General features: G+C 46.3%; 4 protein-coding genes and 4 long non-coding RNA genes across 13 annotated transcripts; 4 read left to right on the forward strand and 4 right to left on the reverse strand.

The window, feature by feature from the left end:
• Positions 1-441: 441 nt before the first annotated feature.
• On the reverse strand, positions 442-12,553 carry LOC140420351 (uncharacterized). The gene is made up of 2 exons (XR_011946306.1): positions 12,244-12,553; positions 442-8,274 (listed from the first exon to the last, which is right to left on the reverse strand). It is a non-coding gene; the product is annotated as an uncharacterized lncRNA (long non-coding RNA).
• A 15,666-nt stretch (positions 12,554-28,219) lies between these two features.
• LOC140422720 (uncharacterized) lies at positions 28,220-34,580 on the forward strand. The gene is made up of 2 exons (XR_011947563.1): positions 28,220-28,275; positions 33,907-34,580. It is a non-coding gene; the product is annotated as an uncharacterized lncRNA (long non-coding RNA).
• Positions 34,581-38,669: 4,089 nt separating this feature from the next.
• On the forward strand, positions 38,670-45,793 carry LOC140420352 (uncharacterized). Its single transcript, XR_011946307.1, has 2 exons — positions 38,670-38,981; positions 41,478-45,793. It is a non-coding gene; the product is annotated as an uncharacterized lncRNA (long non-coding RNA).
• A 1,706-nt stretch (positions 45,794-47,499) lies between these two features.
• LOC140420362 (uncharacterized) lies at positions 47,500-105,660 on the reverse strand. The gene is made up of 3 exons (XM_072504375.1): positions 105,356-105,660; positions 103,329-104,665; positions 47,500-50,060 (listed from the first exon to the last, which is right to left on the reverse strand). Exons 2-3 carry the CDS (start codon positions 104,331-104,333, stop codon positions 49,383-49,385), a joined length of 1,683 nt encoding a protein of 560 aa, XP_072360476.1. The 5' UTR covers positions 104,334-104,665; positions 105,356-105,660; the 3' UTR covers positions 47,500-49,382.
• LOC140420354 (uncharacterized) lies at positions 55,504-69,027 on the forward strand. The gene is made up of 2 exons (XM_072504366.1): positions 55,504-55,829; positions 61,946-69,027. Exon 2 carries the CDS (start codon positions 62,302-62,304, stop codon positions 63,811-63,813), a length of 1,512 nt encoding a protein of 503 aa, XP_072360467.1. The 5' UTR covers positions 55,504-55,829; positions 61,946-62,301; the 3' UTR covers positions 63,814-69,027.
• LOC140420365 (uncharacterized) lies at positions 67,954-75,256 on the reverse strand. The gene is made up of 3 exons (XR_011946316.1): positions 75,242-75,256; positions 71,266-71,595; positions 67,954-68,421 (listed from the first exon to the last, which is right to left on the reverse strand). It is a non-coding gene; the product is annotated as an uncharacterized lncRNA (long non-coding RNA).
• LOC140420355 (uncharacterized) lies at positions 75,392-96,134 on the forward strand. Of its 6 annotated transcripts, XR_011946308.1 has the most exons (4): positions 75,712-75,828; positions 76,659-76,745; positions 84,671-84,776; positions 95,520-96,134. XR_011946308.1 is itself a non-coding variant. In XM_072504367.1 (3 exons), the coding sequence occupies exon 3, from the start codon at positions 79,781-79,783 to the stop codon at positions 81,149-81,151; it is 1,371 nt and encodes a 456-aa protein (XP_072360468.1). In that variant the 5' UTR covers positions 75,736-75,828; positions 76,659-76,745; positions 79,441-79,780; the 3' UTR covers positions 81,152-81,399. The 6 variants fall into 6 exon arrangements, 2 of the variants coding, with proteins under 2 accessions (XP_072360469.1, XP_072360468.1); XR_011946309.1 differs by lacking the exons at positions 75,712-75,828; positions 76,659-76,745 and adding an exon at positions 75,392-75,705; XR_011946310.1 differs by lacking the exon at positions 84,671-84,776.
• Positions 105,661-127,383: 21,723 nt separating the features above from the next.
• LOC140420353 (uncharacterized) lies at positions 127,384-135,223 on the reverse strand. The gene is made up of 2 exons (XM_072504365.1): positions 135,090-135,223; positions 127,384-132,711 (listed from the first exon to the last, which is right to left on the reverse strand). Exon 2 carries the CDS (start codon positions 132,344-132,346, stop codon positions 131,339-131,341), a length of 1,008 nt encoding a protein of 335 aa, XP_072360466.1. The 5' UTR covers positions 132,347-132,711; positions 135,090-135,223; the 3' UTR covers positions 127,384-131,338.
• Positions 135,224-144,179: the final 8,956 nt, after the last annotated feature.

Raw genomic sequence — 144,179 nt, forward strand, 5'->3', positions numbered from 1 at the left:
GCTTCACCATGCATTTCCACATCAGCACACCCACACTGGTATCCCAGTATCAGGCTCCATGTGCCATACACGTCACTCTTGGACTTTCAGGTGATCTTACCAAAACATCTGGCGCGTGGGCCGGGGGGAGGTGGGATCTCTGTCGGAGGATCCGTACTTCTCTCTCCCTGCATGGCTCCAATGCCTCAGTCAATGGCCAATCAATTCAGTTTATCTTTTAAAGTTCAGAGGCAGGGACACATTTATCTCCAAGAGAAAGTTATCAATTTATTTGTCTGATCTACACTGATTTTCACGAGAATGTACATCGATATAACATTGATCTATTCTATTGAGCTCTCCCCGGGGTGAGTTATTCCAATTTCCATTGGGTAATGTGAATTTCTCGATCTTATTCTGAGTGGGCCATCCTATTAATTATTATTCAGTTTCATTCAGGAGTCCTGGAGAAACTTTACTGTCCAATAGTATTGCATTCACACAATATTGTCTTTGTATATCAGAGACACAAATATTTGAAATCAGTTTGGAGATAACTCCCATATCTCCCGTTCTCAAACACCCTGTTTTGAAAGATAAGAAATGGGATAAAGCCAAATCTTGAAAAAAGGCAAATTATCACCGTGCTGTCAGTGGAAAGGGTTAACTTCTCTGTTTGTTTGCAAAGGGATTGGAGCAAACATTCCCAACTCTGTCCAATTGTGCTGACTTTAGGTGACTTTCCTTTTCAGATCAAAGATGAACCAAATACCATTTTAAACTTTGTTTTCCAATTCTTTTGGGAAGGGGGTTTCAGCTTTGCCCAATTGTAACTTTTTTCCCCCATTCTCCTTGAGGCACCTTTCCAAATCACAGGAATAAACCTGAAGAAAAATAAAGCAAGAACATTAGCTTTCACAGGTAAGCTTCAACCTTCTTAAAGAGGGTGGAGCCTCCCACAGTTTGTGAGTTCTGAAACATTACTTCAAGATCCAAGGACTAAGCATACAAATTGGCCAGGAGAAACAACAAACCTGAGGATTGGGAGCAGGTTAGAATTCAGCAATGGAGGACCAAGAGATTGATTAAGAAAGGGGAAATAGCGTACGAGGGGAAGCTTGCGTGGAACATAAAAAACTGTCTGCAAAAGTTTCTATCGATACGTGAAGAGAAAGAGATTGGTGAAGACAAATAGCTGAGCAACTCAGTACATACTTTGGTTCTGTTTTCTCAAAGGACGACACAAATAACATACCAGAAATGCAGGGTTCAGAGAGGGGAGGAACTGAAGGAAATCAGAGTAGAGAAATGGTGTTGGGGACATTGATGAGATTGAAGGTCGATAAATCTCCGGGGCCTGATAATCTACATACCAGACGACTTAAGGAAGTGACTCAAGGAATAGTGGATGTATTGGTGGTCATCTTCCAAGATTGTATAGACTCTGGAACAGTTCCTACAGATCAGAGGGAGGCTAATGTAACCTCACTATTTAAAAAGGGAGGTAGAAAGAAAATGCAATTATAGATTAATCGACGTGATTACGGCAGTGGGGAAAATTCTAAAGTCCATAATCAAAGATTTTATAGTGGAGTACTTAGAAAACAGTGGCAGAATTGGTCAGAGTCAACATGGATTTATGAAAGAACAAAGAGAAGGACAGCACAGGAACAGGCCCTTCGGCCCTCCAAGCCTGCGTCGACCATGCTGCTCGACTAAACTAAAATCTTCTACACTTCCAGGGTCCGTATCCCTCTATTCCCATCCTATCCATGTATTTGTCAAGGTGCCCCTTAAACGTCACTATCGTCCCTGCTTCCATCACCTCCTCCGGTAGCGAGTTCCAGGCACCCACTACTCTCTATGTAAAAAGCTTGCCTCGTACATCTCCTCTAAACCTTGCCCCTCGCGCCTTAAACCTATGCCCCCTAGTAATTGACCCCTTCATTCTGACCATCCACTCTCTATGCCCCTCATAATTTTGAAGATCTCTATCAGGTTGCCCCTCAACCTCCGTCGTTCCAATGAGAACAAACCAAGTTTATTCAACCTCTCCTCAAAGCTTATGCCCTCCATACCAGGCAACATCCTGGTAAATCCCATCTGCACCCTCTCTAAAGCCTCCACATCCGTCTGGTAGTGTGGTGACCAGAATTGAACACTATACTCCAAGTATGGCCTAACTAAGGTTCTATACAGCTGCAACATGACTTGCCAATTTTTACACTCAATGCCCCGGCCAATGAAGGCAAGCATGCCATCTGCCTGCTTGACTAGCTTCTCCACCTGTGTTGCCCCTTGCAGTGACCTGTGGACCTGTACACCTAGATCTTGCTGACTGTCAATACTCTTGAAGGTTCTACCATTCACTGTATATTCCCTACCTGTATTAGACCTTCCAAAATGCATTACCTCACATTTGTCCGGATTAAACGCTATCTGCCATCTCTCCGCCCAAGTCTCCAAACGATCTAAATCCTGCTGTATCCTCTGACAGCCCTCATCGCTATCCGCAATTCCACCAACCTTTGTGTCATCCGCAAACTTACTAATCAGACCAGTTACATTTTCCTCCAAATCATTTATACTACATCAGCAAAGGTCCCAGCACTGGTCCCTGCGGAACACCACGAGTCCACAGCCCTCCAATCAGAAAGGTACCCTTCCATTGCTACTCTCTGCCTTCTATGACCTAGCCAGTTCTGTATCCATCTTGCCAGCTCACCCCTGATCCCGTGTGACTTCATCTTTTGTGCCAGTCTACCATGAGGGACCTTGTCAAAGGCCTTACCGAAGTCCATATAGACAACATCCACTGCACTAACTGCATCAACCATCTTTGTGACCTCGAAAAACTCATATCAAGTTAGTGAGACACGACCTCCCCTTCACAAATCCGTGCTGCCTCTTGCTAATATGTCCACTTGCTTCCAAATGGGAGTAGATCCTGCCTCGAAGAATTCTCTCCAGTAATTTCCCTACCACTGACGTAAGGCCCACCGGCCTGTAGTCTCCTGGATTATCCTTGCTACCCTTCTTAAACAAAGGAACAACATTGGCTATTCTCCAGTCCTCCGGGACATCACCTGAAGACAGTGAGGATCCAAAGATTTCTGTTAAGGCCTCAGCAATTTCCTCCCTTGCCTCCTTCAGTATTCTGGGATAGATCCCATCAGGTCCTGGGGACTTATCCAGCTTAATATTTTTCAAGACGCCCAACAACTCGTCTTTTTGGATCTCAATGTGACCCAGGTTATCTATACACCCTTCTTCAGACTCAACATCCACCAATTCCTTCTCTTTGGTGAATACTGATGCAAAGTATTCATTTAGTACCTTGCCCATTTCCTCTGGCTCCACGCATTAGATTCCCTTGCCTGTCTTTCAGTGGGCCAACCCTTTCCCTGGCTACCCTCTTGCTTTTTATGTACGTGTAAAAAGCCTTGGGATTTTCCTTAGCCCTATTTGCCAATGACTTTTCGTGACGCCTTTTAGCCCTTCTGACTCCTTGCTTAAGTACCTTCGTACTTTCCTTGTATTCTACACAGGCTTCATCTGTTCCCAGCCTCCTAGTCCTGACAAATGCCTCCTTTTTCTTTTTGACGAGACCTACGATATCTTTCGTTATCCAAGGTTCCCGAAATTTTCCATATTTATCCTTCTTCCACACAGGATCATGCCGGTCCTGAATTCCTTTCAACTGACATTTGAAAGCCTCCCACATGTCAGATGTTGATTTACCCTCAACATCCGCCCCCAATCTAGGTTCTTCAGTTCCCACCTAATATTGTTAGAATTAGCCGTCCCCCAATTTAGCACATTCAACCGAGGTCCGCTCTTATCCTTGTCCACCAGCACTTTGTATATTTAGATCCCACCCTGATCCCCTTGCAGCCACGTCTCTTGATGCCCACAACATCGTACCGGTCAATTTCAATGTGCGCAACAAGCTCATTGATCTTATTCCGTATCTTGCGATCATCAAGGTACAATACCCTCAGTCCTGCATTGACCACCTCCCTTCTCACACTTGTCACCTTTTTTGTTCTGCCTGAGGGTGATGTTCTATTATTTTTGTTCTCTATTTCCTCTTCAGTTATGACAGCTTCTAAGCTAACGTTCTGGTCCCCACCCCCTGCCATATTAGTTTAAATCCTCCCGAGTGACACAAGCAAACCTCCCAGCAAGGATATTGGTGCCCCTCGAGTTTAGATGCAACCCGTCCTTCTTGTACAGGTCGCACCTGCCTCCGAAGAGATCCCTCTGGCCCAGAAATCTGAAACCCTCCCTCCTACACCACTGGTTTAGCCACGTGTTTAGCTGCACTATCCTCCTATTTCTAGCCTCACTGGCACATGGCACAGGGAGTAATCCCGAGATTACAACCCTAGAGGTCCTGCTTCTTAGCTTACTGCCTAACTCCCTGAACTCCTTCTGAAGGACCTCATCCCTTTTCCTGCCTATGTCATTCGTACCTATGTATACTACGACGTCTGGCTGTTCACCCTCCCCCTTCAGGATGTCCTGTGTTCGTTCAGAGACATCTTTGACCCTGGCACCAGGGAGGCAATACACCATCCTGGGAAAGGGAAATCATGCTTGACAAACCTATTGCAATTCTTCAAAGATGTAACTGATGAGTAGTTGATGCGGGGAAGCCAGTGGATGTGGTTTATTTGGACTTTCAGAAGGCTTTCAACAAAGTTCCACATCAGAAAGTTAAACCGCATGGGTTTAGGGATTGTATATTGAGATGGATAGAAAACTGGTTGGCAGGCAGGAAATAAAGAGTAGGAATAAACAAGTATTTTTCCGAATAGCAGTGACCAGTGGGGTACCGCTAGGATCGGTAACAGCACCTCAGCTATTCACTATATCCATGATTTAGATGAGGGAATAAATGTAATATCCCAAGATTTGCAGATGGCACAAAACTATGTGGTAGGATGAGCTGTGAAGAGGATGCAGGGATGCTTCAGTGCTATTTGGACAAGCTGAGTGGAAAAATGCATGTCAGATGTAGTACAATGTGGATAAATATGAGGTTATCCAGTTTGGTAGCAAAAACAGGACGGCAGATTATTATCTGAATAACTATAAATTAAGAGAGGGGAATGTGCAATGAGACCTGGGTGTCTTCGCACACCAGTCACTGAAGGTAAGCATGCAGGTACAACAGGTGCTGAAGAAGAAATATGGTATGCTGGCCTTATTAACAGGAGGATTTGAGTACAGGAGCAGGGACGTCTTGTTGCAATTATACAGGGCCTTGGTGAGGCCACACCTGGGATATTGTCTGCAGATTTGGTCTCCTTATCTGAGGAAGGGTGTTCTTGCTATAGAGGGAGTGCAGTGAAGGTTTACCAGACTGATTCCTGGGATGGTGGGACTGACGTATGAGGAGAGATTCAGCCAGTTAGGATTATGTTCGCTGGAGTTCAGAAGAATGAGAGGGATCTTATGGAAACCTATAAAATTCTAACAGGACTAGACAGGGTAAATGTGGGAAGGATTCCCGATGGTGAGGGAGTCCAGCACCATGCGTCATAGTCGAAGGATATGGGGTAGACCACTTAGGACAGAAATTAGGAGAAATTTCTTCACCCAGAGAGTGGTCAGCCTGGGGAATTCACTACCACAGAAAGAGTTGAGGACAAAACATTGTCTGCTTTCAAGAAGCAGTTAGATACAGCTCTTCGGGCAAAAGGGATCAAAGGATGTGGAGGGAAAGCGGGGAACAGGTTACTGAGTTGGATGATCAGTCATGATCATAATGAATGATGGAGCAAGCTCGAAGGGCCGAATGGCCTCCTCGTGCTTCTATTTTCTATGTTTCTATGTGAGGCTGAAGTTTGTCTTGAGGGAATCAAACATTTTGGCGCCGTTTCCAATTGTACAATGAAATTGTGATTCACACTGAAAGGTTCACTTTCACTCAGTAATGATAACGTTTCACTTTTCTCAGCATAGACATTTTAGATTAAATACCAATTGTTCACTTCTCTTGTAGCTGGTGTGCAGAGAAGATCATGTTCACTGCAGACCTGTCAGCAGAGAAACCGCACTGTGCTTCTGGATACATTCAATCTGCAAGTAGATGGATCTTTTAGACATGACCCTAGTGAAGGTCCTCCCAGTGATGCTAAGGAGTGAGATGTCCCTGTAGTTGTTGGAATCTCCTCTGTCACTGCTGATTTTATATATTGTGATGATTTTGCATCACACGTATGGAATGGTTCCTGTCACCCATCAGAGACGTCAGAGGTCATGAAGGTGTGACAGCCGAAGGGACTTTCCGTGTGTAAGCAGATCAGCTGGAATCCCATCCTTGCCGGGTGCCTTTCTGCTTGCTCAGCAATCAATGGCATCTTCCAGCTCAACTGGTGAGGGTTCCTTGTCCAACTCAACCATGGAAGCTGCAATAGAGACAATCAGAGTCTGGGAGATGTCCAGTTCACAGTCGTGATCAACCCAGCAGGACATCTGTTTACTTCTGTTGGTAAGAACTTCACCAGCTGCCAATTTCAGTCGCACAACTTTGGTGATCGTCGGACAAAGATCCCCCTTGACCCCATCAGTCGTAGATTTCCATTGTCACAGGCAGCTTGGCATTATTAACAGAGGCTGGTCCAATGTTTATTTGCACAGGATCTCCCTGATATTTACACAACTGTCTTGGCTACGTTCAAGTAATGCAGTGTCCTAGCTGTTGGGTTTATGTTGCACATCAGGTCGACTTTGCTTTTTGCTTCAATGACAGACGTCATCTCGGCTGAGTGAGTCTGAACCAGTCTTTGTTGTGGGTTCCACCTTTACCAAATGTTGCTGCTGCTGTGTCAGAAATGATTCAACTCAGCGACTTCCAAACTTCATCAGTGTCAATGTTGATGTTCAGGTTTTTATGTACGTTTTTACAGTGCCTGTATAATATTTCACTGTTTGTTTCGCTTCCTTCACAATTTTAATATCATAATGGACATAACACTGAAGGAGTCAGTAAGAATTGTCAGCAAGGATTAATCTGCACTTTCTAATTGGAGATGTCAATCAGTGGAACCTTTTAGACACTGATTTGCATCAAAGATCACGTTAGGATTGAAGTACAAGTTCATAATTTTACCCTAAATGTGTTCCTGTTGAGAGTTCTTGAATTGAGGAGAAAGATCACAGGGGGGATTTTAAAAAGGGACATTTCAGCCCCAAAAATCAGTGACATTTTCAGAATATTAAACTGCAGCCAGTTATAGGGATTGTTAACATCAGCAGAATCAAACCAGATATTGTCAGACTATCAATCCTGGATGTGATTAGCAGCAGCAAAACAGCAGATTCCAATCCCTGCAGTCATTTGTGAACTCGCTGGTGTCTCAGCAGGTGTTGTGACTGAGTGAATCCCACTCCACATAAGGAGCAGGAGAACCGTCTCCCCCCGGTGTGATCCCACTGATGTGTCAGCAGTTGGGATGCCCAAGGAAATCCCATCCCACACACGGAGCAGGTGAACGGCTTCTCCCCAGTGTGAGTGCGTTGGTGCTCACTGAGGTCAGTAGACTGATTGAAACTCTCTCCACAGGTGATGCACCTGAATGGTTCCTCGTTTGTGTGCATTTGGTGGTGTGTCTGGAGGGTGAATACCTGAGTGAATCCCTTCCCACATACAAAGCAAATGAATGGTTTCTGACCCGTGTGAATTCGCTGGTGTTCAGTGAGGATGGATAAAGACTTGAATTTCTCTTCACAGGTTGTGCAGCTGAATGGTTTTTTCTCAGCGTGAACTCGCTGGTGTAAGCGAAGGGCAGATGACTGAGTGAATCTCCTCTCACACACAGAACAGCTGAACGGCCTTTCCCCAGTGTGAACGCGTCGATGGATTTCCAGCCGGGGTGAAGAATTGAATCCTTCACCACAGTCCTCACATTTCCATGGTTTCTCCATGGTGCCAGTTTCCTCATATCTCTCCAGTTTGGACAGTCAGTTGAAGCTTTGGCCACACACACAGAACACCTGTATGGTTTCTCCTTGCTGCGAATCGTGTGATTTTTTTACAGGCTGTTTCACTGGTTAAAGCTCTTTGTACAGTCAATGTACTGGAACACTCTCATTCCAGTGTGTGTCCTGATGCTTTTCCAGTCACAATGATGTCTGAAATGGTGTCACACAGGCAGAACACGCAAGCCTTTCTCCTTGCAAATTCAATGACTAATGATATTCTGGCCATGGCGACTCAGTGACGCTGTCAGATCATGCTGTGATGTTCAGTTTGAGCTTCCTGTCTGTAAATCCACCCATTCAGCCCTGGAAAAGAAGTTTACAAAACGTTATATAGAGAGAAATCCTGAAAATACAATTCTATTCTCTATACAACATATTTTCCTCATTTGTACCTGCAAAACAGTAAACCCATACACTCTCTTGCACCCCACGCTGAATGCAAATCCCAGGGTGACTAATAGTCCCATATTTTACAGAAATGTATTTGAGTTCACTGCCCCAGTCTGCATGCTGCCTGGATGCTGGCTGTCCTACAAATTGGATCTTTGTCACTGCACAAAACCATGTTCCTTACCGCTTCTATGTTCCAACAGCTCTGGCAAACACCACCCTTATTTTTTACCATGAGAGTTGGTCAGCCCGTCAAACCCAGCACAGCACCTTCACAATTATTTTCCTTACAGTTTACCTCCACTCTGGCTGTGTTCAATTCTCAAGCCTCTCTTTGCAAAGTGAGAATAAAATCAATTAATCACTCATTTTCTGTCCTGGTCACTGGGACCCTGATGCCCGCTCACTTGGGCAGACAAGAAGTAAACAAGCCCCGGGAACTGCAAACTCGGGACCTGCAGGTTCCTATTGGGGGTTTGGGGCCTCCAGCGGGTGTTTGTGAATCCTCCCCGCCCACCTCCCAGGGTTTCCTTCCTTCCCAGAGATCAGAATCCTCATTGATTTGAGTCCAAAGTGTCAGCTCTTATTCACTGTCCCCCTCCTCTGGTATGAACCATCCTCCAGTCGCTGAAGTAGGAGGGTTAACCTGGGCCTGTTCCCGGCAGCTGCAAACCAGGGAGCTGACAATGATTCTGAAGGGTTTGCGGATCCTCTCCCCCACCGCCTGACGCTGACTCCGCTTCTCCGGTACAAAGGACTCTCATCCGCAAGGCAAATACTGGAATTGCGCATGCTCCAAATTTCGTCCCTGAGCCTGCGCACTGGTGTCCAACTATAGCAGCCGCATTGCGCATGCTCTGCATCACAATGCCAGGTTGATTGACAGCAGATACAGACCAATAGGAAGAGGGGACGGACCTGGATGCCTGAACGGGAGCGGCTGATCCACCAACCAATCAGAGTGAATGAGGGGCGGGCCTGAGCCCGGATCTTCCTCATTGGTTGAAACTCTGCAGCATTTTGAAAGCTAATTTGTCTCAAACTCCAGGAGAAAACTGCACCTTTCTGTTTGTGGCTTTAAACAGATGAGACCCTGTGGGTGTGGAGCAAATATTTCACCGTTTGTTCCTCAAATGTAGAAAGTTGAAACTATGTCCACACAATTCAGGGGCTGACTTCAAAATAGAACTGGGCAGACAGGGAATGTCTACAGTAACAGAATATGCTGGACAATCTCAGCAGGTCCGACAGCATCTGTGGAGAGAAAAGGGAGCAAATGTTTTGTGTCTGGATGACTCTTTGTCAAAGCCATCCATACTCGAAACATTAGCTCCCTTTCTCTCCCCAGATGCTGTCAGACCTGCTGAAATACTTGAGTTTTTACTGCTTTTGTTTCAGATTCCAGCATCTGCAGTAATTTGCTTTTATCTAAAAGTCGACAGTATCTTGTTTTTGGGTCACTGTGCATCATTTTTCCCCCACTTACCATTACCTGTTTAAATGGGAAGAAGGATCTTTTAAAGAATGAGACACAGTAACTTGACACCCTGTTCAAAATGAAACTAAACTCATTGTCTGTCTTTACCAAGGATATAGATGCTACCCAGGCCATGGAGGCAGACTAGGAAACTTTGTCGCTAGAGCGGCACAGTAGCACAGTGATTAGCACTTTTACTCCATAGTGCCACGGTCCCGGGTTCGATTCCCGGCTTGGGTCACTGCCTGTGCAGAGTCTGCATGTTCTCCCTGTGTCTCCGTGGGGTTCCTCCATGTGCTCTGGTTTCCTCCCACAAGTCCCGAAAGATATGCTTGCTAGGTTAATTGGACATTCTGAATTCTCCCTCAGTGTACCTGAACAGGTGAGGAAATGTTAAAGTGAGAATGTAAATTACAAGGGAGCTGGCAATAATTTCCCAGTCTTTGCTGGAGGTGCCAGAGGACTGGAGAATTACAAATCTTATGCATTTGTTCAAAAAGGATAGCAATTACAGATCAGTTAGTTTAACATCATGCTGGGAAAGTTTCCAGAATCAATTATTTCAGATAGAATTAAAAACCATGGAAAATTATGGACTGATTTGCAAAACCAGTGTCAATCCACCTACCCTGCACGTCTTTGGGTTCTGGGGGTGAGACCCACACAGACAAGGGGAGAATGTGCAAACTCCGCACGGACAGTGACCCAGGGCCAGGATCGAACCTGGGTCCTTGGTGCCATCAGGCAACAGTGTTAACCACTGCACCACCGTGCCCCCCAAATGACATATTTCTAAATATCAACAACACAAAGGGATATGGGGATAGTGTGGGGGAAAAGGCATTGAAGTGGATGATCAGCCATGATCGTATTGAATGATGGTGCAGGCTCGATGGGCAGAATGGCCAACTCCTGCCCCTACGTTCCAATGTTACAAAGAGAGGTAGGAAATTAAATTGTGAAGAGGACATAAGGAGGTTACAAAAATATATGTTAGATGAGTGGGATAAAATTTCCCAAATGGAGTACAATGTAGGAAAAGTTGTTATTTTAAGATGACTCCAATTTCTAGATTCTCCCACAAGAGGAAACGTCCTTTCCACATCCACCCTGTCGAGGCTCCTCGGGATCTTATACGGTTCAATCAAGTCACCAAAACTCCATTGGACACAAGCCCAGCCGTCCAATCATTCCTCATAAGACCAGCCTCCAATTCCAGGTATGAGTCCAGTAAACCTTCTCTGAACTGCTTACAACACATTTACATCATTCCTTAAATGAGAGCAATACTTTACACAGTGCTCCAGATGTGGTCTCACCAATGTCCTGTATAACTGAAGCATAATCTCCCTAGATTTATCCAAAACCGAGATAGGCTGATTACAGAATGCATCCCTATGGAATTTTTAACATCTGTACTCTGCTCCAAGTCTGAAATATTGTGTAAAGTAGTATTGTGTAAAGTATGGGAGCCCTATCTTAAATCCATAGGCTCCAATTCAGCTGACTTGCTCCTCCTGGGTTTTCCATGACCGAATTCAATTCACCTTATTCATTTTAAGTCAACTATGTTGTTAGTCTGTTTCACAATATTTTGGGGTGTGCGAACTGCATGGTTATCCTCCTGTTTTTATAGAATCTAATCTTTTTTCCATTCTAACCGTGTTAACATGATTACCGGTTGTTCAATTGATCCGGCATTTCACCTAGAGGCTCTGGTCCGTCAAATATCCTGTTCCGAATGAATTCTGCAATGCGTTGCTTGTATTTATGCGGCAATACCACTTGTTCTGCTCTGTGCCCATTTTCCATCAATTTTTCTGTTACTCTGTTGTGTTTATTGTCATACAACGGTAAAACAAAATGTGAAAAATGAGTTTTTAAAAATCTGTCAAACTCATCTGTGAAAATATTCAATGGCCCCCAGACTCCACTGGTCCCTGTGGAAGAGAAACCCACAGACTAAAAACCCTCTGACGGAAGAGATGACTGGACATATATAACGTAGCTACAGTACAATATTACGCTACTAGAAATAATAATAAATGTACTTTATTACAGAACCATCAATAATATATCTAATCTGCACCATATAACAACACTGGACATTTCTCTGTCTGGTATTAATTTACTGTCCCCTTAAATGTCAGCCATTTCCTGAGGAAACCAGCCTTTAATTGTGAACATTAGGAAAGAGACCATCCTTTTAGCCAAATAAGTGTGTCAAGCTGAGGGAGCAAAGGATGTCAATGTCTTTGAGAGAGAGAGAGACCTGGGCCAACCTTTCCAGAGTCTGCGCCCTTCCTGGATTCACTTCCTTTCCCTTCAGTTGCTGAAAGTCACCAATTGAAGGTGAGAATGAGAAAAGAAATGGAAAGGGGGAGAAAAGAAAGTGTTTTACTCACAGGAGACAGGAGGAGGTTTTACCTCCAATTTTCGCTTTGTGACGTCTAAATGAAGCCCTGAATAAATCAGCCAATAGAAATCATCATCTCCGCCATGACATCTCTGGGTTCCAGTTCGCACGCCCTTCACCTCCTCGAGACAAGGTTTCCAGGCAACTGGCTGACGGCTCCGGCCAGAGCGAGAAGCCGCTCGGTGATCGCCCCCTTCCCCCGGCCCGTGACTGCGCATGTCCGAGAGGGAAAGTTGCGCATGTGCAAAGGAGAGCCCGCCTCCTGACCTTCCTGCTGAGATGTCGACCAATGGGAAGAGTGGGAGGGCCTAGGTTGCAGCATGGTTGGCGGCGGGGGGGTTGATCCTGGTAACCGGGAGCTTATCTACCAGAGGACTTAAGTGGCCGTTGAAGTCACCAACCACAAAAGAATTAGTCGAAGCTAACTCTGCAAAATCCAGAAACACCTTCGTAATGAACTCCAGGGAGTAACTCGGGGATCTATAAACATTCATTCTCGAAACAGCATCTCCATGCACCAAACCTCTAATGATCACATATCTACCTCCTTTGTCCTTGATATACGTTTAAACCTTAAAAGGGATATTTGATCAATAAGGATTGTCACACGCCTGCTACTTGATGAAAAGGAGGAGGAAAAAAATCTTCCCCACCCAATCCCGTCTCAATTTAATGTGTTCCTCATCATCCAGATGAGTTTCCTGGAATAAAGCTCTGTCAATTTTCTCCTGAAGAAAGGAGATGATCTTTTTCCTTCTGATAGGGTGATGGATGCCCCGTACATTCCCTGAGAAAATTTGAAGATTAACTGCCGCCATTAGTTAGGCGACAGAGAGAACAGAAGCAGTCTCCCCAAACTGCTCCTTTCACAGATAAAAGCCCTGTCTGTACCAGAGTAGGATAAAGTCAACAACACATAAACCCTCCCATAATAACAAAAATACAAAAGAATCACCACCACAATAGATCCAAGGGGACATTCCTCAATAAGACTGAGGACCCGGAGGATTAACCCCACTGCCAGACTGTCGTTACCCTCAGGATACCTTCCCCAAAATGAGGAGAAGAAAAGAAGGGCCAACAAGGGAATGGGGATTGAATATCCCTCCCACATTTTAGACCCACCCGTGAAGACCTGCATCCACCACAACGCACCCTTCGGCAATGGCACCACTCAATTCTGCCATGATTAATGCTCGGATAATAGAAGAAAGACGGCAGATAATAAGCATATGGCACATCTACCATAACTGAGATAAGATAACACGAGAACCTGTAACACTCAAGGAGGAGAAGACATTCAATCGGCGCTCACAGAATAACAACTCCCTTCAACAGGATAAAAGATAATAAATTCAGACAACACCATGATAGGGAAAGAGTCCAGATTAGAGCCTGAGTTAGTCTGAGCTGCAAACCATCCCTCCAAATCCTTGACCTTCATGGATTTAACGAAGGCCAAGGCACTAGATGGATTCTCGAAAGACTTGACGGAGTTGTAGATACAATTTTCAGAGTCTCAGGATAAAGCGACATAATTCACTCCCACAGCCTAGAGTTCCCTTCAAACTTCATCGAAGCCTCGATGCTCCGTTTGCGTTGCTGTTGAAAAATCCTCGAATAAGGAAATCCTCACTCCCTCATGGAGCCAAGTCCCATCTCATCTGACCCATCTCCAGGACCTTCTGGTGATCCTCAATAAGACTGAGGATCCGGAGGATTAACCCCACGGCCAGACTGTCATTACCCTCAGGACACCTTCTCCAAAATGAGAAGAAAAGAAGGGCCAACAAGGGAATGGGGGTCGAAAGTCCCTCCCACATGGAAGTGAATGATTACAGGCCTGGGGTGAAAACTATCCTTCGGCCTCAAAGACAGGATCCGATGCCTTTTCTAATTTGAAACACCCAGGCTTCACATCCAGCTTGAGAAAACATGGCAGCCGGTCCTCGAAGAACCTAACCGGAGCCTCACCCTCCACACCTTCTGGCAGGCCGACAATTCGGATGTTCTTTCCCTGACCCTCGGTTCTCCAAGTTCTCCAGGAGTCCACCACATCACTCAGCTGGTTTTCCAAGGATTTAATTCTTGCCTCCCCCGAGGAGGCATCTTGCTCAACATTCAGGATTCTCTCTTCAGGATCGTCGATCCTTTCCTTGGTGTTTTACAGCTCGGCCTCCTGAGCTCACAGATGTTGAGTCAGCACACTCAGCCTCTGGTCAATAACACGGAAAATATCGCTGACATAGATCGCCCAATGATCCCACAGAATAAATGGGCAGGCTTGATGGGCCGAATGGCCGACTGCAGCTCCTATTTGTTATGATCTCTGTGACCAGGACAGGAAGTGGATCTGTCAATCAGCCTGAATCAGCACCTTCAGGAGAATTGGGAGGGTGAATATTAGATACAGCAGAGTGAGAATGGAGGGAGAGTGTGTGGGATGGAGATTTACAGCTTTTGGGGAATAAGAGAGGAAAGAATGTTCTCTAGGAACTAGAATTGTCTGTTCTGAATTCTATCCTGTACTGACAGTGATGAATTTTGTAAACTGTTTTTACAGGATATTAGAAGAGGAGGAATTACAGACAGAAATCTCAAACATCACGTCTCAATCTGGCTGAGTCTCTCAATTCCTTGGAACTGGATATCACCGGACTATGAATCTAGAAGGAGAAATGTTTGTCTGTTCTGTTGGCTTCAAAAGATTTTAAACATCAGTGTGACTGGAAAAGCACCGAGATATACACACCCGAGTGAGAGTGTTCCAGAGCACTGACTGTGGAAAGAGCTTTAACCAATTACACAGCCTGAAAAAATATTACACCATTCACAGCAGGGAGAGGCCGTACACGTGTTCTTTGTGTAGACGAGGCTTCAACTTATTGCCAAACCTGGAGAGACACGAGGAGACCTAAAACATGAATAAACCGTGGGAATGCGGGGATTGTGGGAAGGGATTCAGGGCTCCATCTCAGCTGGAAGCTCATCGATGCATTCACACTGGGGAGAGGCCATTCACTTACTCTGAGTTTGAGAACGGATTCACTACTTTAAAGAGCCTGCAGAAACATCAGCGACTTCACACTGGGGAGAGGCCATTCACCTGCTCTCAGTGTGAGAAGGGATTCACTACTTCATCAAACCTGCAGATACATCAGCGAGTTCACACTGGGGAAAAGCCGTTCACGTGCTCTCCGTGTGAGAAGGGATTCACTACTTCATCGAACCTGTGGAAACATCAGCGGGTTCACACTGGGGAGAGGGCGTTCACCTGCTCTCAGTGTGAGAAAGGATTCACTACTTCATCGAATCTGCAGATACACCAGCGAGTTCACACTGGGGAGAGGCCGTTCACCTGTTCTAAGTGTGGGAAGGGATTCTCTCAGTTATCCAACCTGCAGAGGCACCAGCGAGTTAACAGGGGAGATGGCGTTAACCTGCTCTTAGTGAGAGAAGGGATTCAGATAGCCATACACCCTGCAGGAACACTAGCGAGTTCACACCTGGAAGAAGCCATTCACCTGCTCTGAGCAGGGGATACATTCAATGATCCGTTCCAACTACGGAGACACGAGCGAGTTAATTCTGGGGAGAGACCATTCATCTGCTCTCAATGTGGGGAGGGGGTTTGTGAATCATCACACCCGTTGTGACTCCAACATGTTCACAATAAATTACAGATGTTGGCTCCGTTGTTATTGTTTCTGCTCTCACTTCCATCCAGGACTGCATTTTGTTCATTCTGATATCTGGTGAATGGTGATGATTGGAGGGTTTCTTTCTGCTGGACTGGCCAGTCTAACACCTCTGCCTCCGGTGGGCTGACCATTTTTGAGGCTAGTTGCAATTACCTGGTTCCAAGTTTGACGCGGAGCACAGAACGAAAAGGTGTTTGCACTTTGGAAGATATTTAGTTCCCAAAGCAGCCATGAAGATGGGCTATGGTGGTTACATGGTTCTTTTGCCTAATTTATCTGGATGTTTCTTGCAGAAGGAAACTGTCATGGTATGAGGGGCAAGTTGTCTGTGGTAGATGGGGAAATTACAATAAACATATCACTGAAAGTGGCAACGCAGGTGGATAAGGAGCTAAGAATGCAGACGGCATGCTTGTCTTCCTTGGTCTGGGCATTGAGTATAAAAATTGGCAAGTCATGCTGCAGCTGCACAGAACCTTAGTTAGGCCACACGTAGAATATTGGTTACACTTCTGGTCACCACATTAGCAAAGGATATGTCACCCAAGTCACATCCAAGGCTGGAATCGAACCTGGGTCTCTGGTATTGTGAGCAGCCGTACCACTGTGCTGCCGAACTGTATTGCTTGATTAGAGATGGGTGTATGGGAAAAACTTTATTTAGGAGCGAGTTGTCAGGAATTCTAACTTCCTGCCTATAAGGTTGATGGAAGCTGCAATGATTATTGATTTCAAAATGAAATAGCTTGGGCCCATTTAGGAACTAAACCTGCAGGGGAACATGGATAGAGAGATATAATTGCACTGACTAGTTTGCTCAACAGATTCGGTACGGTTTCAAATTAATGAATGGACTCCTTCTGTGCTATCATCACTCAATGACTGGAAAAATGAAACATAGATACACACCTATATCACAAAACTAGGAATAATAACAAATATATTTTATTACTGAACCATCAATAATATATCTAATCTGTACCATATAACAACAGTAGACATATCTCTTTCTGATAATTTACTGCTCCCTCAATTGTCAGCCATATCCTGGGGAAACCAGCGCTTTAATTGTGAACATTAGGAAAGAGACCATCCTTTCAGTCAGACAAATAAATGTGTCAGGCTGAGGGAGCAAAGGCTGTCAATGTCTTTAAGAGAGAGAGAGAGAGACCTGGGCCAACCTTCCAGTGTCTGCACCCTCCCTGGATTCACTTCCTTTCCCTTCAGTCGCTGCAAGTGACCAATTGAAGGTGAGAATGAGAAAATGGGAAAGGGGCGAAAAGAAAGTGTTTTAGTCACAGGAGGAAGTTTCAGTCTGTGTGGGGCTAAATCAGTCACACAAAGCCCACACTTTGATTCGCTGGAGGAGAAGAGTCTGTCCGGTGTCACCTCTTTCTATTGGTCAAAACCTGAGGGAACGGTCAGGGGGTAGGCACTCCACTGCACATGCGCTGTTTCTCTTCTCCCTTGAACATGCGCAGTCCTGGGCCGCCTGCCGCACGGCAGATGGAGCGATTTCCCCAGAGCGTGGGATTGTGGGAGCGACGGACGCCATTACTCATCCAGGGCCCAGTCTCCAAACACCTGGGACAGTGTTCAAAAGGGGGGCAGGGCGCGGTGACCCCACCCTGATACAAAGTACATCTGAGTGGTCACTGGATTTGATTGTGACACCCCCTTACGGGAGAGGGGGGGGCGGGGGCAACACGGTAGCACAAGTTGATAGCACTGTGGCTTCCCATGTTCGATTCCCCACTGGGTCACTGTCTGTGCGGAGTCTGCACGTTCTCCCCGTGTCTGCGTGGGTTTCCTCCGGGTGCTCCGGCTTCCTCCCATAGTTCAAAGACTTGCAGGTTAGGTGGATTGGCCATGATAAAGCCACCAAAAAGGTTAGGGGGGGTTATTGGGTTACGGGGATAGGGTGGAAGTGAGGGCTTAATTGGGTCAGTGCAGACTCGATGGGCCGAATGGCCTCCTTCAGCACTGTATGTTCTATATTCTATGTTTACAAAATATTTCGTTAACTTCAGGTGTAAAGATTTAGACACCTGGGTGACATATTGGGAGCAAGGTATGTTTGCTGATAGGTGATGTGAAAATAGTCAAACTGTTCATCAATTTGAAAGTTGAAACAAAATATGGGTCTTGGATGGTAACCGGAGGTGTTTGAACCCGGGAAATGCACTGGGGATGATTAATCAGTGTTTTCATCATTGATTCTCAGTATCATTATGTAATGAATTGTCATCAGCGAAAGAATCGTGTTTTTGAATAATAACTAATCAAACAAAAACTTCTGAGGCTGAGAATGCTGATGGCGACCGTTGTGGGACAACCCAGTCCCCACCAGGAGATACTCAGGATCAGCTTTATTCCGATGTATGAAGGAAGAGACCAATTTTATATAATCTAAGACTAACTCACCATTCACATTAAAGTCACCTCTTTTACACAGATAGTCACCTACACATTCTGTGAACCTGTTACTTACAATCATGTGTGAATCATGTCTCAAATTTCATTATTGTTTCTTATAAATAAATGCACCAGACGTTGTTCATGAAATGAAAATCGCTTATTGTCACAAGTAGACTTCAAATGAAGTTTGAGTGCTGAATTTGGTGCATTTGAGTGCTATAGTGAGAGTTTGGTGACAGAGGGAGTATAAGGCTTCATTTTTATCTAAAGTCTAGTCTTTCTTTTATTTAGTTAATTAACTTAAAAGTTGCTGTTTGGTTTAGAAGAAGGTGAATTTTCAATCAGCTTTAAACAAGCTTCTACTTGTAGGCACTTGCAGCTGGAGCTTGTTAATTAGTTAATTGGATTAGGCCAGTTTTCAGAGGCTCGATTCGCAGTATAAAAGTGATCCCCTACAGTGCAGACTTTGTTTGCACTGAGTGCTGAATTTGGTGCATTTGAGCGCTAGAGTGAGAGTTTGGTGACTGAGGGAGTGCTGAATTTGGTGCATTTGAGTGCTATAGTGAGAGTTTGGTGACTGAGGGTGTGCTGAATTTGGTGCATTTGAGTGCTATAGTGAGAGTTTGGTGACTGAGGGAGTGCTGAATTTGGTGCATTTGAGTGCTATAGTGATAGTTTGGTGACTGAGGAAGTGCTGAATTTGGTGCATTTGAGTGCTATAGTGAGAGTTTGGTGACTGAGAGAGTTAGGTGAGGAGGGAGTAAGGTGCTCCTTTCATTTTGTTTCCTACATTTCCGCAAAGAGTGAGAAGAGAGCCAGGAGTTTACAGAGAGTGCAGCTGACTGGGAGCAGAGTCGGAGGGCGGAGGTCCAGTTGGTCCACAGGGCAGCTATATTCTGTAAGGTAAGAGGGGATGGAGGCTAGGCCAGTTGCATGCTCCTCCTGTAGGATGTGGGTGGTGAGGGATACAACTGGTGTCCCCGGTGACTATACCTGCGGGAAGTGCACCCAACTTCAGCTCCTCAAAGACCGTGTTAGGGAACTGGAGCTGAAGCTGGATGAACTTTGGATCATCCGGGAGGCAGAGGGGGTGATTGAGAAGAGTTACAGGGAGGTAACCACACCCAAGGTACAGGACAAGAATAGCTGGGTTACAGTCAGGGGGAAAAAAACAAACAGGCAGACAGTGCAGGGATCCCTCGTGGCCGTTCCCCTTCAAAACAAGTATACCATTTTGGATGCTGTTGGGGGGGATGACCTACCGGGGGAAGGCCCTAGCAGCCAGGTCTCTGGCACTGAGTCTGGCTCTGGGACTCAGAAGGGAAGGGGGGAGAATAGAAAAGCAATAGTTGTAGGAGATTCAATGGTTAGGGGAATAGATAGGAGATTCTGTGGTCGCGAGCGAGACTCCCGGAAGGTATGTTGCCTCCCGGGTGCCAGGGCCAGGGATGTCTCGGATCGTGTCTTCAGGATCCTTAAGGGGGAGGGTGAGCAGCCAGAAGTCGTGGTGCACATTGGTACCAACGACATAGGTAGGAAAAGGGGTGTGGAGGTAATAAACAAGTTCAGGGAGTTAGGCTGGAAGTTAAAAGCCAGGACAGACAGAGTTGTCATCTCTGGTTTGTTGCCGGTGCCACGTGATAGCGAGGCTAGGAATAGGGAGAGAGTGCAGTTGAACACGTGGCTGCAGGAATGGTGTAGGAGGGAGGGCTTCAGGTATTTGGATAATTGGAGCGCATTCTGGAGAAGGTGGGACCTGTACAAGCAGGACGGGTTGCATCTGAACCAGAGGGGCACCAATATCCTGGGAGGGAGGTTTTCTAGTACTCTTCGGGAGGGTTTAAACTAATTTGGCAGGGGAATGGGAACCGGATTTGTAGTCCAGCAACTAAGGTAGCCGATATTCAGGACGCCAAAGCGTGTAATGAGGCAATGGGGAAGGGAACACTGACAAAGGAGAGTACTTGCAGGCACGGAGATGGGTTGAAGTGTGTATACTTCAACACAAGAAGCATCAGGAATAAGGTGGGTGAACTTAAGGCATGGATCGGTACTTGGGACTACGATGTGGTGGCCATCACGGAAACTTGGATAGAAGAGGGGCAGAAATGGTTGTTGGAGGTTCCTGGTTATAGATGTTTCAATAAGATTAGGGAGGGTGGTAAAAGAGGTGGGGGGGGGGGTGGCATTATTAATTAGAGATAGTGTAACAGCTGCAGAAAGGCAGTTCGAGGAGTATCACCCTATTGAGGTAGTATGGGTTGAAGTCAGAAATAGGAAAGGAGCAGTCACCTTGTTAGGAGTTTTCTATAGGCCCCCCAATAGTAGCAGAGATGTGGAGGAACAGATTGGGAAACAGATTTTGGAAAGGTGCAGAAGTCATAGGGTAGTAGTCATGGGCGACTTTAACTTCCCAAATATTGAGTGGAAACTCTTTAGATCAAATAGTTTGGATGGGGTGGTGTTTATGCAGTGTGTCCAGGAAGCTTTTCTAACACAGTATGTAGATTGTCCGACCAGAGGAGGGGCAATATTGGATTTAGTACTGGGTAATGAACCAGGGCAAGTGATAGATTTGTTAATGGGGGAGCATTTTGGAGATAGTGACCACAATTCTGTGACTTTCACTTTAGTAATGGAGAGGGATAGGTACGTGCAACAGGGCAAGGTTTACAATTGGGGGAAGGGTAAATACGATGTTGTCAGACAAGAATTGAAGTGCATAAGTTGGGAACATAGGCTGGCAGGGAAGGACACAAGTGAAATGTGGAACTTGTTCAAGGAACAGGTGCTACGTGTCCTTGATATGTATGTCCCTGTCAGGCAGGGAAGAGATGGTCGAGTGAGGGAACCATGGTTGACAAGAGAGGTTGAATGTCTTGTTAAGAGGAAAAAGGAGACTTATGTAAGGCTGAGGAAACAAGGTTCAGACAGGGCATTGGAGGGATACAAGATAGCCAGGAGGGAACTGAAGAAAGGAATTAGGAGAGCTAAGAGAGGGCATGAACAATCTTTGGCGGGTAGGATCAAGGAAAACCCCAAGGCCTTTTACACATATGTGAGAAATATGAGAATGACTAGAGCGAGGGTAGGTCCGATCAAGGACAGTAGCGGGAGATTATGTATTGAGTCTGAAGAGATAGGAGAGGTCTTAAACGAGTATTTTTCTTCTGTATTTACAAATGAGAGGGGCGATATTGTTGGAGAGGACAGTGTGAAACAGATTGGTAAGCTCGAGGAAATACTTGTTAGGAAGGAAGATGTGTTGGGCATTTTGAAAAACTTGAGGATAGACAAGTCCCCTGGGCCTGACGGGATATATCCAAGGATTCTATGGGAAGCAAGAGATGAAATTGCAGAGCCGTTGGCAATGATCTTTTCGTCCTCACTGTCAACAGGGGTGGTACCAGGGGATTGGAGAGTGGCGAATGTCGTGCCCCTGTTCAAAAAAGGGACTAGGGATAGCCCTGGGAATTACAGGCCAGTTAGTCTTACTTTGGTGGTAGGCAAAGTAATGGAAAGGGTACTGAAGGATAGGATTTCTGAGCATCTGGAAAGACACTGCTTGATTAGGGATAGTCAGCACGGATTTGTGAGGGGTAGGTCTTGCCTTACAAGTCTTATTGAATTCTTTGAGGAGGTGACCAAGCATGTGGATGAAGGTAAAGCAGTGGATGTAGTGTACATGGATTTTAGTAAGGCATTTGATAAGGTTCCCCATGGTAGGCTTATGCAGAAAGTAAGGAGGCATGGGATAGTGGGAAATTTGGCCAGTTGGATAACGAACTGGCTAACCGATAGAAGTCAGAGAGTGGTGGTGGATGGCAAATATTCAGCCTGGATCCCAGTTACCAGTGGCGTACCGCAGGGATCAGTTCTGGGTCCTCTGCTGTTTGTGATTTTCATTAATGACTTGGATGAGGGAGTTGAAGGGTGGGTCAGTAAATTTGCAGACGATACGAAGATTGGTGGAGTTGTGAATAGTGAGGAGGGCTGTTGTCGGCTGCAAAGAGACATAGATAGGATTCAGAGCTGGGCTGAGAAGTGACAGATGGAGTTTAACCATGAAAAGTGTGAGGTTGTCCATTTTGGAATGACAAATATGAATGCGGAATACAGGGTTAACGGTAGAGTTCTTGGCAATGTGGAGGAGCAGAGAGATCTTGGGGTCTATGTTCATACATCTTTGAAAGTTGCCACTCAAGTGGATAGAGCTGTGAAGAAGGCCTATGGTGTGCTCGCGTTCATTAACAGAGGGATTGAATTTAAGAGCCGTGAGGTGATGATGCAGCTGTACAAAACCTTGGTAAGGCCACATTTGGAGTACTGTGTACAGTTCTGGTCGCCTCATTTTAGGAAGGATGTGGAAGCTTTGGAAAAGGTGCAAAGAAGATTTACCAGGATGTTGCCTGGAATGGAGAGTAGGTCTTACGAGGAAAGGTTGAGGGTGCTAGGCCTTTTCTCATTAGAAAGGAGAAGGATGAGGGGCGACTTGATAGAGGTTTATAAGATGATCAGGGGAATAGATAGAGTAGACAGTCAGAGACTTTTTCCCCGGGTGGAACAAACCATTACATGGGGACATAAATTTAAGGTGAAAGGTGGAAGATATAGGAGGGATATCAGAGGTAGGTTCTTTACCCAGAGAGTAGTGGGGGCATGGAATGCACTGCCTGTGGAAGTAGTTGAGTCGGAAACATTAGGGACCTTCAAGCAGCTATTGGATAGGTACATGGATTACGGTAAAATGATATAGTGTAGATTTATTTGTTCTTAAGGGCAGCACGGTAGCATTGTGGATAGCACAATTGCTTCACAGCTCCAGGGTCCCAGGTTCGATTCCGGCTTGGGTCACTGTCTGTGCGGAGTCTGCACATCCTCCCCGTGTCTGCGTGGGTTTCCTCCGGTTGCTCGGGTTTCCTCCCACAGTCCAAAGATGTGCAGGTTAGGTGAATTGGCCAATGATAAATTGCCCTTAATGTCCAAAATTGCCCTTGGTGTTGGGTGGAGGTGTTGAGTTTGGGTAGGGTGCTCTTTCCAGGAGCCGGTGCAGACTCAAAGGGCCGAATGGCCTCCTTCTGCACTGTAAATTCAATGATAATCTATGATTAATCTAGGACAAAGGTTCGGCACAACATCGTGGGCCGAAGGGCCTGTTCTGTGCTGTATTTTCTATGTTCTATGTTACTGTGAAAAGCCCCTAGTCGCCACATTCCGGCGCCTGTTGGGGAGGCTGGTACAGGAATTGAACCGGCTGCTGGCCTGCCTTGGTCTGCTTTAAAAGCCAGCAATTTAGCCCTGTGCTAAACATGCCCCGATATCTCCACCTGTCACTGGCCCTCTATCCAGCCCCACTGCTCCACGCCGCCACCCCTCACAACAGGAGAAATCTCATCTTATTGCCAGTTTCCTCCATCTTTGACAAAGAGACATCCAGAACGGTAGCTCCATTCTCTCTCCACCGATGCTGGCAGACCGGTGAGACTGTCCAGCATTTTCTGTTTTGTTTCTGATTGAGCATCTGCAGTAATTAGCTTTTATCTTAGGTGCATTTAAGTGTTCCCTGTGTGTGAAGAGATACACCCAGTTTTCCAATTTGTTGACGCCACGGTGAGTTCACTCCAGGAAGAGGCTGATTAAATGTTGTAGGTGTGGTGTCATGCGAGTGTCCCTTGAAGAAAGATTATTGTCTTATCACATGGCTTCAGTGATGTCATTTTGTGTATGGAGCTGGGCTGTCGCTGTCAGGTGTTTGGTCTCAGCTTCATTGTGTGCATTGAGTGCAGAGGAGGAAATAAGTGATTTTCCCTATCTCTCTCTATTTTCATTTGAAATATCTGTTCCAATAAAAAAAAACATTGGTTGTGGTTACCTGCTTTGGTATCTTAAAAATATATAGTTTGGTTTCCGGAAGGAGTTTAAATCTGCTGGTTGAGACTGGATCAGAATTTCAGGAAAAAGACCAGTCCCATTCAAGTGAGAATGCAGTGTGTGGTTTGAGTAGGGCTTTTTGGTTTATTGGATTTTGTTATTGAATTGGAACAGTTAAAGAGGGAATTCGTTAAATGTTATACATAGATTACTGTGGCTGTGTGGCGCCTTTATATATGTAATTGATCATTCTTGCTGTGTGTTTATATATATATGTTAACTATATTCTTCGAATAAACCTTGTTTTGATTAAGGTGTCTAGGGAGTCTGTTGAATCACAACTGAGGCGAAGGCTTTTGAAAAATGAAAAATTTTGAAAAATGTTGCGCTCATCCTAGCCAAATTCAACATAAAGGTTGTAAATCAGGTGAACTCCATAATACATTTTGGAGTTGCCTAAGCCCTGGCCCATAACAGTGGGACGGGAGTCACTCACTCCCTGACAATATCCTGACACACCAGTGAGTTTCTGTTTGAATGTAGGGGTTGGATTCTTCTGCTATTGCTGCTGTTAATCATATCCAGGACTGAACCATGTTCACTCTGACAGTTGAGGTATTTTCTGTTGTTGTTAATAATCCCTGTAACTGGGCTGGGAATTTATTATTCTGGATTAATTTCAAATAAATTATCTCCCGTGAGTTTTTCAAGTCCTTGATGTCACCGAAAGGAAAAGGTAGGTTTTAAGCAGAGTGTTGAAGGAGGGGAGAGAAGTGGAGGGGGTCAAGGGAGGGAATTCCAGAGTTTAGGAACCTGGCAGCAGAAGACTGAAAGAGAATCAGCCCTGGATTATGGGGGAGTCGAGTCTCTGGAGGGGGGACTTGAACCCTTCAGCCTCAGAGGCGAGAGTATGAGATTGACTGAGCCACGGTGTTCGGGGAAGTGATATGAAGCCTCAGTCTCATCCTTTCCCTATCCTTTACCCCATTCCAGGAACAGCAAATCGAGCTGAGAAACTGGGCAGTAACTAAAAGGGATAAAGACAAAGGTTACAAAAATAATCCTCTTCCGAAGCGAACAGTTGTAATTGTGGAACTCACTACCACGGGTAGTGGATGAGGTGGATAGTATTGATGTATATCAAGGGTGGCTGGATGAACAGATGAAGGAGAAGAGAAGGATAAGAGTGGTGAGAATGTGGAGCTCGCTGCCACACAGAGTGTTTGAGGTGAACAATACAGGTGTATGTAAGGGGAAGCTGGGTAAACACATGAGGAAGAAAGCTGGAGCTTGATGAAGTAAAGTGGAGGAGTCTCGTGTACAGTATAAATAACAGGGACTGAATGGCCTGGTTCGGGTGCTGTACATTGTGAGCGAAGAACTTGCATCACAGAAGATTCCCACCTCTTCAGCCAATGAAATACTTGTTAAAAAAACGTTTTGGCATTTGATGTGTTAAAAACTTTGTTTGAGATGCGGTGTTTTAACATGGAAAACATGCTCAAGTTTAGGGTGGGGATCTTAATGTTGAAACAGCGCCACGCTTATAAATGTAAAAATAGCGAGGATCAGAGGGTAGGGGCTAAAGATCAGGAAATAGCCAAGTTAAAACCTGCCCAGAATGCAGCAGAATGGGCTGAGCAAGCTGATACTGAGCTGAAAGGGACCAGGGTCTGGACAGACTCTGAACTAAAGAGGTTTGTGTACACACAGATATTGATCTGAAGCACTTTTTGTATTCACAGACCCTGAAGCAGATAATTCCAAGTCGTCCTAAGGGAATTTCAGGTGGTGCTGTTCCCATGTGTTTGCTGCCCTTGTCCTTCATGACAGTCAAGGTTATGGGTTGGGAAGGTGATGTTGAAGGAGGCCTGGTGAGCTCATAGATGATAGAATTTACAGTGCAAAAGGAGGCCATTCAGCCCTTCGAGTCTACACCGGATCTTGGAAAGAACACCCCACTTAAGCCCATGCCCCCCACCCTATCCCCATAACCCAGTAACCCCACCTAACCTTTTTGGACACTAAGGACAATTTACTTTGACCAATCCACCTAACCTGCACATCTTTGGATTGTGGAGGAAACCAGAGCACCCGGAGGAAACCCACGCAGACACGGGGAGAATGTGCCGACTCTGCACAAACAATGACCCAAGCCTGGAATCGAACCTGGGACCCTGGAGCTGTGAAGCAACTGTGCTAACCACTGTGCTACCGTGCTGCCCTTACCACTATGCTGCCCGAACCACTGTGCTACCGTGCTGCCCCTATTACTGTGCTAACATCCTGCCCTATCACTGTGCTACAGTGAAATATCTTGTAGATGGTACACACACTGCCACCATTGTGCTCAGGATGTCAAGAGAGTCACTGTTTCAGATGGTGAATGGGGTACTGAACAAGCAGATGCTTTGTCCTGTATAAAACATGATGTGGAGATGCCAGCGTTGGACAGGGTGGCATAGTGAGAAGTCTCACAACACCAAGATAAAGTCCAACAGCTTTATTTAAAATCACAAGCTTTTGGAGCACTTCACCTGATGAAGGAGCAGTGCTCCGAAAACTTTTGATTTCAAATAAACCTGTTGGACTTTAACCTGGTGTTGTGAGACTTCTTACTGCATAAAACAGACTCCATAATTTGAATAAGACTGGCTGATAATTAATAATTGTTGTCGGAAAGGACTGTGACCGAGAAAACATAACCAATTTAGTCCACTTGAAAAAAGATCTGCTCTTCAAAGATATATTGGAAGAAATCCCATTTGATGTTTGTAGTTGAATTTATTGCCTCAGCAGCTCACTCAGATACCGGATTGGGAAAGGCATTGATTGGGCAATATTGGAAACAATGATCTGAAATGTTCTGTGAGTGAAACATTTTCTCTTGAATCCGGAATGGACAATGTCAGAGTTAAAGGCAATACCAGGCTAATGGGTGGGCTCGGCTGGTCTGTGTGAATTAGATGGTTGATCAGACTGTTCATGAACAGGTACTTGGTATTTGGGAGTAGTCGAGGAGTTCAAGTGGCTGTCATCAATAAAGCATTAATTGCATTTGGACAGCACATTAAAAAAAAAATTAGAGTACCTAATTATTTTTTTCCAATTGAGGGGCAATTTAATGTGGCCAATTCATCTAACCGGCACATCTTTGGATTGCGGGGGTGAACCCACGCAGACACAGGGAGATTATGCAAACTCCACACAGTCAACTTGGGCTGGGATCGAACCAAGCTCCTCAGCGCTGTAGGCAGCAGTGTCAACCACTGTGCCACCGTGCCGCCCTATTGGTCAGCACATTTGACTTAATAAAAAAATGCCAAGGATTTTCCAGGAACATTGTAAAACAAAGTTTCACGAAGGTTGTCGAAGATCGTGATGTGACACAAAATACTGCTCTCAGAAATTCTACATCTCATTCCCCCACATAGTCTCTCCTTCCTATTCATTTCAACGCTAAATCATTCCACTATCCTCCTGCTTTTCCCCAAAATCTCCTCCCCTGAAGGCGCTGACACTCGAGTTCAGTTTCACATTAAACTATTGCCCTCCCCAATATTTCACCCACGTGTCTAACCTTTACATATTAAGTGAACAAACTGTTTTGTTAAGGGGCGCCACAATCAAATCCACTGGCTACCCATATGTACTGTGTGTCAGGGTGGAGTCATCCCCCCCCCCCCGCCCCACCCCCCCCCCCCCCCCCGGCCACACACCACACACACACACACATTTCATCCCATGCCAAGGAGTTTGGAGACAGGAAACAGGATGGGTAATGGCGGTTACAGCTCCCATAACCCACCGCGGGGACGAAACCGCTCTATTCGCCGCGCGGGCGGCCCGGACTGCCCATGTCCATGGGAGCGATGGGGAGCTGCGCATGTGCAGAAAGATCCCACCTCCTGACCTTTCAGCTGAGGTGTTGACCAATTGGAATAGTTGGAGGGCCGGAAGGTCTCTGGTTTTGAAGGAAAAGGAAGTGATTCCAGTGTGCAGATTCTGGAAAGGTTGGGCCAGGTCTCTCAGTAAGTTCACGGATTGTGTGAAAATTGGTGGTGGTAAATAGTGAGTAGGCTAGCCTTTGGTTACAGGAGGATAATAATAATCTATTATTGACAAAAGTAACCCTGCAGCGTCCATCCAATCCAGAAAGTTCCAGATCATGATCAATCACAACCCCGTATATTTTAACCAACTGGAACAATCCGATACATCAAACACAATTTTAGTCCTGTTACATATTTCCGATAGGCTAGCAGCCTGCATGAAGATTTTCATCTCTCTGTGACGAGTGAGCAGTGAGCAGGGATCTGTCAATCAGCCTGAATCAGCACCTTCTGGAGAATTGGGAGGGTGAATATTAGATACAGCAGAGTGAGAGTGGAGGGTGTGTGTGTGGGATGTAGATTTACAGATTTGGGGAAATGAGAGAGGACCATAGAAACCAGAAAAGTTCTGAATTCCGATCCTGTACTGACAGTGATGTCTTTTGTAAACTCCTTTTACAGGATATCAGACGAGGAAGAATTACAGACAGAAATCTCAAACCAAACCTCACGTCTCGATTTGACTGATTCACTCAATTCACCGGGACTTGAATATCTTCGGCCTTTGAATTGAGAAGGAAAAAGATTTGTCTATTCTTTCTGCTTCAGATGGACTTAACCATCAGTGTGATTGGAAAATCATCGAGACACGCATACCTGAGGGAGAGTGTTCCAGAGTACTGACTGAAAAGAGCGTTAACCAGTTACACAGCCTGAAAAAAACAGCGGGGAGTGACCATACCCGAGTTCGGTGGGAGCCTTCAACTGATCGTCCAACCTGGAGAGACACAAGGACACCAGCACCATGGAGAAACCTTGGAAATGTGGGAACTGTGGGAAGGGATTCAGATTCCCATCAGCACTGGAAACTCATCGACGCATTCACACTGGGGAGAGGCCGTTCACCTGCTCTCAGTGTGAGAAGGGATTTGCTAAGTTATCTAACCTGAAGAAGCACCAGCCAGTCCACGTCGGGGAGAGGCCATTCACCTGCTCCACGTGTGGGAAGGGGTTCAGTACTTCTTCCAGACTGCTGACACACCAACTAGTTCACACTAGGGAGAGACCGTTCAGCTGCTCTCACTGCACAAAGATGTTTTGAATCTCATCCCATCTGCTGACACACCAGCTCCTGCACACCGGAGAGAGGCCGTTCACCTGCTCTCAGTGTGGAAAGGGATTCACTCAAATAAGCAACCTACAGGCACACCAGCGAGTTCACACTGGGGAGAGGCCGTTCACCTGCTCTGACTGTGGGAAGGGATTCACTCGGTTATCCCACCTGCAGAGACACCAGCGAGTTCACACTGGGGAGAGGCCATTCACCTGCTCTGACTGTGGGACAGAATTCACTCGGTTATCCCACCTACAGACACACCAGCGAATTCACACTGGGGAGAGGCCGTTCATTTGCTCTGACTGTGGAAAGAGATTCACTCAGCTACCCAATCTGCAGGCACACCAGCGAATTCACACTGGGGAGAGGCCATTCACCTGCTCTGAATGTGGGAAGGGATTCACTCTCTTAGCCACGTTGCAGGCACACCAGCGAGTTCACACAGGGGAGAGGCCATTCACCTGCACCGTGTGTGAGAAGGGATTCACTCGGTCAACACTTCTGCTGAGACACCAGCAAGTTCACGAGTGAAGAGAGGGGTTGGATTATGCTGTTATTACTGCTGTTAATCACATCCAGGACTGAACCATGTTCATTCTGACACTTGGTGAAGTGGGAGGGTCGGAGAGTTTCTTTCTGCTGGATTGGCCGATCTCACAACTTTGCTTCCAGTGGGTTGATGCTCTTTGAGCCTGGGAGAGCGCATTTCCACTGAATTGATCCACAAAAATTGATGAAGGACATTTATTTTATCCTGAATAATAATAGTGTTTTCCCCCCATTACAGGTAGATCTAAAATAAATACAGAAAGAACTGGAAAAACGCAGCAGGTCTGGCAGCATCTGTGAGAGAGAAACAGAGTTAACGTTTCACGTCCAATGTAACTCTACTTCAGAACTAAAGAGAGGGAGAAATGTGATGGGTTTGATGCTGGTGAGAAAGGGGGAGGGTCAGGGAGAACAAAAGGGAAAGTCAGGGATTGGTGAGATTAAATGACAAAAATGTCCTGGAATGACTTCCAGTGGAGGCCATGAATTTATCGGCTGCACACAAGGTGGCTGCATCTTGGAAGCTTGGATTTCTGGCCCTTTCTGCCCAGTTAATGGCGACTTAGTTTGTATAAAGTGCAGAATAAGTGGAGGGAAGTGGTTTCTCCTCCAAAGTGGAATATCAGCAGGTTACAACACCCGGCAAAAGTTGAGTAAAGCCTTGGCTTGAGATGGAGGATCTGTGTGGTGCAGCAACTGAGAGTATGGTGGAGTTGGAGGATGTTTCGGCAGCATCGGAAAGAGATGCAAGAGAACTGGTCCAGGGTGATTGAGGAAGCAGTAGCCCCTCTTCGTGGGACTTTGGAGTGGGTTGTGGAGCGCCTGGAGTCAGAAGGTGCAATGATCCGAGAGGTGGAAAGGATGGTGTTGGATCACAGTGATCAGATTGTGTTGCTGGAGGCAGAGATAGTGATGCTGGGAGAGGCCTGCAAGGTGCTGAGGGCGAAGGTGGACGACCAGGAGAATCAGTCCAGGCGACAGAATCTGTGAATTGTAGGTCTGAGGAAGGGGTGGAGGGAACGAGTGCCACGGGCTATGTATTGAAAATGTTCACGAAGCTGGTTGAGAAGGGGGTCTGCGATAAGGCCCCGGAGGTGGATCGGGCTTCCCAATCATTACAACGGAGGCTGAGAGCTGGTGAGCCACCGTGGGCAGTGATCGGCCGGATGCACAAGTTCCAGGAGAAGGAGAGGATTCTGAGGTTGGTGAAGTCAATGTGAGACTGTAGCTGGGAGGGGAATCTGATCCGGATCTACCAGGACATTGGGGCTGACCTGGCCAAATGGCAGGCGGGTTTTAACAGAGCTCAGGTGGCGCTCTTTTGACCAAGCTCCGGTTTGGGGTGTTGTACCCGGACAAACTCTGGGTGACTTTCGCAAGGGCAAACGGCATTATTTTATGATGCCAGAGGAAGCGGATGACTTTGTCAAGGAGCTTGGGTTGGGGGAGGACTAATGGTGGGATCGTTCTGTCTCGACGTGTATATACAAGTTTTGTAAATGTTATGTTGTTTTTTGCATGTTATGACTCAAGCTCGTATGGGTGGGTTCTTCCCGGAGGTTGAGGACAGATGTGAGAGGTACAGGAGGGGGCCTGTCAATCATGTTCACATGTTTTGGGTGTGCCCGAAGTTGGGGGATTCTGGCCATTGATTTCCGAGACCCTGCCGGAAGTGTGGGGGTGACGATGGAGCCGTGCTCTTTGGTGGGGCTTTCTGGTGTTTCAGATCTGCCAGAGCTGCTGGAGGGGAAGTGGGTCTTCACCACTCTGATTGCCCGGTGGCGAATCTCACTGGGTTGGAGGTCGGCCGCCCCACCGAAGGTATTCGCATGGTTGGGGGATTTGGCGGAATTTCTACAGTTGGAGAAGACTAAGTACGTTCTCCGAGGGTAAAGAGGGTTCGACGTAAGATGGAGGGTCTTTCTGTCTCTATTTGAGGATCTGTTTGTCGCCGGGGTTGGGGGGGGGGGGGGGGGGGCAGCAGTTGGGAAAGGAATGTTGGGGTAGTTTAGGGAAGAAAAGGGGGAAAATGACAAACTGTTTGAAAGCCAATGGTATTCGGTTGTTGTTTGTATAATTGATTGTGTTTGGAATAAAATACATATATTAAAAACGCGAACTAAAAGTCGAATGATCTTGTCCATTGTTGGTAGAAAAAACCCATCTGGTTTACTAATTCCCTTTAGGGAAGGAATCTGCCTCCTTACCTGGTCTAGACTACGTGTGACTCCAGATCCACAGCAATGTGGTTGACTCTGAAATGGCCCAGCACAAAGCTGTAAGAATCCGCAAGGATGTTTATTCCATAGAATGGAATTCTACAGTCCCAGAAGGGGACCATTCGGCCCATCGAGTCTGCACCAACCGTACCCAGAGCAGCTACCTCAGTCTATTCCCCCGCCATATCCCCATAAACCCACTTAACCTGTATATCTTTGAACTGTGAGAGGACTCCAGAGCGATGGAGGAAACCCATGCAAACACGGGGAGAATGTGCAAACTCCACACAGACAGTCACCCAAGGCTGGAATTGAATCCAGGTCCCTGGCACTGCGAGGCAGGAATGGTATTATGAATGAAACCGGACTATTTGCATGCCAGACATCAAAAGCAGCAATCAATAGACAGAGCTAAATGATCCAACAACCAATCGATCAGATTTGAGCTCTGCAGTCCTGCAAGTAACTTTGAGCCATACAAATGCCAGGCAATGACCACCTCCCTCATGAGAGAATCTAACCACCTCCCCATGACATTCAATGGCATTACCATTGCTAAATACCCCACTATCAACATCTTGGGGGTTACCATTGTCCAGAAACTGAACTGGACTAGCCATATAAATACTGTGGCTACAAGAATGGGTCAGAGGATGGGAATCCTGCTGTGAGTCACTCACCTCCTCATTCCTGAAAGCCTGTCCATTATCTCGAGTTCAGGAGTGTGATGGATCACTCTCCAGTTACCTGGCTGAGTGCATCTCCAAAATTAAATAAGGTCGGCACCTTCCAAGACAATGCAGCTTGTTTCACTGGCACCCACCCACAAACATTCACTCCCTCCACCACCCAAGGCACAGGAGCAGAAGTGTGTGTACCATCTAGAAGATGCACAGCAGGAACTCACCAAGGCTCCTCAGGCAGTACCTTCCAAACCCATGGCCACTACCATATAGGACAAGGACAGCAGACACATGGGAACAGCACCATGTGGATGTTCCTCTCCAAGCCACACACCATCCTGATCTGCAAATATATTGCTGTTCCTTCAGTCGCTAATAGCACAGTGGATATACCAACATCACATGGACTGCAGTGGTTCAAGAAGGCAGCTCACCACTACCTTCTCTAAGGAAACTAGGGATGTTCAATAAATGCTGGGTCTAGCCAGCAAGGCCCACATCCTGTAACTATATGTATTTTTTAATTTAAAAATTCAGTTGGGCCAATAATGGACTTGGGAGAAATAATACAAGTAAGAAGTGCTCACAAGTTGAACGGGGGTAAAGAGAGAGTTGGAGAATCTTTTACGTCCATGTTTCATCTACTCCTTGAAACATCTGTCCCACTGTACCAGTAACCAAGAACTCACAGCGCTCCTTCAGGAGACGAAAAGACCGAGTAGATGTTACCCCAGGTGGAGCCAGAACAGTACTGGAAAATAACGGAGTGAAATTGAGTGAGGGGTCAGAGAGAGAGTTCTCCTCTCCCTCAAGGTGTGGAGTGTAAGAATCCTGGGGGACTCCCTGCTTCGGGTTTTCTTGCTAATTAGTGAACATTAAATTAAATTCTATGACTGGCTGTGGATTTATTTTGAATTTGATTGTTCCACTCCTGTTTTTATTCCTGTTGAGATTACGCTCTGGGTAAGGATGGTTGACAGGTGACAGGATGGGAAATTGTGGTTTGGGTCTTCGCTGACCAAATGTTTTATTGATCCGAAAGGTGTAAAAGGGACCAAACTCCAGCAGAAATCGAACAGAGCTGAGAACAGACAACTTGCTGTGTGGGAACAGGGAGATAAACAGATCCCAGAGGACAGAGAAAACAAGAATGCCTGGAATCCTAGACAACACCCTGAGTGTCAAGGCCATCATGTTTTCACTGCTTGACATGGGAATGCTGACTCCCTGTACTGGGGACGGAGCGTGGGGAAGACAATTGTTTGCGAGTTTGATGTGGCTTGAGCGGGTACAGATGGTTCAATGGCAGGTTTTGTAATTGGTCCGTTCAAATGTTAGCTCAGCAATGATTGGGTTAAATCAGTCTCCACAGACTTTGTGATGTAATAAAGTATAAGAAGGGATTCCCCGAGCACAGAGATTTGTTGCGGTTTTACATATTCCACTGACTGGGACCATGGCATCTGGGGCAGAGCAGGGAGCATTTACCTGGAGATGGTGCTTCTACCCAGAGTATAATGGTAATGCTGCTGCACTTTGATACAACTGCTCAGACATTAGCATGTGTCAGCTACTGAATAAAATCTAACCGCTGTCCCCAATAAGGGTTATCACTGTGAATCATTCCCGAATTTGGGAAAGAGGGATAAAGGCTGTATTGACTCCCGGAAGCCCATTGTCTAACATCGCTGTGTCAAAAATAAAATCTCATCTGTCCCTCTGGCTCCTTTGTCAATTACCTTGGAGGGACTCACTTTCTGTTAAAAGAGTCTGTCAGGGACGGCATGGTGATGCAGTGGTTAGCACTGCTGCCTCATGGCGCTGAGGACCCGGATTCGATCTCAGCCCCAGGTCACTGTCTTTGTGGAGTTTGCACATTCTCCCAGTGTCTGCATGGGTCTCACCCCCACAACCCAAAGATGTGCAGGGTAGGTGGATTGGCTCTGCTAAATTGCCCCTTAATTGGATAAAACATAATTCGGTACTCTAAATTTATTTTTAATAAGAGCCTGTCAACCCCTCTCACCCACTTTCCCAAAAGTGCATCAATCTAATCATGAAAAGTCTCAAAAATCAACATTTTTATAACAAATGTTAATTAATGAAACAAACAAGGTGAGAAAGACAAAATGACTTGAGGATCAAAGACAACCAGAGTAAAGAATGTTCACAATGTTCAGGATCCAAATTGTTTCTCTTTGGTTCCTCTGTACCCTGTTCCCGTGACTCCCTGCTTTGGACATGAGAACTGAACCCTGTGGGTCACGATACCAAAGCCCCCCCCCCACATTGTCCCAAACCTTGTGCCCTGATTGGTAGAGCCCCATTTCCAGTCCATCCTCCAGCGCCTTCCTGTCTCTCTGCTGGTGAGGTGCCCATGGTAATGTGATAGGAGGATGTATTCGATCTATAATCAATAGGGAGTGTGTGGGGAACAGTGATTTATAGTTTGAGAGGGAAAAGTATGTTCTCTGATGACTAGAATTGTCAGTTCTGGATTTCTACCCTTTACTTACAGCGATGTCCTTTGTAATCACCTTTCCCAGGCGATGAGCAGAGAGGTTTTGCAGACAGGAAACACAAACCAAACATCCCTATTCTGAGCTGTGTCATAGAGGAATCATGGAATTTACAGTGCAGAAGGAGGCCATTTGGCCCATTGAGTCTGCACCGGCTCTTTGAAAGAGCACGCTACTTAAGCCCATGCCTCTACCCTACCCCTGTTACCCAGTAACCCCAGCTAATCTTTTTTGAACACTAAGAGCAATTTATCATGACCAATCCATCTGACCTGTACATCTTTGGACTGGGAGGAAACCGGAGCACCCGGTGGAAACCCACGCAGACACGGGGAGAAAGTGCAGACTCCTCACAGAGAGTGACTCAAGCCGGGAATTGAACCTGGGACCCTGGAGCTGAGAAGCAACTGTGCTAACCACTGTGCTACCGTCCTTTTAGATTGGACACTATACTAGTCAGTAACAAAAATATGTAATTAAATTGAGTTCAGACAGAGATCTGCATGAACTGACACCACTTTGTTGACAGATTACAGAGTAATCACTATACTTGAATCAATGTTATTCACTTTTGGAATTAAATGAATTAAGGGTCAGATTAACCATATCACCCCCAGTATCAGATAGGTCTGTTTTTTACAGAACAGGGTTAAACCCAGTGTCCAATATTAGAGGTCTCTGTGGCTGTTGGATGCCTGGTTTCACTGTACAGCTGACAAGCCCACAGCTTCAGTGAACTCGTCTACCCAGGGTCTGTTTCTAAACCCTCATCACAGCATATTACCTGCTTAGCTATTTATATATGGTCAGACAGCGAACAAATAGCTCAACCAGAAACTATGGTTCTTCTTTCTACTGATTCCAGCTCCTACAAGGAGTGACAGCATCTCCAGCCCTCAGCTCTGTTGCTGGGCTGTCATTGACATGAGCAATGGAGAGACAGAAGTTGCCTGAGGCTCAATGGGAAGTTGAAACTTGTAGCTCTAAATCAACTGTGTAAGATTTCTGAACAGATCAGTAACTTTAAATGATAAATTCTAAACCCAGTGAACAAATTAAAGAGTCATAAGGCAAAAACTTCAGATTTTATAACTTTTACTGCAAAAAACTAGAAGCAACAGTGCCTAAACACTGTTTTTATTAGGAATGTATCTCTTAAACTATAAATAGACTTTGCCCTTTTACTTTTTTTGAAATTTTAGAGTACCCAATTTATTTTTTCCAATTAAGGGGCAATTTAGCAATACCAGTTTACCTACCCTGCACATCTTTGGGTTGTGGGGGTGAAACCCACGCAAACACGGGGAGAATGTGCAAACTCCATACGGACAGTGACCCAGAGCCGGGATCAAACCTGGGACCTCGGCGCCATCAGGCAGCAGCACTAACCACTGTGCCACCATGCTGCCAATTTGCCCCTTTACTTTAATGGGGTAATGCCCGCATTGGACTGGAGTGAGCACAGTAAGAAGTCTTACAGCACCAGGTTAAAGTCCAACAGGTTTGTTTCGAATCACTAGCTTTCGGACAGCTCCTTCCTCAGGTGAATGAAGAGGTGGGTTCCAGAAACATACATAGACAAAGTCAATGATACAAGACGATACTTTTGAATGCGAGTCTTTGCAGGTAATTAAGTATTTACAGGTCCAGACGGAGTGACTGGAGAGAGGGATAATCACAGGTTAAAGAGGTGCGAATTGTCTCAATCCAGGACAGTTGGTAGAATTTTGCAAGCCCAGGCCAGATGGTGGGGCGGGGGGGGGTGAATGTAATGTGACATGAATCCAAGGTCCCGGTCAAGGCCGTACTCGTGTGTGGAACTTGGCTAAAAGTTCCTGCGTGGCGATTCTGCATATACGCGCGTCCTGAAGGCTGCCTTGGAGAGGCTACTCCCACTTAATAATAATAATAATCTGCATTTTTGTCACAAGTAGGCTTACATTAACACCACAATGAGGCAGCACGGTGGTACAGTGGTTAGCACTGCCGCCTCATGGCGCCGAGGTACCAGGTTCGATCCCGGATCTGGGTCACTGTCCGTGCGGAGTTTGCAGTCTCCCCGGTTTGAGTGGGTTCGCCCCCTCAACCCAAAGATGTGCAGCCTAGGTGGATTGGCCACGCTAAATTGCCCCTGAATTGGAAAAAATGAATTGGGTACTTTAAATTTTAAAAAACCACACAGCAATGAAGTTACTGTGAAACTCCCCATGTCGCCACATTCTGGCGCCTGTTAGGGTACACTGAAGGAGAATTTAGAATGTTCAATTCACCTAACAGCACGTCTTTCAGGCATTTTAGAACGAGAGGTAATAGTCTTAGGATAAGATGGGCAGCATGGTAGCACAGTGGTGATCACAGTTGCTTCACAGCTCCAGGGTCCCAGGTTCGATTCCGGCTTGGGTCACTGGCTGTGTGGAGTCTGTATGTTCTCCCTGTGTCTTCGTAGGCTTTGTACGGGTGGCCTGGTTTCCTCCCACAGTCCAAAGATGTGCAGGTTACGTGGATTGGGCATGTAAAAGGTAGATTGGCCATGATAAATTGCCCTTAGTGTCCAAAAAGGTTAGGTGGGTTTACTGGGTTACAGGGATGGGGTGGAGGCATGGGCTAGGGTGGGGTGCTCTTTCCAGGGGCTGGTGCAGACTCGATGGGCTGAATGCCCTCCTTCTGCACTGTAAATTCTATGATTCCACCGGGTGCTTCAGTTTCCTCCCACAAGCCCCGAAGGACATGCTGTTAGATAATTTGGACTTTCTGAATTCTCCGTGTGCCCAACAGGCGCCAAAATGTGGCGAGTTGGGCTTTTCAGAGTAACTTCATTGCAGTGTTAATGTAAGCCTACTTGTGACAATAAATATTATTTTTAAAAAGTGGTAGCAAATTCCAAAGAGTTGAGGAGAAGCTTCTTCTCCCAAAGGGCTGTGAATCTGTGCAATTCACTACCCCAGAGTGCGGTGGAGCTGGGACAGTAATTTTAGGGAGGAGTTCGACAGATTTTTAATCGGGGTTGAAGGGTTATACTCGATGGGCCAAATGGCCTCATTCTGCTCCTATATCTTATGAATTTATGAAAGGGGGAGACATTGATTTCCTCCCAGATGTTGCCCAGAGGAGAATGTTTTAGTCTGAAACTTATTGTCCAACCTCCACATTGTGACATCGCAAAGGAACTCGGCCTCTAAATCAACCAATAGGAATGAGTCCGCTCTGGGGTGACGTCACTTGCCAGCGCGCAGACGCGGGAGCCCCGCCCCATCCATTGTTCCCCATCCCCCACATATCCTCGAGACAAGGTTCCCAGGCAAACGGCTGACAGTTCCGACCGTCGATGGTTTCCACAGCCCCTCACCCGGGTCTGCGCATTTCTAAGGGAAGGGGAAACTGCGCATGTGTAGGGGAGCTCACTTCTGCTGACCTTCCTGCTGAGGTGTTGACCAATAGGAAGATTGGAGGACCGGAAGGATTCTGCTCCTCCACCAATCACAGCTCCCCCATTGTCTCAATGCGGAAGCTGGACATGGTGTTTTCTGCCGAGCAAAGCTGTTGTTCCCCCAACGCTGAATGAGCTTGAGCTGCACACAGACTCTTGTCTCCAACATCTGTGAAGATAACACTTTCTTTTCTCCCTCTTTCCATTTCTTGTCTCATTCTGACCTTCAACTGGTGACTTGCAGCAACTAACGGGAAAGGAAGTGAATCCAGGGAGGGTGCAGACTCTGCAAAGCTTGGCCCAGGTCTCTCTCTCTCTCTTAAAGACATTGACATCCTTTGCTCCCTCAGCTTGACACATTTATTTGTCTGGCTAAAATGATGATCTCTTTCCTAATGTTCACATTTAAAGGGCTAGTTTCCCCAGGAGATGGCTGACATGAAAGGGAACAGTAAACAGGACAAATCAAACCCAACCAATTACTTCCCTGTCGGAATACACTCCACCATCAGCAAAGTGATGAAAGGAGTCATTAACAGCGCTATCAAGTGGTACTTACTCAGCAAAACCTGCTCACAGACGCTCAGTTTGGGTTCCGCAGGGTCACTCAGCTCCTGACCTCATTACAGCCTTGGTTCAAACATGGTCAAAAGAGGTGAGAGTGACTGCCCTTGGTATCAAGGCAGTATGAAATGAAAATCGCTTGTCACAAGTAGGCTTCAATGAAGTTACTGTGAAAAGCCCCTAGTCGCCACATTCCAGCGCCTGTTCGGGGAGGCTGGTATGGGAATTGAATCGTGCTGCTGGCCTGCTTGGTCTGCTTTAAAAGCCAGCGATTTAGCCCAGTGTGCTGAACCAGCATTTGACCGAGTATGGCATCAAGGAGCCCCAGCTAAACTGGAGTCAATGATAATCGGGGAAAATTCTCCGCTGTTTGGAGTCATACCTGGCACAAGGGAAGATGGTTGTGGTGGTTGGAGGTCAATCATCTCAGCTCCAGGAGTTCCTCAGGGCGCACTCCTTGGCCCAGCCATCTTTCGCTGCTTCATCAATGACCTCCCTTTCATGATAAGGTGAGAAGTGGGGATGTTTGTGGATGACTGCACAATGTTTACCACCATTCGTGACTCCTCAGATAATGAAGCAGTCCATGTCCAAATGCAGCATGACCTGGACAGTATCCTGATGTGGGCTGATAAGTGGAAGTTACATTTATGCTACACGAGTGTCAGGCAATGACCATCTCCTACAAAGGAGGATCTAATCACCGCCCCTTGACATTCAGTGGCATTAGTATCGCTGAATCCTCCACAACCAACATCCTGAGGGTTATCATTGATCAGAAACTGAACTGGACTAGCCATATTAATGTGTTGGCCACCAGGGCAGGCCAAAGACTACAGCGAGTAATGCACCTCCTGACCCCCAAAGCCTGTCCACTATATACAAGGCACAAGTCAGGCGTGTAATAGGATAATCACCACTTGCCTGGTTGAGTGTAACTCCAATAACACTCAAGATGCTGCTCTACACCATCCAGAACAAAGCAGCCTGCTTGACTGCTCCCCATTCCACGAATATTCAAACACGCCACCACCGACGAACAGTGACAGCCGTGTATACCATCTACAATGTGCACTGCAGTAACTCACCAAGGTTCCTCAGACAGCACCTTCCAAACCCACAACCACTACTATCGAGAAGGCCAAGAGCAGCAGATACCTAGGAACCTCAGTACCTACAATTCAAGGACTGCAGCGGTTCAAGAAGGCAACTCATCACCACCTTCTGAAGGGCAACTAGGGATGGGCAATAAATGCTGGCCTCATCATCGATGTCCACACCCCGTAAAATAATTTTTAAAAATGTTATATCGGACAGATATATATCTAGTGTTATATGGAATGTATTAGATATATTATTGATGGTACAGTAATAAAATACATGTATTATTATTTCTAGTTCTGTAATATAGTACTGTAGCTACATTATCTATTTCCAGTCATACAGTTATTGCAGCACTGACAAAATCCTTTTGGAAACTCAAGTCAGTGCTGACTCTCTGCACAGCAATCCAGTCAGTCCCATTCCCCCTCGATATCCCTGTTCATCTGAAAGCTTATTTTCTTCATATTCTATTTTGAACTATTGATCATCTCAACTTCCACAACACTTGTGGGCAGTGATTTTCCGGTCATGACCACTCCATGATTAAATAAAATTCTTCCTCAGAATCTCCCCATCTCTAATCCGTAAATATACTTAGATGGAGAGTCTCTACTCTTGTACAGGTTGTAATGAGTTTAGATTTGTTGATCAGCATCAATCAGCACCTTCATAAGAATTGGGAGGGGAAGGAAGTGAATCCAGTCTGTATATTACACACATTTATCGTCCAGTAACAGAGACATATATCTGTCTGGCAGCCTCGGTGTCCAGGACAGAAAGCTTGGATCTGTCAATCAGCCTGATTCAGTGCCTTCAGGAGAATTGGGAGGGTGAATATTAGATACAGCAGAGTGAGAATGGAGAGAGAGTGTGTGGAATGGAGATTTAGAGCATTTGAGGGAAAGAGAGAAGAAAAAATGTTCGATAGAAACTAGAATTGTCTGTTCTGAGTTTCTGACCTGTACTGACAATGATGATTTTTGTAAAATATTTTTGCAGGAAGTTCGAACGCGAAGAGTTTGAGGCCGATATCTCAAACTAAATATCACGTCAAGAACTGACTGAGTCACTCAATTCTTGGGAACCGAATATCATCGACCTTGGAATCTAGAAGGCAAAACGTTTGTCTATTCTGTCTGATCAAGAGATTTTAAACATCAGTGTGTCTGGAAAAGCACTGAGACACACACACACACACCCGTGTGAGACTGTTACAGAGCACTGACTGTGGAAAGAGCTTCAACCAGTGATACAGCCTGAAAAAATACTACACCATTCACATCAGGAAGAGACTGTATACGTGTTCTGTGCGTGGACGAGGCTTCAACTGATCGTCCAACGTGGTGAGACGCAAGATCACCTGGACCATGGAGAAACCATGGAAATGTGAGGATTATGGGAAGGGATTCACAGCTCCATTCGGGCCGGAAAGGCATCAACACAGTCACACTGGAGAGAAGCCATTCACCTGCTCTGACTGTGGGAAGGAATTCACTCGGTTATCCAACCTGCAGAGACACCAGACAGTCCACACCGGGGAGAGGCCGTTCACCTGCACTGTGTGTGGGAAGGGATTTACTCAGTTATCCACCTTGAAGGTGCACCAGCGAGTTCACACTGGGGAGAGGCCTTTCACCTGCTCTGACTGTGGGAAGGGATTCACTCAGTTACCCAACCTGCAGAGACACCAGACAGTCCACACTGGAGAGAGGCCATTCAACTGCAGTGTGTGTGATGAGGGATTCACTCAGTTATCCACCCTGCAGAGACACCAGAGCGCTCACACCGGGGAGAGGCCGTTCACCTGCTCTGTGTGTGATAAGGGATTTGCTCAGTTATCCAACCTGCAGACACACCGGCGAGTTCACACTGGGGAGAGGCCATTCATCTGCTCGGTGTGTGATAAGGGATTTGCTCAGTTATCCAGCCTGCTGAGCCACAATGTCATTCACACCAATGAGAGACCCTTTAAATGCTCTGACTGTGGGAGTGGGTTTAAAAGCTGTCCGGTACTGATGATCCACCAGCGCCTTCACACTGAGGAGAGACCGTTCAGCTGCTCTCACTGCGCAAAGAGGTTTAGAACGTCATCCAACCTGATGAAACACGTGCGAGGTCACACCTACCAATGAAGCAGAATACCTGGAGGCCTTGTTCATTGTGGCCGGGGACTTTAACCAGGCCAACCTCAAGAGTGTACTGCCAAAATTCCACCAACACATCTCCTGTCCCAACAGGGGCCCCAACATCCTTGACCACTGCTACACAAACATCAAGGGCATCTCTCGATCCATCCCCCAACCGCACTTCGAAAAATCGGACCACAAGACGGTGCTCCTTCTCCCGGCATACAAGCAGAAACTTAAGCAGGAGAATCCGGTTAAGAAAGTCATGCAGTGCTGGTCCGAGGAAATGGAAGAGCTCCTACGTGACTACTTCGAGTCAGTGGACTGGTCCATATTCAAGAACTCAGCAGTCAACCTAAACGGGTATGCCAGCACCATCACAAACTTCATCAGTAAGTGTGTAGAAGATTGTGTGTCAAAGAAGGTAGTACGTATATTGCCCAACCAGAAACCATGGTTTAATCGGGAGATTCACTTCGTACTGAAGGCATTTAAGGCAGGCGACCCTGACCTATACAAGAAATCTAGGTACGACCTCCACAAAGCCAACAGGGCGTCAAGAAACAATACCAGACTAAGCTAGAATCACAGACTAATGACATGGACTCGCGTCGGTTGTGACAAGGCTTAAACAACATAATGAGCTGTAAAGCCAAGTAGAATCTTCGGCAACAGGGCACCCCTCCCCGACAAATTCAATGCATTCTATGTTCACTTCAACAGGAAACCAACAAACCTTTGTCAACTGCTCCAGCAACCTTGGACACACCCACACTCACCATCACAGCCTGCGAAGTCAGATCGGCCTTCTTGAAAGTGAACCCTCGGTAAGCGGTGGGTCCTGACGGGATCCCTGGTCATGAACCCAGATACTGTGCAGACTGGCGGATGTGTTTCCGGACATCCTCAACCTCTCCCTACTCCGTTCCGAGATTCCCACCTGCTTCAAGAAGACCACCATCCATACCGGTGCCAAAGGAGAACCAGGCAACGACTACCATCCGGTGGCCTTGACATCGATCATTATGATGTGCTTCGAGAGGTTGGCCATGAGACACATCAACTCCAGACCCCCAGAGTGCCTTGATCCACTGCAATTCGCATACCACCGCAACCGGTCCACCGCAGACGCCACTGCCATCTCCCTGGCCCTACACTCATTCCTGGAGCATCTCGACAACAAGGACCTCTATGTCAGACTTCTAGTCATTAACTACTGCTCTGCCGTCAACTCCATAATCCCAGCCAAGCTCATATCAAAACTCCAAAACCTAGATCTTGGCTCCTCCCCCTGCAACTGGATCATCAACTTCCTGAAATGAAAGTGAAAATCGCTTATTGTCACAAGTAGGCTTCAAATGAAGTTACTGTGAAAAGCCCCTAGTCGCCACATTCCGGCACCTGTTCGGGGAGGCTGGTACGGGAATTGAACAGTGCTGCTGGCCTGCCTTTGTCTGCTTTAAAAGCCAGCTATTTAGCCCAGTGTGCTAAACCAGCCCCTGACAGGAATCAGTAAGGATAAACAACAATGCCTCCTCCTTTGCGATAGTCGTCAATAGTAGGGCTCCACAAGGCTGCATACTTAGCTCCCTACTATACTCGCTGTACACACACCACTGTGTGGCAAAATTTGACTCCACCTCCATGTTTGTCGATGACACGGCTGCAGTGGGTCGGATCTCAAACAACAATGAGTCAGAGTACGGGAGGGAGATAGAGCATGGTGTAACAACAACAATCTCCCCAGCAATGTCAGCAAAACTAAGGAGCTAGTCATTTCCTTCAGGAAGCAAAATATCGTACACACCCCTGTTTGCCTCAATGGTGCCGAGGGGGAGATGGTTGCCAACTTCAAATTGCTAGGTGTGCAAATCACCAACAATCTGTCCTGGTCCACCAACATCAACACTACGACCAAGAAAGCACAACAGCGCCTATACTTCCTCAGGAAACTCAGGAAATTCAGCATGTCTACATTGACTCTTACCAATTATTACAGGTGCACCATAAAAAGTATCCTATCTGGCTGCAGCACAGCTTGGTATGGCAACTGCTCGGCCCAAGACCGTAAGAAACTACAGAGAGTCGTGAATACAACCCAGTCCATCACACAAACCTGCCTCCCATCCATTGACTCTGTCATGACTGATATGTTCCCAGTGCCCCGTTCTATCCCTGCAGCCCTGCAGTTTAGTTCCCTCAAATGCCGATCCAATTCCCGTTTGAAATCTTCCATTGTCTTCATTTCCACACAACACCTTCCCCTCACAGGCAGTGAGTTCCAGGTCATTACCATTCGCCACATCAAAATATTCCCCGCCCCTCCAACTCGATTTTCAAATTTGCTGATGAGATCGCCACAGTGGGTCGGATCTCAAACAATGACGAGACAGAGTACAGGAATGGTACAGAGAATCTGGTGAACTGGTGCGACGACAATAATCTCTCCCTCAATGTGAACAAAACAAAGGAGATTGTCATTGACTTCAGGAAGCGTAGTGGAGAACATGCCCCTGTCTACATCAATGGGAATGAAGTAGAAAGGGTCGAGAGCTTCAAGTTTTTAGGTGTCCAGAAAACCAACAACCTGTCCTGGTCCCCCCCATGCCGACACGAAGTTAAGAAAGCCCACCAACAACTCTACTTTCTCAGAAGACTAAGGAAATTTGGCATGTCACCAACCTCTCTCACCAACCTCTACAGATGCACCATAGAAAGCATTCTTTCTGGTTGTATCACTGCTTGGTAATGAACCTGCTCTGCCCAAGACCGCAGGAAACTACAAAAGGTCATGAATGCAGCCCAATCCGTCACGCAAACCAGCCTCCCATCCATTGACTCTGTCTACTATTCCCACTGCCTCGGAAAGGCAGCCAGCATAATTAGGAACCCCACTCACTCCAGACATACTCTCTTCCACCTTCTTCCGTTAGGAAAAAGATACAAAAGTTTGAGGTCACGTACCAACCAACTCAGGAACAGCTTTTTGCCGACTGCCATCAGTCTTTTGAATGGACCTTCCTCGTATTAAGTTGATCTTTTCTCTACACCCTAGCTATAGCTGTAACATTATATTCTGCAGTCTCTCCTTCCTTCCCTGTGTACGGTATGGATTGTCTGTAAAGCATGCAAGAAACAATACTTTTTACTGTATACCAATACATGTGACAATAAATCAAATCAAATAAACCTGTCATATTCTTGTCCACCTCTCTCAAATCTCCCCTCAACCTCCTTTGCTCCAAGGTGAACAATCCCAGCCTGACATGAACAAACAAACAGAATAGGTTAATACCTGGGATCAGACGGGAATGTTTAATTTCTGTATGAAAGATACTGGGAATATTGTCCTGGACAATAAATGATTGGAATATTTACCTTGGGTGTGGGTGAATGGAATATATCAATCTGGTATCCTCCTACGTTCTAGTGAAAGTCTGGAATGTGTAGACGGGATGAATAAGTTGATCACTTTCTCTTGGAAATATTGACATGCTTTTTAAAAAAAAATAGAGGACCCAATTATTTTTTCCCAATAAAGGGGTAATTTAGCATGGCCAATCCACCTGCCCAGCACATCCTTTGGGTTGTGGGGGTGAGACCGACGCAGACACGGGGAGATGTGCAAACTCCTCACAGACAGTGACCTGGGGTCGGGATCGAACCCGGGTCCTTGGCGTCTTAAGGTAGCAGTGCTGACCACCGTGCCACCCAGATATATTTACACCCTGGCCCATGAACTTAATTTTAAAGAAATCCACATTTGAAAGCCCAGATACTACAAGAAATATCAGCACCATAACAGGGCAGATAAGAAAGACACACTCTCTTTGATCTTTTCATCAGAGCATCTGAGAGTTAAGAATATGTGACATGATTTTGGGATACCGGTGAGGATAACCCCGTCATTCCAGGAACCGAGGGAGTCAACCTTCTCTGAACTGCTTACAATGCATTAATCTCATTTCTGAAATAAGGAGACCCAAACTGTACACAGTGCTCTAACCAAAGCCCTGTACAACTGTAGCAAATCATAGCTACATTTATATCCCAGTCCCTTTGCAACAAATGACAATATTCCATTTGCCTTCCAAATCCCTTGCTGTACCTGCAAACTAATTTATTGTGGTTCCTGTACCAGGACACCCAGAAATCTCTGTCCCTCATGCTTCAGCAATCTCTCCCTATTTAAATAATGTTCTGTTTTATTTAACCCTTTCTGCCAAAGTGGACACATTCACATTTTCCCACGTTATGCTCCGTCTGTCAATTTGTTCCCACTCACTTAACCTATTTGTGGTCTTTTGCAGACTCCTTAAGTTCACTTCACAAATTACTTTCCAACCAAACTTTGTGCCATCATCAAATTTAGCCCCCATACATTCAATCCCATCATCCAACTCATTCATATAGATTGTAAAATCGTTGAGGGCCCAGCACTGATCCTTGTGACATTCCACTTGTTGCATCTTACCAACCCAAACGTAACCCATTTATACCTACTCTCTGCTTCCTGTTAGCTAACCAACCTTCTAACCATGCTGATATGTTGCCCCCCCCACCCCCCCCATACTTAGCTCTTAATATGTGTAATAACCTTTGATGTGACATCCTGGGGAATATTTTCTGGAAACCTAGATAAACAGGTTCCCCTTTATTGACATCCCTTGTTACTTCCTGAAAAAGACTCTATAAATTAGTCAATCCCGATTGACTCTCTGAACCACATTTTCAAACATTGTGTCAAAAGAAAAATAAAATCTCCTCTCACCCTCTGGCTCCTTTGCAATTAGCTTAAGAGAGACTCACTTTCAGTTAAAGAGCCTGTCAACCTCTTTCACCCACTTTCCCCAAAGTGAATGAAGTTAAGCAGAAAAATACCACCAAAAATCAAATATTTTCAATGAACCAAGTTTATTAATGAAATAGAACATGGTTTTAAATAATATCGGAACATTACTTGTGGATCAAAGACAACCAGAGTAAAGAGTAACCATGAAAGGATGTTTACAATATTCAGGACCCAAATGTTTCTCTTTGGTTCCTCTGTAGCCTGTTCCTGTGACTCCCCACTTTGGACACATGCACTGAACCCTGGGTTCAAGACACCATCAGCCCTGATCATCCCCATCCCTTGATTTCCCAGTCAGTCCTCTATTAGTGTGACACCCATGGCAGATTCCCAACTGGGGCACAGGCCCTGTTCTTCTCAGCTAAATTCAGCCCTCAGCTCAGTTGCCTGGCTGTCATTGACACGATCAATAACGAGACAGAAAGGTGCCCGAGGCTCAAATGGGAGACAAAACTTGTGGATTGGGATCTCTTTAAAGATCAGTAACTTCAAAACAAAAATCAAATCCCCAGTCAACAAATTAAAGGACCACATGACAGGACATAAGGTTTTATAACTTTACTGCAACAAACAAACTAGAAGCAACATTAACTAAATATTATTTTTGTAGGAAACCTACACCTTAAAAGTATCAGTCCAAAGTGATTCCTGAGGGTTCAGTTCTTTTCTTTTCCCAATCTGGCAGCCTTTAACTCCAGAACAGTCTTTCACAGTGAAAGATTGGCGAGCTACCAGAAAACTGAGACTAACCATAAATAGGTCATTATTTGGTTGGCAAGATGTAACGAGTGGTGTGTCACAGGGATCAGTGCTGGGGAGTCAATCTTTTACAATTTATATCAATGACTTGGATGATGGGACTGAAGATATGGTCATTTAAGTTTGCTGATGATGCAGGCAAAAAGGAAAAGGAGGTGGTGTTGCACTGATAAGGGACGGCATCAGTACATTAATAAGGGAGGATCTCAGATCAGGAATACAAAATGTGAAATCTGTTTGGGTGGAGCCAAGGAACAGCATGGGACGGGTTTGGTGCCAGAGGCACAGTGCTGCCACTCACCCCGAGGAGGTTGTACAGTTTTTTACAGCACTGTTGGCCTGTCTGGACGGTGTTGCTCACGGAGGTTACTGCCTTTGCCACCTGCACCCAGGCACGATGAATGGTGGCAGCTGGCAGCCTCCTTCCCGGGCCGCGGTACTGGGTTGCCCGCCTCTCCTCCATGGCGTCCAGCAGGGTCTCAAGCTCGGTGTCGTAAAGCGGAGTGCCACTCTCCTCACTGCCATCTTGTTGGCTGGGATGGTGGTGGGGAGTGAAGTGTGTTTGTGCAGCTGCAGCTTGTCAGCCTCCTGAGTGTCAATCGTGAATCCGGCAAATCTGCCACGTTTCTCATTGGAATGGACTGTGTTCCCTGTGGTGCCAATCTCTTTCAGTTCCTCCTGCACACTAGTCCCTTGTTCTCCAGTGTTTTTAGGACAATTTCCGTATCTTCCTCTGTGAAGACAGGCACACATTGTTTAGTTTCTCTGCCATTTCCTTATTCCCCATTATAAACTCTCCTGTCTGCCTGGAATGGACCCACATTGGTCTTTGCTAATCTTTTCCTTTTCACATTCCTATAGGAGCTTTTCCTGTCGGTTTTTATGTTTCTCGCCAGTTTGCTCTCATTCTATTTTCTCTTCATCAGTTCCTTGGTCCTTCTTTGATGAATTCTAAAACAAGTTCCCAATCCTCAGACTCACTACTATTTTGGCCACTTTATGAGCCTCTTCCTTTGATCTAATGGAATCTTTAACTTTTCTTGTTAGCCACAGGTTGCATCACTTTTCCTGTCTCAGAATCCCTGAGAGAGAGAAAGAGAAGAGAGAACGAAATGCAGTCCTGGATGTAATTGAAGCAGAAACAATAACAGCAGAATCCATCACTAATCAATTGTGAACTTGTTGGTGTCTCAGCAGGGACGAGGAAACATAGAATCCCTTCCCACACTGAGAGCAGGTGAACGGCTTCTCCCCAGTGTGAACTCGCTGATGTTTCTGCAGGCTGCTTGACTGAGTGAATCCGTTCCCACACTGAGAGCAGGTGAATGGTCTCTCCCCAGTGTGAACTCGCTGGTGTCTCTGCAGGCTGCTTGAGTCAGTGAATCCCTTCCCACAATGAGAGCAAGTGAATGGTCTCTCCCCAGTGTGAACTCGCTGGTGTCTCTGCAGGCTGCTTGAGTCAGTAAATCCCTTCCCATAATGAGAGCAAGTGAATGGTCTCTCCCCAGTGTGAATTCGCTGGTGTGACTTCAGGCTGAATAACGTAGTGAATCCCTTCTCACACTGAGAGCAGGTGAACGGCCTCTCCCCAGTGTGAACTCGCTGGTGCGACTTCAGGCTGAATAACGTAGTGAATCCCTTCTCACACTGAGAGCAGGTGAACGGCCTCTCCCCAGTGTGAATTCGCTGGTGCGACTTCAGGCTGAATAACGTAGTGAATCCCTTCCCACACTGAGAGCAGGTGAACGGCCTCTCCCGAGTGTGAATTCGTTGGTGTGACTTCAGGTGGGATAATTGACTAAACCCCTTCCCACACGGAGAGCAGATGAATGGTCTTTCCCCAGTGTGACTGCGTCGGTGAATTTCCAGCACAGATGGGACTCTGTATCCCTTCCCACAGTCCCCACATTTCCACGGTTTCTCCATGTTTTGGGTCTCCTCGTGTCTCTCCAGGTTGGACAATCAGTTGAAGCCTCGTCCACACACAGAACACGTGTACGGTCTCGCCCCGCTGTGAATGGTGCAATGGTTTTTCAGATTATGTAACTGGTTAAAGCTCTTTCCACAGTCAGTGCTCTGGAACACTCTCACTCGGGCGTGTGTGTCTCGGGGCTTTTCCAGTCACACTGATGGTTAAACTTTGTTGAAGTCAACAGGTCTGGCAAACATTTCTCCTAGTTTTAATGATCGATGAACCGAGTGACTCTGTCAGATCCAGACGTGATGTTTGAGATTTCTGTCTGTAAATCCTCTCCTTTTAACATCCTGTAAAAGGAGTTTACAAAAGACATCAGAGTCAGTACAGGACAGAAATTCAGAACAGATTATTTTAATTTCTCTGGAACATTCTTTTCTCTCTCGTTCCCCAAAAGCTGTAAATCTCCATCCCACACACTCTCCCTCCATTCTCACTCTGCTGTCTCTAATATTCACCCTCCCAATTCTCCTGAAGGTGCTGATTCAGGCTGATTGACAGATCCCTGCTCACTGCTTCCTGTCCAGGTCACAGATCATAACAAATAGGAGCTGCAGTCGGCCATTCAGCCCATCAAGCCGACTCGACCATTCAATGGGATCATTGGCCGATTGACCTCAGCACCATTTTTCCACACTATCCCCCATATCCCTCGATATCTTCAATATCGAGACACCTATCACTCTCGGTCTAAAAATACTTGATGCTGAGGCTCCACAGTCCTCTGGGGTAGAGAATCCCAAAGTTTCACCACATTGTCTTTAAATTCATTGCCGGGGCAGCACGGTGGCGCAGTGGTTAGAACTGCTGCCCCTCAGTGCCGAGGACCTGGGTTTGATGCCAGCCCCGGGTCACTGTCCATGTGGAGTCTGCACATTCTCCCTAGGCCAGCGTGGGTCTCACCCCCACAATGTAAAACGATGTGCAGGGTCGGTGAATTGGCCACGCTAAATTGCCCCTTAATTGGAAAAAAAGAATTGGGTACTCTAAATTTATTTATTTTGAAGGACAACTAAGTTTTGCAGCCAGAGGTGTAATTAAAGCATCATAAAAAGTGTGGGCTAATGGAATGTTGTTTGGATGAAGGGGATTCCCTGTGGAGTTAATTAGATTGCAGCTTGGTAAGATGGTATCAGTACTGGGAGGAGCCACGGTTTTAGGCTTTTTGCAGCAAAGCAGTCTTTTAGTTGAGAATTAGTTCAAGATGTGAGCAGAGGTCAAGCATCTCAGTTCAATTGAAAATATATGTCTGTCGCTAGATGAGCAGTTTCTTTCCAAGCAGTTCAGAAGAGTGTCGTTAGAAGGTGAGCTGAAACAAGCTGAAACAGCTTCCCAAGTTTCTTCATGGTTCTGACAGGTTTGAGATCTTGTCTTTAAAGCGGTGACACAAGATCTCTCTTTCTCAAAGAACATCTGTGTAAAGCAGGTATTGCTGAGGGCTAACTGTGTTTAACGGTGGATTGAGAGCTGAGATGTGTTTTTGCTGTTTGAGTGGGAATAAAGGTAGCAGTTAAGGGTTACTGTATTCACTGTATTGATTAGCATTGTTTAAGGGCTAATTGTCAGCTGTTTTCTGGTGTGATGTTATATATTTGAATATTGTGTCAATAATAATGTTTGTTTTCACATAGCATGGCCCCATTTTGTGTGAAATCACTCCTGGAGTGAGGTATCCTTTCCTCACAGTCTGACAAAACACAAATAAAATATTGGGGTTTGTGCCCAGTATCCGAGCCACTGTTGGGGTCTGGTCCGGGATCATAACCATGAGAAGGTGGGCTATGTGGATGGTTAGAGAACTTTGTACCCGAGGAGCAGAGATTTTACCTTCTTTCTAGCCCCCAGCAATGTCAGACTAGAATCGACAACCTTTTTTGTGCCGAGGACGATCCTACACCTGGTGTCCACTTGCACCACAGGGATCATCGTAATCGCAGACCTTCCCCTGGAGTTTTTGCTCGAGGGCTCACCCCCAGGTCGAGAATGTGGAGGTTTGGAGCCTCCCTGAGTTCATTTATTATGCACTTTCGGGAAGAGTTTGAGTTCTTCATTTTGGTTAACTCGACTCCTTGTATTTCCTTCTCCATTTTGTTGGAGACATTTACGGTTTATGCTCGGGGGCTGATCATTTCTTACACTGCTAATAAAAGGTGCAGGATGCTGGAGAACCAGCAGCCTCTGGAGGCTTGTTTGGCGATGGTGGAAGAGAATCATATGGAGGGCCCGAGTAAGCTACTGCTGAAGGAGGTTAACGCAGCAAGAGTGGCTTTGAACTCCCTATTTACTCAGCAAGCCGAGAAAAGTTGAAAGTTAGTGAGATCGAAGTTGTACGAGTTTGGGAATAAGCCGAGCAAATACTTGGCCTGTTTGACAAAGGACCTTCGTTCTGCAGCCTAGGGGCAGCATGGTGGCACAAGTGGATAACACTGTGGCTTCACAGCGCCAGGGTCCCAGGTTCGATTCCCCGCTGGGACATTGTCTGTGCTGAGTCTGCACGTTCTCCCCGTGTCTGCTTGGGTTTCCTCGGGTGCTCCAATTTACTCCCACAGTCCAAAGACGTGCCGGTTAGGTGGATTAGCCATGATACATTGCCCTTCGTGACCAAAAAGGTTAGGAGGGGTTATTGAGTTACGGGGATAGGGTGGAAGTGAGGGCTTAAGTGGGTCGGTGCAGACTCAATGGGCTGAATGGCCTCCTTCTGCACTGTTTGGTCTATGTCTATGTCAAACCAGCTGTCTAGCCCACTGAGCTAAACCAGCCCAAACCGATCAATGACGGCTTTATGGGGCCAACTTTCCACAGCTGATGGTGACTATTAGGTGGGACCTTGCCCGGTGGTCGGCTCTTCCGCTTTCATGGTGAGGGAGGATCCCCTTCATTAAAATGTGTTGCCCAGACTGTTGTACCCTCTGCAGATGCTGCCTATACTACTGTCAACCAGAGTTGTTAGGGAAATTAATCAAATCAGGGCAGGACCTACTCAGTTAATGGTAGGGAGTTGGGGAGAGTTACAGAACAAAGAGATCTAGGAGTACAGGTTCATAGCTCCTTGAAGGTGGAGTCGCAGGTGGACAGGGTGGTGAAGAAGGTATTCAGTATGCTCAGTTTTATTGGTTAGAATATTGAATACCGGAGTCGGGATGTCTTATTGAAATTGGACAAGACATTGGTAAGACCGGACATGGAATACTGTGTTCAGTTCTGGTCACCTTATTATAGAAAGAATAATGTTAAACACGAAAGAGTGCAAAGAAATTTACCAGGATGCTGCGAGGACTTGATGGTCTGAGTTATAAGGAGAGGCTGGGACTTTTTTCCCTGGAGTGTAGGAGGTTTGGTGTGATCTTATAGAGGTCTATAAAATAATGAGGAGCATAGATAAGGAAGATAGCCAACATTTTTTCCCCCGAGGTAGAGGAGTCTAGAACTAGAGGGCATAGGTTTAAGGTGAGAGGAGATACAAAAGAGACCAAAGGGGAAAATTCTTCACACAGAGGGTGGTGAACTTCTGGAATGGGCTGCCAGAGGCAGTGTAGAGGCAGGTACAAATTTGTCCTTTAAAAAGCAGTTAGATAGTTACATGGGCAGGGTGGGTATAGAGGGATATGGGCCAAATGCTGGCAAGTGGGACTAGCTTAGTGATAGAAACTGGGCGGCATGGACAAGCTGGGCCGAAGGGCCTGGTTCCATGCTGTAAACATCTATAACTCTACCTGGAACAAAATGTTTGTTCAGCTCCAATCACCAAGATAAGGGAGGGTATGGTCTTCCGAAAATCAGGCTTCATCAATTGGCCTCTCGTCTTAGGTTCATAAGGGATTGGGTTAGGATGGAGCCAACATTCATCTGGCTCAATACAGAAGCAGACCAGTCAGTTCTCTCTCGATCCAAAACCAGCATAGGCTGATTATGGAATGCATCTCCATGCAATTTTTAATGTCCGTGATTCATTCTGAGTCTTATGCATTGGGTAAAGGATGGGACTCTTACATTTGACTGACTTGCTCCTCCTGGCTTTCCATGAGTGAATTCAATTCAACTTAGGCCGGGAGTAGGGCACAGTGATTAGTGCTGCTACCTCAGCGCCGGGGACCCAGGTTCAATCCCAGCCTTGGGTGGCTGTCTGTGTGGAGTTTGCATATTCTCCTCGTGTCTTCGTGTGTTTCCTCCGGGTGCTCCGGTTTCCTCCCACTGTCCAAAGATGAGCAGTGAAAGTGGATTGGTCACGCTAATTTGCCTCTTAGTATCAAAGATGTGTAGGTTAGGTGGGTTGACCATGATCAATGCAACGGGTTACGAGGATAGGATGGGGAATGGGCCTCAGTGAAATGCTTTTTCTGCGACTCAGTGCAGACTTGAAGGGGCGAATAGCCTTTTGCACTATAGTTCTATGTTATCCGTGTTGTGTTATTCATTTTAATTTGATTATGCTGTTAGTCTGCTTGTAATATTTTGGGGTTTACAAACTGAATTGTTATATAATCTTACCCTCTTTCCCCACTCACGACTTTAACCTGTAAACTGGTTCTTCAATTAATCTGGCATTTCATCTCGAGGCTCTGCTCCCTCAAATATCCTGTTCCAAATTAATTCTGCAATGTGTTGCTTAGATGTATGTTGGCAATATCTCTTGTTCCGCTCTGTACCCATTTGCCACGATTTTTTCTGTTACTCTGTTGCATTCATTGTTTAAAAATGATTTAAAACAAAACAATTTATTAAAAATCTGTCCAACTCATCTGTGAATATATTCAATGACTCCACACCCCACTGGTCCCTGTGGAAGAGAAATCCAGAGACTAATAACCCTCCAAGGGAAGAGATGACTGGATTGCACTTTATCGCAGAACCATAAATAATATATCTGATGTGTACCATATAAGACATGCCTGTCTGCTGACATTTAAGGGGACAGTAAATTAATACCAATCACCTGGAGAAACTAGCCCTTTATTGTGAATATTAGGAAAGAGACCATCCTTTTAGCCAGACAAATAAATGTGTGAAGCTGAGGGAGCAAAGGATGTCAATGTCTTTGAGAGAAAGAAGAGACCTGGGCCAAGCTTTGCAGAGTCTGCGCCCTCCCTGGATTCACTTCCTTTCCCTTCAGTTGCTACAAGTGACCAATTGAAGGTGAGAATGAGAAAAGAAATGGAAAGGGGGGAGAAAAGAAAGTGTTTTACTCACAGATGTTGGCGACAAAAACAAGTTTTCAGTCTGTGTGAGGCCCCAGTTTTGCTCATTGTCCAGCTTCCGCATTCAGAAAACGGGAAACTAATTGGATGGTGGAAGAGTCCTTCCGGTCCACCAACTCTTCCCATTGGTCAACAACTTTCCTCCGCCTCACTCATTGTTCCCCTCCTCGAGACAAGGTTTCCAGGCAACCGGCTGCGGCCAGAACAAGAAGTCTCTCGGTGATTCCCCTCTCCCCACCCCGGGACCGAGCATGTCTGAGGGAGAGCAGAGATTGCGCATGTGCGAGGGAAAGCTCACCCTTGACCTTCCTGCTGAGGCGTTGACCAATGGGAATGGTTGGATGACCGGAAGGACTCTGGTCCTCCAAGGCAATCCGCGCGGGCTTTGTGTGAATGGAGCTTGGACGTCACAGACTGAACCTTCCTCCTGTGTCTCCAACATCTGTGAGTAACTCTTTTATTGTCGTCACAATTATTACAGAAACCAATTTACAAGGCTCCAGGCCTCATTACACTTCAAATTGACGATTAAACACACGTCAAATTGATGATTAAACAGTCACTTAACACAAAACAGCTGCAAGGCACAAGGCCCAATTACATTTCACAATAACGTTGTAACAGTCATTGAACACAAATAGCTGCAAGGCACAGGGCCGAAATACGTTTCCAGATACCAATTAACCAGTCACTTATCACAACCAGCCACAAGGCACAGGCCCTACACATAGTTCAAGTAACAATCGAACAGTCACATCACACGAACAGTCGTGAGGCACAAGGCCTCGAAACCAAACGACCATTCCAAAGAAAAAAGGAACAAAAAAAAAAACACAAGACACGAGTACATTTCGAGGTAACGGCCTCTAAACACATAAGACAAGCAGTTGCGAGGCACAAGGCCCTGATACAATACGGCCGCTTCGGAAACAAATATGACCCACAGGGCCTCGATACATTTTAACAGTGTCATATCAAACCCAATCACCAGGCACCAGGCCTCAATTCACCCCAGAAAAGATTTAACAGGATAGAATCAATCACCGAACACTAATCCCCGCTCACCCACCCCCGTTCACCCCGCCCTGCAGCCGACACCCTGGGGGAAAGGCCCCTCCTCGCTAAGGAGCACAGACCACCGGAGAGCCAGACCCAGGCGTGGCAGAGGAGAGAGGGTTCCCCCCTCCTGGACCCCGCCCAAAGGCTCAGGACCATTCGGAGGGAGAGCAGTTTCGCACCAACTAGCGTTCCACCACAATTACTAATTACCATTTCAGGGAAACCCGAAATGAGTTGAATGTCATAGGCTGCTAAAGAAAAGGAAAGCAAAGAAAACATGAAAACAAAATCCCTTAGTACTCATAGAAAAGTCCATAAAAAAAAAAAAGAGTCCATTAATTTTGCACGTTCCACATCATGACCCCAGCGCTCCAGCCGAAATTTCACAAGGAACAACATGTCCTCAAAGTCCTCCAATGGCAGCAGCCAGAGTCGCTCCAATGTTGGCAACAGTCGGCAACAGGGAAGAAAGTCCCAGAGTCAGTCCCAACCGCCCACAGGGCGTCCAGGGGGGCCGAACCCCCGGAGACCCCAGGAACGGCAGCAACCCACCCCGGGCTGCAGGCCGCGGGCCGCCCATCGGGTATCCACTCCCGGTTCCGACCCGCCGCTTCCAGCAGCCTATCCAGCTGCCATCCTTCCTCCATTCCTTCGTCCTCCATTGGGCGAACTCAAACCCGCCGACAGCAAACCTCGCAGTCCGAAGCAGTGCCTCCGCAGCTCAACCGCTGACTTGAAACACGACTGGTCGCAGTACTCCGAAACCGGTCTTCTCCCCTTCCCTCGGGGACCAGGAGCAATGGGCGCCGAGTTGCTGTTTCACCCCATCCAGGAAGCTCCCAGAGGCGGCCTGCCTTTCGAATCGGCCCGGGGGCGGACACCAAGCTCGCACACAACCGCCCAAGCCTCCTCCACTTTTCACCCCAGGAGTTTGGACAGTGTCGGCCGTAGCTCCCACAATCCCCCGCACGGGCGAGTGATCAGGTACTGCGCATGTCCAAGGGTGAGGGGAAGCTGCGCATGTGTGGAGGAAAGCCCAGCCCCTGACCTTCCTGTGAGGTGTTGGCTAATGGATAGAGTTAGGACCGGAAGGACGCTGGTCCTCCAATCAGCGCGGGCTTTATGTGAAAAGAGATTGGGCTTCACACAGACTGAAACATCCTCCTGTGTCTCCAACATCTGGGAGTACCTCTTTTAATGTCGTCACAATTTTCAACACAGACTCACTTACAGGGCACAAGGCCCAATTACACTTCACATTAACGATTCAACAGTCACTGAACACGAAACAGCTGCAAGGCACAAGGCCCAATTACACTTCACATTAACGATTAAACGATCACTGACCACAAAACAGCTGTGAGGCGCCAGGCCCAATTACATTTCACGACAACGTTGTAACAATCATTGAACACAAACAGCTGCAAAGCGCAGGGCCGAAATACGTTTCCAAATACCTATTAACCAGTCATTTATCGCAACCAGCCGCAAGGCACAGGCCCTACGTGTAGTTCAGGTAACAATCAAACAGGTTCAATCAAACAGGTTCATAACTCGAACAGTCGTAAGGCACAAGGCCATGAAACCAAACGACTGTTCTAAAAGTAAAAAGAAACAAGGAGACACAAAGCACAATTACATCGAGGCATCAACCTCTGAACACATACACAAGCAGTCACGAGGCACAAGGCCCCGAAACCATACGACCGCTCCAAAATAAAGTAAAGAAAAGAGAAACAAAACCCAAAAGTACAACACACGATACAGGCACGTTTCAAGGTAACGACTCTAAACACAAAAGACAAGCAGTCGCGAGGCACAAGGCCCCGATACAATACGGCCGCTCCAGTACAAATATGACCCACAGGGCCTCAATTCTTTTTAACAGTATCATATCAAAACCCAATCACCAGGCACCAGGCCTTAATTTACCCCAGAAAAGGTTTAACAGGGTAGAATCCATCACCGAACACTAATCCCTGCTCACCCACCCCCGTTCGCCCCGCCCTGCCGCCGACACCCCGGGGGAAAGGCCCCCCCTTGGCTGAGAGCACAGACCCCCGGAGAGCCAGACCCGAGCGCGGCGGAGGAGAGAGGGTTTCCCCCCTCCTGGACCCGCCCGAGGGTACAGGACCATTCGGAGGGAGAGCAGTTCCACACTAACCAGCGTTCCACCACAATTACTAAATACCATTCCGGAGGACCGAAATGTGTTAAATGTTATAGGCTACTAAATAAAACAAAAGCAAGGAAATCAAGAAAGCAAATCCCTCATTATACATCGAAAAAGTCTACAGAAAAAGTCCATTAATTTTGCAAGTTCCATAACACAGCACCGACGCTCTTGCCGAAATTTCACGAGGAACAACATGTCCTCAAATTCCTCCAATGGCAGCGGCCAGAGTCACTCCAATGTTGGCAACAGTCGACAACGGGGAAGAAAGTCCCAGAGTCAGTCCCAACCGCCCACAGGGCGTCCAGGGGGGCCGAACCCCCGGAGACCCCAGGAACGGCAGCAACCCACCCCAGGCCGCGGGCCGCCCATCGGGTATCCACTCCCGGTTCCGACCCGCCGCTTCCAGCAGCCTATCCAGCTGCCATCCTTCCTCCATTCCTTCGTCCTCCATTGGGCGAACTCAAACCCGCCGACAGCAAACCTCGCAGTCCGAAGCAGCGTCTCCGCAGCTCAACCACTGACTTGAAACACGACTGGTCGCAGTACTCCGAAACCGGTCTTCTCCCCTTCCCTCGGGGACCAGGAGCAATGGGCGCCGAGTTGCTGTTTCACCCCATCCAGGAAGCTCCCAGAGGCGGCCTGCCTTTCGAATCGGCCCGGGGGCGGACACCAAGCTCGCACACAACCGCCCAAGCCTCCTCCAATTTTCACCCCAGGAGTTTGGACAGTGTCGGCCGTAGCTCCCACAATCCCCCGCTCTATCCGCCGCACGGGCGGGTGATCAGGTACTGCGCATGTCCAAGGGTGAGGGGAAGCTGCGCATGTGTGGAGGAAAGCCCAGCCCCTGACCTTCCTGTGAGGTTGTTGGCTAATGGATAGAGTTAGGACCGGAAGGACGCTGGTCCTCCAATCAGCGCGGGCTTTATGGGAAAGGAGATTGGGCTTCACACAGACTGAAATGTCCTCCTGTCTCCAACATCTGTGAGTAAAACACTTTCTTTTCTCCCCCTTTCCATTTCTTGTCTCATTCTGACCTTCAATTGGTCACTTGCAGCAACTGAAGGGAAAGGAAGTGAATCCAGGGAGGGTGCAGACTCTGAAAAGCTTGGCCCAGGTCTCTCTCTCTGAAAGACATTGACATCCTTTGCTCCCTCAGCTTGACACATTTATTTGTCTGGCTAAAATGATGGTCTCTTTCCTAATGTTCACATTTAAAGGGCTGGTTTCCCCAGGAGATGGCTGACATTAAAGGGAACAGTAAACAGGACAAACCAAACCAATTACTTTCCTGTCGGAATACTCTCCACCATCAGCAAAGTGATGGAAGGGGTCATTAACAGCGCTATCAAGTGGTACTTATTCAGCAAAACCTGCTCACGGACGCTCAGTTTGGGTTCCACCAGGGTCACTCAGCTCCTGACCTCATTCCAGCCTTGGTTCAATCATGGACAAAAGAGGTGAATGCCAGAGGTGAGAGTGACTGCCCTTGGTATCAGGGCAGCATTTGACCGACTATGGCATCAAGGAGCCCCAGCTAAACTGGAGTCAGTGGGAATCGTGGGAAACTCTCCGCTGGTTGGAGTCATACCTGGCACAAAAAAAGATGGTTGTAGTGGTTGGAGGTCAATCATCTCAGCTGCAGGAGTTCCTCAGGGCACACTCCTAGGCCCAACCATCTTTAGCTGCTTCATCAATGACCTACCTTTCATCATAAGGCCAGAAGTGGGGATGTTTGTGGATGACTGCACAATCTTTAGCACCATTTATGACTCCTCAGATAATGAAGCAGTCCATGTCCAAATGCAGCATGTCCTGCACAGTATCCAGATGTTGGCTGATAAGTGGCAAATCACATTTGTGCTACACAAGTGCCAGGCAACGACCATCTCCTACGAAGGAGGATCTAACCACTGCCTCTTGACATTAGCATTGGTGAATCCTCCACAACCAACATCCTGAGGGTTACCATTGATCAGAAACTGAACTGGACGAGCCATATTAATATGGTGGCCACCAGGGCAGGCCAAAGGCTACAGCGAGTAACACACCTCCTGACCCCCAAAGCCTCTCCACCATCTACAAGGCACAAGTCAGGCATGTAACAGAATAATCACTACTTGCCTGGTTGAGTGCAGCTCCAACATGCTGCTCTACACCATCCAGAACAAAGCAGCCCGCTTGACTGCTGACATTCCATGAATATTCAAACACTCCACCACCGACGAACAGTGGTAGCCGTGTATACCATCTACAAGATACACTGCAGTAACTCACCAAGGTTCCTCCGACAGCACCTTCCAAACCCACAACCACTACTATCTAGAAGGCCAAGAGCAGCAGATAGTTGAGAACCCCACTACCTGGAGGTTCACCTCCAAGTCACTCACCAGACAGACTTGGAAATATATCGCCCTTCCTTCATTGTTGCTGGGGCGACATCCTGTAACTCCTTCCCTGACAGCACAGGGTGTGTACCTACGACTCAAGGACTGCAGCGGTTCAAGAAGGCAACTCATCACCACCTTCTGAAGGGCAACTAGGGATGGGCAATAAATGCTGGCTGAACCAGCGACTCTCACATCCCGTAAATGAATTTTTAAAAATGTTATATTGCACAGAGATATATCTAGTGTTATATAGAATGTATTAGATATATTATTGATGGTTCTGTAATGAAATACATGTATTATTAGTTCTACCTACGTTATATATTTCCAGTCATACAGTCATTGCAGCACTTACGGAATCCATTTGGGAACTCAAGTCAATGCTGACTCTCTGTACAGCAATCCAGTCAGTGCCATTCCCCCTCGATATCCCTGTTCCCCTGAAAGCTTATTTTCTTCATATATTATTTTGAATTATTGATCATCTCGACTTCCACAACGCTTGTGGGCAGTGAGTTCCCTGTCATGACCACTCCATGACTAAATAAAGTTCTTCCTCAGAATTTCCCTATCTCTAATCAGTAAATGTATTTATATGGAGATTCTCTACTCTTGTACAGGTTTTAGTGAGTTTAGATTTGTTGATCAGCACCTTCAGGAAAATTGGGAGGGAAAGTAAGTGAATATAGGTCTCTCTGTCCAGGGTAGGAAGCAGTGAGCTTGGATTTGTCAATCAGCCTGAATCAGCACCTTCAGGAGAATTGGAAGGGGGAATATTAGATACAGCAGAGTGAGAATGGAGGGAGAGTGTGTGGGATTGAGATTTAGAGCATTTCAGGGAAAGAGAGAGGAAAGAATGTTCGATAGAAACTAGAATTGTATGTTCTGAGTTTCTATCCTGTACTAACAATGATTACTGTTGTAAAATCTGTTTGCAGGAAGTTCGAACAAGAGGAGTTTGAGGCCGAGATCTCAAACTAAATATCACGCAAGAACTGACTGAGTCACTCAATTCTTGGGATCATTGGCCTTTGAATCTAGAAGGAGAAATGTTTGTCTATTCTGTCTGCTTCAAGAGATTTTAAACATCAGTGTGTCTGGAAAAGCACTGAGACACACACACACCCGTGTGAGACTGTTACAGAGCACTGACTGTGGAAAGAACTTTAACCAGTGACACAGCCTGAACAAATACTACACCATTCACAGAAGGGAGAGACTGTACATGTGTTCTGTGTGTGGCCGAGTCTTCAACTGATCGTCCAACGTGGTGAGACGCAAGATCACCCGGACCATGGAGAAGCCATGGAAATGTGAGGATTGTGGGAAGGGATTCAGAGCCCCACACAAGCTGGAAAGGCATCAAAGCAGTCACACTGGAGAGAGGCCGTTCACCTGCTCTCAGTGTGAAAAGGGATTCACTGACATTAGCAGCCTGCGGAAACACGAACGAGTTCACACTGGGGAGAGGCCTTTCACCTGCTCTCAGTGTGAAAAGGGATTCACTGACATTGGCAACCTGCGGACACACGAACGAGTTCACACTGGAGAGTGGCCTTTCACCTGCTCTCAGTGTGAAAAGGGATTCACTAACATTAGCAGCCTGCGGACACACGAACGAGTTCACACTGGAGAGAGGCCTTTCACCTGCCCTCAGTGTGAAAAGGGATTCACTGAAATGGGCAGCCTGCGGAGACACGAACGAGTTCACACTGGAGAGAGGCCTTTCACCTGCTCTCAGTGTGAAAAGGGATTCACTGAAATGGGCAGCCTGCGGAGACACGAACGAGTTCACACTGGGGAGAGGCCTTTCACCTGCTCTCAGTGTGAAAAGAGATTCAATTTCATTGGCAACCTGCGGAGACACGAACGAGTTCACACTGGGGAGAGGCCTTTCACCTGCTCTCAGTGTGAAAAGAGATTCAATTATATTGGCAACCTGCGGCAACACGAACGAGTTCACACTGGGGAGAGGCCTTTCACCTGCTCTCAGTGTGAAAAGAGATTCAATTTCATTGGCAACCTGCGGAGACACGAACGAGTTCACACTGGGGAGAGGCCTTTCACCTGCTCTCAGTGTGAAAAGAGATTCAATGTCATTGGCAACCTGCGGCAACACGAACGAGCTCACACTGGAGAGAGGCCTTTCACCTGCCCTCAGTGTGAAAAGGGATTCATTGAAATGGGCAGCCTGCGGAGACACGAACGAGTTCACGCTGGAGAGAGGCCTTTCACCTGCTCTCAGTGTGAAAAGAGATTCAATTATATTGGCAACCTGCGGCAACACGAACGAGTTCACACTGGAGAGAGGCCTTTCACCTGCTCTCAGTGTGAAAAGAGATTCACTAACATTGGCCACCTGCGGAGGCACGAACGAGTTCACACCGGGAAGATGCCATTCACCTGCTCTGACTGTGGGAAGGGATTCTTTCAGTTGTCCGACCTGCAGAGTCACCAGAGAGTTCACACCGGGGAGATGCCGTTCATCTGCACTATGTGTGATAAGGGATTTGCTCATTCATCCCACCTGCTGGAACACAATGTCAATCACACCAAGAGCAGGCCCTTTAAATGCTCTGACTGCAAGAGGGGTTTCAAAAGCTCTCAGCTACTGATGTCCCACCAGCGCTTTCACTCTGAGGAGAGACCGTTCAGCTGCTCTCATTGCACAAAGAGCTTTAGTACCTCATCCAACTTGCGGAGACACCAGCGAGGTCACACTGGGGAGAGCCCGTTCACCTCGCCGACTGGGAAAAGATTCACTTGGTCATCACTTGCTGAGCCACAACGTCACTCACACCAATGAGAGACCCTTTTAAATGCTCCGACTGTGGGAGTGGGTTTCAAAGCTCTTGGGTACTGATGGAACACCAGTGCATTCACACTGAGGAGAGACCGCTCAGCTCCTCTCACTGCGACAAAGAGGTTTCAAACATCATCCACATTGCGGAGACATCAGCGAGTTCACACTGGAAAGAAGCCATTCACCTGCTCTCACTGTGGGGAGGGATTCACTCAGTCGTCCAACACGCTGAGACACCAAAGGGTTCACAAGTGATGATGGGTTAGATTCTGCTGTTATTCCTGCTGTTAATCACATCCAGGACTGAACCTGGAGTGGGTGGAGGGATTTGTCTCCTCGTCAACACCTGGTGCTCGGATGTGGCGACCCTGGGGAACTACTGCTCCCTGGACCTGGAATACCTGACTGTGAAGTGCCATTCATACTGCCTTCCATGGAGTTCACTTCTGCCATCATCACGGCGGTCTACATCCCACCCCAGGCGGAAGTGAAGAAGGCGCTTGATGAATTGTAACCGCTATAAATAACAATGAAACAGAATACCTGGCGGCCTTGTTCATCGTGGCCGGGGACTTTAACCAGGCCAACCTCAAGTGTGTACTGCCAAAATTCCACCAACACATCTCCTGTCCCGACAGGGGCCCCAACATCCTTGACCATTGCCACAAAAACATCAAGGGCGCCTGATGATCCATCCCCTGACCGCACTTCGGAAAATCGGACCACAAGATGGCGCTCCTTCTCTCGGCGTACAAGCAGAAACTTGAGCGGGAAAATCCGGTTAAGAAGGTTGTGCAAATGCTGGTTTGAGGCAAAAGAGCTCCTACGTGACTGGTCCATATTCAAGAACTCGGCAGTTAGCCGAAACGAGTATGCCAGCACCATCACAGGCTTCATCAGCAAGTGTGTAGAAGATTGTGTGCCAAAGAAGGTAGTACATACGTTACCCAACCAGAAACCATGGCTTAATCGGGAGATTCACTCCCGACTGGTCTGAGGCGTTCAAGTCAGGCAACCCTGACCTGTACAAAAAAATCTAGGTACAACCTCTGCAAAGCCAACAGGGATACCAAGAGACAACAGAAGAGTTGTCCAGACTAAGCGAGAATCATGGACTCTCATCGATTGTGGCAAGGCGTAAACAACATAATGCGATAAAAAGCAAAGCCGAGTAGAATCTTTAGCAACAGTGCACCCCTTCCCAACAAACGCAATGCATTCTATGCTTATTTCGAGCAGGAAACCAACAAACCTTTGTCATCTGCCCCAGCAGCCTTGGACACGCCCATGCCCACCGTCACAGCCTCCAAAGTCAGATTGGCCTTCTTGAAAGTGAAGCCTCGGAAAGCGACAGGTCCTGACGGGAGTCCCTGCCACACACCCAGATCATGTGCGGACATCCTCAACCTTTCCCTCCTCCGTTCTGAGGTTCCCACCTGCTTCAAGAAGACCACCATCATACCGGTGCCAAAGAAGAACCAGGCAACGTGCCTCAATGACATTGATCATTATGAAATGCTTAGACCACAGCTGGAGTAATGTGTGCAGTTTTACTCCCCATGCCTTAGGAAAGGTATTGCCACAGAGGAACAGCAACAAAGTTTGACCAGACTTGTCCCGGGTATGGCAGGACTGTCCTATGAAAGCAGATTGGGGAAACTAGGCCTCTTTTCTCTAGAGTTCCAAGGAATGAGAGGGGATTTCATTGAAACTTACAAAATCCATAAAGGAATAGACAGGGTGGGTGCAGGTGAGAGGTTTCCCCGAGTTGGAGAGTCTGGAACCAGGGGACACAATTTCAAACTAAGGGAGAAGCCACTTAGGACCGGTCTCGGAGGAGACATTTCTTTACTCCTCGGGTTGTGAATCTTTGGAATTCTCTACCCCAGAGAGCTGTGGAAGCTCAGTCACTGAGTGTGTTTAAAGCAGACACTGACAGATTTCTTTTTTTTTTGTTTAATAAATTATTTTTTTCGAATTAAGGGGCAGTGTAGCGAGGCCAATTCACCAATGCTGCACATCAAATTTGGTTGTGGATCTGAGACCCACAAGGCACTAGGAGAATGTGCAAACTCCACATGGACAGTGACCCAGGGCCAGGATCGAACGCAGGTTCTTGGTGCCGTGAGGCAACAGTGCTAACCAGTGGGCAACCGTGCCACCCAACTGACAGATTTCTAAATATCAATAACCCATATGGATATGGAGATAGTGTGGGGAAAAAGACATTGAATCATAGGATCATAGTATTTACAGGGCAGAAGGAGGCCATTTGGCCCATTGAGTCTGCACCAGCCCTTGGAAAGAGCACCCGATCAAAGTCCACACCCCCACCCTATCGCCGTAACCCAGTAACCCCACCCAACCTTTTTGGACATTAAGGGCATTTTAGCATGGCCAATTCACCTAACCTGCACATCTTTGGACTGTGGGAGGAAACCCACTCAGACACCTGGAGAAAGTGCAAACTCCGCACAGATAGTAACCCAAGCCGGGAATCGGACCTGGGACCCGGGAGCTGTGAAGCAACTGTGCTAACCAGTGTGCTACCATGAAATGGATGATCAGCCATGATCGCATTGAATGGCGGCGCAGGATCGATGGGCTGAATGGCCAACTCCTGCTCTGATGCTCCAATGGTATAAAGATCGGTAGGAAAGTAAACTGTGAAGAGGACATAAGGAGACTACAAAGGATAGAGGTAGGTTATGTGAGTGGGAAAAGATCTGCCAAATGGAGAATAATGTGAGAAAATTAGAAATTGTCCATGTTGCCAGAAGAATAAAACAGTTTCTGATCTGAATAGTGAGAGATTGTAGAGCTCTGAGACTCCGAGGGATCTGGGTGTCCAAGAGCATGAATCACAAAAAGGGAATTGAATACAAAAGTAGGGAGGTTGTGCTTCAGTTATACAGGACATTGATGAGTCCACATCTGGAGCACTGTGTATAGTCTTGCTCTCATTTAAGGAAGGATGTAAATGTGTTGGAAGCAGTTCAGAGAAGGTTTACTGGACTCGTACCTGGAATTGGAGGCTGGTCTTATGAGGAATGATTGGACGGGCTGGGCTTGTGTCCGATGGAGTTTAGGTGACTTGATTGAACCGTATCAGATCCTGAGGGGCCTTGACAGGGTGGATGTGGAAAGGATGTTTCCTCTTGTGGGAGAATCTAGAAATTGGAGTCACTTTAAAAGTAACAACTTGCCTATTTAAGGCAGAGGAGAACTTTTTTCTCTCAGAGTTGGGAGTCTTTGGAACTCTCTTCCTCAAAGGGCAGTGGAAGCAGAGTCTTTGAATATTTTGAAGAATGAGTTGAATAGATTCTTGATAAGCAAGGGGGTGAATGGTTATCGGGGGGAATGTGGAATTGAGGTTACAATCAGATCAACTTATTAAATGGTGGAGCAGGCTCGAGGGGCCGAGTGGCCTACTCCAGCTCCTAATTCGTATGTTATCACATCCTATATAATAGATTGTAGCATTTTACCTCCAACTGATGTCAAGCTAATGGGTCTGTGGTTCCCCGTTTTCTCTCTCACTCCTTAAATAGTGTGGTTACATTTACTACCTTCCAATCTGCAGGAACCATTCCAGAATCTATAGAATTTTGAAAGATGATCACCAATGTATCCACTATCTCTCCAGCCGCCTCTTTCAACACTCTGGGATGGAGAGCATCAGCTTTTGGGGATTTATTAACTTTCAACCACATTAATTTCTCCAGTATTACTTTCTCACTAATACTAATCTCTTTCAGTTCCTCGTGCTCACTGGTCCCTTGGTTCTCTAGTGTTTTAGGACAATTTCTGTATCTTCCTCTGTGAAGACAGACACACATTGTTTAGTTTCGCTGTAATTTCCTTATTCCCCATCATAAACTCTTCTGTCTCTGCCTGGAATGGACCCACATTGGTCTTTGCGAATCTTTTCCTTTTCACATTTTATAGGAACTTTTCCAATCGTTTTTTTATGTTTCTAGCCAGTTTGCTCTCGTCTTCTATTTTCTCTTTATGAGTTTCTTGATCCTCCTTTGTAAATACTAAAACAAGTTTCCAATCCTCAGGGTTACACTTATTTTGGCAACTATATGAGTGATAAGATCTCTTATTTTATCTTCAAAAATGAGCCCAAGATCTGGTTGATTGGAGGTGTCCAAAAATACAACTTTATTGCTAATTATCCACCTCAATTCTCTTACATAAAAATAATTCAAAATTCAGATCAAATAATACGTCAAAACATAACAAAGAGAGTTAAACAAAAACATTGGGGAAACACGGTAGCATTGTGGATAGCACAATTGCTTCGCCGCTCCAGGGTCCCAGGTTCAATTCCGGCTTGGGCCACTGTCTGTGCGGAGTCTGCACATCCTCCCCGTGTCTGCGTGGGTTTCCTTCGGATGCTCCGGTTTCCTCCCACAGTCCAAAGATGTGCAGGTTAGGTGGATTGGCCAGGATAAATTGCCCTTAGTGTCCAAAATTGCCCTTAGTGTTGGGTGGGGTTACTGGATTATGGGGATAGGGTGAAGGTGTTGACCTTGGGTAGGGTGCTCTTTCCAAGAGCCGGTGCAGACTCGATGGGCCGAATGGACTCCTTCTGCACTGTTAATTCTATGAAATAAGAAAATATTAGGAAATCAATAGATGGTTCAGAATTTCTTAAAGCATGAATATAGAACAAACTTTAGTCATGAAACTATTCTTAAAGAAATTCTTATCAATGGTCTAACCCCTTATTGGTTTCAAATTCTCAGCTGAGGCTTCCTGATTTAATCAGAAAACTCTGTCACTTGGAGCATGATTTGTTATCCAGGCATTGGTCTTTACTTAAGATTCATTAATGTCTATCAAGTTAATTAAATGTCTACATGCTCCCGCCACGTGTACCAATCCTCTGAAGATAAGGCGTTCTGCATTAACCTTGCTTGTTGCTAAGGCTTTGCTACATTTTGTAAATGTTTCTGTTGCTGAGGCTGCGATACGTTTTCATTGCTAGATGTATTTGTAGAACAATGTTTTATTCATGACGAGGGCTTTTATGCAACTTTTCTTGAAACTGTGTTAGATTCTGACACATATTAAGTTGCTGTACAGCAATTCTCATATTTTTATCTGAAACAATTTCTGCCTGTATGTATACTGAATTTAAGAATTATACTGCATTGATTCTTCAAGGTACCAATAAATCAGTGAAGCAATAAATCTGTAATCTATCAATGAGCCTCTTCCTTTGACCTAATGGAATCTTTAATGTTTCTTGATAGTCACGGTTGCGTCACTTTTCCTGTTGGATTTTTGTTTCTTAAAGGAATCTATATTTTATGTAAATATGTGATAATTCCTTAAATGCGATTGCCTGTGTTTCATTACACATTTTATTGTATGTTCCCAATCAACTTGCCCCTCATAGCTTGACAGTTTCCTTCTGAGACAGAACCATGTAACCACCATAGCCTATCTTCATCTGAACTGCATGCATTGGGGTTCCAAACAGAAACAGGAACTATCTGTCATCTACCTTCCAAACACCCTTTCACTCTGTGATCCTTATGAAATTTGCCACAAGGCTCAAGAGCATCAGTCATGAGGAGGCCAGTCCAGCAGAAAGAAACCCTCCGACCCTCCCCATTGACCAACTGACAGAATGAACACAATGCAGTCCTGGATGTAATTGAGAGCAGAAACAATAACAACAGAATCCAACCCCTGTAATCAATTGTGACCATGTTGGTGTCTCAGCAAGTTCGAGGAAGCACAGAATCCCTTCTCACACTGAGAGCAGGTGAACGGCTTCTCCCCAGCGTGAACTCGCTGGTGCCTCCGCAGTGTGGATGATTCACAGAATCCCTTCCCACAGTGAGAGCAGATGAATGGCCTCTCCCCAGTGTGAACCCACTGGTGCCTCTGCAGGCTGGATAATTGAGTGAATCCATTCCCACACCGAAAGCAGGTGAACGGTCTCTCCCCAGTGTGAACTCACTGGTGTGTCTGCAGGGTGAATGACTGACTGAATCCTTTCCCACAAAGCGAGCAGCTGAATGGTCTCAGCCAAGTGTGAATGCGCCAATGAGCTTCCAGTACAAATAGGCACTGCAGTTGACCATTTGGCCCATTGAATTTGCTCAACCCTGTAATAAGCTCAATGGCCGATCTAGCTCAGCACCATTTCCCTTAGTGACTTCAACATCTCGAAACCTATCAACTCGATCTGGAAAATACTTGATGACTTGAGGCTCCACAGTCCTCTGGAGCAGAGAATTCCAAAGCTTCACCACATCCTGGAGTGAAGAATTCGCTCCTCATCTTAACTTTCAGTCCATTTTCCTACCTGTTCCCCGTGCCCCTCAACTCCCTCGTCAATCAGAATTCTGTCTAACTTCACGGCGCCAAGGACCCAGGTTCGATCCCGGCCCCAGGACACTGCGTTTGGAGTTTGCACAGTCTCTCTGTGTCTGTGTGGGTCTCATCCCCACAACCCAAAGATGTGCAGGGTTGGTGGATTGGCCATTCTAAATTGGCCCTTAATTGGAAAAAACATGAATTGGGTACCTTAAATGAAAAAATTATGTTTTGGCGAGGGAGGGGGGGTGGGGGGGGGGTCACAATCAAATCCAGTGACTACCCACATATACTTTGTGTCAGGTTGGTGTCAATGTCCACCCCCTCACTTTTCATCCGAGTCTCAGGAGGTTGGAGACTGCTCCGGACAAGTAATGGCGGACGCAGCTCCCACAATCCTCCCATGCTGGAGAAACTGCTTTATCCCAGATGGGTGGGTGGTCTGGAACTGCACATGTCCAAGGGAGAGGGACCCTTAATTGAAAAAAAGACTGGGCACGTATAATAAAACAAATAATTCTGTCTAGCTTATTCTTGAATATATTCAATGACTCCCAGACTCCACTGGACCCTGGGGGAAACAAATTCCAGAGATTAACAACCCTCTGAGATAAGAGATTACTGAAAATATATAACATGGTTGCAGTACAATATTAAAAGACTAGAAATAATAATAAATGTACTTTACAGGTCCAGATGGAGCAGGTTAAAGAGGTGTGAATTGTCTCAAGCCAGGACAGTTGGTAGGATTTCGCAAGCCCAGGCCAGATGGTGGGGGGTGAATGTAATGCGACATGAATCCAAGGTCTTGGTTGAGGCTGTACTCATGTGTGCGGAACCTAGCTATAAGTTTCTGCTTGGCGATTCTGCATTGTTGGGTTGCAAAATCCTATCGACTCTCCTGGCTTGAGACAATTCACATCTCTTTAACCTGTGATTATCCCTCTCTCCAGTTGCTCTGTCTGGACCTGTAAAGACTTAATTACCTGCAAAGACTCTCATTCAACAGTATCGTCTTGCATCATTGACTTTATCTATCTATATGTTTCTGGAACCCACCTCTTCATTCACCTGAGGAAGGAGCTGTGCTCTGAAAGTTAGTGATTCGAAACAAACCTGTTGGACTTTTAACGTGGTGTTGTGAGACTTCTTACTTTTACTTTAACACGATCAATAATCACACTCCATGGTTACGTTGCAGAAACTGTCACTCAATTCTCCTGGAACCAGCCCAATGTGATTCTTCATTCCTGTGTTTACTGCCATTGTGTTCCTTTGCCTGACTGGCAACCCTTAACCCCAGAGGTGTCTTGCTGTGATGGTTCTCCGGATTGGATTGGATTTGTTTATTGTCACGTGTACCGTATTCAGGTCCCGATAAACCAAGTGACTCTTCCAAATCCTGAAGTGATGTTTGTTTTTTTCTGCAAATCTTCATCTAATATCCTGTAAGATGCAAGTTGAGAACAGACAATTCTAGTTTCTATAAAACATTCTTTCCTTTCTCATTCTCCAAAAGCTGTAAATTTCCACCCAACACACTCTCCCTCCATTCTCACTCTATAGTATGTAATATTTATCTTCTCTAATCCTCCCAAATCTCGAAAGGTGCTGCTTCAGGCTGATTCACAGATCCATGCTCACTGCTTCCTGTCCTGGACAGAGGCCTGAAAATCTCCATGCAGGCTGCCAGACAGGAATATGTCTATAATACCAAACTCAAAATGTGTGCAACATACAAACTTCCTTTCGCTTCAGTTGCTGCAAGTCACCAAAGCCCCCTCAGAATGAGAAAAGAAATGGAAAGGTAAAGTAGAGTTGGAGAGGCTACTCCCTCTTAATAATAATCGGGGGCAGCACAGTGGCGCAGTGGGTTAGCACTGCGGCCTCACAGCACCGAGGTCCCAGATTTGATTCCGGCTTTCGGACACTGTGTGGAGTTTGCACATTCTCCCCGTGTTTGTGATGGTTTTGTCCCCACAACCAAAAAGATGTGCAAACTAGGTGGATTGGCCATGCAAAATTGCCCCTTAATTGGGGAAAAAAATGAATTGGGTACCCTAAAATTTTTAAATAATAATCTTTATTATTGTCACAAGTCGGCTTACATTAACACTGCAATGGGGCGGTACGGTGACGCAGTGGTTAGCTCTGCCGCCTCACGGCGCCAAGGTCCCAGGTTAGATTCTGGATCGGGGTCACTGTCCGTGTGGAGTTTGCACATTCTCTCTGTGTTTGCCTGGGTTTTGTCCACACAACCCACAGTTGTGCAGGGTAGGTGGATTGAACACGCTAAATTGCCCCTTAATTTTAAAAGATGAATTGGGTAATCTATATTTAAAAAAAAACACTGCAATGAAGTTACTGTGAAACTCCCCTAGTCACCACATTCGGCGCCCGTTAGGGTACACAGAAGGAGAATTCAGAATGTTCAATTCACCAAACGCACGTCTTTCAGGCATTCTAGATGGGCAGCCTGGTAGCCCAGTGGTTAGCACCGTTGCTTCACATCTCCAGGGTCCCAGGTTCGATTCCGGCTTCGGTCACTGTCTGTGGAAATCTGCATGTTCTCCCCGTGTCAGCGTAGGTTTCGTACGGGTGCTCCAGTTTCCTCCCACAGTGCAAAGATGTGCAGGTTAGGAGGATTGACCATGATAAATTGCCCTTAGTGTCCAAAATGGTTAGGTGGAAGTTCCGGTGGCGGCTAAGGAGGAGTAAGTCGCACACTTGGTGGCTCTCAATCCAGTCGGACTTTTTCCCTGACTTTTTTGTACTTTTGAGTGCTAGTTTGGAAGGCATAGGCACTCAGGCACTGACTCCAGACACAGGTGTATGGAATTAAGAAGCAGAAAGAATCGCAAACAGTTGAAGAAGTGGGCAAACAAGGGCAGTGTACAAGCTGCTGCTGAGGACAATATGGCCGACGGTCCGGACCGCGGTGCAGACAGCCCAGCCAACGACGGAGCATCTGTTGAAGGTCATTCAAGAGTGCTTTACTGTTTTGCAGCGGAACAGTTTAGACCTGATTCAGAAGGACATCGAGGGCTTGAGCATAGGCTGGATGCCCAGGATCGTACGATCCAGAAGTTGGAAAAGGCGCTGGAGGAGCAGGAGGATAACCAAAATGGTGGTGGAAGCGGAGATAGAGAGGCTGAAGGACCAACAAAAAAGGCTTCTGGAGAAGGTAGAGGACCTGGAAAATAGGTCGCATCAGCAGAATTTGAGAATCGTTGGTCTCCCGGAGGGGGCTGAGGGAGACGGTGCCGCGATGTGGCGGGCATGTTCCAGAAGCTGTTGGGAGATGATGACTTCCCGCGCCCGGTGGAAGTGGACAGGGCGCACAGGGCGCTGGTGAGGCAGTCGCGAGAGGGGCCCCCCCTCCCCCGAGCGATGGTGGCCCGGTTTCACAGGTTCCTGGACAAGGAGCGGGTGCGACAGTGGGCTAAGCGTACGCGGAGCTGCCATTGGAATAACAGTGCCATGCGCATCTACCAGGACCTGAGCGTGGAGGTGACCAGAAGAAGGGCAGGCTACAGGCAAGTCAAAGAGATTCTGTTTAAGAAGCAGGTGAAGTTTGGGCTGCTGTATCCGGCTCACCTGTGGATCACACACGAGGGACGGCACCATTACTTTGAGGAGCCCGAGGATGCGATGGACTTCGCCAAGAGAGGAGGGCTGGTGCCGAACTGAGGACTTTGTGGACATGGGTTAATAAGACACTGGGCGATGTTTTCACTCATCGGGGGGGGGGGGGCGGCGGGGGCGGGGCAGGTGGATGAATACTTCTTACACTGCAAATAAGAGGTGCAGGTGTTGGAGAACCAGCGCTGTCTGGAGGTTTGTTTGGCGAAGGCCGAGGAGAATTATAAGGAGGCCCGAGTAAGCTATTGCTGAAGGAGGTTAACGCAGCAAGACTCCCTATTTACTCAGCAGGTTGAGAAAAGTTGAAAGATTGCGAGGCAGAAGTTGTACGAGTTTGGGAGTAACCCGAGCAAATACAAAGGCCGACTTTGGAGCGAATTTCTCTGTGCGGCTTGGCAAAGGGAAAAGGGTCACGAAGACGGAGGAAATAAACAGGAATTTCGGGAATTCTATGCAGGATTATACAAGTCTGAGCAGTCTGGTGATGTATTGGCAGTGTGGAGCATTATTTATTTTCCTTGAATCTCCCGGAAGCCTCAGAAAGCCAGCATGAGCCTCTTAATGCTACTCTTTCTAGGGAAGCGATGTCAAAGACCATGGAGGAGCTTCAGCCAGGTAAAGCGCTGGGACCACATGGCTGTGGGTGTGGGTTTTATAGGGGATTTGAGGTTTACTGTTGGAACTATTTGTGGGTTTGTATTATCACTTTGACTCAAGTATGCTGCCATTGACTCTTTCTGAGGCTTATGTCTGTTTGATTCTGAAGCGGACAAGGATCGAGGGAGCGCATCTCTTATCAGCCAATCTATCTTTTGAATGTTGACTTGAAACTGCTATCTAAAGTTTTGGTGAGAAAGCTGGAGGGCATCCTTCCAACAATCAATTTATTTTTTAAATTTAGAGTACCCAATTCATTTTTTCTAATTTAGGGACAATTTAGCTTGGCCAATCCACCTCCCCTGCATATCTTTGGGTTGTGGGGGTGAAACCCACACAAACACGGGGAGAATGTGCAAACTCCACATGGTCAGTGACCCAGAGCCGCGATGAAACCTGGGACCTCGGTGCCGTGAGGCAGCAGTGCTAACCACTGCACTACCGTGCTGCCCTCCATCTGACAATCATGAGGGAGGACCAGTCTGACCTCGCTCTGCATCACTAACCAGCTGAGCTAAATTGGCTCCTAATTATATTACAAGCTGGGCAGCGGCAGGGTTCATGAATGTCGTATTTGGGCTTCTGAGAAGATCTCGACAAATAAATGTGTCAAGCTGAGGGAGCAAAGGATGTCAATGTCTTTAAGAGAGAGAGAGAGACCTGGGCCAAGGTTTGCAGAGTCTGCACCCTCCCTGGATTCACTTCCTTTCCCTTCAGTTGCTGCAAGTGACCAATTGAAGGTGAGAATGAGAAACGAAATGGAAAGAGGGAGAAAAGAAAATGTTTTACTCACAGTTGTTGGAGACGGGAGGAAGTTTGCGTCCTTGTGAAGTTCAATTGAGCAGTCACACAAAGCCCGAGCTGATTAGCTGGAGGACCATCCTTCTGGTCCTCCAACTCTTGCCATTGGTCAATACCTCAGGTAAAAGGTCAGAAGGCGGGCTCCCCTTTACACATGCGCATCCTCCCCTCTCCCTTGGACATGCGCAGTCGTGGGCAGGGGGAGATCACCGATTGGCTTCTCGCTCTGGCCGTCAGCCGGTTGCCTGGAAACCTTGTCTCGAGGAGGTTCTGTTGTCGGTTAATTTTCCCCCTTGTTCAAGGGGCGGGCGAAACAACGGGTGGGGGCGGGGAGCGCCGGGCCTGCGCACTGGAACCCGGTGACGACAGCGCGGAAGAGTAATTCCTATTGGCTGATTCGGGCAGTGCCCCATTGTGATGTCACAGCGGAAGTGAAGGAAAAAAACTCCAACATCTGTGAGTAAAACACTTTCATTTCTCCCCCTTTCCATTTCTTTTCTCATTCTGACCTTCAATTGGTCACTTGCAGCAACTGAAGGGAAAGGAAGTGAATCCAGGGAGAGTGCAGACTCTGGAAAGGTTGGTTCAGGTCTCTCTCTCTCTCTGAAAGACATTGACATCCTTTGCTCCCTCAGCTTGACACATTTATTTGTCTGGCTAGAAGGATGGTCTCTCGCCACCGGGGTAGCAGCGCGGTTGGGTGACCTGCACGACTTCCTGCGGTTAGAGAAGAGAAAGTCTGAGTTAAGGGTGCAGCAGGGGAGTTTGAGAAAAGGTGGGGGTTGTTTGTGACCATGTTTGAGGAGCTGTTCGTCGTGTGGGGGGTGGTGGGGGGAATGGAAAAGGAGAAAAATCTGTACAAACCATATAGATTGTTGGGAAGAATGTTTCCCGGGGTGTTTATTTGCTGTAACCTACTTTGATACAAGTTTGAATAAAATGCATTGAAAAAATAATTAATAAATAAAAGGATGGTCTCTTTCCTGATGTTCACAATTAAAGGAAGAGAAATTGGTGGCAAATCTCAGCAGGTTTGGCAGCATCTGTAGGGAGAAAAAAGCTGACGTTTCAAATCCGATGACTCTTTGACAAAACTTTGACAAAGAGTCATTGAACTCGAAACGTCAGCTCTTTTCTCTCCCTACAGATGCTGCCAGACCTGCTGAGATTTTCCATCATTTTCTCTTTCGTTTCAGATTCCAGCACCCGCAGTAATTTTCTTTTATCACAATTAAAGGGCTGGTTTCTCCAAGAGATGGCTGACATTTAATGGGACAGTAAATTAATATCGGCTAGAGATATGTCTAGTATTTTTAAATTAGATATATTATTTATAGTCTGTAATAAAGTACATTTACTATTATTTCTGGTTGTGTAATATTGTACTGTCGCTATTTATATATTTCCAGTCATCTCTTCCCTCAAAAGGCTATTAGTCTATGGAATTCTCTTCCACAGGGATCAATGGAGTCTGTGGATCACTGAATATATTCAAGGTTGAGTTGGACAGATTTTTAATATTTCTTTTGTTATGTTTTTTACCATTTTTAAAATAATGAATGCAACAGAATAACAGAAATATTGATGGAAAATTGGTACAGTGTAGAACAACTGATACTGCCAGCATAAATACAAGCAACACATTGCAGAATTAATTCATAGCAGGATATTTGAGTGACCAGAGCCTCTAGATGAAATGCCAGATCAGTTAACAGGTTAACATAGTGAGCGGGGAAAGAGGGTAAGATTATATAAAAACAGAAGAATAACAATGCAGGGCGCATACCCCAAAATATTACAAAACAGACTAACAGCATAGTCGAATTAAAATAACATAGATGCCATAGAATCTCCATAGTGCAGAAGGAGGCCATTCGCTTCTTCAAGTCTGCACTGACCATCAGAAAAAGCACTCACAGCGGCAGACTCCCCATCCTATTCCCATAATCTGGTGCATTGATCATGGTCAACCCACCTAACCTAACATCGTTTGTGCGGAGGGGCAAGAATTCAAAAATCCCTAAAACAGTACTACAATGGAGAAGAAACATGGGAGGCCTGGCCCTCCCGAACTTGCAATACTATCACTGGGCAGCCACGGCCGAAAGAGTGAGGAGATGGGTAAAGGATCCAGACATGGAATGGGTAAGGATGGATGAGTCCTCATGTACAGGAATGATCCTCCGGGCCCTCGCCATGGCAACACTCCCATCCCCGCCAGCACCAGTCCATTGGTGGCAGCTACCCTGAGAACCTGGAACCAGATGTGGTAGCATTTCAGTCTGACCGATGTGTCCTTCATGGCCCCCATCTGCGGCAACCACAGGTTTGCACCAGCCATTCTCAACACCACCTTCAAGAGGTAGAGACAAGAAGGGGGAACACTGATGGTTAGGGACTATGACACAGGAAATAGACTAGCGACCTTAGAGAGACTGGTCCTACCAAACAGGGATGAGCTCCAGATCAAAAACTTTCTCTGCAGGGAGACACCAGCATACCCAGGAACCCTGAGAAGCACAATGCAAGAGGAGTTACTGGACGCAGACAGTCTGGGGAAAGGAAACCCTGAGGACCTGTACCGACAACTCTTAATAAGGATGCGCTCCTTACTTGACGAAACCCAGGAAAAATGGGAGAAAGTGCGAGGGATGGAAATAGGGTGGGGACTCTGGAGCGAAGCACTGAACGGGACCAACTCCACCTTCTCCTACGCAAGGCGATGCTTCATGCAGTTGAATGTTGTGTACAGAACATACCTGACAAGAACCCGAATGAGCAGGTTCTTCTCAGAGATGGAGGACAAATGTGAATGGTGCCAGCAGGGTCCGGCAAACCGTGCCCACATGTTCTGGGTATGCCCCAGACTTGTCGAATTCTGGACAGCCTATTTAGACGCAATGTCCATGGTTATGAGGGTGGAGCCGTGCCCACAAATGGCAGTCTTCGTGGAATCGGACCAGCCAGAACTATTCATGGGGAAGTGGGTGGACGCCCTTGCCTTTGCTTCTCTAATTGGCCGCTGGAGAATCCTGCTCGGCTGGTGATCAGCAGCACCACCCACAACTGCAGACTGGCTGGCAGACCTATCGGAATTTCTCCACCTGGAGAAAATCAAGTTCACCGTCCAAGAGTCAGAGGATGGTTCCCACAAAGTGTGGAGGCCATTCACCAACTTGTTCCAGGACCTGTTTGAAGCCAGCGGCCAATGGAACACTGGGGAGGGAGGTGGACGTACGGGAGCCAACGGGATCACAGGGAGCAGGCAGGAAAAGGGGAGGGGGGGGCTACTGGGACAAGGAGGGAGAACCCAAAACCAACTGACACAGAGACCAAAGAGCCGAGAACAAAAATACAAGAAGAGGAACCCCCAAGGGAAGGTTTAAAACAGGACAGGGAGTGCACGGGGTGGAAGGGGGAGGCCCATCAATGGGGGGGGGAAGGGAGGGCACCGTCCACTTGTAAATAACAGATAACTCCCATTGTACAGTGAAGGGCCCAGGAAAGGACCCAGAAACGACGAGTGAAGGGGGCGGAGGGGAGGGACAGGAGATGGGGGGACCGGCACAAAGGAAATTGACATGCACATTGTAATCGGCAGAGTTACCCTGACTGCTTGGATAGTGTATAATAAGCATTGCCACAAGTCTGCGACTCGATGAAAAAGAGGTGAAAAAATCTGCCCCATCCAATCCCGCCTCAATTTAAAGTGTTCCTCATAATCCAGATGTGTTTCCTGTAATAAAACTATGTTGACTTTCTCCTTAAGAAAGGAGATTATCTTTTTCCTTCTGATAGGGTGATGGATGCCCCGTACATTCCCTGAGAAAATTTGCAGATTAACTGCCGCTATTAGTTAGGCGACAGAGAGACAGGAACAGATTTTCACACCACAATCGGGCATGTGCCATTACCCCCTCCTCCAAGTCACTTTACCAAAGTCTCCTCAAACTGCTCCTTTCACGGATAAAAGCCCCGTCTGTACCAGAGTAGGATAAAGTCAACAACACATAAACCCTCCCATAATAACAAAAGTACAAAAGAATCACCACCACAATAGATCCAAGGGGACATTTCTCAATAAGACTGAGGACCCGGAGGATTAACCCCACGGCCAGACTGTCGTTACCCTCAGGATACCTTCTCCAAAATTAGGAAAAGAAAAGTAACTTCTGTAAATTGTTTTTACAGGATATTAGAAGAGGAGGAATTACAGACAGAAATCTCAAACGTCACATCTCAATCTGACTGAGTCTCTCAATTCCTTGGAACTGAGTATCACTGAATCAAGAAGGAGAAATGTTTGTCTTTTCTGTCGGCTTCAAAACATCAGTGAGACTGGAAAAGCCCCGAGACACACACACCTGAGTGAGAGTGTTCCAGAGCACTGACTGTGGAAAGAGCTTTAACCAGTTACAGAGCCTGAAAAAATATCACACCATTCACAGCGGGAGGGACGTTACACGTGTTCTATGTGTGTACGAGGCTTCAAAGATCGGCAAACCTGGAGAGACACGAGGAGACCCAAAATATGAAGATACCGTGGAAATGTGGGGACTGTGGGAAGGGATTCAGGTTTCCATCTGCGCTGGCCGCTCATCGGCGTATTCACACTGGGGAGAGGCCGTTCACCTGCTCTGTGTGTGAGAAGGGATTCATTCAGTTATCCACCCTGTTGACACACCAGCGAGTTCACACTGGGGAGAGGCCGTTCACTTGCTCTCAGTGTGAAAAGGGATTCACTCAGTTATCCGACCTGCGAATACATCAGCGAGTTCACACTGGGGAGAGGCCGTTCACCTGCTCTCAGTGTGAGAAGGGATTCACTCAGTTATCCCACCTGCGGAGACATCAGCGAGTTCACACTGGGGAGAGGCCGTTCACCTGCTCTCAGTGTGAGAAGGGATTCACTCAATCATCCGACCTGCAGAAACATCAGCGAGTTCACACTGGGGAGAGGCCGTTCACCTGCTCTCAGTGTGAGAAGGGATTCACTACTTCATCGAGACTGCTGGCACACCAGCGAGTTCACACTGGGGAGAGGCCGTTCACCTGCTCTCAGTGTGAGAAGGGATTCACTCAGTCATCCGCCCTGCAGAGACACCAGCGAGTTCACACTGGGGAGAAGGCGTTAACCTGCCCTCAGTGTGAGATGGGATTCACTCAGTTATTCAGCCTGCGGATACATCAGCGGGTTCACACTGGGGAGAGGACATTCACCTGCTGTCAGTGTGAAAAGGGATTCACTCAGTTATCCGACCTGCGGCGACATCAGCGACGTCACACTGGGGAGAGACCGTTCACCTGCTTTCAGTGTGAGATGGGATTCACTACCTCATCGAGCCTGAGGAAACACCAGCAGGTTCACACTGGGGAGAGGCCGTTCACCTGCTCTCAGTGTGAGAAGGGATTCGCTCAGTTATCCAACCTGCGGAGACATCAGCGAGTTCACACTGGGGAGAGGCCATTCACCTGCTTTCAGTGTGAGAAGGGATTCACTCAATCATCCGACCTGCAGATACATCAGCGAGTCCACACTGGGGAGAGGCCGTTCACCTGCTCTCAATGTGAGAAGGGATTCACTACCTCATCGAGCCTGCGGAAACACCAGCAGGTTCACACTGGAGAGAGGCCGTTCACCTGCTCTCAGTGTGAGAAGGGATTTACTCAGTTATCCCACCTGCGGACACACCAGCGAGTTCACACTGGGGAGAAGCCGTTCACTTGCTCTCAGTGTGAGAAGGGATTCATTACTTCATCGAGCCTGCTGGCACACCAGCGGGTTCACACTGGGGAGAGGCCGTTCACCTGCTCTCAGTGTGAGAAGGGATTCACTCAGTTATCCAACCTGCAGAGACACCTGCGAGTTCACACTCGGGAGAAGGCGTTAACCTGCTCTTAGTGAGAGAAGGGATTCAGATATCCATACGCCCTGCAGGAACACTAGCGAGTTCACCCCTGTAAGAGGCCAATCACCTGCTCTGAGCAGGGGAGACATTCAATGATCCGTCCCATCTCCGGAGACACTAGCGAGTTAATTCTGATGAAAGACCATTCATCTGCTCTCAATGTGGGGAGAGGGTTTTGTGATTCATCACACCTGTTGTGACTCCAACAAGTTCACAATAAATTACAGATGTTGGCTCCGTTGTTATTGTTTCTGCTCTCACTGACATCCAGGACTGCATTTTGTTCATTCTGACATCTGGTGAATGGTGATGATTGGAGGGTTTCTTTCTGCTGGACTGGCCGGTCTAACACCTCTGCCTCCGGTGGGCTGACCATTTTTGAGCCTCGTTGCGATTACCTGGTTCCAAGTTTGACGAGGAGCACAGAATGAAAAGGTGTTTGCACGTTGGAAGATATTTAGTTCCCAAAGCAGCCATGTTGCCATGAAGATGGGCTGTGGTGGTTACAGGGTTCTTTTGTCTAATTTATCTGGATGTTTCTCGCAGAAGGAAACTGTCATGGTATGAGGGGCAAGTTGTCTGTGGTAGATTGGGAAATTACAATAAACAGATCACTGAAAGTGGCAACGCAGGTGGATAAGGAGCTAAGAAGGCAGACGGCATGGTTGTCTTCATTGGTCGGGACATTGAGTATAAAAATTGGCAAGTCATGCTGCAGCTGTACAGAACCTTAGTTAGGCCACACGTGGAATATTGCTGACAATTCTGGTCACCACATTACCAAAAGGATGTGGAGGCTTTGGAGAGAGTACAGAGGAGGTTTACCAGGATGTTTCCTGGCCTGGAGGGTATTAGCTATGAGGAGAGGTTGGATAAACTCGGATTGTTTTCACTAGAGCGACAGAGTTGAGCGACGACCCGATAAAAGTTTACAAAATTGACTGGCATGGACAGAGTTGATTGTCAGAAGCTTTTTCCCAGGTTGGAAAAGTCAATTACCAGGTGACATAGGTTTAAGGTCCGAGGGGCAAAGTTTAGAGCAGATGTGTGAGGGAGGTTTTTTTTACACAGAGGGTGGTGAGTGCCTGGAACTCGCTGCCGGAGGAGGTGCTGGAAGCAGGTACGATAGTGACATTTAAGAGGCATCTTGACGAATACATGAATAGGATGGGAATAGACGGATACAGACACTGGAAGCACAGAAGGTTTTAGTTTAGACAGACATCATGATCCGAGCAGGCTTGGTGGCCAAAGGGCCTGCTCCTGTGCTGTACTGTCCTTTGTTCTTTGTTGTTCTTTGTATGACGACAGACAATAGACCGGCAACCACTCGCATTTTATTTACATAAAATATAGATTCCTTTAAGAAGCAAAAATTAAACAGCAAAATGAAGCTATCGTGGCTGACAAGAAAAGTTAAAGATTCTATTAGATCAATGGAGGAGACTCAAAGTGGCTAAAATATTAGTGAGCCTGAGGATTGGGAACTTGTTTTAGAATTCAGCAAAGGACCAAGAAACTCATAAAGAGAAATAGAATATGAGAGCAAACTGGGGAGAAACATAAAAACTGACTGGAAAAGCTCCTATAGGAATGTGAAAAGGAAAAGATTAGCAAAGACCAATGTGGGTCCATTCCAGGCAGAGACAGGAGAGTTTATAATGGGGGATAAGGAAATGGCAGAGAAACTAAACAATGTGTTTGTCTTCACGGAGGAAGATACAGAAATTGTCCTAAAACACACAGAAAACCAAGGGACCAGTGAGCACGAGGGACTGAAAGAGATTAGTATTAGTGAAAAAGTAGCACTGGAGAAATTAATGTGGTTGGAAGTTAATAAATCCCCAAAAGCTGCTGCTCTACATCCCAGAGTGTTGAAAGAGGCGGCTGTCGAGATAGTGGATACATTGGTGATCACCTTTCACTATTATATAGATTCTGGAATGGTTCCTGCAGATTGGAAGGTGGTAAATGTAACCCCACTATTTAAGGAGAGAGAGAAAACGGGGAACCACAGACCCATTAGCCTGACATCAGTAGGAGGGAAAATGCTACAATCTATTATAAAGGAAGTGATAACATACGAATTAGGAGCAGGAGTAGGCCACTCGGCCCCTCGTGCCTGCTCCACCATTCAATAAGTTCACGGCTGATCTGATTGAATCCTCAACTCCACCGAGACCCCTTAGAAAATACATCTGAGGAGATAGTAATAATATTCTTTATTATTATAATCTTTATTATTGTTACAAATAGGCTTACATTAACACTGCAATGAAGTTACTGTGAAAATCCGCCAGTCGCCTCACGCCGCCACCTGTTCAGGTACACAGAGGGAGAATTCAGAATGTCCAATTCACCTAACAAGCACATCTTTTGGGACTTGTGGGAGGAAAGCCACACAGTTTTGGGGAGAACGTGGAGACTCCGCACAGACAGTGACCCAAGCCGGGAATTGAACCCGGGTCCCTGGAGCTGTGAAGCAACAGTGCTAACCACCATGTGCCTCCACACCGCTGTTTCAGTTATGGGGAACAAGGAAATGGCAGAGGAGATTGTTTTTTGTTTAATATTTTTATTCTCCTTTTTCACATTTTCTGCCAAATTTACACCCACCAACAATAAACAATAATCAGCAACAAATATGTTAATCCCCATAACAATAACAACAATCCCATCCCCCCACCAACCCCCAAACATCAGCCCGCATGTTTACATAAACAAATGACAAAAAGGAATCTGGGATTACCCATAGTCACCCTTAATACAAGCAGCCTCCCTCCCCCAACCCTCTCCCCCCCCCATTCCCCCCAACTAATGTTCGATGTTATCCAGTTCTTGAAAGTGCTTAATGAATAATGCCCATGACTTGTAGAACCCCTCCATCCTTCCCCTCAGTTCAAACTTAACCTTCTCACGGGTCAAGTATTCCAACAGGTCCCCCCGCCACGCCAGGGCACAGGGTGGAGAAGCTGCTCCCAGCAGGATCCGCCTTCAGGCGATCAACGAGACGAAGGCTACAATATCTTCTGCCCCCGTTTCCAACCCTGGCTGATTTGACACCCCGAATATGGCCTCCCGGAGATCCGGGTCCAGTTTCACATGCACCACTTTAGAAATTACCCTAAAAACCTCCTTCCAGTACTCCTCTAGCTTTGGACAGGAACAAATCATATGAACGTGATTCGTGCCCCCTCCCCCTCCCCCCCCCCCCACCCCCTCCTGCAACGCTCACACACATCCTCTACTCCTTCAAAAAATCGGCTCACCCTCACCCTCGTGAGGTGTGCTCTGTATACCACCTTCAGCTGTATCAGCCCCAACCTCGCACATGAGGTAGAGGCATTTACTCTCCGGAGCACCTCACACCAGAACCCCTCTATAACCTCTCCCAACTCCAGTTATGACGGGTATTTGAATCTCTTGCCACAGTCCTCACATTTCCATGGTTGCTGCATGCAGTATGTGTCTCTCTCCAGGTCCGATGATCAGTTGAAACCTTGTCTTCACAGCGAACACGTGTATGGATTTTCCCCTCTCTGAATGGAGCGATGTTTCTTTGGGCTGTGGAGCTGGTTAAAGCTCATTCAATATCTGCACTAGGACACTCTCACTCAGGTATGTGTGTCTTGGTACTTTTCAGATTGCAAAGTTGCTGAAAATCCTTTGAAGCCAACAGATGAGACAAACTTTTCTTCTTCTGGATTCAAAGTCTGATAATATTCAGCCCCAAAGAGTCGAGTGACTCTGTCAGATCGTGTTGTGATGTCTGAGATATCTGACTGGAATTCGTCCTCTTCTAATATACTGTAAAAACAATTTACAAAATACATCACTGTCAGTGCAGGATAGAAATTCAGAACAGACAATTCTAGTTGCTATGGAACATTCTTTCCTCTCTTGTTCCCCAAAAGCTGTGAATCTCCATCGCACACATTCTCCCTCCATTCTCGCTCCGCTTTTCCCAGTAAATACTCAATAATACCGCACTAAAAATGTGTGTAATATACAGGACTTGATTACAGGACTGGAGACTGATGGGGCTGTGAGGGAGATAGTTATTTCAACAGTGAGATGTGAGAGATCTGCAACTCGCTGCCTATGAGGGTGGAGGAAGCACAGACGATCATCATTTCAAAATAAAAGTGTGAGGAAATAAACTTGCAGAGTAATGGGGATATCGAGGGGGGAATGTGACTGATTGGATTTCTCTACAAAGTCGGCATGGATTGGGTTACTGAATGGAATCCAAGTGTCGTAATCATCATAGAATTTATATCATAGAATTTACAGTGCAGAAGGAGGCTATTCGGCCCAGCGAGTCTGCACCGGCTCTTGGAAAGAGCACCCTACCCAAGATCAACACCTCCACCCTATCCCCATAACCCAGTAACCCCACCCAACACTAAGGTCAATTTTGGACACTAAGGGCAATTTATCATGCCCAATCCACCTAACCTGCACATCTTTGGACTGTGGGAGGAAACTGGAGCACCCGGAGGAAACCCACGCACACACGGGGAGGATGTGCAGACTCCGCACAGACAGTGACCCAAGCCGGAATCGAACCTGGGACCCTGGAGCTGTGAAGCAATTGTGTTATCCACAATGCTACCGTGCTGCCCTAAATAAATGTGTCAAGCTGAGGGAGCAAATGTCTTTAAGAGAGAGAGAGAGCTGGGTCAACCTTTCCAGAATCTGCACCCTCCCTCGATTCACTTTCTTTCCCTTCAGTTGCTCCGAGTCGCCAATTGAAGGTGAGAATGAGAAAAGAAATGGAAAGGGGGAGAAAATAAAGTGTTTTACTCACAGATGTTGGGGACAGGAGGAGGTTTCAGTCTGTGGGGAGCTCAATCTTCATTCACTCAAAGTCCGCCTTCTGATTAGCTGGAGGATCAGAGTCCTTCCGGTCCACCAACTTTTGCTATTGGTTAATACCGTAACAGGACGTTCAGTGGGGTGGGCTCGACTCTGCACCACATGCGCAGCTTCCCTCTCTTGAACATGCATAGGCCTGGGTCGCGGGCGCGGTGGAAAGAGCGGTTTCACCAACGCTGGGGATTGTGGGAGATGCGGCCGTCATTACTCATCCAAAGCCCAGTCTCCAAACTCCTGGGTGACAAGTAGCGGTGGGAGGGCAGTGACCCCACACTGATACAACGTACACGTGGGTAGTCACTGGATTTGATTGCGAGCTCCCCTTAGCAAAACAGTTTGTTAACTCTAGGTGTAAAGATTTAGATACATGTGTGACATATTGGGGAGGGCAATAAGTGAATGTGAAACTGAACCCGAGAGTCAGCACCTTCAGGGGAGGAGAATTGTGGATAAGCAGCAGGAGTAATTCTGGTGGGAGGATTATTTCTTAATTTCTATCCTGTACTGACAGTGATGACATTTGCAAACTCATTCATCAGATGGGTGGATTTGAAGACAGAAATTGCAAGCCAGGCACCTCGTTGTCATCTGACAGATTCAGTTAATTCATCAGGATCTGAATATCATGAACCATTGAATCTAGAAGGAGAAATTATGATCTGTCAGCTTTCAAATAATTTAAATATTACTTTCACTGGAAAGGCACAAGGACTCATCCAAGTGAGAGTTCCACTGCACTGACTGTGCAAAGCCTGAAATATTATCACAACATTCACATTGAGGAGAAACCTTTCCTGGTGTTCTGTATGTGGATGAAACTTCAACTGAGCATTGAACCTGAAGAGACACAAGGACACACACCAACGGAGGAACAATCATCAAGGTCCCCGATAATTTTAATGTCAATTGGGAGAATCAGATTCGCAAAAATATCCTAAAAAATGGGTTCAGAGTCTTTTTGGAACAATTTCTTGGAGCCATACATTTTAGAGCCAACCAGGGAGCAGACTATTCTCGATCTGGTAATGTGCAACAAGACAGGATTAGTCAATAATCTCATCGTGATGGAGCCTCTAAGTCACATTGATCATAATATAATAAAATTCCACTTTCAGTTTGAAGGTGAGAAGTGCTGGTCTAAGGGCGGCACAGTGGAGCAGTGGTTAGCATAGCTGCCTCATGGCGCTGAGGACCTGAGTTCGATCCCGGCCCCGGATCACTGTCCATGTGGAGTTTACACATTCTCCCCATGTCTGTGTGGGTCTCACCCCCACAACCCAAAGGTGTGCAGTGTAGGTGGATTGGCCACGTTAAATTGCCTTTTAATTGGAAAAAAAAGAATGGGGTACTCTAAATCTTTTTTAAAAGTGCTGGCCTAAGTTAAAAACTAAATAAAGAGAACTCTGAAGGGTATGAAGGGAGAGCTGGCGAAAGCGAACTTGGGAAGCTAGGTTGAAAATTGGGACATCAGTATGGAAGTGGGTGACTTTGAATAACTCTCAGCAAACATTTATGCCAGAGAGAAAGAAAGGCTGTTTGAGAAGAATGCATCATCCATGGTTAAATAAGGAAGTCAAGGAATGTATTAAATTGAAAGAAACACCATCAAAATCTACAAAGGTTAGTGTTCATTCAAAAGTTGGGCAGATTTTAGAATCAGCAAAGAATGAGTAAAAGATAAGAAACAGGCAGAAATTAGAGTATGAGGGTAAACATTCTCGGACTACAAAAGTAGATAGTAAAGGTTTCTGCAAGTATTTGAAGAGGAAAAGAGTGACTAAATCCAGGTTGGTCCTCTGGAGAGTGAGCCTGGGAAATTGATCATGGAAAACAAAGAAATGATGGAGGCTTGAAACAGGTATTTTGTGTCTATCGTCACGGTACCAGACCGAGAACAATTCACAAAGATAATTGAAAATCGAGAGGTAATAGGGAGGGAGGAACACAGAACAATCACCAGAGAAAAGATGCCAGGAAAACTATTGAACCTAAAGGCTGACAAGTCCCCAGGACTGGGTGACCTGCATTCTTGGGCTTTAAAAAAAGTGGTGGCAAAGAGAGTAGATGTATTGGTTATAATCCCACAAAATTCCTTAGATTCTGGAAAGGTCCCAGTGGATTGGAAAATAGAGAATGTAACACCTCTATTCCAGAAAGGAGGGAGGCAGAAAGCAGGAAACTATAGGCCAGTTAGCCTAACATGTGTGACAGGGAAAGTGCGAGAATCCATTATTAAGGAGGTTACAGCAGATTACTTAGAAAATGTAAACATTATTACTTTTTATTTATAACGAGAACTACCATGAAATATGCAGTAAATGCAACTGGTTAACTACAAGTTAATACCTAATACCCACATCAACCTGCCCCACCCTCTCTCTCTCATACACACACACACAAGACAGACAACCGCAAAGGGGTGGAAAGGGGCAAAAAAATTCAAAATTGGAGGAAAGAGTCTTTCTTCACAACAAGCTTGCAGATTAAAGTCTTTGGTTTGCAGTCTGTAAAGATCTTCTTTGGAGATTCATTCATTCAGGTACTCTCTACATTAAAAATGCAGGAGTCAAACCTTTTCTGGAGAGACACCTTAGTTCACGTCAAACTTTGCTTTCAGTTTGTAGTTTGTCTTTCGGTCCCTGTAGTCTCAGAAGTACAGCACCCACCAGGCTCTCTGGAGAGAGAGCCAGCCCTCACAATGGCCTTCTGGGGAGAGTTAGCTGGACCTTTTTGGAGAGATTTAGATGTATCAGCGTGCTGCCAGAGTCAAAACTGATACCAAACTGATATCTTGGGACTCGGAAAAGCGTTCTAGTGGAATAATATCCAATCACCACCTGTTACTGGACAGATCACAGATCTTTGGGCCAATTCATTGGCAACCGGCCAAATCAATCAAATGGACGTTTCATTATGAGATATGCAAGACATAAATCACAGACGTTCAATCCATCCCCATTATACAAGTTACCTACCCAGTCTTTATATTGGTAACTAGTCAGCCCTTAAACCCATGACAAAGCATCTGCAATCACATTATCCTTTCCAGGAATATGTACAATTGTAACATTGAACTGTTGTAATAATAAACTCCAATGGAATAATCTTGCGTTCCAGGTTTTAAACTTCTCTACAAATGCAAATAGATTATGGTCTGTGTAACAATGCTTTGCTGATTGTCATGTTGGACATGTACTACGAAGTGCTAAAGGGCTAGTCGCAAGGCCAAGGCTCAATGATGGAATACTTTCTTTGGCACAGACTGAATTTGTTTCTAAAAATACCTCCCTAGCCTCTTTATTCCTTCATTGTTGTCCTGTAGTAGCACTGCCCCTACTCCCAGGTCACTGGCATTTGTGGCCATTTTAAATGGTCTGGAAATGTCTGGGATGGCCAGCAATGGTTCGCCCACCAACATGGATGTCAATCTGTCAAACTCTACTTGGCGTTCTGTGGATCATTGCATTTTTAATTGTTTCCGCTACATATCGAACGTGCTTTTTATTTCAGTTTCTAACTGAGGAGGATTTTGCTTTATTAGTTCAGAATTTCTGATGTTTACTTCATGATTTGTTAACCGAGTGCCGCTTGGTGCTTCCATTCAATTCTATTCACACCCTTTCAGCATCTTTGTTATATCTGCCCCTTTCTGGGTGTCGTGCAATGTAAAGATGTGGAGATGCCAACATTCGACTGGAGTGGGCTCAGTAAGAAGTCTTACAACACTAGGTTAAACTCAAACAGGTTTGTTTCGAATCATTAGCTTTCGGAGCACAGCTCCTTCATCACCTGATGAAGGAGCTGTGTTCTGAAAGCACATGTAATGTAATCAGTCTTTTCTGATTGTCCAATAAATGTTTATCCATATTTCAAAGATTTGCTACAGTCAAACAAAAAGCACTATTGTCAATGCTGAGGGAAATATTTGGTTCATTTTAAATCCATAAACACTCTCCAACCCCTCCAGCTTTACATGCTCTCTTTTCTTGCACATGGTTACTTTCAGAAATAAGAACCATTCTTTGTTTTACAGCTTCTACCTCCTCTTTGGAGTTTTCGTAATCACAACTCTTATCCCGATTTAGCAATACAGACCTTCAGAATCAGAGGATAACACATTGTTGGACCCATGCATTTTCTGTTTTTTGTTACCAGATGTGGTGACAGAATCACGACATAGGTCTCCATTCACCTTCCTCTTAGTTTTAAAAGATATTGATGACTGATTATTTCATCTCCTTTGCCATTTGCTCCCTTTAAGAAGCACTGTGGATCTTTAAAAGGATGTGGGTGAACCAGCTTAGTGCCACTTCTCAGTCCTCGTCCTGACTAACTGATGCTGTGCTATCAAGTATACGTTGCTTCAAAGGAGGCATGCTGTGGGAAATATTTCCCCTGAAGGGGATAGCAATGGATTTACTACAAGGGACTTTAACAAATCACTTTTAGAAAAGTCCAATTCACTTTCTTCCTCCAATTTTCTGCCTTCTTTCCGAGCTCTGGGAGAATTACTTGTCATTGGCACAAGATCAGTTAGTGACAGGTCTATTTGGTAATAGCTGTTCATCATCACTCCATAATCAGAAGCAAAATTGAATTTGGTACTCTCGTCTGTCTCTTCATCACTGTCACTACTATTAAATTCAAACTCCTCTTTCCTATGGTCACCTTCAGTCTTAGAATTCTGAGAATCTGGTTCACTGTTTGATCTGTGATTAACATCTTTCAACATTTTTCTTTGAGTAATTTAATGCCCAATGAGTTTTCTTAATTCCCACATGCCCTACTGTTGGTATTTCATGTGATAACTGCAGTAATTCTCTCACACCCTCTGTTATCATGGTTGAATCTACAACCGTCACTCCTGCCAAATCATTCCCCAAAAGTAAATCTATTCCGTCCACTGGGAATTTCTCAGCCAGCCCAACAACTACTGGACCTGACACGAGATCACACTCCAATTGTACTTTATACAATGGGACTGGAATACAATCTCCACTTTTCCCATTCACTAATTCCTCAGCTTTCATTGAGTCTCTGAAAGAAGAAACAAATCCTTCTCCAGTAAGAGAGTTTGCGTAGCCCCTGTATCCCTTAAGATTGTTATGGGTTTGGCACATGTTGGACATGTAAAGTCACAGTTTGTGGCTTAAGAAAAGGAGTGGGAAAACAGACTCAATCAAACAGGATAAGCCAGTGGGTTTTATTAAAGTGGGAGGAAAAAACATTGTCCCAGTGGAAAAGTGCAACAGAGTGTAGAGCCTATTGAGAGGTTGGTGGATAAGCAGGTAACATAACTTTTTAAGGATATTTGTGAGGGTGAGGTTTACTCGTGTGTACAAGGTGGAGTAGGTAAGGAGATTCAGATCTTGAGGGATACAGGAGCAAGTCAATCTTTTTTTTAATAAACATTTTATTGAGGCATTTATGGTATTACAACGACAACAAAATAAACAATGTCCATGTAAATATAAACATAGTGCAAAAGCCGTCTTTCACCCTTACAGGGACCACCTTTACTAACCCCCTACTCTAAACTAAGCGAACCCCGAATCCCCCCTCACCGCCCCCCCTGCCCCCCCCCCCCCCCCCGCCTTCTGCTGATGGTTAATTTTCCCCAAAGAAGTCGACGAACGGCTGCCACCTCCGGGCGAACCCTAACACTGACCCTCTCAAGGCGAACTTGATTTTTTCCAAACAGAGAAAGCTAGCCATGTCAGTTAGCCAGGTCTCCGTCTTCGGGGGCTTTGGGTCCCTCCAGGCTAATAGTATCCATCTCTGGGCTACCAGGGAAGCAAAGGCTAGAACGTTTGCCTCTTTCTCCTCCTGGATTCCCGGGTCTTCCGACATTCCAAAAATCGCCACCTCTGGACTCGGTGCCACCCTTGTTTTTAACACCTTGGACATGACATCCGCAAACCCCTGCCAGAATCCCCTAAGCATCGGGCATGCCCAGAACATATGGACATGGTTCTCTGACCCTCCTGCACACCTTGCGCACTTATCTTTTACCCCAAAGAACCTGTTCATACGGGCCACTGTCATGTGGGCCCGGTGAATGACCTTAAATTGTAGCAGGCTGAGCCTGGCACATGTTGTGGACGCGTTGACTCTACTCAACCCGTCCGCCCAGAGACCATCCTCTATCTCTCCTCCTAACTCCTCTTCCCATTTGTGTTTCAGCTCCTCAGTCTGCGTCTCCTCTGACCCCATAAGTTCCCTATTAATGTCCGAAACCCTCCCTTCTCCCATACACATTCTGGAAACTACCCTGTCCTGTATCCCCCTTGGTGGTAGGAACGGGAAGGTTGAGACCTGCCTGCGTACGAAGTCCCGTACCTGGAGGTACCTAAACTCATTTCCCCTAACCCAATCCAAATTTCTCCTCCAGCTTTCTCAGGCTAGAAAAGCTCCCCTCCATAAACATATCTCCCATCCTCTCAATCCCTGCACTCTGCCAACTCCGGAACCCTCCATCTAACCTTCCCGGGGCAAACCGGTGATTATTACAGATTGGAGACCACACCGATGCTCCCTCCACTCCCACATTCCTCCTCAATTGCCCCAGACCATCAGGGCTGCCACCACCACGGGCTAGTGGAGTACTGTGCCGGCGGGAATGGCAGAGGCGCCGTTATCAATGCCCCCAAACTGGTGCCGTTGCATGATGCCGCCTCCACACGCTCCCATATCGACCCTCCCCCCACCACCCACTTCCTGATCATGGCTATATTCACCGCCCAATAATAATTACTAAAGTTCAGCAGCGCCGGCCCGCCCTTCCCCCGGCTCTGCTCAAGCATCCCCTTTTTTACTCGCAGGGTTTTACTCACCCATACAAAGCCAGTGATCACCTTATTGACCCGTTTATAGAAGGACCATGGAATAAAGATGGGGAGACACTGAAACACAAACAGGAATCTCGGGAGGATCGTCATTTTCACTATCTGCACCCTCCCAGCTAGTGACAACGGAAGCGCGTCCCACCTTCGGAAATCGCCCTTCATTTGGTCTACTAATCGGGCCAAATTTAACTTGTGTAGCCGTTCCCATTCCCGCACCACCTGAATGCCTAGGTATCGAAAGCTTCCCCCTACCACCCTAAACAGCAGCTCCCCCAATCACCTCTCCTGACCTTTGCCTGGATCACAAACATCCCACTTTTCCCCATATTCAGTTTATAACCCGAAAACAGGCCAAATTCCCCCAGAATCCTCATAATTTCTTCCATCCCCTCTAGTGGGTCCGAAACATATAGGAGCAGGTCGTCTGCATATAGAGAGACTCTGTGTTCCACTCCCCCCCCGGACCATCCCCTTGAGGCTCTCAGTGCAATTGCCAGCAGCTCTATGGCCAACGTGAACAGGAGTGGGCATCCCTGTCCCGTCCCCGATGCAGCCTGACATAGTCCGATGTTGACCTGTCCGTCCGTAGCTCGCAACCTGATACAACTGCCTGACCCAGTCAATAAAGTCCTGCCCTAATCCAAACCACCCCAGTACCTCCTGCAGATATTCCCATTCCACCCAATCAAATGCCTTCTCTGCATCCATTGCGACCACTACCTTCACGTCCCTACCTTCTGGGGGCATCATAATCACATTTAACAACCTTCTTATATTGGCCGCCAACTGCCTACCCTTAACAAATCCCGTCTGGTCCTCCGCAATCACGGCCGGAACGCAGTCTTCAATCCGAGAGGACAAGATTTTGGCCAGCAGTTTGGCGTCCACATTTAGTAGGGATGACCTATAGGTTCCGCATAGCCCTGAGTCCTTGTCCCGCTTCAGGATCAATGAGATAGTGGCCTGTGACATCATCGGGGGAAGCACCCCAGGTTCCCTTGCCTCATTGTATGTCCCCATCAACAGCCACCCCAATAGCCCAGAGAACCTTTTACAGAACTCCACTGGGTACCCGTCTGGCCCCGGGGCTTTACCCGACTGCATGGCCTTCAGTCCCTCTGCTATTTCGTCCAACCCAATCGAGGTCCTCAGCCCTTCTCCAAACCCCCCGTCCACCTTCGGGAACTTCAGCCCCCCCTAAAAAGTGCCTCATTCCCTCCGGCCCAGCTGGGGGTTCCGACCCATACAACCTGCTGTAAAACTCCTTGAACGCCTTATTCACCCCTGCTGAGTCTCCGACCACGTTTCCGTCCCCATCCTTTACTTTCCCTCTCTTCCTGGCTGCCTCCCTCTTTCTAAGCTGCTGTGCAAGCATTCTGCTGGCCTTCTCACCATGTACATATATCGCCCCCTCACATTCCTCAGCTGCTCCATCACCTTCCCTGTAGTTAACAAGCCGAACTCTGCCTGTAGCCTCTGTTGCTCCCTTAGAAGCCCTGCCTCTGAGTTTTCCACATACCTCCTGTCAACCTGCAGTATCTCCTTTATCAGTCCGTCCGTCTCTTGCTCTGTCGGCTTTCTCTCTGTGGGCCCGTATCGAGATCAGCTCCCCTCTAACCACCGCCGAAACCTCACCTGTGTCATTGGTAGTTCTGAATATATTTGAGCAAGTCAATCTTTAATGGTGAGAAATGGTTTGGGAGGAGTTTTGGCAGAAAATGTGGTCATTTGTGGAATATGGGGTTGGTTTAGCACAGTGGGCTAAATAGCTGACGTGTAATGCAGAACAATGCCAGCTGCACGCGTTGAATTCCTGTACCGGCCTCCCCGAACAGGTGCCGGAATGTGGCAACTAGGGGCTTTTCACAGTAACTTAATTGAAGCCTACTTGTGACAATAAACGATTATTATTATTATTTAGTGGTGAGAGCAGTAGTGTGCCACTATGTAAGGTATGGCGAGAGAGTTCAGTGAAAAGTGGTGAAGTGGTAGTAGGAGTAAAAGAAAAATTACCTTTTTAGGATAAATTTATCCTAGATAATAATATACCTGGATCACAGGTGGGAGTGCAACCTACTATGGTTGAAAAGCCAGTGGAAAGTGGAACTGAGATGTTGCAAGAAATAGATCCAGGAGTGTTTCCTAATTGTGTGGTAATCAGATCACAAAACCACTGGTTAAGACAGGAGGAAGAGAATTTGAGGAGTGCCAATAGGGAGGCTGAGGTTCAGTTGTCAGAAAACATGTTTGATCAGATGGTTGGTAAAAACAAGAGCAGGTGGTGGATGAAGTGGATAATTTTAGTTCAAGCAAGTTGGTTCAATGGGGAGAATGTGCAGTTCCGCAGACAGTGACCCAAGCTGGGAATCAAACCTGGGTCCCTGGTGCTGTGATGCAACAGTGCTAACCACTGTGCTACCATGCCACACCGGTAGTGACACAAGAGGTGATTATACTAGTATCTGGTCAGGACTGGAGCTGTCTCACAGTTTTATAGAGAGCATCGTCTGTGGTGGAGGCTGAAGAGCTTGTACAAATGTAGCCAGAATGTTCAGCAAACGTTTGCATGCACTGACTGTTGTTTTGCACTGTCCAAATGCACCAGCACTTACCCATTATTTTTGGCTATCCTCAACAGACACAGAATACAAAGCAGCTGATAAATGTGAAGAACAGATGATGAATGCTGCAGCATCGATAGCAACCTGTCTGACCATCAAGAGAAGAATTCTGCTGTCAGAGCCAGGCAACTACATATCACTGAATTGTGTGTTTTTTTAAATTTAGAGTATCCAATTATTTTTTCTAATTAAGGGGCAATTTAGCATGGCCAATCCACCTATCTTGCACATCTTTGGGTTGTGGGGGTGAGACCCACGCAGACACGGGGAGAATGTGCAAACTCCACACGGACAGTAACCCAGGGCCAGGATCGAACCTGGGACCTCGGCGCCGTGAGGCAGCAGTGCTGACCACTGTGCCACCATTCTGTGCATTTATCACTGAATTGTTGATGAAGCTTTTCTTGTGTAATCTTGGGAGGCCACCCTGACCGTTGAAATCTCTCTCGCTCGAAGTAGTGGTTAAATTTATGCTAATGACTGTGACATGTGAGAAGACTAAAATGGACTATACTCACGTGTATGTTAGCCTGTTGAAAAATGTAAAATGTTATTATAGATTATAAGTTGCATGTAATCAGAAGAAATGTTTAAAGTTAAAAAGTTTTTAGAAAAATAAAGCCATCTGCGTACATCGCTGGTTCATTTTTTTAAAGGGGAAGCTGTGACGATTGGAAGATTTTAGGAAAATTGGATCATAAATGTATTGGGCAATTTCAGGGTTAAAAGCGTGGGGTTAGAGTGTGATTCACTGCAGAGGTCCTGTTTTTATTTTAACGAAGGATCCTGTTTGGCAGGGCCTGGGTGTTTTTAGTAGCCAGAAGGTGAAATTGACAAAGGAATGTGTTTTTTCAGTCTGGACTAATGGACTGTGGTCTGACTGGGAAAGTATTTGTGGAATGAATGTACTTTGCAGCTGTCAGAGATCATTTGTTTTCCAGCTTAGGGAGACGAGGTCATTGCTGGGTGCAACCAAGGAAGTCAGAAAGACATTTTAAAAATCTTTAAAGATCAGTTTTTGGAGAAAGGTTTGGAGAGAGGAGTTGAATTCTGGGTCCACAATTCTCCCACAGTAAGACAGATTGAGAGCTGTATCTTTCTTTTCCTGTTGTTTAATGGGGGATTGAGTAGTAGTGCTTAAATGGGTAATTGTAAGCTGTTGTTTTTGGGTGTGAAGTTAAAACGTTTAATATTGTAGCCACAATAAAGTTTTCTTTTAAACATAACCAAACCCTATTTCTTCATGCAATCACTCCTGGAACGAATCATTCTTTCCGCAGCCTTACAAATAAACTGAAATATTGGGGTCCTGTATCCCAGCCACTGTTGGGGTCTGGTCTGGGATCGGAACAGTGACCGATGTAACAATTGGTTGGAGGTCCATTTCCCATTCAGTCCTCCAGCACGGTAGCATTGTGGATAGCACAATTGCTTCACAGCTCCAGGGTCCCATGTTCGATTCCCGGCTTGGGTCACTGTCTGTGCGGAGTCTGCCCATCCTCCCTGTGTGTGCGTGGGTTTCCTCCGGGTGCTCCGATTTCCTCCCACAGTCCAAAAATGTGCAGGTTAGGTGGATTGGCCATGATAAATTGCTCTTAGTGTCCAAAATTGCCCTTAGTGTGGACCTTGGGTAGGGTGCTCGTTCCAAGAGCCGGTGCAGACTCGATGGGCCGAATGGCCTCCTTCTACACTGTAAATTCTATGATGTATGCCACTCTATTAGTGCAACACCCATGGAAGTTTACCAACTGGGATGCAGGCCCCATTATTCTCAGCTAATTTCAGCCCTCAGCTCTGTCGCCTGGCTGTCATTGATATGAGCAGTAGAGAGACAGAAAGGTGCAGAGGAGCAAGTGGGAAAAACTTGTGGCTCGAAATCAACACTTCAACATTTGGCAGTTAAATCGATGTTATTTAATTATTAGATTGAGGCAAAGGTTAAAGTATAACTTTTCCTTTCTAACTAGTGTCTGCCTTGGCTCAGTGGGCAACTCTCTCACCTCTGGATCAGAAGGTTAAATCCCAGTTAGGGTCCTGTGGACAAAAGCCAGTTCCAACATTCCTCGTCCCAGCACTGAGGGAGTGCTGCACTGTCAGAACAGCCTTCTTTCAAATAAGATGTTAAACTGAGGCCCTGTCTGCCCCTCTCAGGAGGATGTAAAAGTTCCCACAGCCACTATTTTGAAGAAGAACAGGGGAGTTATCCCCGGTGTCCAGGTCAATATTTATCCCTCAGTCAACATCACTAAAAACAGATCATCTGCTCATTATCACATTGCTGAGTGTGGGATCTTGCTGTGTGTAAATTGGCTGCTGCGTTTCCTCCATTACAACAGTGACTACACTTGAAAAGTACTTCATTGGCTGTAAAGCACTTTGGGACATCCTGTGGCTGTGAAAGGTGCTATAGAAATGCAAGTTTTTAAATTGAAGATTAATGTTATCTGATCTTGTTATCTGGAACTTAATTGATTTCAGCTACCCACAAATTACCACTTAATAAATTCACTTTGGTTCGGATAAGACTTCAACCAATTAAGGCAAATTCAGAATCCTCTGGATAGTAAATTTTAAAAGTTTATTAAATGAAAAAGGTTTACTAAACAACTTTAAGACATTGACTTTTACAACTTTATGCGGGTGATCAGTCTGTAGAAGTGTAACCCTCTCTGGCTCCTTCTGTGACAGTAATTCTTGTGGAATTCCGCCTCGGGAGTCTGGCTCCTTCTTTGACAGTAATTTCCTTGGAACTCGGCCTCGGGAATCTTCAGTACTTGGCCTGCAAGGAAGACCTTCGGAACCTCTACTTTTATCCCCAAAGTGACCATTACCTCACGTCAGAGTTGGGCCTGTTGTAACATGATAATTGCTCAATTTGGTTACTAGATTAATTGAATTGGATCCCCAATTACTTATACTGCCTACTCTCATTATCTTAGACAGGAATACAATCGAACTGTTTCATACTATCCCTTTATCTGATTCTATACAATCCCTTATTCATACAGTTTCAAATGTTGAGGCTAATCTGAGCTTGAAGGTCTCTCTTGCCAGTACATTTATCTTCATTTCGTATTTTTTTAAATACACATCAATTAAGATTGTACATTTTTACAGCAAATGTAAAAAGACTTTTAGTCTTTCACTAGAACTACTGATTCATGATGGATTCCTTAGCTGCAATTTGATTAAGCCTCACTAGGTATTACTGCTACTGCTGGTAGCTCATTAATACAGTAATCTAATTCATACATTTGGTTAATATAAGATACACTGGTTTAAAAAGACAGGTTGTGGAAAGCAATATCTTTCTTTTTTACTAATTTTGATCAGGTGGAATAATACGCTTATTCTTGAGCCAGACTTGGGTATAACATGGTAGCCCGCTGCTTATCAAAATACTTTCTTTGTATAAACAATTTATGCTAGCTCTGCAGTTTAGAAACATTTGGGTTGTACAATCTTAATGTATAAAAGAACAATTCAGCCATTACAATTTTATCGATTACATTGTTTCACGAATTCTAATCAACTGATTTGTGACTGGCTTCCAACATGAAATCCATATGTGATGAACAAAGAAATGTTGCATAATCGGTGCAAGACGCTGGATGTTAGAGTTTAAAATGGCTTCCTTGACCTTGTTACTTAAAGCCATAAATATGGTGGAAAAGTGATGGAATTATAAAATTAAATGGATTTCCCAGTCCTACCTACAGTTTTGTACATTACAACAATGACTACACTTAGCACTACACTCATTAAGCTTCACCCAATGTCTGTGTATTTACATTGTGTATTTATTGTATGTCCTCTGTTTTTCATGTATGCAACAATCTGCCTGGACTGTATGCAGAACAATACTTTTCACTGTACCTCAGTACAAGTAACAATATATCTAAATGTAAAATCTAAATCTTTTGGAGCCGCTGTGATACTATCGAAAATGATCTTTTTCTTTAGATTTTCCACAAACTTGGTCCCCTCATCAAAATGATTGACAAAGATTGAGCTTTAATTTTGAGCAATATTTTGATTCTTTCTGAAATTCTCAATGAAAATCCAAACACACTAGATCCTGAATAATTTGTTTTTAAAACACAGGCAAGTTGTTGTGATCAGGTGTGCGTTACCTGAAAAGGGTGCAAGAAACATATTCAACTCTTTATTTCAAAAGAAAATTGGACTATCTGGCATTAGCACGTTCGGCCAAATGGTCTCCCTCTGCGACCTGAGCCTCTTGTGCAGTTAACGGGAGTGGTTATAGTGGTAAAGGGACCCGAGTATAGATGGACCCAGGCGGCCTGTCAATAAGTCACCGAAGGCGAACATGCAGGTGCAGCAAGTTATTAGGAAGGTTAATGGCATATTGGCCTTTATCACAAGAGGATTTGAGTATAGGAGTAGTGAAGACTTGCTTCAATAGTATAGAACGTTGGTTAGACCACAGCTGGAGTACTGTGTGCAGTTTTACTCCCCCTACCTTAGGGAAGATATTATTGCCATAGAGGGACTGTAACGAAGATTCATTAGACTTGTTCTGAGCAAGATCGGACTGTCCTATGAAGAGAGATTGGGGAACCTGGGCCTCTTTTCTCCAGAATTTTGAAGAATGAGAGAGGATTTCATTGAAACTTACAAAATCCATAAAGGAATAGACAGGGTGGGTGCAGGTCTGATTTTTCCCCTGGTTGGAGAGTCTGGAACCAGGGGACACAATTTCAAAATAGGGGAAAGCCACTTAGGACCAGTCTCGGAGAGAATTTCTTTACTCAGGTGGTTGTGAATCTTTGGAATTCTCTACCCCAGAGGGCTGTGGGAGATCAGTCATTGAGTGTGTTTGAAGCAGAGACTGACAGATTTCTAAATCCCAATAACACAAAGGGATATGGGGATAGTGTGGGGGAAAAGGCATTGAAGTGAATGATCAGCCATGATCATATTGAATGTTGGAGCAGGCTCGATGGGCTGAATGGCTAACTTCTGTTCCTATTTTCCAATGTTCCAAAGGTAGGTAGGAAAGTAAATTGTGAAGAGGACATCAGGAGACTACAAAGGGATATAGATAGGTTAAGTGAGTGGGAAAAGATCTGCCAAATGGAGTATAGTGTGGGAAAATGTGAAATTGTCCATTTTGGCAGGAAGAATAAAAAAGCTTATTATCTAAATGGTGAGAGATTGCAGAGATCTGAGACTCAGAGGGATCTGGGTGTCCAAGAGCATGAATCACAAAAGGCGAGTATACAGGTACAGCAAGTAATTAGGGAAGCTAAAAAGTAGGGAGGTTAACCTTCAGTTATACAGGCCATTGCTGAGACCACATCTGGAGCACTGTGTACAGTATTGCTCTCATTTAAGGAATGATGTCAATGTGTTGGAAGCAGTTCAGAGAAGGTTTACTGGACTCATACCTGGAATTGGAGGCTGGTCTTATGAGGAATGATTGGACAGGCTGGGCTTGTGTCCGATGGAGTTTAGGTGACTTGATTGAACTGTATAAGATCCTGAGGGGCCTTGACAGGGTGGATGTGGAAAGAACCTAGAAACTGGAGTCACTTTAAAAGTAATAACTTGTCCATTTAAGGCAGAGGAGAACTTTTTTCTCTCAGAGGATTGGGAGTCTTTGGAACTCTTTTCCTCAAAGGGCAGTGAAAACAGAGTCATAGAATCACAGAATTTACAGTGCAGAAGGAGGCAATTTGGCCCTTTGAGTTTGCACCGGCCCTTAGGAAAGAGCACCTGACTCCATCCTATCCCTGTAACCCAGCAACCCCACCTAACCTTTTTGGACGCTGAGGGCAATTTATCATGGCCAATCCACCTGACCTGCACATCTTTGGACTGTGGGAGGAAACCGGGGCACCCGGAGGAAACCCACGCAGACGCAGGGAGAACTTGCAGACTCCGCACAGACAGTGACCCAAGCCGGGAATTGAACCTTGGACCCTGGAGCTGTGAAGCAACGGTGCTAACCACTGTGCCATCGTGCTGCCCAATCTTTGAATATTTTGAGAGCAGAGTTGGATAGATGAATAAACAAGGGGTGAAAGGTTATCGGGGGCGGTTCAGTGGGAATGTGGAGTTGAGGTTACAATCAGATCAGCCGGGAACTTATTGAATGGTGGAGCAGGCTCGAGGGGCCGAGTGGCCTATTCCTGCTCCTAATTTGTATGTTATCACATCCTTTATAATAGATTGTAGCATTTTCCCTCCTACTGATGTCAGGCTCATGGGTCTGTGGTTCCCCGTTTTCTCTCTCCCTCCTCAAATAGTGGGGTTACATTTACCTCCTTCCAATCAGCAGGAACCATTCCAGAATCTATAGAATTTTGAAAGATGATCACCAATGTATCCACTATCCCTACAGCCGCCTCTTTCAACACTCTGGGATGTAGAGCAGCAGCTTTTGGGAATTTATTAACTTTCAATCCCATTAATTTCTCCAATACTACTTTCTCACTAATACTAATCTCTTTCAGTTCCTCGTGCTCACTCATCCCTTGGTTCTCCAGTGTTTTGGGGATGATTTCTGTACCTTCTTCTGTGAAGACAGACACACATTGCTTAGTTTCTCTGACATTTCCTTATTCCCCATTATAAACTCTCCTGTCTCTGTCTGGACTGGACCCACATTTGTCTTTGCTAATCTTTTCCTTTTCACATTCCTAGAGGAACTTTTCCAGTCGCTTTTTAGGTTTGCTCTCATACCCTATTTTCTCTCTCTTTAATAATAATATTAATAATCTTTATTGTCACAAGTAGGCTTACACTGAAATGAAGTTACCGTGAAAAGCCCCTCGTTGCCACATTCTAGCGCCTGTTCGGGTACACAGAGGGAGAGTTCAGAATATCCAAATTACCTAACAGCACGTCTTTTGGGACTTTATAAGTTTCTTGGTCCTTTGCTGAATTATAAATCAAGTACCCAATCCTCAGACTTACTACTATTTTGGCCACTTTCCATGGATCTAATGGAATCTTTAACTTTTCTTTGTTAGTCACGGTTGTATCACTTTTCCTGTTGGATTTTTGTTCTCAAAATGAATCTATATGTTACGTATACAGGTGAAATGAAAGTCGCCAAAGTCCCAGCGCTCCATAGTCTGCTCCCCCTTTGACAGAGGAGAGAGCTGACTGGTGGTGATTCAACCTGAGGGTCACCGCACGTCACCTGAGGGGCAATGTTGAGAAGGCTGGGCCTTCATGGATAAGCACAGCTGGTGCGGGAGTTGAAGCGGCACTGTTCATGTTGCTCTGCGTCAGAAGCATGCCACCCATCCAACTGAGCTAACTAATCCCCATGTAAATATGTAATTATTTCTTAAAGATTAGCTATTGCCTGTCTCCCATCAGTTTCCCAATCTATCACAGGTAACTTGCCTCTCATACCTTGACAGTTTCTTTCTGTGAAAGAACACCCACGTAACTTGAACAAAGGAACCATGTAACCATGAGGATCCATCTCCATGGCAACATAGCATGTTTTGGGGGATTGAAAAGAAAATTGACAACTAAATATCATCAAAAATCCAAACACCTTTTCACTCAGTGATCATTGTGCAATTTGAAGCCAGGTATTCGCAACAAGGCTCAATGAGCATCAGCCCTTTGACCACCGACAAGTCCAGCAGAAAGAAACCCTCCACCCATCCTCATTGACCAACAGTCAGAATGAACAAAATGCCATCCGCAATGTAACTAAGAGCAGAAACAATAACATCAAAATAGAACCACTGAAATTAATTATGAACTTGGTGTCTCATCATGTGCGATGAATCATGGAATTCCTTCCCACATTGACAGCATGTGAACGATCTTTACCCAATGTGAACTCGCTGGTGTGTCTGCAGGTTGGAGAATTGAGTAAATCCTTTCCCACACTGAGAGCAGGTGAACGGCCTCTCCCCAGTGTGAATTCGCTCGTGTGTCTGCAGGTTGGATAATTGAGTGAATCCCTTCCCACATTGAGAGCAGTTGAACGGCCTCTCCCCAGTGTGAACCCGCTGGTGTGACTGCAAGGTGGATGAATCACTGAATCCCTTCCCACATTGAGGGCAGGAGAATGGCCACTCCCCGGTGTGAATACGCTGGTGTCTCAATAGATGGGATGAATCAATAAATCCCGTCCCACACTGGGAGCAGGTGAATGGCTTCTCCCCAGTGTGAACTCGCTGGTGTGTTTGCAGGGTGGATATTTGAGTAAATCCTTTCCGACACTGAGAGCAGGTGAATGGCCTCTCGCCAGTGTGAACGCGCCGGTGTGTTTGCAGGTTGGATAATTGAGTAAATCCTTTCCCACACTGAGAGCAGGAGAATGGCCTCTCCCCAGTGTGAATTCGTTGGTGTGTCAATAGGTGGGATGAATCACTGAATCCCTTCCCACATTGAGAGCAGGTGAATGGCCTCTCCCCGGTGTGAATTCGCCCATGTACCTGCAGGTGGGATAACTGAGAGAATCCCTTCCCACACTGAGAGCAGGTAAAAGGCCTCTCCCCAGTGTGAATACGCTGATGTTTCTGCAGAGTGCATGAATGTCTAAATCCCTTTCCACACTCAGGACAGGTGAACGGCTTCTCCCCAGTGTGAACTCGCTGGTGTTTCTGCAGGGTGGATGAAAAACTGAATCCCTTCCCACATTGAGAGCAGGTGAAAGGCTTCTCCCCAGTGTGAACTCGCTGGTGTGTATGCAGACTGGATAGCTCAGTGAATCCCTTCGCACACTGAGAGCAGGTGAATGGCCGCTCCCCAGTGTGACTGCGTCGATGAGTTTCCAGTTCTGATGGAAATCTGTATCCCTTCCCACAGTCACCACATGTCCATGGTTTCTCCATGTTTTGGGTCCCCTTGTTTCTCTCCGTGTCGGATAATCAGTTGAAGCCTCATCCACACACATAAGACGTGTACGGTCTTTTCCGCTGTGAATGGTGCAATGTTTTTTCAGGCTGTCTCACTGGTTCAACCTCTTTCTACAGTCAGTGCTCTGGAACATTCTCACTCACATATGTGTCTCTGCATTTTCAGTGTCTTGATGCAGACAGAACAAACATTTCTCCTTCCAGAGTCAAATGCAGATAATGTTCATCTCCCAAGGAATCGAGTGACTCTGACAGATCTCGACGTGACGTTTGAGATTACTGCCTGTAATTCCTCCTCTTCTAATATCCTGTAAAATGTTTGAAGATGCAATATAACAAATGTAATTTATTACAAAACCAGCAATAATCATAGAATTTACAGTGCAGAAGGAGACCATTTGGCCCATCGACTCTGCACCGCCCTTGGAAAGAGCACCCTACTTAAGCCCACACCTCCACCCTGTGAACCAACCTAACCTTAATGGACATCAAGGGCAATTTAGCATGGCCAATCCACCTAACTTGTGCATCTTTGGACTGTGGGAGGAAACCAGAGCACAAGGAGGAAACCCATGGAGACACGGGGAGAACATGCAGACTCCACACAGTGACCCAAGCCGGTAATCGAAGCTGGGACCTCAGAGCGGTGAAGAAACCGTGCTAACCACTGTACTACCAATGTATCTAATCCGTACCATGTAACAACACCAGACATATCTCAAGACTGATATTAATTTACTGCCCCCTTAAATGTCAGCCATCGCCTGGGAAAAGCAGGTCTTTAATTGTGAACATTAGGAAAGAGACCATCCTTTTAGTCAGACAAATAAATGTGTCAAGCTGAGGGAGCAAAGGATGTCAATGTCTTTGAGAGAGAGAGAGAGACCTAGGCCAAGCTTTGCAGAGTCTGCACCCTCCCTGTAATCAATTCCTTTCCCTTCAGTTGCTGCAAGTGACCAATTGAAGGTGAGAATGAGAAAAGAAAGTGTTTTACTCACAGATGCTGGAGACAGGAGGAAGTTTTACCTCCAACTTCCGCTTTGTATGACGTCAGTGGAAACCTGCTTGAATCAGCCAATAGGAATTACCCTGTTCGGCGGTGACGTCTCCGGGTTCCGGCGCGCGGACACGGGAACGCCGCCCCCTCCCCCACAGCTCCTCGAAACAAGGTTTCCAGGCAACCAGCTGACAGCTCCGGCCAGCGCGAAAAGCCACTCGGCGATCTCTCCCTCCCCTGTGGTCCGGGACTGCGCATGTCCAAGGGAGAGTGGAAGTTGCGTAATTACGGGGGCGAGGCTACCCCTGACTTTCCTTCTGAGCTGTTCACCAATGGGAAGACTTGTACAGCTGAAGGACTCTGGTCCTACAGCCAATCAGAGCGCGGGCTTTGTGAGGACGAACATTGAGCTTCACACAGACTGAAACCTCCTCCTGTCTCCAACATCTGTGAGTAAAACACTTTCTTTTCTCCCCCTTTCAGTTGTTTCAGTCTGGTGTTGTTATCTGATATAGATTAGATATATTATTGATGGTTCAGTAGTAAAGTATATTTATTATTATTTCTGGTTGTGTAATATTGTCCTGCAGCTATGTTATATATTTCCAGTCATCTCTTCCCTCAGAGGGTTGTTAGTCTCTGGATTTCTCTTCCACAGGGACCAGTGGAGGCCGGGAGGGGCATTGAATATTTTCACAGATAAATTGGACAGATTGTTTTAAAACATTTTTTTTAACAATAAACACAACGGAATAACAAAAACTGGTGGAAATTGGGTACAGAGCAGAATAAGAGATATTGCCAACATAAATACAAGGTATTGCAGAATTATTTCAGAACATGATACTTGAGGGGCCTAGGCTCGCCAGATAAAATGCCAGAGCAATTGAACAGTTAACATGTTAACATAGTGGACGCGAATCTACGAAGACGAACAAATTCCCCTAGCCAGCACGTTTAGCTGCGAGTTTCCCGCCACACGCAGTGCAGAGAAACACATGGCTATTCAACACGCCTCACGTTGTATAAGGAACATGAACAAGCAATGCGCGGCCAAGGCTGCACAGTGGGGAGTTCCGCTGGTCAGAACTCCCCGCTGTCATGAGAGATCGGGAGGCCATTTTTAAATGCTGTCTCGATCTCCGAGGCCTCCAGAATGAACCCTGACCTCCCCTCTGCTCTACACCAGCCCGAACAGAGTATGGGAGGACCGCCGGCCCCACCCGCACCATCCTCAAGACTCATTCTGGGCACCACTTGCCCGATCGCACGCATGTAAAAAATGCCAGCCTGGCACCTGAAAGTGCCAACCTGCTGGCAGTGCGACCTGGACACCTTGGTAGTGCCAGGCAGGCACCCAAATGGCACCAGCAAGGTGCCAGGATGGTACTGCCAGGGTGCCTAGATGGCACCAGAAGTGCCAGGGCGCCACCCTGCCCAAAGAGCATGCAGTTTGTGACCTACAATCCCCTGGGAGACCCCTACAAGTGCTGTTCCGTCTGTCTCTTTTTATAGGGTCCAGTGCTGAACGGTGCCCTCTCAAGGTCTCTGAGGCGAAGGGATTGAATCCCAAAGCCTCAGGTACCTCGGGAATCTGCACATTAGGGTGAGACTGATGGCCTCGCCCTAATATGCAGTTTTGCCAAAAAGTGATCCCGCCCATAATGACGGGATTTACATCACAACTTCTCGCGAGATCGCGTTGAATCTTGCAAGGCGTGGCAAGCCGAGTAGATCCCGGGACAAGGTCTCCTGGCTTTCATTAGCCACACAGCACTGCGGTGAGCTGCTTTGCCGGTGCAGGTTGGCCATTGGATCGCACCCAGTGAGTGAGGAAAGAGGGTAAAATCATATACAAACAGGAGGATAACAATACAGGTTACACACCCAGAGTTTTTCAAAACATACTAACAATATGGTCATATTCAAATGAATAAGTTAAATTGAATTCACTCATGGAAATCCCAGTGAGTTCACACTGGGGAGAGGCCGTTCACGTGCTCTCAGTGTTGGAAGGGATTTGGTCATTCATCGCACTTGCTCAGACACAACAAGTTCACAATTGATTACTGGGATTGGATTCTGCGGTTATTGTTTCTGCTCTCAATTACATCCAGGACTGCATTTTATTCAGTTGGTCAATGGGGAGGGTTGGAGGATTTCTTTCTGCTGGACTGACTGGTCTCATGACTTTGTGTCCAGTGGGCTGATACTTGAGCCTTGTTGTGAATACCTGGTTTCAACTTTCACAAGGACTACAGAGTGAAGGGGTGTTTGGAAGTTAGAAGATATTTCATTCCCATTTCTGTTTGGAATCCCCCAAATCATACCACATTGCCATGAAGATGGGATATGGTCATGACTTGGTTTATTTTTTTAATTTATCTGTGTCTTTCTCACAGCAGGGTATGAGGGGCAAGTTGTCTGAGGTAGAATGGGAAATTACCTTAATGGTTTGTTGGCTGACAGGCAATAGCTAATATTTAAGGAATTATTGCATTTTACGAGGGGATTAGTTAGCGCACTTGGCTGCACTGCTGGTTCATGATGCAGAGCGATGCCAACAGCACGGCTTCAACTCCTGTACCGGGTGCGATTATCAATGAAATGGCCTTCTCAACATTGCCCCTCACCTGAGGTGTGGCGACCCTCAGATTCAATCTCACCAATCAGCTCTCTCTCTCCCAAAGGGGAAAGCAGCCTATGGTCCTCTGGGACTTTGGTGACTTTCATTGATACAACAAATATAGATTCCTTTAAGGAACAAAAATCCAACCGGAAAGGTGATGCAACGGTGGCTAATTTCTGGTGTTAATAGTGTGAATCTTTGATGCACATTCTCCAGTGCCACTATTTCCTTTTTCTGAATGGAGATGACAAATGTTGACAGTGCTCCCAGTTAGTCTAACCCTGGTTCTAAACAAGTTGAACATAACCTCCCTGCTTTTCAATTCTATCACTCCATAATGGAATCCTATATATGGGCTCCACACTTTAGGAAAGATGTGACGTTCTCAGATAGGGTGCAGAGGACATTTATGAGAACGGCACCAGGGATGAGGGACTTCAGTGAGGTGGAGAGACTGTAACATTTGAAATTTCTCTCCTTAGATCAGACTGGCATCAGGGTTGAAAATGGGGCCATTCGGCCCATTGGATCCATGCCAGCTCTCTGTGGATCAAACCATTGTCCTATTCTATAGAAAATAGGAGGAAGAGGAGGCTATTAAGTCCTTCGAGCCTACTCCACCATTCATTATGATCATGGCTGATCATCCAGTTTAATAGCATAATCCCACTGTCCCCCTGCCCCGCTTCTTGAAAACATACAATGTTTTGGACTCAACTATTCCAGTGGTAACTAATTCCACAGGCCGACCACTCTCTGGATCAAGAAATGTCTCCTCATCTCTGTTCTCATTGGTCTACCCCGTATCCTCAGACTGTGACCCATATCCCCTTATCCCTGTCGGTTTATTTCCTTCAAGAATCCATCCAATTTCCTTTTGGAAACATTCCATCATCTCTGTTTCTACTCCACTCATAGGAGGTGGGTTCCAGGTATTTCCCACTTTCTTCAAATGCAAACGAGTCTCAGAGAGCACAGAAAGAGGCCATCCCACCCATTGTTCCTATTCTAGCTCTTTGAACGAACTATCTAATTGGTCCCATCGCCCGGCAAGTTTCATTTCCTATCAAATCTGTCCAGTTCCCTTTTGAAAGTTACAGTTGAATTTACTTCCTGCACCTTTGTCAGGCAGAGAATCCCAAATCACAACAACTCATTCTGTTTTAAATCAATAAATTCCACGATATGCTGTATTTGGATTTTCACAGGTGATTTGAAATTGAGTGAAAGACATGGGGCTGGATTCTCTGTTCCTGAGATTAAGTGTTGACGCTGGGGCAGGATTTGTGGACTTTGGCGACAGCAAAACTGGTGCCAAACCTGGACCGATTCAGCGACTGTGGAGGGGCTAGCACCGGCACCACGTGGAACACATTAGATTCCAATGATAAACAATGCGGGATTTGCCGGGTCCATGATTGACACTCTGAGGCTGACAAGCTGTAGTCGCATATACACATTACAATCCTCACAAACACACACTCATTCCAGCCAACAAGATGGCACTGGTTGTGCTAGAGTGCGCCCATACAGCTGATGGGTCGCTGGGGCCAGAGGGCACCTAGGGGGGGTGGCCAGGGGTCGGGCACCTAAAAGACCCATGGCCCTACGACCACAGTGGGCGGTCAGCAGCAGCGCAGCTGCATAGCTGCCTTTCCAGCTGAGATAATGGTGTTCTGTGCCCATCCACCCCGACCCCACAGCCCCACTCCTGGCTACCCCCGCTACTCCCCCCAGCCCTGGCAAAAGCCCCCTGGCCAGCGGGACAACTATCAGCAAACTATAGCGATGTTGGACACTTCTGTACCCAATCTCTGTCCCTCAGAAGCCACAACGCTGGTTTCACGATTTTTAAAAGCTCAAGGGAACTCGGTCCATCGGAGGCGGAGAATCGCGGTGGCACCGGAGAATACTGGGTCAGGGCCGCTACTGATATGCAAGCGGTGTTTACTGTACCTGCATTCTGGACTGCATTGCTGCTGTCGAGGTCATGGAGAATTGCGATTTGGCGTCAAATCAGCACCCGCCGTGATTTTGGCATCAGAACCTATTCTCTGCCCAATTGCGTTTCCCAATTTCGAAGGGAGAATCCTGCCCAAGGTTGTTACACAAAATTAAGACTCAGTTTCTTTGAATGTCTGTGACCCCTGGTTCTGGAAACCCCCACCATCGGAAACATCCTTCTTGCATCAGCGTTGTCGAGTCCTGTTAGAATTCCCTCTCATTCTTCTGAACTCCAGTGAATACAATCCTAACCAATTCAATCTCTCCTCATAAGTCAGTCCCGCAATCCCAGGAATCAGTCTGGTAAACGTTTGCTGCAATCCCTCTGGAACAAGAACATCCTTCCTCAGATAAGGAGGCCAAAACTCCATACAATATTCCAGGTGTGGCCTCACCAAGGCTCTGTATAATTGCAGCAAGGCATCCCTACTCCTGTACTCGAATCCTCTCCCTATAAAGGCCAACATACCATTTGCCTCTGTTACCGCCTGTTGTAACTGGATGCTTACCTTCAGTGAAACCCTAACATGTGACTGGATCTTCATTAAAAAAAATAATGCTGTATAAATCAAAATGTTTCCACAAACTGAACTAGCAAAAATAGTTTAAATTAACAAATTGTTCCAGAATGTTGTAAAGGTACAGGGCATCTTATACTGCCAAAATCTGGCTCAAGTCTGAGACTCCTTGTTCAACCCAATCAAGATGAGTAAGAAAGAAAGTGATTACCTTCCACAAAACTGGCTCTTTGAACCAGTGAATCTTGTATTGTCATGGAAGTGTCCCTTTAAGAAATGTTTTTGTCTTATCACATGGCTTCAGTGATGTCATTGTGTGGGTGGAGCTGGGCGGTGGCTCTGTGAAATTTTACTTTCGCTTTGAGTTTTGGGCTGGTTTGAACTGCACAGGTTGAAAGAAGTGTTTCTCTATCTTCATTTTAAAAGCTGTTTCCAGACTGCTTGATAACTTAAAAGAGATCGTTGCTTTCTGGAAAGAATTGTTTGGAAAGGAAACAAAAGTATCAATACCAAGTCTTCTACCAGTAAGAGTGCTGTGTGCTGGGCCACACCTTTGAAAAGGGGGTTCTGGTTTTTACTTGGATCTTGTTATTAAATTGGAACAGTGAAGGGGGTATTCATTAAGGGTTATACATAGATTACTGTAGCTGCGTGGGCTCTTTATGTTTGTAGTTGATAATAATTCTTACTGTGTGTTTATACAAATGTTTACTAAATTTGTAGAATAAAGTTTGTTTTTTGATTAAAAGTGCCTAAGAATTCTGTTGAATGACACCTGAAAGGCAGACACTTCTGCTCATCATAACCAACATCAATAAACAGTTATAGGCCAGATGAACTCCGTAATACACTTTGGAATTTTCTGAACCCTGTCCCATAACAGTATTAACCAAATGCATTATTGAACGAGTTCTGTGTTAATTAGCTACCAGTCAGTAACACATGATTGAATAAATAATTAAAAAGAAAATATTATTTTTAATTTAGAGTACCAATTATTTTTTCCCAATAAAGGGGCAATTTAGTGTGGCCAATCCACCTAATCTGCACATCTTTTGGTTGTGGGAGTGAAATCCACGCAGACATGGGGAGAATGTACAAACTCCACACGGACAGGTGACCCAGGGCTGGGATTCGAACCCGGGTCCTCAGTGCCGCAGTCCCAGTGCTAACCACTGCGCCACATGCCGCCCTTTGATTGAATAAATAATGAGCCTGAATTGAGTTACAATTCATGAATAAATAATGAATCAGTGGTTATAGTGAAAGACAAAGTTTTTTTTTGTAAAATTGTAAAAACGTAATTGCTGTGTATGTAAAGAATGTGCAATGAGGATAAATGTACTGGCAAGAGAGACCTTCAAGCTCTGATTAGCCTCAACATTTGAAACTGTGTGAATAAGGGATTGTATAGAATCAGATAAAGGGATAGTATGAAACAGTTCTATTGTATTCCTGTCTGAGATAATGAGAGAAGGTGGTGTCAGTAATTGGGGATCCAATTAAATTAACCCAGTGACCAAATTGAGCAATTATCATGTTACAACAGACCCAACTCTGACGTGAGGTAATGGTCATTTTGGGGATAAAAGTAGAGGTTCCGAAGGTCTTCCTTGCTGGCCAAGTACTGAAGACTCCCGAGGCCGAGTTCCAAGGAAATTACTGTCAAAGAAGGAGCCAGACTCCCGAGGCTGAATTCCACAAGAATTACTGTCAAAGAAGGAGCCAGAGAGGGTTACACTTCTACAGACTGATCACCCACATGAAGTTGTAAAAGTCAATGTCTTAAAGTTGTCCAGTAAACATTTTTCATTTAATAAACTTATTTTTAAATTTACTATCCAGAGAATTTTGCCTTTTTCTTAATTGGTTAAAGTCTTGTCTGAACCAAAGTGCATTTATTAAATGGTAAGTTAGGGGAGGCTGAAACAATTAAGTTCCAGATAACAAATGAACAGATAGGTTGACGCATTGGTTCAATCCCGGCCCTGGGTCAATGTCTGTGGAGTTTGCACATTCTCCCCGTGTCTGCTTGGGTCTCACCCCCACATCCCAAAAAGATGGATTGGACATGTCAAACTGCCCTTTAATTGGAATTTATTTTTAAAAAGATAATGAGCAGATGATGTGTTTTTAGTGATGTTGGTTGAGGGATAAATATTGACCAGGACACTGGGGATCAGACACTTTAGGAACTTTCAAGCGGTTATTGGATAGGCACATAGAGCACACCAGAATGACAGGGAGTGGGATAGCTTGATCCTGGTTTCGGACAAAGCTCTGCACAACATCGAAGGCCAAAGGGCCTGTTCTGTGCTGTACTGTTCTATGATCTATAACTCCCCTGCTCTTCTTCAAAATAGTGGCTGTGGGAACTTTTACACCCACCTGAGGGGCAGACAGGGCCTCAGTTTAACATCTTATTTGAAAGACAGTGCAGCACTCCCTCAGTGCCGGGACGAGGAATGTTGGAAGTGATTTAAAAAAATTATTTTTACAGTACCCAATTCATTTTTTCCAATTAAGGGGCAATTTAGCGTGTCCAATCCACCTAACCTGCACATCTATGGGTTGTAGGGGCGAACACGGGGAGAATGTGCAAACTTCAAATGGACAGTGTCCCAGAGCCGGGATCAGACCTGGGACCTCGACGCTATGAGGCAGCAATGCTAACCCACTGCGCCACCGTGCTGCCCTTTGGAAGTGATTTTTGTCTTCCGGTCCTTGGCGTGGGACTTGATCCCAGAACCTTCTGACTCAAAGGTGAGAGAGCTGCCCACTGAGCAACGGCTGACACTATAGACCAGTCATTTTCAAACTCAGGGTCACGATCGGCAGGTGAGTCGAAGGCAAGCATTGGGAGGATCGTGGGGCCATTGGTCATGGCATTCCTGATCACGGGAAGAAGTGCACAATGGCCGTGACCGGCCGCAACCAACTTTAGGAATGCCGACCGCCCCGTGCATGTGTTACCCCTCAGCAGTGCGCAGGCCTGGAGCCCAGCGGGGCAGAACGTTTCCTCCTGACGTCAGCGTGCTGACCAAGGAGTAAATTCTTTTAAAACATCAATGGAGTTTTCTGCCCAGAAGTGGCGGCAGAGAGCAGGTCACCTGCCCAGACCCATGTTCAGGGTGCAAGGGAGATTGCTCCAATTTGTAGCTGCCAGCAGTGCTCATGTGAGCTCCAGGGCCTCTGGTGAACAACACATTAAAAAGAATCCAAAATCAGGAACAGAACAGCATAAAGATGATTTTTTTAACGTATGGCTTTATTAATTGTGCTAATGTGAATCCAGGTGCAAAGCTCACGTGTGTTCTATGCGGGAGGAACTGGCAAATGAAAGTTTAAAACCCTCAAAACTTCAAAGGCATTTAAAGATGAATCATGATGAGTTCAAGGATAAACCTTCTTAATTTCTTTCAACGGATGCAATGAGAACTTAAATCATCAGTTGAAGTCCTTGGCAGAAATGTAACAGTGAATGACAAAGCAAATGAGATCGTGAGAACCAAGCAGTCTCACCTGTCACATTAAAGTTACAGAAAAATTTTCGGTCGTGATAGTCGGCTGCCGTGGGTTGTGATGGTCGGCAGGCGTGGGTCACGATGATCGGCTGGCGTGGCTCGCGATGGTCGGCTGGCGTGGGTCGCGATGGTCTGCTGGCGTGGGTCGTGATGGTCGGCTGCCATGGGTCGCGATGGTCGGCAGGCATGGATCCCGGAGAATGGCCAGTTGGTAAAAATGGGCCCCGGTCAAAATATTTTGAAAAACACAGCTACATACAATACAAAGTTAGAAAGGGAAGGATACCCTTTAAAACTCCCACTCTTTGCCTCCAGAGCCGAAATCAAATAATAAAATCCCCGGTATAAATAACATGGAATTGACTAACAAATGTTGAAGTGTTGGTTTAGGACCACAAGTTTAGATTTTGCATTTGAGCCTCAGGCACCTTTCTGTTTCTCGTGTCATTGACAGGCAGGAGACGGAGCTGAGGGCTGAATTTAGCTGAGAATAACGGGGCCTGCGCACCAGTTGGGAAACTGCCATGGGCATCGCACTAATAGAGAGACAAGAAGGTGCTGGAGAACTGACTGGGAAATGGGCCTCCAACCAATTGTTATATCGGTCACTCAGAACTAAAGAGAAACTTGTCCCTTTAAATACATATACAGGGAAGGGGCTGCAATGAAATCTGTCCCTTTTAACCTGCACAAAAACAGGAGACTCAGATTCACAGGCTGCAGGAGTTCATTCGTCCCATCGTGCGTCTGCTATCTCTTTGAAAGGTCTCTGAGTCATCCAACTGCTCTGCTCTTTCCCCACAGCCCTGCAAATTCTTCTCTTTCAAGTATTTACCCACTGGAAAGATACTCGTGAATCTGCTTTCAGGCAGATCAGAACAACTCGCTGTGTAAACAAATAAAATAAAATCTCATCTCCCCCTCTGGCTTCTTTGCCAATTACCTCAGAGGGACTCACTTTCTGTTAAAGAGTCTGCCAACCCTTCTCTTCCACTTTCCCTATAGTGCATCAATCTAGTAATGAAACGTTGAATAAAATCAAACATTTCTATTGATAAAAGTTCATTAATTAAACAGAACAAGGTTTTAAAAATGTTAATAATCCTGCTTATGTTAAATGTGAGGGTATCCCAAAACCCAGAAGGGTAACGTGGAATTCTTCTTAGTGGTGCATATTTTCAATTTGGTATAATGTGAAAAAAAGATATGCAAACCAGGAAGGAACAGTTCAGTCTTGTTGTGATCAATTAGTAAAGTATTAACTTAAAGGAAAACACACAAGGAAATTATGATGGACAACATCAATACACTTACTTGCTCCTCTTGTCTCATTGTCTGTGCTTGTGATCTCATTACTACACAATCAGGAAACACCCAAGGATTTTCCATTTGCAATTTGTCTGTCGCTTGATTGTCTCCTGGCTGTTCAACCACAGTGGGCATCACTATTATCTGTGACTCACCTGTATCATTCCCTGAAATGAATTGAATCCCTGCAATTAGCAATGTTCCTACCACTCCTACAACCATTCCTCCCATCTTCAAAGCTACTTCTTAAGTTTGCTCTCACAGAGGAATCCTTTAACCTCCCCGTGAACACTGGTAACTAAAATTTCTTCCTTCAACATCACTTCTGAACAGATATATTTATCCCATACCATTAGGGATTGCCTTGCTCCTGTATCTGTTAAAATGTTAATATCTTTTCCCATTCCATCCTGTAAACATGAAAAGACTTTCCCTTCACATACAAAATCGTTAAACACATAACCACCTGCAATTCACTCTGCCCCTTTACAGGTTGTGCACATGGCCGCCAACTGTGTGTACGCCATGTGGGTGAGCCCCTGCTATCCAGGGTTTCCCTTTGTCCAGGGACCCTCCAAAGTGGTTGCTTGCAAAGACATTTTGTTCCAAGTCGCCACATGTGGCCTGTTGCAGCCGGTCTAATGCCTTCCATCTTTCTACACCTATTTCTCCCTTCCGGTGTATTCTTCTCCCCCCCCCCCCCCCCCCCAATCTTCTCATCTTCTCACCCGCACACACCCACCTCCATTCCGTAGCTAAACCTTCCCCCTCCCTGCTGTTTTCTCCCCTGATTATCCCTCCGTGCCCGTTATCTGCCCGACCCCAGGCGCCATCCCCCTTGCGGGAGACGCACCGCAGCCTCTCTCTCCTGCATGAATCCCGGTGCTAGCTACCTCACTAGTGTGGTGCCCCCTCCTGGGAGTTGTTTCACTTCCTCCCATTGCCCGATTTCTGGGCTTCCTGTCCGCCATTTCCCTGTGCTTAGCTATATTTAGATCATCCTTCCCTCTCTTGCTGCTCTCGTCTCCAAAACGGGGCAGTGTTCACTCGTGTGAAGCGGTCTCTGTGGCAATGGTCTCCTGTTGGCTGTGCAGACTGTGAAAGGGAGAGAGCTTTTTTTTGTTAAAACATTGCTTTATCAAAGTCTCATTCTGCGGGCTCTTCATCGCTGCCCGTGCTGCCATTTCTCCAGTCCATTCTCTGCGACGAACATGCGTCTGCAGGGAGCGTGAGAAAGTGTTCCCTGCCTTGATACATGACCCAGAGCTTGGCTGGGTCCAGCATTCCGAATCCTACGCCGTTTCTGTACAGCGTGGCCTTCACTGTGTTAAATTCGGCCCAACGCTTGGCCAGGTCAGCCCCAATGTCCTGGTAGATCCGGATCTTGTGACCTTCCCGGCTGCAGTTTGTGGACTGCCTGGCCCAGCACAGGATTCTTTCCCAGTCCTGGTACCGGTGCATCTTGCCGATTATCGCCCTCGGCTGTTCCCCGGTTTGCACTTTGGTCGGAGCGATCGGTGCGCTCTGTCGATTTCAGGTGGGTTGGGGAAGCTGTCCCTTCCCAGCAGGTTACCCAGCATTTGGGCCACATAATCTGTGGGGTTCTGACCTTCGCTCCTCTCCGGTAGGCTCACGATTCGTAGGTTCTGCCGCCTCGACCGGTTCTCCTGATCCTCAACCTTTCCTCTCAGGTTGCCTTGTGTCGCGACCAGCCTTGCCACCTCCTTTTCCAGGGCGATGATCCGGTCGCTCTGGTCCGCTGCAGCTCTTTCCAGATCTTTAATCGTTGCCTCCTGGGCCTCCAGTTGCTTTTCGGCTTTGTCCAGGGCCACCTGCATGTTCGCCAGATCTTCGGCCACAAGCTTCACCGCAGTTTGTATATCCGATTTCATCTCTTCTTGGTATTCCCTCAACTCACTTGAGAGGAATATCCTCCATCCATCCCCTGGTGAGAGGGGGCTTTTCGTGCGGTGGGTCGGTTCCTCTCACTCTGGCGAGTTCCGGGTTTCACCACCTCGTGCGCTGGTCGGCTCAGCTGATAGTTGTTTGTCCCGGCTTTTCCCACTCCTGGTCTCCACTCAGCCTCTGGACTGGCTGTTGTTCAGCATCTTTCCTTCTTCCTTCATTTTGTAATGGTGTGGGGCTGATTTGTATCGTTTGCAGGCGTTTTTCGAGGAAAAAGAGTCTATTTTTCAGGTTCGTGGGAGGAGAGCCACCTGATGTGTGACTTCTTAGCAAACCCCCGAAACCGGAAGGCCCCTCGCCTTCTCTCTGTTCTCGTACTGGTCCCTACTTGCCCTCCGTAGCTGCCGCACCGCTTTTCTCGTCATCAACCTATCAAAGTGCCCCTGCAGTTTCTTCCTCACCGCCAGCAACTCCTTAGTGGCCCCCCTCCCCGGTATCTCCTGCCCACCAGCACTGAGTGCTGAATTTGGTGCTTTTTGAGTGCGATAGTGAGAGTTTGGTGACCGAGGGAGTATAAGGCTTCATTTTTATCTAAAGTTTTTATCTTTCTTTTATTTAGTTAATTAACTTAAAAGTTGCTGTTTGGTTTAGAAGAAGGTGAATTTTCAATCAGCTTTAAACAGGCTTCTACTTGTAGGCACTTGCAGCTGGAGCTTGTTAATTAGTTAATTGGATTAGGCCAGTTTTTCAGAGGCTAGATTCACAGTATAAAAGTGATCCCCGACAGTGCAGACTTTGTTTGCACTGAGTGCTGAATTTGGTGCATTTTGAGTGCTATAGTAAGAGTTTGGTGACCGAGGGAGTGCTGAATTTGGTGCTTTTTGAGTGCAATAGTGAGAGTTTGGTGACCGAGGGAGTGCTGAATTTGGTGCATTTTGAGTGCTATAGTAAGAGTTTGGTGACCGAGGGAGTGCTGAATTTGGTGCATTTTGAGTGCTATAGTAAGAGTTTGGTGACCGAGGGACTTAGGTGAGGAGGGAGTACGGTGCTCCTTTCATTTTGTTTCCGACATTTCCGCAAAGAGTGCGAAGAGAGCCAGGAGTTTACAGGAAGTGTAGCTGACTGGGAGCAGAGTCGGAGGGCGCAGATCTAGTTAGTCCACACGGCAGCTATATTCTGGCAGGTAAGAGGGGATGGAGGCTAGGCCAGTTACATGCTCCTCCTGGAGGATGTGGGTGGTGAGGGATACCACCGGTGTCCCCACTGACTATACCTGCGGGAAGTGCACCCAACTTCAGCTCCTCAAAGACCGTGTTAGGGAACTGGAGCTGAAGCTGGATGAACTTCGGATCATCCGGGAGGCAGAGGGGGTGATAGAGAAGAGTTACAGGGAGGTAACCACACCCAAGGTACAGGACAAGAATAGCTGGGTTACAGTCAGGGGGAAGTCGTGGTGCACATTGGTACCAACGACATAGGTAGGAAAAGGGGTGTGGAGGTAATAAACAAGTTTAGGGAGTTAGGCTGGAAGTTGAAAGCCAGGACAGACAGAGTTGTCATCTCTGGTTTGGTGCCGGTGCCACGTGATAGCGAGGCTAGGAATAGGGAGAGAGTGCAGTTGAACACGTGGCTGCAGGAATGGTGTAGGAGGGAGGGCTTCAGGTATTTGGATAATTGGAGCGCATTCTGGAGAAGGTGGGACCTGTACAAGCAGGACGGGTTGCATCTGAACCAGAGGGGCACCAATATCCTGGGAGGGAGGTTTTCTAGTTTGATAAAGTTCCCCATGGTAGGCTTATGCAGAAAGTAAGGAGGCATGGGATAGTGGGAAATTTGGCCAGTTGGATAACGAACTGGCTAACCAATAGAAGTCAGAGAGTGGTGGTGGATGGCAAATATTCAGCCTGGATCCCTGTTACCAGTGGCGTACCGCAGGGATCAGTTCTGGGTCCTCTGCTGTTTGTGATTTTCATTAATGACTTGGATGAGGGAGTTGAAGTGTGGGTCAGTAAATTTGCAGACGATACGAAGATTGGTGGAGTTGTGGATAGTGAGGAGGGCTGTTGTCGGCTGCAAAGAGACATAGATAGGATGCAGAGCTGGGCTGAGAAGTGGCAGATGGAGTTTAACCCTGAAAAGTGTGAGGTTGTCCATTTTGGAAGGACAAATATGAATGCGGAATACAGGGTTAACGGTAGAGTTCTTGGCAATGTGGAGGAGCAGAGAGATCTTGGGGTCTATGTTCATACATCTTTGAAAGTTGCCACTCAAGTGGATAGAGCTGTGAAGAAGGCCTATGGTGTGCTCGCGTTCATTAACAGAGGGATTGAATTTAAGAGCCGTGAGGTGATGATGCAGCTGTACAAAACTTTGGTAAGGCCACATTTGGAGTACTGTGCACAGTTCTGGTCGCATCATTTTAGGAAGGACGTGGAAGCTCTGGAAAAGGTGCAAAGAAGATTTACCAGGATGTTGCCTGGAATGGAGAGTAGGTCTTACGAGGAAAGGTTGAGGGTGCTAGGCCTTTTCTCCGCTCCTTAGAGCGGAGAAGGATGAGGGGCGACTTGATGGAGGTTTATAAGATGATCAGGGGAATAGATAGAGTAGACAGTCAGAGACTTTTTCCCCGGGTGGAACAAACCATTACAAGGGGACATAAATTTAAGGTGAAAGGTGGAAGATATGGGAGGGATATCAGAGGTAGGTTCTTTACCCAGAGAGTAGTGGGGGCATGGCATGCACTGCCTGTGGAAGTAGTTGAGTCTGAAACATTAGGGACCTTCAAGCAGCTATTGGATAGGTACATGGATTACGGTAAAATGATATAGTGTAGATTTATTTGTTCTTAAGGGCAGCACGGTAGCATTGTGGATAGCACAATTGCTTCACAGCTCCATGGTCCCAGGTTCGATTCCGGCTTGGGTCATTGTCTGTGCGGAGTCTGCACGTCCTCCCCGTGTCTGCGTGGGTTTCCTCCGGGTGCTCCGGTTTCCTCCCACAGTCCAAAGATGTGCGGGTTAGGTGAATTGGCCAATGATAAATTGCCCTTAATGTCCAAATTGCCCTTGGTGTTGGGTGGAGGTGTTGAGTTTGGGTAGGGTGCTCTTTCCAGGAGCCGGTGCAGACTCAGGGGGCCGAATGGCCTCCTTCTGCACTGTAAATTCAATAATAATCTATGATTAATCTAGGACAAAGGTTCGGCACAACATAGTGGGCCGAAGGGCCTGTTCTGTGCTGTATTTTCTATGTTCTATGTTCTATGTATCTCGTCCAGCAGCCGTCCGTGCTCCTCCCTCCTCCTCCGACCCGTGAGCCTTAAACAAGATAATCTCACATTGAACCACCGCCTTCAACGTCTCCCAGAACGTGGGTGCCGACACCTCCCCATTCTGATTCAGCTCCACATAATCCCCAGTCACCCTCATCACCTTCTAACAAAACCCCTTATCCGCCAATATGCCTGAGTCCAGCCTCCATCCCGGCCTCTGCACCTGTCCCGAACGAAGCCTCACATCTTGCCAGTGCAGTGCAAGATCTGAGATCATGATTCACGCATAGGCCACTCCCACTACCCCCACCAACACCACCCGACTCACCACAAAGAAATCAATACTTCAATACACATTATACACATGCGAGAAGAAGGAGTACTCCCTCCATCCCGGGTTCCTGAACCTTCATGGGACAACCATTTCCATATTCTCCATAAACTCTCCCAACTCCTTTGTCATCCTCGACCTTCCCATCGACTTGTGCCTCGACATGTCCACCTTCAGCTTCATTTCACAATTAAAGTCTCTGCCCATAATCAGTTGCTGTGTATCTATCTCCAGGATCGCTCCCAAGACCCCCTTATAAACCCAGCAACTTCCCAATTCGGCACATATACATTGACTAGCACCACAGGCGTCCCCTCTAGCACCCCACTCACTATCACACACCTTCCTCCTGGGTCCTGCACCTCCCTGGCCCCCACGCACCCTGTTCTCTTGTTCAGCAGGATGGCTACCTCTCCTTGACTCTGAATCAAACCCCGAGTGGAACACTTGCCCCACCCATCCCTCCCTCAGCCTAACCTGATCCTTCACCTGGAGATGCATCTCCTGTAGAAAAATCACCTCCGCTTTCATACCCCTCAGGTGTGCAAAAACCCGGGCCCTCTTGACCGGCCCATTTAGCCCCCGGACATTTTATGTCACAATCATTACTGGAGGCTTGTACCTCTATTCCCCTCTACCGTCCGCCATCATCCCCTATCAGTTCTGCCTCACTTAATTCCCCCCTGAACTGGGCCCATCCAAGATGGCCCCCCTCTCTGCTCATGACTGCTCTCAGCCTCCAATCCTGACACATTACAATCCCCCCGCCACCACCACCCCTACCTGACCATCCCACTCCCCCTCCCCTTCCCCCACCTGACCACCCCTCACAACCTATCTAAAACCTTTCTAATTGATGTTACTGCACTTGTGTTTCAGCCGGCTGGGTGAATTATTGAATTTCTTACCATACATGGAGCAGGTGAATGGTCTCTCCCTGGTGTGAACTCACGGGTATATCTGCAGATCAGATTAATTACTGAATCCCTTCTCACACTTGGAGCAGGTCTCTCCCCGGTGTGAACCCACTGGTATCTCAGCTGGTGGGATGATGTTATAAATCTCTTTGTGCAGTGACAGCAGCTGAATGGTTTATCCTCAGTGTGAGTGATGGGCCATCAGTTCCACAGCGCTTTGAAAGGCACTCACACACTCAGAGCATTTAAACTGTCTGTTATTGGTGTGAGTGACATGGTATTTCAGTGAGCTGGAGGACTGAGTGAATCTCTTCCCACACTCTGAGCAGGTGACCGATCTCACTCGCGTGATTGCATCGATGAGCTTCCAGCGCAAATGCGCCCATACCTGGGCCTCATTTGCTGAGGAAGAACATTGAAAAGCAGAGAAGTCATGTTCAATTTGTTAGATCCTGGTTTGACTACACTTCGAATACTGTGAGCAGTTCTGCATCTCCATAATTATAAAAATGAGAGAGAGAAACAGGACAAGGTGCAAGAAAGATTCCCAAGGACGGTACATGAATGGAGAGTTTTAAGTTACAGGATAGACTGAACAGACTGGGGGTATTTTCTCTGGGAAAGAGAAGGCTGATGGTTGACCTGATAGAGACTTTAAGATTATAAAGGGTTTTTTTTAGGGTTGATGTTGAGATGAAGAGTTTCCACTTGTGGGGGAGGCCAGAAATTGTGGAAACAAAGATAAGATGATCACTGATAAATTCAGGAGGAACTGTTCTTTTTTTCAGGGAGGTGAGAATGTGGACCACGCTACCACATGAAGTGGTTGAGGTGAGAGACAGATATAAGGGGAACCTAGATGAACACATGACGGGAGAAGGAATAGAAGGTTCTGCTGATTTACAGGAGTTGAAGTAGAATTGAAGGAAGCTCAAGTGGAGCCTAAACACTGACGTAGACCAACTGAGCTAATGTCAGAATGAATATTCTTGACTGTAATTAGCAGCAATAACAGCAAAATCCAATCTCTGTACTCACATATGAACTCGCTGGAGTCTCAGCTGGGTAGATGACCCAAGGAATCCCTTTCCAAACTGGATGCAGGTGAATGGGTTCTCCCCTGCGTGACTGGATTGTTGTGACAGCAGGTGGGACAACTGAATGAATCTCTTCTCACACAGAGCAGGCGAATGTCCCATCCTCATTGTGAACTCACTGGTGGTTCAGTCGGTTGGCTGAATCTGTAAATCCCTTCCCATACATGTCAACAGCTCTAACTGGTGTGACAGTGTTGATGAGTTTCCATGCAAGTAGGATCTGAATTAGTTCCCACAATTCCTACATTTCCATGCATCTATGGTCTCTCCAAACACTGAATGGTTCGATGTTATATCAGGCTGCATAACTGGTTGAAGATCTTTCCACAGTCAGTGCTCTGGAGCACTCTCACTTCCCTGTGTGTATTTCACAGCTTTACCATTTACACTCCCATTTAACATGTTTCAAACTGACAGAACAAAAAATCACTTCTCCAAGATAAAAAGACCGATGATATTCACAACCTGAGAAATTGAATGAATCAATCAGACCCTGCCTACATTTGATTTAGTTTACAGTCTGTAAAAGCTCCCCTTCTAAAATGCTACAAAAAAGGTCATTACAGTCAGTTGCATTCAGTTCACAGCACTCTCGCCTCTGAATCACTGGTCCCGATATTTATATCTTACTCAAGGATTTGAGCATAAAAACCAAGGATGACTACTGCAGTCTGGAAGGAGAACTGCAATGTAGAATTTCAGATCAGGCAGGGGAGTTATTCCTGGTGTCCTGGCCAATATTTATCTGGTAATCATCAAAGAAATTATTTTGGTGGAATCCAGATGTTTGTCTCTGATGCCAACACAACTGCAGCAAAAATAGATGACAGAAATTCAGAATACAAAATTCGACTTGCCATGAAACATCCTTCTCCCTCTCAAACTATAAATCTCTGCCCCCTCATGCACTCCCGTCTCACTATTTATTTTAACACTAATTCATCCCACTGTTCTCCTGCTTTTCCCCAATTCTCCTCCCCTCAAGATGCTGACTCTGGTAGAGTTTCACTCTCACCTATTGTCCTCCCCAATATGTCGCCCAATTGTCTAAATCTTATCCTTAAGTTAACAAACTGTTTTGCTAAGGGGAGAGGCATGGTGGTGCAGTAGTTAGCACTGCTACCTCATGGCGCCAAAAGAAGTTTGCATATTCTTCCCGTGTCTGCTTGGGTCTCATCCCCACAACTCAAAGATGTGCAGAGTAGCTGGATTGGCCACGCTAAATTGCCCCTTAATTGGAAAATGAATTTGGCAGCAGTGGTTAGCACTGCTGCCTCATGACACGGAGGACCCAGGATCGATCCCGTCCCTGGGTCACAGTGCGTGTGGAGTTTGCCCATTCTCCCTGTGCCTACCTGGGACTCACCCCCACAACTCAAAAAGATATGCAGGGTGGGTGAATTGGCCATGCTAATTTTGCCCCTTCGTTGGAAAAAAAGAATTGGGTACTCTAAATTTATATTAAAAATTGGAAAATAAATTAATTGGGTACTTTAATTTTTTTTACATTTACCCACAAGTATTTTGTGCCAGGATGAGGTTACTGCCGCCCACTCCTCCTCGCTTTTCATCCCAGTCCCAGTAATTTGGAGACTGGGCTCAGTATGGGTAATGGCGACCAGGGCTCCCACAATCCCTTGCGCTTGAGAAACCGCTTTATCCGCAGCGCTGGCGGGGAGCACGGGACTGCGCATGTCCAAGGAAGAGGTCAGTTGCACACACAGAAAATGGCTATTCCATTGGGCATGTGGTCCGCTCGAGGTCAAAAGTGCTTCCGTGGCCACGTGACATGGTGCCCTGTGTCTTTATGCGGCTGGCAACCAATGGGAAGAGTTGAACGATCGGAAGGACTCTGCTCCTCCGCCAATCAGAGCTCCCCCATTGTCTCAATGCAGGAAGCTGGACATGGAGGTTTCTGCCGGGCAAAGCTGTTGTTCCTCGAATGCTGGATGAGCTTGAACTTCACACAGACTAAAACTTCCTCCTATATCCAACATCTAGGGAGTAAAACTTTCTTTTCTCCCCCTTTCCATTTATTTTCTCATTCTGATCTTCAATTGGTCACTTGCAGCAAATGAAGAGAAAGGAAGTGAATTCAGGGAGAGTGCAGACTCTGGAAAGCTTGGCCCAGGTCTCTCTGTCTATGAAAGACATTGACATCCTTTGCTTCCTCAGCTTGACACCTTTATTTGCCTGGCTAAAAGGATGGTCGCTTTCCTAAAGTTCACAATTAAAGGGCTGGTTTCCCCAGGTGAAGGCTGAACATTTAAGGGTACAGTAAATTATATCGGCCAGAGAAATGTCCAGTGTTGTTATATGGGGAAAATTAGATATATTATTTATGGTTCTGTAAAGTACATTTATTATTATTTCTAGTCTTGTAATATTGTACTGTAACGATGTTTTATATTTTCAGTACTCTCTTACCTCAAGAGGATTGTTAATCTCTGGAATTCGTTTCCCAGAGGAACCAGTGGAGTCTGGGGGTCATTGAATATATTTAAGGATGAGCTAGACAGAATTATTTTTTTAAAATTCTAAGTGCCCAGTGTTTTTTTTTCATTTAAGGGCCCCTTTCCCTTGGACATGTGCAGTTCCAGACCACCCACCCACATGGCGGATAGAGAGGTTTCTCCAGCATGGGGGGATTGTGGGAGCTGCGCTCGCCATTACTCGTCTGGAGCTGAGTCTCCAATCTCCTGGGACTGGGATGAAAAGTGAGGGGGTGGATATTGACCCCAACCTGACAAAAAGTACATGTGGGTAGTTTCATAGAATTTACAGTGCAGAAGGAGGCCATTCGGCCCATCGAGTCTGCACCGGCTCTTGGAAAGAGCACCCTACCCAAGGTCAACACCGCCACCCTATCCCCATAACCCAGTAATCCCACCCAACACTCAGGGCAATCTTGGACACTAAGGGCAATTTATCATGGCCAATTCACCTAACCCGCACATGTTTGGACTGTGGGAGGAAACTGGAGCACCCGGAGGAAACCCACGCACACACGGGATGTGCAGACTCCGCACAGACAGTGACCCAAGCCAGAATCGAACCTGGGACCCTGGAGCTGTGAAGCAATTGTGCTATCCACAAGGCTACCGTGCTGCCCCGTTGCTGGATTTGATTGTGATGTCCCCCTGTGATGATCTCTGTTATAAGGACAGGAAGCCGTGAGCGTGAATCTGTCAATCAGCATCTTCAGGAGAATTGGGAGGGTGAATATTAGATACAGCAGAGTGAGAATGGAGGGGGAGTGTGTGGGACGGAGATGTACAGCTTTTGGGGAATGAGTGTTCAGAAAGTCTGTTCTGAGTTTCTATCCTGTGCTGACAGTGATGTCTTTTGTAAATTGTTTTTCTAGAATATTAAAAGGGGAGGAATTATAGACAGAAACCTCAAACATCATGTCTTGATCTGCCAGAGTCACTTGATTCCTCGGGGAACACACACCCGAGAGTGTTCCAGAGCACTGACTGTGGAAAGAGCTTTAACCAGACACGCAGCCTGACAAAACATCGCAGCACTTACAACAGGGAGAGACTGCTGATGTGCTCTCTGTATGGGTAAGGCTTCACTTGTCTAACCTGGAGAGACACAAGGAGACCCAAATTATGGAGAAACAGTGGAAATGCTGGAACTGTGGGAAGAGATACAGAGCCCCATCTGCACTGGAAGTTCATCGACGCATTCACACTGCGGAGAGCCCATTCAGCTGCTCTCTTTGTGGGAAAGGATTCAGTCCGTCATTCACCCTGCAGACACACCAGAGAGTTCACACTGGGGAGAGACCGTTCACCTACTCTCAGTGTGGGAATGGATTCACTCAATTATCCAGCCTGCAGAGGCACTAGTGGGATCACACTGGCGAGAGGCCATTCATCTGCTCTCAATGTGGGAAGGGATTCAATCAATTATCCAGCCTGACATCCCACCAGCGAGTTCACAGGAGGGAGAGACCGTTCACCTGCTCTCAGTGTGGGAAGGGATTCTGTGTTTCCTCGTACCTGCTGAGACACCAACAAGTTCACAATTGATTACAGGGGTTAGATTCTGCTGCTATTATTTCTGCTCAACTACATCCAGGACTGCATTTTGTTCATTCTGACAGTTGGTCAATGGGGAGGGTCGGAGGGTTTCTTTCTGCTGAACTGGCCTTCTCACGACTGATGCTCTTGAGCCTTGTGGCAAATTTCATAAGGATCACAGAGTGAAAGGGTGTTTGGAAGGTAGATGACAGATAGTTCCTGTTTCGGTTTGAAACCCCTAAAGAATGCAGGTTTAAATGAAGATAGGCTATGGTGGTTACATGGTTCTGTCTCAGAAGGAAACTGTCAAGCTATGAAGGGCAAGTTGATTGGGAAATTTCAATAAAATGTGTAATGATACACAGGCAGCATTTAAGGAATTATCACATATTTACATAAAATATAGATTCCCTTCAGAAACAAAAATCCAACAGGAAAAGTGACGCAACCGTGACTATCAAGAAAAATTAAAGATTCCACTGGTTAAAGGAAGAGGCTCATTGATAGATTACAGATTTATTACTTCACTGATTTATTGGTACCTTTAAGAATTAATGCAGTATAATTCTTAAATTCAGTATACATACAGACAGAAAATGGAATATCCACAAGGCAAAGTCATTGTTTCAGATAAAAATATGAGAATTGCTGCACAGGAAGTTAATTATGTGTCAGAATCTAACACGGTTTCAAGAAAAGTTGCAGAAAAGCCCTCGTAGTGAATAAACCATTTTTCTACAAATACATTTAGTAATGAAAACGAATTGCAGCCTCAGCAACAGAAACATTTACAAAATGTAGTAAAGCCTTAGCAACAAGCAACGTTAATGCAGAACACCTCATCTTCAGAGGATTGGTACACGTGGCGGGAGCATGTAGATATTTAATTAATTTGATAGACATTAATGAATCTTAAGTCATGACCAATGCCTGGGTAACAAATCATGCTCCAAGTGACAGAGAGTTTTTTGAATTAATCAGGAAGCCTCAGCTGAGAATTTGAAACCAATAAGGGGTTAGACCATTGATGAGAATTTCTTTAAGAATAAAGTTTCATGACTAAAGTTTGTACTGTATTCATGCTTTAAGAAATTCTGAACCATCTATTGATTTCCTAATATTTTCTCATGTTTTTGTTTAACTCCCTTCATTATGTTTTGATGTATTATTTGATCTGAATTTTGATTTATTTTTATTAAGAGAATCAAGGTGGATAATTGGCAATAAAGTTGTATTTTTGGACACCTCTAATCAACCAGAACTTGGGATCATTTTTGAAGATAAAATAAGAGATCTTATCACTCATATAGGATGATAATGGCGTAGTGTAGGTTAGATGGCTTTTGTTTTGGTGCAACATCGTGGGCCGAAGGGCCTGTACTGCGCTGTATCGTTCTATGTTCTATAGTTGCCAAAATAAATGTAACCCTGAGGACTGGGAACTTGTTTTAGAATTCAGCAAAGGACCAAGAAACTGATGCAGAGAAAATAGAATCTGAGAGCAAACTGGGGAGAACTGGAAAAGCTCCTGTAGGAATGTGAAAAGGAAAAGATTTGCAAAGACCAATGTGGATCCATTCCAGACAGAGACAGGAGAGTTTATAATGGGGAATAAGGAAGTGGCAGAGAAACTAAACAATACGTGTCTGTCTTCACAGAGGAAGATACAGAAATCGTCCCAAAAACATGAGACCCCCAAGGGACCAGTGAGCACGAGGAACTGAAAGAGATTAGTATTAGTGAGAAAGTAATACTGGAGAAAATAATGGGATTGAAAGTTAATAAATCCCCAAAAGCTGATGCTCTCCATCCCGGAGTGTTGAAAGAGGTGGCTGTAGAGATAGTGGACACATTGGTGATCATCTTTCAAAATTCTACAGATTCTGGAATGGTTCCTGCAGATTGGAAGGTGGTAAATGTAACCCCACTATTTAAGGAGGGAGAGAGAAAACGGGGAACCACAGACCCATTAACCTGACATCAGTAGGAGGGAAAATGCTACAATCTATTATAAAGGATGTGATAACATATAAATTAGGAGGAGGAGTAGGCCACTCGGCCCCTCGAGCCTGCTCCACCATTCAATACGTTCACGGCTGATCGGATTGTAACGTCAACTCCACATTCCCACCGACCCCCCGATAATCTTTCACCCCCTTGCTTATCAAGAATCTATTCAACTCAGTCTTCAAAATTTCAAAGATTCAGCTTCCACTGCCCTTTGAGGAAGAGAGTTCCAAAGACTTCCAACCCTCTGAGAGATAAAGTTCTCCTCTGCCTTAAATGGGCAAGTTATTACTTTTAAAGTGACTCCAATTTCTAGACTCTCCCACAAGAGGAAACATCCTTTCAACATCCACCTTGTCAAGGCCCCTCAGGATCACTTAAATGCCTTTTCCCCCACACTGTCCCCGTATCCCTTTGTGTTATTGGGATTTAGAAATCTGTGAGTCTCTGCTTTAAACACACTCAATGACTGAGCTCCCACAGCCCTCTGGGGTAGAGAATTCCAAAGATTCACAACCCTCTGACTCAAGAAATGTCTCCTCCGAGACTCGTCCTAAGTGGCTTCCCCCTTATTTTGAAAATTTGTCCCAGGGTCTAGACTCCCTAATCCAGGGAAACATCTCACCTGCACCTCCTCTGTGTATTCCTTTATGTATTTTATAAGTTTCAATTAAATCCCTCTCATTCCTTGAAACTCGAGAGAAAAAAGACCTAGTATCCCCAATCTCTCTTCATAGAACAGTCCTTCCAAACCCAGAACAAATCTGGTGAAACGTTGTTGCTGTTCCTCTGTGGCAATACCTTTCCTAAGGTAAGGGGAGTAAAACTAGACACATTACTCCAGCTATGGTCTAAACATTTCATAATGATCGATGTCAAGGCCATCGGACGGTATTCATTGAGGCACGTTGCCTGGTTCTTCTTTGGCACCGACCGGTATGATGGTGGTCTTCTTGAAGCAGGTGGGAACCTCGGAACTGAGTTGGGAGAGGTTGAGGATGTCCGCGAACACACCCGCCTGTTGGTCAGCGCAGGATCTGGGTGCATGGCAGGGATCCCGTCAGGACCTGTCGCTTTCCGAGGGTTCACTTTCAAGAAGGCCAATCTGGCTTTGGAGGCTGTGACGGTGGGTATGGGTGTGTCCAAGGCTCCTGGGGCAGTTTGTTGGTTTCCTGCTCGAAGTAAGCATAGAATGCGTTGAGTTTGTCGGGGAGGGCTGCGCTGCTGCTGAAGACTCTACTCGGCTTTACTTTGCACCCATTATGTTATTTAAGCCTTGAAACAACCAACGAGAATCCATGTCGTTAATCTGTGATTCGAGCTTAGTCTAGTATTGTCCCTTGGAGTCCTGGTGTGGTCTCTTGGAGTCTGTGATGGCTTTGCGGAGATCATACCTAGATCTCTTGATTAGGTCAGCGTCGCCTGTCTTGAACTCCTCAGACGTGCCCTTCCGTAGGGAGTGAATCTCCCGATTAAACCATGGTTTCTGGTTGGGTAACGTACGTACTACCTTCTTTGACACACAATCTTCTACACACTTGCTGATGAAGTCTGTGACGGTGCTGGCATACGTGTTTAGGTTGGCTGCTGAGTTCTTGAATATGGACCAGTCCACTGACACCAAGCAGTCGCGCAGGAGCTCTTCTGTTGCCTCGGACCAGCATTGCACAATCTTCTTAATCGGATTTTCCGCTTCAGTTTCTGCTTGTATGCCGGGAGAAGGAGCACCGTCTTGTGCTCCGATTTTCCGAAGTGCGGTCAGGGGATGGATCGAGAGGCGCCCTAGATGTTTGTGTAGCAGTGGTCAAGGATGTTGGGGCCCCTGTCGGGACAGGAGATGTGTTGGTGGAATTTTGGCAGTACACTCTTGAGGTTGGCCTGGTTGAAGTCCCGGCCACGATGAACAAGGCCTCCGGGTATTCTGCTTCATTGTTATTTATAGCGGTTACAATTCATCAAGCGCCTTTTTCACCTCCGTTTGGCGTGGGATGCAGACCGCCGTGATGATGGCAGAAGAGAATTCCCATGGAAGGTAGTATGGACGGCACTTCACAGTCGGGTATTCCAGATTGGGAAGCAGGAGTTCGCCAGGGTCGCCATGTCCTAGCACCAGGAGGAGTTGATGAGAAGACAAATCCCTCCACGCACTTCAGTCCTGGATGTGAACAGCAGGAATAACAGCAAAATCTAACCCATCATCACATGAGAACCATTTGGTGTCTCAGTATGTTGGACAACTGAGTGAATCCCTCCCCACAGTGAGAGCAGGTGAATGGCTTCTTTCCAGTGTGAACTCACTACTGTCTCCGCAATGTGGATGATGTTTGAAACCTCTTTGTGCAGTGAGAGCAGCTGAACAGTTTCTCCTTAGTGTGAATGCGCTGGTGGGACATCAGTACCAGAGAGCTTTTAAACCCACTCCCACAGTCAGAGCATTTAACGGGTCTCTCACTGGTGTGAGTGACATTGTGGCTCAGCAAGTGATGACCGAGTGAAGCTTTTTCCAGTCAGAGGGGTGAACAGGCTCTCCCCGGTGTGACCTCGCTCGTGTTTCATCAGGTTGGATGAGGTTCTGAACCTCTTTGTGCAATGAGAGCAGCTGAACGGTGTCTCCTCAGAGTGAACGCGCTGATGGGACATCAGTAGGTGTGAGCTTTTGAAACCCCTCCTGCAGTCAGAGCATTTAAAGGGCCTGGTCTTGGTGTGAGTGACATTGTGTTTCAGCAGGCTGGATAATTCAGTGAATCCCTTATCACACCCAGTGCAGATGAACAGCTTCTCCCCAGTGTGAACTCTCTGGTGGGTCTGCAGGTGGGATAACTGAGTGAATCCCTTATCACACACAGTGCAGATGAATGGCCTCTCCCCGGTGTGAACCCGTTCGTGTCTCCTCAGGTTGCTAATGACAGTGAATCCCTTTTCACACTGAGAGCAGGTGAAAGGCCTCTCACCAGTGTGAACTCGTTCATGTCTCCGAAGGTTGCCAATGTCAATGAATCCCTTTTCACACTGAGAGCAGATGAACGGTCTCTCTCCAGTGTGAACTCGTTCGTGTTTCCGCAGGCCGCCACTATCAATGAAATCCATTTCACAGTGAGAGCAGGTGAACGGTCTCTCTCCAGTGTGAACTCGTTCGTGTTTCCGCAGGTTGCCAATGTCAGTGAATCCCTTTTCACATTGAGAACAGGTGAAAGGCCTCTCTCCAGTGTGAACTCTCTGGTGGCTCTGCAGTCTGGATAACCGAGTGAATCCCTTCCCACAGTCAGAGCAGGTGAACGGCCTCTCCCCAGTGTGAACTTGTTCGTGTTTCCGCAGGTTGCCAATGTGAGTAAATCTCTTTTCACACTGAGAGCAGGTGAAAGGCTTCTCTCCAGCGTGACTGCGTTGATGCCTTTCAAGCTCGCACGGGCCTTTGAATCCCTTCCCACAATCCTCACATTTCCATGGTTTCTCCATGGTCTGGGTGATCTTGCGTCTCACCACGTTGGACGATCAGTTGAAGCCTCATCCACACACAGAACACCTATACAGTCTCTCCCTGCTGTGAATGGTGTAGTATTTTTTCAGGCTGTGTCACTGGCTAAAGCTCTTTCCACAGTCAGTGCTCTGTAATCGTCTCACACTGGTGTGTGTGTGTCTCAGTGCTTTTCCAGACACACTGATGTTTAAAATATCTTGAAGCAGACAGAATAGACAAACATTTCTCCTTCTAGATTCAAAGGCCGATGATCTTCAGTTCCCAAGAATTGAATGACTCAGTCAGTTCTTGACATGATATTTAGTTTGAGATATCGGCCTCAAACTCCTCTCGTTCTAACTTCCTGCAAACAGATTTTACAATAGTAATCATTGTCAGTACAGGATAGAAATTCCGAACAGACAAATCTAGTTTATAATCGAACATTCTTTCCTATCTCTTTCCCTGAAATGCTCTAAATCTCAATCCCACACACTCTCCCTCCATTCTCACTCTGCTGTATCTAATATTCACCCTCCCAATTCTCCTGAAGGTGCTGATTCAGGCTGTTTGACAGATCCAAGCTTCCTGTCCTGGACACAGAGACCTGAAAATCTTCACGCAGGCTGCCAGACAGATATATGTCGATATTACTGGATGAAAAATGTATGTAATATACAGACTGTATTCAGTTACTTTCCCTCCCAATTTTCCTGAAGCTGCTGATCAACAAATCTAAACTCACTAAAACCTGCACAAGAGTAGAGAATCTCCATATAAGTACATTTACTGATTAGAGATAGGGAAATTCTGAGGAAGAATTTTATTTAGTCATGGAGTGGTCATGACAGGGAACTCACTGCCCACAAGCGTTGTGGAAGTTATTGAGATGATCAATAATTTAAAATAAAATAGGATGGTCACTTGAAGAAAATAAACTTGCAGGGGAACAGGGATATCGAGGGGGAATGGGACTGACTGGATTGCTGGACAGAGAGTCAGCATTGACTTGAGTTACCAAATGGATTCTGTCAGTGCTGCAATGACTGTATGACTGGAAATATATAATGTAGGTACAGTACTATTTACAAAACTAGAAATAATAATACATGTATTTTATTACAGAACCATCAATATCTATAATACATACCATATAACAACACTAGACATATCTCTGTCCGATATTAAATTTTTAAAAATTAATTTACAGGATGTGGACAATGCTGGTTAGGCCAGCATTTATTGCCCATCCCCAGTTGCCCTTGCGAAGTAGTGGTGAGCTGCCTTCTTGAACCGCTGCTTTCCTTGAGGTGTAGATACATCCCGTGCTGTTTTTTTTTTTTGTTTTTTTTTTTAATTTGTTTTTTATAAATTTAAAGTACCCATTTCATTTTTTTCCAGTTACTGCAGTGTATCTTGTAGATGGTATACACGGCTGCTGCTGTTTGTCGGTGGTGGAAGGTTTGAATGTTTGTGGAAGGGGGTGCAATCAATCAGGCTGCTTTGTCCTGGATAGATTTGAGCTTCTTGCGTGTTGTTGGAGCTGCACTCATCCAGCAAAGTGGAGTGTATTCCATTACACTCCAGACTTGTGCTTGTAGATGTCTGGTGGGCAGGCTTTGGGGCATCAGGAGGCATGTTACTCGCCATAAGATTCCCAGTCCTTGATCTGCCCTGGTAGCCACAGTATTAATATGGCTAGTCCAGTTCAGTTTCTGATCAATGGTAACCCCCAGGATGTTGGTTGTGTGGGTTTCAGTGATGTGAATGCCACTGAATGTCAAGGGGTGGTGGTTAGATCCTCTCTTGCCGGAGATGGTCATTGCCTGGCACTTGTGTCGCGCGAATGTAACTTGTCACTTATCAGCCCAAGTCTGGATATTGTCCCACGTCTTACTGAATTTGGACATGGACTGCTTCATTATCTGAGGAGTTGAGAATGGTGCTGAACATTGTGCAGTCATCCGCAAACATCACCACTTCTCACCTTATGATGGAAGGGAGATGATTGATGAAGCAGCTGAAGATGGTTGGGCCTATGATACTGCCCTGAGGAACTCCTGCAGTGAAGTCCAGGAGCTGAGATGGTTGGCCTCTATTACCACAACCATCTTCCTTTGTGCCAGGTATGACTCCAACCAGTGACGAATAATCCCCTGATTCCCATTGACTCCAGTTTAGCTGGGGCACCTTGATGCCATACTCAGTCAAATGCTGCCTTGATGTCAAGGGGAGTCACTCTCACCTCACTTCTGGCATTCAGCTCTTTTGTCCAAGTTTGAACCAAGGCTGTAATGAGGTCAGGAGCTGAGTGACCGTGGCGGAACGCAAACTGAGCATCCAGGAGCAAGTTATTGCAGAATAAGTGCCACTTAATAGGACTTTTGATGAATCCTTCCATCACTGTGCTGATGATGGAGAGTATTCCGACAGGGAAGTAATTGGCTGGGTTGGATTTGGCCTGTTTACTGTCCCCTTAAATGTCAGCCATCTCCTGGAGAAACGAGCCCTTTAATTGTGAACATTAGGAACAGACCATCCTTTTAGCCAGACAAATAAATGTATCAAGCTGAGGAAGCAAAGGATGTCAATGTGTTTAACAGAGAAAGAGACCTGGACCCAGCTTTCCAGAGTCTGCACCCTCCCTGGATTCATTTCCTTTCCCTTCAGTTGCTGCAAGTGACCAATGGTGAGAATGAGAAAATAAATGAACAGGGGGAGAAAAGAAAGTGTTTTACTCACAGTTGTTGGAGACAGGACTCTGTGTGCAGCTCAAGCTCATTCCGGGTTGGAGGAACAACAACTTTGATCGGCAGAAACCTCCATGTCCAGCTTCCGCATCCAGACACTGGTGGAGCTCTGATTGGCGGTGAAACAGAGTACTTCCGGTCCTCCAAGTCTTCCCATTGGTCAACACCTGAGCGGAAAGGTCCGCGGAATGAGCTTCCCCGTGCATGCGCAGTTTCCCCACACCCCGAGACATGCGCAGTCCCGGGTCATGGGATGGGGACACCACCGACGGCTGGAACTGTCAGGCGGTTGCCTTGAAACCGTCTCGAGGAGGTGTTGGGGGGGGGGGGGGGAGGAAACAGAGGGTAGGGGCGGGGCACGCGTGTGAGCGCAGGCGTGTGCGCTCTAATGCAGTGACGTCACCGCGGAGCGGATTGATTCCTATTGGCTGATTTAGAGAATGAGCTCTTTTGGGATGTCATGATGTGGAGGTTGAACAATGGGTTTCAGACTAAAACTTCCTCCTCTGGACAACATCTGGGAGCAAATCAATGTCTCCCCTTTCAGAAGTTCATAAAATATAGGAGCAGAATTAGGCCATTTGGCCCATTGATCTGCTCCACCATTCCATCATGGCTGATCTCATCCTGGCCTTGTCTCCACCGTCCTGAGAGTTCTTCAGAACCCTTCAACCCAATTCAAAATCTGTCTAACTTCTCCCTAAATTTACTCACTGTCCCAGCACCACCACACTCTGGGGTAGTTTTGTAAGGGCCACGAAGAATCCAGCACGAGTTTTAAGGATACAAAGTAATAACATTTATTTACTGTGACAATATACACATAACAGTAGCAGTAACTTCCCTTGCTACCTTCTCCTTCCTGCTGGTTCCTGAACTGGCCAGCTTATTTATACTAGGAGTTTCTCCGCCCCCCCCTCATTGGGGAAGTTCATACTCCCACAGGATTGTGGGATAGTCATTAGTCCCCAGCCAATCGTAAGTAGGCAGGTTATAACAGGTAGTGAACTCCACAGATTCACAGCCCTTGGGAGAAGCAGTTTTTCCTCAACTCTGTTTTGAATAGGGCAGCACTGTGGCCCAGTGGTTAGCACTGCTGTCTACGGTGCTGAGGACCTGGGATTGTGATATAGTTCTCCCCGTGTCTGCGTAGGTTTCACCCCCACAACCCAAAGATGTGCAGAGTAGGTGGCTTGGTCACACTAAATTGCCCCTTAATTGGAAAAAAATAATTGGGTACTCTAAAAAAAAAATTGAAATTAAAACTGTTTTGAATTTGCTACCGCTTATCTCGTTCTGGAATGCCCCACAAGAGGCAGCAGCCGCTCCAAGTCTAATTTATCTTTCCATTTCTTTTCTCATTCTGAGGGGTCATTGGTAACTTGCAGCAACTGAAGAGAAAGGAAGTGAATCTAGTCTGTATGTTCCACACATTTAGAGTTCAGTAATATAGACATATTTATGTCTGGCAGTCTGCATGGAGAATTTCAATCCTCTCCAAGATGGGAAGCAGTGAGCAGGGATCTGTCAGTCAGCCTGAATCAGCACCTTTAGATAATTAGGAGGATGAATATTACATACAGCAGAGTGAGAATGGAGGGAGAGTGTTGGATGGAAACTAGAATTGCCTGTTCTCAATTTTCGTTTGTAAATTCCTTTTACAGGATATTAGACGAAGATTTGCAGAAAAAAACCTAACGCCACTTCAGGATTTGAAATTAAATGAAATGAAAATCACTTATTGTCAAAAGTAGGCTTCAAATGAAGTTACTGTGAAAAGCCCCAAGACGCCACATTCCGGCGCCTGTTCGGGAAGGCTGGTATGGCAATGAACCATGCTGCTGGAAAGCCTGGGTCTGCTTTAAAAGGCAGCTATTTAGCCCAGTGTGCTAAACCAGCTCCTAGCCCCTATTTGGAAGAGTCACTTGGTTTATCGGGACCTGAATATCATCAGGAGAACCATCACCGCAAAAGACACTTCTGGGATGAAGGTTTGCCAGTCAGGCAAAGGAATAGAATGGAAGTAAACACAGGAACGAAGAATCACATTGGGCTGGTTCCAGGGGAATTGAGTGACAACTTCAGCGATGTAACCATGTTTGATTGTGTGAAAAGTAAAAGGGCTACATTCTATTTATAGTTTAAGGGATACGTTCCCTATAAAAATAGTGTTTAGGCATTGTTGCTTCTCGTTTGTTTGTTGCAGTAAAAGTCATAAAACCTGAAGTTTTTGTCTTATGACTCATTAATTTGTTCACTGGGTTTAGAATTTATCTTTTAAAATTCCTGATCTTTTGAGAGATCTTACACAGTTGGTTTTGAGTCACAAGTTTCAACTTCCCATTTAAGCCTCAGGCAACTTGCTATCTCTCTGTTGCTCATGACAATGACAGCCCAGTAACAGAGCTGAGGGCTGGAGATGCTGTGACCACTTGGAGCTGGAATCAGTAGAAAGAAGAACCATAGTTTCTGGTTGAACTTTGTGTTTGCTGTCCGACCATGATGATATATCCAATAGCTAACCAGGTAAGATGTTGTGATGAGGGTTTATGAAACAGACCTCGGGTAGATGAGTTCAGTGAAGCTGTGGACTTGTCAGCTGTACAGCGAAACTAGGCGTCCAACAGCCACAGAGACCTCTAATATTGCACACTGGGTTTAATCCTGTTCTGTATTAAACAGACCTAGTTGATACTGGGTGATTGTGATATAGTTACTCTGACCCTTTATTCATTCAATTCCAACAGTGAATAACATTGATTCAAGTACAGTAACTACCTTGTCAATCTGTCAATAAAGTGGTGTCAGTTCATGCAGATCTGTGTCTGAACTGAATTCCATTACTTATTTTTGTTACTGACTAGACTGTCTCTCTCTCCTCTCTCTCTCTCCTGCCTCTCTCAGTCTCTGGTGTTCCTCTCTCTCTGGTGCCTCTCACTCCCTCTGCTTCCTCTCTCTCCCTCTGTCTCTCTCAACTGCCTCTCACTCTCTCTCTTCAGTGCTTAGGAAGGTAGGTGGGATAGTTTCCTTTGGTAGCCGAGGGCTGAGATTATGAGAACAGAGAGATTGTGCTGGAACTGCATCAAACACCAGTTAGACCACAGCCATATTACAGGAAGGATGTGATCATCCAAGAGAGACTGCAGAGGAGATTTATTTAAATTTAGAGTGCCCAATTAATTTTTTCCAATGAAGGGGCAATTTATTGTGGCCAATCGACCTATCCAGCACAACTTTTGTGTTGTGGGGGCGAAACCCACGCAAACACAGGGAGAATGTACAAACTCCACACGGGCAGTAACCCAGAGTCGGGATCGAACCTGGGACCTCATGCTGCCCGTTGCAGAGAAGATTTATGATGATGTTACCAGGGATGGAGAATTTTAACTATGAGGAAAATTTGGATCACCCCAGTGTGAATTCGCCGGTGTACAGTGAGTTGCTGAATCTAGTCCCACAGTGAGAGCACCTGAACGGTCTCTCATCAGTATGAACAAGCTGATGGGACATCAGTTCCCCAGACGTTTTATAGAATTTCCCACAATTTAGACATTTGAAAGGTCTGTCTTTAATAATAATCATCTCTATTGTCATAAGAAAGCTCACATTAACATTGCAATGAAGTGAAAAGCCCCGAGTCACCACATTCTGCCGTCTGTTCGGGTACATGGAGGGAGAATTCAGAATGTCCAATGTACCCAACAGCACGTTAGATAAACTCGGTCAGTTCTCACCGGAACGATGGAGGTTGAGAGGCGAGCTGATAGACGTTTACAAGATGATGAGTGGTATGGACAGAGTGGATAGTCAGATGCTCTTTCCTAGGGTAGGAGAGTCAAGTACTAGGGGACATAGGTTTAAAGTGCACGGGGAAAAGTTCAGAACAGATGTGCAAAACAGGTTTTTTACACAGGGTGGGAAATATATGGAACGTGCTGCCTGGGGAGGTGGTGGGAGCAGGTACGGTAGCGGCATTTAAGGGACATCTAGATAAATATATGAATAGGGTGGGAATGGAAGGATTATGGACTTCAGAAGTGCAGACGGTTTTAGTTTAGGCAGGTACCATGGACGGCGTAGGCTTGGAGGGCCGAAGGGTCTGTTCCTGTGCTGTATTGTTCTGGGTTTTTTTTAATTTAGAGTACCTAATTCATCTTTTCCAATTGAAGGGCAATTCAGCATGTTCAATCCACCTACCCTGCACATCTTTTGGGTTGTGGGGGTGACACCCACGCAAACACGGGGAGAATGTTCAAACACCACACGGACAGTGACCCAGAGCTGGGATTGAACCTGGGACCTGGTGCCATGAGACTGCAGTGCTACCACTGCACCATCGTGCTGCTCTTGCATATTGTTCTATGTTCACCTCTTTCAGGACTTGTGGGAGGAAACCAGAGCACTCGGAGGAAACCCACACAGACACGGGGAGAACGTGCAGACTCCGCGCAGACAGTGACACAAGCCGGGAATCGAACCTGGGACCCAGTGCTAACCACTGTGCTACTGTACCGCCCCAATATGATCCCACTAGTATTTCAGCAAGGCGGATGCCTGCATGAATCCCTTCCCACAATGAGGTGAATGGCCTCTCCCCAGTGTGAATTCGCTGGTGGACAGTGAGTTGAGATGATCGCCTGAACCCAGTCCCACAGCGAGAGCACCTGAACGGTCTCTCATCAGTGTGAATATGTTGATGGGACATCAGCTCCCAGGAGCCTTCATTACATTTCACATAGTCTGGGCATTTAAAATGTCTCCCATCATTGTGAACATGTTGATGGTACATCCGTTTTCCAGAGCTTTTAAAGCACTTCCCACAGTGCAGACATTTAAAAGATATTTTGTCAGTGTGAACTCGCTGGTGTCTCAGCAGGGTGGATATATGAGTGAATCCCTTCCAACACTCAGTGCAGGCAGATGGTCTCTCCCCGGTGTGAACTCGCTGCTGTTTCAGTCGCTTGGATGAAACAATGAATCCTTTTCCACACACACAGCAGGTGAACAGCTTCTCCCAGTGTGAACCTGCGATTGTGTCAGCAAGTTTGATGACCAAGTAAATCCCTTCCCACACACGGAGCAGATGAATGGTCTCTCCCCAGTGTGAGTGCATCGATGAGTTTCCAGCTCAGACGGGAAACCAAATGCCGCCTCACAATCCCCACATTTCCACGGTTTCGCGCCAGTGTGAATGCGCTTGTGTCTTGACAGGCCAGAAGATTGGCTGAAACCTCGTCCACACACACAACACATGTATGGTTTCTCTCCACTGTGAACAGTGTTTTTTCCTTCCATGTGAATCGATGGAATTCCCTGCCCAGTGAAGCAGTTGAGGCTCCTTCATTAAATGTTTTCAAGATAAAGATAGATAGTTTTTTGAAGAATAAAGGAATAAAGGGTTATGGTGTTCTGGCGGGAAAGTGGAGCTAAGTCGACAATACATCAGCCATGATCTCATTGAATGGCAGAGCAGGCTCGAAGGTCCAGATGGCCTACTCCTGCTTCCAGTTCTTATATCCTTATATTATGTTCAAAACCTGTTGATATTCAGTAACAATAACTTAAGCCACTCCGTCAGATCCTGATGTGATGTTTCCCAAATGCAAACCTTCCCCTTCCAATATCCTGTGAAATCAGTTTAGACAGAAAAAAAGGAGTGAGAGAAAATGCAGAAGAACACAAAGGTGGGTTGTGAAATTGAGCTGAAATCTGGTCATTTGTGAGGCTGGCACTAGGAAAAGGTGACCTTGAAAACTGCCAGATTTTCACAAAAGAACAACTGATTCACTGATGTCGTTCAGGGAAGGGAATCTTCCACAGCTCTGGGCCAGAAAAATTTCAAGCCTCTGTGGGGGGAGGAGAGTGAGAAAAGATTGAGAGCAGAGGTGGAGAAGGAGAGGGAATTTCTCTTTCCAAAATCTAACCAGAACATTGACAGAATCTCCCAAACCCTCAACCTTCGCCTCCTTGAAGGACCAGGATATCGGGTCTGTGAACACCATCACATCCAGGTTCCCTTCCAAGGCACACACAGTTCTGACAGTAAGTAATGGGTGAGCAGAAACCTTCTCCACTTCAACATTGGGAAGACATTGCGTTCAGCCCCTGTAACAAACTCCATTTATTAGCCACTGACTCCATCCCTCACCCTGGTCATTGTTTTGAGATTGAGGTTGAAAGAGATTGTCCAAATGGTTGGTGTGATATTTGACCCTGTGACTTGCTCTCAACCACATATTTTCATCATCTTGAAGACTGGATTCCACCTCAGTAACATTGCCTGACTCCAGCCAAGGCTCAGAGCATCTGTTGCTAAAACTCTGATCTATTCCTTTGTTACCCCTGAGAGATCTATGCTCCTCGAATTGATACTTCCTGAATATTCCTAATTTTATTTACTCTGTCTTAGGTGGCATCACCTGAAGGTGCCAAGACCACAAGACTTTGTAAGGTGCACCTTGTCCACCACCTTCAGCGGTATCAGCCCCAGCCTCGCACACAAAGTTGAGGCGTTTAGCCTCCGCAGCACACACCCTCCTCCAGTGCCACACCCAGCTTTTCCTCCCACTTCGCCTTAACCCCTCCATGGACACACCATCCTCCTCCAAAACCCTCCTGTAAATCACCGAGATGACCCCCCCCCCCTCCCCTCCCCTCCCCCTGTCTGTTGACAGCACCGCCTCCAACAGCGACGAGACAGGCACTATTCGGAAGGTCGGGAAGACCTTCCTTGCAAAGTCCAGCACCCGCATATACCTAAAACATTCTCCCCATGCCAACCCAAACATCTCAGTCAGCCCCTCAAAGCTCGTAAACTGCCCTTCCAGAAACAGGGATTCTATAATTCTAACTTTTAAAGAATATTTTAGAGTAGCCAATTATATTTCTTTTCCAATTAAGGGGCAATTTAGCGTGGCCAATCCACCCAACCAGCACATCTTTGGTTATGAATATAATTCTAACTTAGGATGACCACTCGTGTCCCCTTCTGAACTTAACTTTACCCCTTGTCATGTCAGCAGTCCCTTCTTGGTGCAATATGTAGATAGTCCAACGAGGGAAGGGGCAGTACTGGATCTGGTATTGGGGAATGAGCCTGGACAGGTGGTTGAGGTTTCAGTAGGGGAACATTTTGGGAGTAGTGAGCATAATTCCATATGTTTTAGGGTACTTTTGCCACAGATTTTTGGGCACATAAGGCAGGACGTCCCTTGAGGTAGTAGGATCCAGAGAGCAGGATTTACATCCTTTTCTTTCCTTCCCTGCTTCCTCAAAGGGTGACCCAGTTTGATGGACAGGTTGTCTCTATTCGAAACAATGGGGGACAAGCTCCACCCAGCTCTGAAAATATTGCCCCCAACGTGATGGTGGCCGCACATGCTCAGTGCTGCACATTGCCCCCAATAAAGATGGTGATCATTAACCGGGACTACCTAAGGGATCTTTGGCCCCGCTCAGTACAAATGGGATTGATGAGTTTTTGAGGGAGTTTGTAGATCACACAATCTGTATAGAAATTGTACCGTCCACACGCCAGCTCCATCATATGCTCCGATCTACGATTTTCCGCTTACAAATTACAGATCCGAGAAAAAAAGCATCTACCCCTCGCCATTTCCCGCATTACGCATGCTTCATTCACTGCCCCTCATTCGCTCCGATTGGTTGGAGGACCAGCTGCTCCCATACAGTCCTCCAGTCCCGCCCCCTATTACTAGTGGTCCGGAGCCGCCTTCAATCATTCCCCTGGGCATTGTGATCTGGAGCATGCGCAGTGCGGTTGATGAGGTGAGACAGTAGCGCGCAGACGCAATGCTATTGTTCGTCTGGAGGAGAGTCCTTTGTCCCGTGGAAGCAAAGTTAGTGTCAGGTGGTGGGATGGAAGATCCGCAAACCCTTCACAATCATTGTCAGCTCCCTGGTTTGCAGCTGCGGGGCTTCTCCCTCCTAGGAACAGGCCCAGGTTAAATGTCACCATCCTGCTTCAGCGACTGGAGGATGGTTCACATCAGAGGATTGGGGAGGGGGGAGACAATAAATAAGAGCTGACACTTTGCACTCAAATCAATGAGGACTCTGATCTCTGGAAAGGAAGGAAGCCATGGGAGGTGGGTGGGGAGGATTCACAAATACCTGCTGGAGGCCCCAAACCACCAAGAAGAACCCACAGATCCTGATTTTGCAGCTCCCGGGGCTTGTTTACTTCAGCTGAGGCCGTCTTGTTGAAACAACAGAGTGGGCGGAGCATCAGGATTCCAGTGACCAGGAGAGAAAATTACCGATTTATTCTCACTTTACACAGAGGGACTTGAGAACTGAACCCAGCCAGAGTGGAGGGAGCGGGTAAACTGTAAGGAAAGGAATTTTGAAGGTGGTTTGAAAGGTTTGGCAGACTGACAAACTCTCATGGTGAAAATTAAACGTAATTGCATGGGTCTGCGTGAAGAGGTGGGCGGTGTTGGGTGGGCTGCTGACAGAAATGTGAGGCCAGGGAGGGGGTGGTTGGCTGCCAGAACGGTTGGAACAGAGTTCTACATAGGTCCAGTTGACGAGTCAGACACCCAAGCAGCAAATCTCAGTGGATTCACATATGGCCCATAAAATTTAGGCTGGTTTGTCACCCTGGGGTTTGGATTCCAGCATAGGGCGGAGAGAGAATGTATGTGATGAGGATTTACTGTTTCGCAAAAACGAGTGTAGAAAACCTGTTCCATACAAATGAGAATTGTCTCTCCTTCATTTTTATTCGGTATTGGCAATGATGGTGTTTAGAAACTCTTTTTATGGGAAATTTGAGATCTACAGGTGTGAAATCGTCCAACCTGGAGAGACACAAGGCCATCCACACCATAGACAAACCAAGGAAATGCGGGGCCTGTGGGAAGGTGCAGCCAGTTAAAATGGCTAACTCCCGATTTAGAATGGCTAACTCCCGATTAAAATGGCGAACGGCAAAGGCTGATGGGAAAATCAGCCAACAGGACAAAACGAGCAGTTGCAGGTTAACTGTGTATTCACCTCTGGGAAGGCCAGACAAGATCGATACCAGTAACCATCAGCACAACAAAACACCAGCCACCTG

This window comes from Scyliorhinus torazame, chromosome 5 (assembly GCF_047496885.1).
Source record: "Scyliorhinus torazame isolate Kashiwa2021f chromosome 5, sScyTor2.1, whole genome shotgun sequence".
Classification (NCBI taxonomy): Eukaryota; Metazoa; Chordata; class Chondrichthyes; order Carcharhiniformes; family Scyliorhinidae; genus Scyliorhinus; species Scyliorhinus torazame.

Excerpts from the sequence above, each read along its gene's own strand:
- LOC140420355 (XM_072504368.1), top strand. The coding sequence starts at position 79,781 with ATGAAGATACCGTGGAAATGTGGGGACTGTGGGAAGGGATTCAGGTTT.
- LOC140420353 (XM_072504365.1), bottom strand. The coding sequence starts at position 132,346 with ATGGAGAAACCATGGAAATGTGAGGATTGTGGGAAGGGATTCAAAGGC.
- LOC140420354 (XM_072504366.1), top strand. The coding sequence starts at position 62,302 with ATGGAGAAGCCATGGAAATGTGAGGATTGTGGGAAGGGATTCAGAGCC.
- LOC140420362 (XM_072504375.1), bottom strand. The coding sequence starts at position 104,333 with ATGGAGAAACCATGGACATGTGGTGACTGTGGGAAGGGATACAGATTT. Across the intron at positions 50,061-103,328 it reads AGACACACCAGCGAGTTCAC|ACTGGGGAAAGACCATTCAT; the intron begins ATTGGGTAAAGA and ends CGACGCAGTCAC.